General features: G+C 54.9%; 1 protein-coding gene and 1 long non-coding RNA gene across 8 annotated transcripts; both read left to right on the plus strand.

Annotated features, from left to right (window-relative positions):
- Positions 1-18,474: 18,474 nt before the first annotated feature.
- AGPAT3 (1-acylglycerol-3-phosphate O-acyltransferase 3) lies at positions 18,475-109,903 on the plus strand. Of its 7 annotated transcripts, XM_057696173.1 has the most exons (11): positions 18,475-18,620; positions 44,284-44,346; positions 68,668-68,762; positions 88,628-88,896; positions 96,903-97,072; positions 97,654-97,815; positions 98,059-98,212; positions 98,495-98,597; positions 103,273-103,348; positions 108,826-109,024; positions 109,652-109,903. In XM_057696173.1, the coding sequence occupies exons 4-11, from the start codon at positions 88,677-88,679 to the stop codon at positions 109,738-109,740; spliced, it is 1,173 nt and encodes a 390-aa protein (XP_057552156.1). In that variant the 5' UTR covers positions 18,475-18,620; positions 44,284-44,346; positions 68,668-68,762; positions 88,628-88,676; the 3' UTR covers positions 109,741-109,903. The 7 variants fall into 7 exon arrangements, with proteins under 7 accessions (XP_057552156.1, XP_057552153.1, XP_057552159.1 ...); XM_057696170.1 differs by lacking the exon at positions 68,668-68,762; XM_057696176.1 differs by lacking the exon at positions 68,668-68,762 and having other exon boundaries at positions 88,628-88,854.
- A 22,248-nt stretch (positions 109,904-132,151) lies between these two features.
- Positions 132,152-134,572, plus strand: LOC130830281 (uncharacterized). Its single transcript, XR_009047771.1, has 3 exons — positions 132,152-132,486; positions 133,992-134,146; positions 134,285-134,572. It is a non-coding gene; the product is annotated as an uncharacterized LOC130830281 (long non-coding RNA).
- Positions 134,573-135,173: the final 601 nt, after the last annotated feature.

A 135,173-nucleotide genomic window follows, 5' to 3' on the forward strand; every position in this document is an offset into this window, starting at 1 on the left:
GAAACCATGAGCTGGGGGTCGTGGCATCCCAACGCCTCGGGGACAGAAACGCCACACTCAGGACGCTCTGGCCTCGTCCCGGCTGGCTGTTCACTTGTGCCCTTTGTGAAAAAGTGACAAACATGGTAAAACCCCAACAATCACACAGCATGGTTCCGGTCCCTTTACCACCCCAACCCGGGTCTCTTCCCGCCAACATTTGAGAGCTTGGGTGTATGTTTCCAGATCTTTTTCTGAGACTTGATATAAGGATGGACACACAGAGTACATGTAGTATCCTGCAGGCTGTTTTGTTTTTTTTGTTTGTTTGTTTCCATAAATGACATCACATAGCACACATCACTTGGATATTTGTTTTTGGTTTTTTTCTGTTTGATTCCATGCCTTGGAGATCATCTGAAATGGCAAATATTAAGTGATATCTGAAGTGATGCCCAGAGATGCAACCCAGAGTCAAAGCACCCCCCCCACGTCCCCCCTGCTGCTCCCATCCCTGCGGAGACACACGGATGTGCCTCTTGAGGGTGACGTAACCCCGCCAGCGTTTCTATGTTGTCTGTTGCCCTGGGTGCGTTCCTGGGTGACCGTATTCTCGGAGGACCAGAACCGTCCCTAAATCCAGTCGCTTTCCTTGGACCTAAAAGAAACGTTCGATCAAAACAAGCCGCAGGAGAAAGGCGGCCCTCTCTGTTAAACTCCCAGCTGAACTCAGAGGGCCTCCGTGGTGCCCAAGGAAAGAACACATGTCCCATCCAGCCGTGTGGGTGTCCCTCCCGGGGCCCCGCGTCAGGTGCTGCAGGGCGAGTGCCCGCTGGCCGTCTCTGCTCACATCAGCTGTGTCAGAGGATGACCCGGGAAGCCCAAACTCGGGGACCGTGAGCAAACAAGTGGTGCCCAGGGAGCTGACGTTCACCTGGGGGCTGCAGTCAGAGGCCCGAGGGGTGGGGAGCCCTCCGAGAGTGTCAGATGCAGGCGACGGGGCTGGGCCAGGGCAGCGGGCGGGAAGACCTCTCACCCCAGTGGGGACAGTGCTGGCTGGGAGGTCAGTGGGGACCGAGAGAAGGAAGGTAGGAGCAGGGGTGAGAACCGCTCTCTCCAGGGGCGCCCAGCACAAAAGCTCTGTCCTGGACGTCACTGGCCTGTGTGCGTTTCACCCGGCGCCCCCTGTTCTGGGACAGGTGTGGGAGGGTCTGAGGAGCTGGGCCCCGGCCAGCCCCACCCCCGGCTGAGGACCGCTGCAGCTGCTTGGCCAGGAGATCTGGGACAGAGGGACTGCTGAGTAGCGACCTCACAGGCCGGTCCCCCGGGGACTCTGTGTCCCGCGTGTCCTTGCCGTCACCTACGCGCGGAGACAGGCCCTGGACAGCGAGGCCCAAGCCTGGGTGAGGCTCGCGTGTGCTGCGTCTATAATTTGTCAGGTGCTGTGGTTGAACTGTGTCCCCAGAAAGGTGTGTTGAAGTCCCTGACCTCTGTACCTGTGACTGTGACCTTATTTGGAAACTGGGTGGTGGCAGATGTGATTAGTTAAGATGAGGTCACGCTGGGGCAGGGTGAGCCCTGATCCAGCAACGGGTGATGGGCCTCTTTAAAGGAGGCCGTGGGAAGACGCAGATACAGGGAGAGGCCACGTGACGATGGGGGAGCAGAGCCTGCGGTGAAGTGGCCACGAGCCAGGGGGGTGCCCGGAGCCCCCAGAGCCGGGAGAGCCTCTGGCGGGGGTGCGGCCCTGCGACACCGACCCAGACTTCAGCCCCAGAGCTGTGAGGGTGGTCTGGGTGCTACGCCCCAGCTAGCAGTGCTTGGTTACAGCCGCCCGGAGACGCGTCCCTCGGGTAACTCGTCTCCCTCAGGTACCTCGTCTTCCCCACGTAACTAGTCTCATGGAGACAGCTGTTCCGGTGCGTCCTGACCCCGTGGCCATCCCCCAGACGTCCCCGGGAATGTCGCCGCACTGGGCCAGCTCACCCTGTAAACCCGTCCTCTTACCTCAAGGCCACCAGAGTCTAAATGGACTGAACTGCAGGCAGCCGAGGACACAGGCAGCCGGCAGTGTAGACGCAGACCCGTGTCCAAAAGAACCGCCCTGTGGAGCCTTCCTCCTGCTTTGCCAGCGGGGCTCCTCAGGGGGCCCGGGCCCCGCGTGCCCAGCTCCCGCCTGCCCCGCAGCCCCTGCGGCCCGGCGCCCACACGGCTCCGTCCGGCGGCGGGGACGGAGCCAGGCCTTTGTCTACCCTGGGGGCTGGGCCTGCGGGGTCAGGAGCCTCTCTGGGCCCCGAGGTGGGCGGCTGGGCCACGTCGCCCGAGGTTGCTGGGGGCTGCAGAGACGGGACACTTGGTGCCAAGGCGCCAGGCCCTCGGGTGGCCCCGGAAGGGGGTCTGGGGGCAAAAGTGGCCTGCCGGTGGGGGAGCGGAGGGCAGCGTCAACTTGAAGCTGGGACAGGGGCCGCGGCCTACTTCCCTGTTTCCCCCGCGAGCCTGCAACCCTGGCCTCCTCCTTCCTGAAACAGACCCCGCGTGCAACACACAGCTCAGCTCCCACGGGGCCCAGGCGGGACCAGAGGCCGTGACCCCAGCATGGTCCCGGGACGTCTGAGGCGCTCTCACCTTGAGTGGGTACCAGGCCCAGCGCCCTGGGACGGGAGCGCTCGCTCACCTGCAGAACCCGGCCCTCCCAGCGCCTGGCGTCCACAGAGGCCAGGGGTCGCGCTCACGGGGTGAGAGCGAGGCTTCTCCACTTTACCCAGCCCGGGCGGTGCAGCTGCAGAGGGAGGCGCTCAGCAGCCTTACTTCTGCACCCGAGTCCTCTGATTTCACAAGCGGCATGAATTGCTTTAAAGATGATGATGTTCCTGAGAGCAAATATTTAGCAGGTATCTGTCGTTTTATTTAGCGAAAGGCCGTTTGTAAGTTGTGTTCCAAGTTCTGTAAAACAAACACCGCTTTCACATTGGATTCTGTAATAAAATGAGACACGCACCCCCACAAGGACCACACTCACGGGACGCTTTGGGGCAAGAAGTCGTACAGATCAGCACTGAGTCAGGGCACAGCCCGCGGCGCAGGTGGCCGTGCTCTTCCCTGCTCACAGGAGAGCCAGGTGCGGGTGGAGGTCAGGTCGCTCCCAGGCCGTGGGTCACGCAGGGCCGGGGTGGGGGCGTCGCGCCCAGCCTGGGCCCAGGAGCCGAGCCATTTCTCGGGAGGCAGCGTGCTCCTCTCACGCAGGTCCAGGGTCGGAACGTCTAAACCACCAGCCTTGATCCCTTCTGCAAATCAGAAATCCTGGAAACTCACTTACAAAATAAGGGAGGCTGTGCACAGTGTCTTTCTAGATGCTAGACTGAAGGGTGGGTTTTACTGGGTGTTTTGGGTTGAACTGTGTCCTCCTACAATGCATATGCTGCAGTCCTAACCCCCGGTACCTCACAGTGTGACCTTATTTGGGAGCAGGGTCCTTGCAGATATAATGAGTTAAGATGAGGTTGTCCTGGGGTAGGGTGACCCTAGTCACATATGACGGGTGTCCTTATAAAAGGGGGACATTTGGATGCAGAGACAGGAGTGCACACACAGATAACACCATGTGAAGTGGAGGCCGAGGGCGGGGTGATGCTTCTACAAGCCGAGGAGCCCCCAGAGAATTGCCAGCAACCCCCAGAAGCCAGGACAGAGGCCGGAACAGACCATCCCCGCAGCTCCAGAGGGAAGCACCCTGCACACAGCGTGACCTCAGACTTCTAGCCTACAGACTGTGAGAGAACACAGTTCTGCTGTGTCTGCACCCCAGTCTGTGGTACTCGGTTACAGCAGCTGCAGGACACACCCTGGGCTTGGCTGGGGCTCGGGGTCAGAGCAGGGCTGAGTGTGGCCTCCGCGATAATAAAGAAAGCACCATATTTTGTGGAGGAGGAGAAAGAACGGACGTTTCTGTTTTTCTCTTTTCTTGTGCAACTCTGAAACCTAGGTTACTGAATTTATTTTTATTTACTTTTTAAGACAGAGCCTTTATAGCAGTGACTCTCAAAACGGGGGCTTCCATCTAATTCCCTGGAAGGCTTTTTGAAACACAGTTGGCGGGGCTCCATCCCAGAAGTTCTGCCCCTGCGGGTCCGCGATGAGGTCAGAGAATTGCTTCGTGCCCAGGAATTGCTGTCAGGGCTGGTCTGGGGTCCACCTTTTTAGGACGATCAGTGCGTACATAATTCAAATCATAAACGTAATCCTGACCTTCCGTGATGGATGGCGGGAGAAGGGGCAGGTAGAGATGGTCATCAACCCCCAGCCCCGCCCCCCTCCCCGCCCCAAGCGTCGTCAGCACAGCTGAGGTTGTGTAGCACTTACCCCACGCCCAGCGCTGTGTAAGGCCCTGTTGAGCTGATCTCTTTTGATCTTCGCAACACTCCCAGAGGCAGGTACTTTTACTGTCTCCATCGGAAATGAGAAAACTGAGGCACAGAGAGGTTAAGAAACCTGCCTAAGGTCACACAGCTGTAAGTTACAACGTCAGAACTCAAACCCAGGAGACTGGTCCAAACAGGGTGGAAGCAGGTTGTTAATGCTCTCGGGAGCATATTTCACAGGGGCTGTGTATTAATTCTTGCCGGAGTCAGGAGGGAGGAGAGGGCGGAGGGCGGAGGCTGCTGGGAGGAGCCGGGAAGAGGCCTGCCTGAGTGTGAAGCTGGCTCACCCGCTTGGCCTGGTGGCTGGAGAGGGCAGTCTCCTTATTCCAGACACCAATAGAAGCTCAGACCAGTATAATCGTGTTGATTATTTTAGTAGATAGATCATGATTATTTATAATTAGCATTTCAATTTCTGTGAGAAGATTGCTGGTAAATTGCTCGAAAATAGCCCTCAAATATTGTAAACGTTCCCTCAGCAGTTTTATTGACTCTCTTCATTTGCAGTATGTGCAACACGTACAAACAAGTGTGTATAAAGTAGGATTCATGAGCCCAGTACCCCAGCGAAAGATGACAAGACCCCCAGCCTCCTGCCCCGATTCGCGGCGCTGGGCTGCAGCCTTGAGCAGGGAAGGGCAGGGTTCATTGGAGAGGGCATTTCAGGTTGACCCATAACCTTCAGATCACAGAGTGAGGCTCACGGAGAGCAGGCCTGGTCCTGTCCCTCTGCCCACCCTGCCACGGGACCCTGGCCTCACCCTCACAGCCCCTGCTCAGGGTCCAGCCCCAGGAGGGGCTCAGCGGAGAAGAGAGGGGGTTACGCGGGGCATCACCCACAATGAGGGGCAGGAGGCTTCCTGCCAAGCTGGGGGGCAGAGCTGCTCAAGGGGGCAGGGAGGGCAGGGGGCTGCCTGGCAAAGCACCCCAGGCTGGGGGCTCAGACCGCAGACATCGGTCCTCTCGTAGTCTGGAGGCTGGACGTTCAGATCCAGGGGTTGCAGGGCTGGCCCCTCCCGAGGCCTCTCTCCTGGGCGTGCGGACAGCCGTCTCCTCCCTGTGTTCTCGCCTGGTTGTCCATGTGTGTGTCTGTGTCCTGACCCCTCTTCTCCCCAAGCCGCGCTGGGCTGGCCATGGTCACCCCATCACGGAGTCCCGGGAAACGGCGAGGGGCTCTGCGGCCGAGGTTGCACCCCAGCAGCTGACAGCCAGGGCGTCTGCTTTGGGGGACAGGAAGGGGTCCGTGGGTCAATTCCCCCTTCTGCCTGCCTCCAGGGACGGCCTCCAGGCACAAGCTCTCCATCTAGCCCGTCTGAGGTGACCTAACCCAGGAGCTGGGACACAGCGGCCACTGTGGATGGCACCCCACCTTCCTCTTGCCCCCTGCCCCGCCCCCACCAACCTCACTTGCTTTTCCTGCCATCCAGCCGCCCAGGGATGAGAGCTCCCGGACAGGACATCACACGGAGGCCTGCTTCAGTTCTGTGATCCAACAGGACAAGAAGAAGCCCAGCCGGGAGAGCCTGGACCACCAGGGAGAGGGGTTTCCCTCCCCCCGCAGGCCTGGGGCAACCGAAGGCCTTGTGCGTGGAGGGACCCAGCCTCCACCCTGGGAGGAGGAATCAAGGTGAGTCCTGCAGCAGCGGCCAGCTGGATGCTGACCCGCTGAAATGGAAGGTGCCTGAGGGTCAAGCGGCCATTACAGGAACAGACAGGGCTGATGGCAGTGGGGGGCGGGGCAGGGGTGGACGGCGCTCTGGAGGCAGGTTCCACGTGAGGGACCACCCGAAGCTGACCTGAGGGGCGCACGTAACTCGGACCCGCTTCCAGCTGTGGTGCCCAGGCCATCCTCGGGGCCACACCCGCATCTGCCCACATCCTCTGGGGCAGAAAATGACCACACGTCTGCTGTGTCCTGGGGAGACGTGATGAGTCCAGGGAGAGCTTATCTGCGGATGAAGTTCAAGAAAAGGAAACCGCTCACATGCCCCTCCTTCCCAGCGGCAGCCTCAGGTTTGAGCCCGCTGTGGCTGCGGTGCCTGTTTGGCGGGAGAGGCGTGTGGCCCTGTGGTCGCGGGCGGCCTGCAGCCACACTCGGCTGCGGGTCGCGCTCAGGACAAGCACCTGGCCGCCTCCATCCCGGGCTCCCAGGGTCGAGCTCCATGTGGTCCAGACGTGGACCCCTGCCTGCCTGGGGGGCTTGCTGAGGCCACGAGGGCCGTGGGACTCTCGCCAAGCTCTTGAAGCCTGAGAGGTCTGCGGGGGGCCGCGGGGGCCGCGGGGGGCTGCACCGGGAGAAGCCCCGGCTCCCCTCCCTGCCCCCTGGGGCTGGCCCGGCAGGCGGGGGCGCGTCCTTTACCTGCAGATACGCCCCCAGGAACAAGGAGAAGAGGGAGGGAAGAGACGTGGCTCCTGCCCGCAGCTGAGCCTGAGGTTTCAGATGCAAAGTGTAGGCTGCGGTTTGTAGGAAACGTCCAGAATTGGCAAACCTATGGAGATGGAAAGCAGATTAGAGACCCCGGGGCGGTGGTGGCTGTGGGAGGACGAGAAGGATCCCACTGGGGTGAGGGGAAGGTCACACAGCTCACTCGTGAAGGTTGCCTGCCTTGGGAAGTTTCTTAAGAACCACAGAGCTATATACTCGAAACGGGGGTGTTGTATGATATATAACTTACGCCTTAATAACATTATAAACAATAATGTTTTAAAAAATGAGGCTACAGGTTTCAGTCCCAAACTCTCAGTCAAAAGAGTTGGACTCAGAGGGACAATGTTTCCTCCGTGTCGTTCTCCATCTCAGTGTAGACTCCACGTGAAGCTCCAAGCCCAGTCCTTAGCTGTGAGGACAGGAGCCTGCTTGTCAGCCTCTGCTGGCCTTACTTTCCGCATCTGTGAAATGGGATTAGTGTTACGGCCCTCACAGGATGGAAGCAATGCAGGCCGGGGCGGGGCCGGCCTGGGTCCCAGGAGCTGGCGCCCGCTCAGCGGCTCAGTAAACAGCAGCTGTTGCCGGTGTCATGAGTGTCAGCGGGGGTAGGAGGACCCCACTTGGACTGTGTCTGGGGCTCTGGCTCCTTGGACATCCTTGGTACTGTCTGCGAGAGCAGGGTAAGTGTGTGTGTGTCTATGCATGCGTGTGTGGGAGGCCAGGCAGCCAGGGCTGGGGTGATGCAGAGGTGGGCACAGGCCCTGAGTTTGGCATCCTTTCCACGGACTGCTCTGCCCCCTGGTGCATTCCCAACCTTCCTTCTTGGCCCTGGTACAGGCCACCTCTGCAACAAGACGAGACCTTCTCTGCCTTGCCCTGCTCTGTCCCTGCCTCTGTGCCCCTTCCCGCACTTCTTGCATGGATGGATGGATGGATGGATGGATGGATGGATGGATGGATGGATGGAAGGATGGATGGATGGATGGATGGATGGATGGATGGATGGATGGAAGGATGGATGGATAGATGGATGGATGGATGGATGGAAGGATGGTACACATGACCCGGATGGGACTGGGCCTCCATGGGGCAGACAGCATATCGAGTTTGCCTCTTGACCCAGTTCCTGGCTCCGTGCCGGGCAGCCAGCTCACGGTCGCTGAGTGTGTGCTCTGTCCCTCACACTGAGCCGGGGCTGGGGCGGGGTGGGGGAGGGTGGCAGGATTCTGTCTGCAGCGGATGGGGATGGAGCCGCGTGGGCTGGAAGGGAGTCTGGGGCCCAGCTGTGTTATACAACAAGTAGAAACCCCGCCCTGATTCCTGATCTTATTCTCACTGATGCATAACTGGAAAAGAGTTACGGCAATTTAATTCAGCCAGTACTGAAAATCTAGCCAGGTTGGATGTTCCCTACATTATATTCTATAAAATTGCAATTCTCAGAGCACTGATTCAAGAAACCTCCCGGTGGAGCTAGGATAAATGAACACCACTGGTTTTCATTTCTTTCTAGATCAACATTAATGTAGCTCAAAGGCTTATAGCACTTTGAAATACATCAGCTCCTCACAGCTGTAAAGTAACAAGAAAACAGAAGGCATTAGTTATACCTTCTCCATCAATTTTGAAAGGAGAATGTGCTGAGACCTGTCTTGGTGTGAGCTGGCAGAGGGAGAGTGACACACTGGTGTATCGGTTAGTTACTGCCATGTAACAAACCACCGCAAAACTTAGTGGCTTAAAGTAACTATTTATTTAGCCCACGGTTCTGTGGGTTGGCAATTAGGCTGGACTCAGCTGGGCAGTTCTTCTGGGGTTTTGGCTGAGTTCACCGGCATCTGAAGTCAGCCGGTGGTCAGTGGCCTAGTGACTGGTGGTTGGCTGGTGCTCACATGGGGGGATGCGGTGACTGGGCTGTGTGCCTCTCAGCACCCGCAGGCCAGCCATTCATATATGGTGGGATCACAGGGATGCCAAGAGCAGCAGGACAACAAGCCCCACATGCAGGTCCTTTTAAGGCCTCTTCTTCAAAAAAAATTCATTTTTAATTGTGGTAAAATATATATAACACAAATTTTATCATTTTAGCCCTTGTAAAATTTAGTTCAGCAGCATCATTTAGAGACATCTTGCACTGCCTTTGCTGGAGTCCCACTGCCAAAGCGAATCTCAGGAGCAGCCCAGGTTCAAGGTCATGACCATCGTTGGAGCTGTTTGTGCCAAGGGCAACAACTGGGCCGTGGCGGTGCTGAGTGGGGCTGTGCAGCCAGCTCGCAAGGGGGTGGGTGAGCCAGATAACTGAAGGCCACCTTTGAGGAAAAGTGGCACAGGGCGGCCCTTGTGTCTGATAGGGACTGGGCAACGGGGACCCTGGGGAGTGGCCGGTCGATGGCAGGTGCTTGGATATAGTGGCTTCAGCCAGTGGCTGGAAGCATGGACCCTGGTCCTGGGGAACAGGGCCGGGGAGGCAGGTGGTTAGGGTGCCACCAGCTGGCCTGGCACTGGCAGGGCACTCCACCCTGCCCTGGAGTAGACGCTTCACAGGCACTTAGGGAACACCAGCCACAGCCCAGGGCAACGCCCGTGGTGTGCCGGGGTGGATGGAAGGAGGGGGCAGGGGCAGCTGCTGTGCAGACCCCCGCCAGGGCGCCCAGACAGGGGTCAGAGTGGGGCATAAGGGTGCCCCCCACGGCACAGGAGTCCTCCCTCGCGGGCAGGCTCCGCATTGCCTGGTCCAGGGGAGCTGGCAGACGCACAGGCATTTGGTGTGTACAGGCAGCTGGGCAACGGGGGGATCTTACAAATCCAAACCCGATCCTCGTAAAGGCAAATGTCACTGAACCACGCCCTGCCCCGCACAGGCGAGGAAACCAAGGACCTCAGGGCGTGCTGGAAGATGGCTGGACTCGGCAGGGGTTTGTGCGGCCCCGGTGGGGTTGGTGCTCATGGTCATCCCCGCCCGGGGCCTGCGGGGCACCGGCAGGGAGCTCTCTGCAGACAGCGCCGCCTGCTTCCGAGTCTGGGGGCCTTGGGCGGGGCTGGGGCCGCTGTTTGCTCAGGTCTCTGGGCGGTGACAGCAGTGGACCCGTCACACTCTGCTCACCCTCGTGACGACTCCACTCCAGGAGTTCTGATTCCCACGTCCCTCCAGAGGTCAAACATGCCCAGGTCACAAGCTGTGAAACTGGGGGTCCTGGCAGGGATCTGGTGCTGGGGGAGGGGCTGCGGAAGGGACAGAGGCCCGTCCCCGGGAGAGGAGGGAGAGACAGACGGGCACCCTATCCGAGCAGGCAGGCTGCTTGTGGACCAGGAACCAGCTCTATCTGGAGGGCTGAGAGGGACGTCGAGACACCCAGGCCGACCCCCCACCCGCTGGGGGCTTCCATGCCAGTCCCCTCCTTTACTCCACCGAAAGTCTCCATGGCCAGCTCTAACTGGGGGAAGTTTTTCCGTCAAGGGGAGGAGGTTCTGTCCTCTTGCTTTTATTGAAATTACTCACAAGGGGTTGAGCAAACAAGATCTCCAGCCAAGGGACTCAGCTCCAACACTTCTGACTATGTGACATCAGGGAAATTACTCAGCCTCTCTGTGCCTCAGTTTCTTCAAGTGAAAGCAGAGAAAAACAGCAGTCCCTCCCTCACAGGGATGTTGGGGGGTGACATGAAAGCACATGGAAGAGTGGTGCCCGCAGAGGGGCGGCCGTCAGCCTCAGCAGGATGTTATCACAGTCACACGGCCCCGACCACTCTCGGCCGGATGCCACTCACTAGGTCAGCAGGGGCTGGGACTCTTCCTGTTGAAGGTGATCTCTGGATGGTGTCGGAGGAATGCCCTGGGGCTCAAACCGTCATTACTTGTGTTGCTGTCTTCTCTTTCTTACCAGATTCCAAATTCCCTCTAGATTCTGTTCCCCAAAGGGTGGTGGCCCCAGCTGAGTCCCGGCTGCCGTGGACGGCCGGGAAGGCAGTGCCGGAGCAGAGGTGTGAACTGACCTGGAAACCGGCATCTCCGTTTCTCCACGCGAGCACACTTCCTCTTCACAACAGCAGCTCAGGCACAGCTCATCTCCTCCTGCCATCTTTGTGTTTACAAGATGTTGGTTACTGTAAAATGCACCGTTACAGACGTAATACATGTGTATTGCAAAAAACAAAAATAGAGAGAGAACACTCGTATGATGGGCTGAGTGTTTGGGGACTATGTCACCCTCAAATTCATACACTGGAGTCATGCAGTCAACGTGTATTGAATGTGACTGTATCTCTAAAGACTGTATGGGGTCTTTAAAGGGGTGATTAAGGTAAAATGGGGTCCCTAGGGTGGGCGCTAATGCACTAAGACAGGTGCCCTTATGAGAAGAGGAGGTTAGGACACAGACACACACAGAGGGACGACCGCGTGGGGACACAGGGAGAAGACGGCCGTCTACACGCCCAGGAGAGAGGCCTCAGGAGGAACAGGCCTGCCGACACCTTCATCTTGGGCCTCCAGTTTACGGAATCATGGGACAAATTTCTGTAGTTTGAGCCACGGAGGCTGTGGTACCTTGTCCCTGCAGCCCTAACAAGTTCAGACAAGATGCGAAGTGAAGAGGCTGCGCGTCCCTGAGGACCCCTGTCCAGAGGTCTCCGGGGAAGCCCTCGCGGCAGAGCCTCCAAGCGTGAAAGCAGCTCTGCGTCTGTTCACACAGACAGGACACAGATGCGGGCGGGAGCCGGGCCCGTCCGCCAGCTGAATCGTCCCTGTGACACAGGCTCAAGGGCCCTCCTGGGACCACCACGCCCCGCCCCGCCCCCAGTTCTGACAGAAGTCGTTCCACTTGACGGGGCAGGAGGCACCTGAGGACTCAGCCCCCACAGCGCCCACCAGCCCTGAGGCAAAAGAACATAAGCTGATTTATTTTGCAACTACCTGGTTCCCAGCCTGCAGCCTGTCCTGAGGCTGAAAGTGGGGCTCATTTTCTGATGTGATGTCATGACTGAAGACGTTAGCGAGTTAGCCAGAGAGAGCTGACCCAGAAGGCCGCGCCTCCTCTCCTGCACGCTTCCCGGAAGCGACCCTGACCTTGTCTCCCACGCCCTGGGTGCTGTGTAGACCAGCTCCTCCTCAGTGGCCAAGGGCACCTGCCCACACCTCGCTTTTTATTTCCAGAAACAACTCTTCTCCTGCTATTCTGGATATTTGGGGTTTTAGAATATTTTGTTCCCAGTCAAAGCCTATCCTGATCTTGCATCTGTGCCTAAATCTCTATGCCTAAGGCATGCCACAGCCTCCCCCGCAGCCCATCGAGGTTCTCCTCCCTTTATACTAACACGGTGGATGACTTTTTCTGGAACTATTTCCTTGAACCCACTAAAAACAGCACCTGAGTGTTTCCTTCTCCTGCTTCTCAGGAATTAGGTGGCATGTTGGGCCTGTGAGATAAGTTCGTTTTCCTACACATGTTAGAAACACCAGATCTGAACAGGTGAATTTTCAGAAACAGTGTGCACTTTTTTTTTTTTAACCCCAGAGAACAATTCAAAAAAAATTTGGTGCAAAGAAAAAAATGAAAGTTTTTACTTGAGTGTATGTGTCCAGGTAGGGGTGGTCGTCGGGAGGGAGGGAGACCTCCCTTTGAGAGGCGCTGCCCGCCCACCCTGTGGACTAGCCTGCCCGGGGTGGCGGTTCCCACCGTCACAAGGAGCCCCCACCACTGCAGTGATCTGGAGACCCGCGGCCTCCGGTCGGGAGAACGTGTGTGTGCACAGGACGCCACCTTTGTCTTGGTCTTGAAAACAATCAATAAGCAATCTATATGGCCAATAGGCACACCTACATCGATAATTATTAGAAAATTGAAATCAAAACTACTATGAGGTGTCACCTCACACCACTCAGAATGGCCATCATCACAAAGTCTACAAATAATAAATGCTGGAGAGGGTGTGGGGAAAAGGGAACCCTCCTGCACTGTTGGTGGGAAGGTAAATTGGTGCAGTCACTATGGAGAACAGTATGGAGGTTCCTCAAAAAACTAAAGACAGAGCTACCATATGATCCAGCAATCCCACTCCTGGGCATATATCTGGAGAAAACCATAATTCGAAAATATACATGTACCCCTATGTTCATAGCAGCACCATTTACAATAGGCAAGACTTGGAAGCAACCTAAGTGTACATCAAGAAACGAATGGATAAAGATGTGGCACATATATACAGTGGAATATTACTCAGCCATAAAAAAGGATGCAATAATGCCATTTGCAGCAACATGGATGGACATAGAGATGCTCATACTAAGCGAAATAAGTCAGACAAAGACAAATATTAAATGATATCACTTTTATGTGGAATCTAGAAAGTAATACAAATGAATCTATATACAAAACAGAAACAGACTCCCAGACATAGAAGACAAACATGATTACCAAAGGGGAGGGATAAATTAGGAGTATGGGGTTAACATATACATACCACCCTATATAAAATACTTAACTAGGATTTACTGTATAGCACAGGGAACTATATTCAATATCTTGTAATAACCTGTAATGGGAAAGAATCTGAAAAAGAATATAGATATTCTTATTTTATATATATGTATATCCAAATCACTTTGCTGTACACCCGAAACTAACATAATATTGTAAATCAACTATACTTTAATAAAATTTAAAAAATAATAAAAGTAAATGATAGCTATACAAAAATAAGCAATCTATAATAAAAATGGAAGAGAGTTTTATTCAAGCCAAGGACTCTGGCCTGGAAGTGGAGTCTCCACCAAGGAAGAAGCGTGTTCCACAGCAGTGCGCTCTCTCGTCAGAACAGAGAACAAACAGCAAGCATGACAGGGGTGTGCTCCTTCAAGGTTTCAGAAGAGACAGGTTAGTACACACAGCAAGTCAGTACGGCCTTGGCATCTGGGAGGGAACCTTATCTCGAAGGAGGACCAGCCTTGACCCCTATCTTCGAAGTGGACATTCTCACTTTGGGACAACGCATTGCTTTCTTGAACAGTTAAAACGGAGGTAATGCATGTTTGACAAATGTCCTAATGCATGCGTGAGACAGGTGCTCTAGTTCACGTAAAGTACAGGCCAAATCACATACAAGCCAGGGTGGCTTCCCCACACCCCAGTCAGTCTGCAGAGTTGAGCACGGACGTGGGGTGCCCTGGCCAAGTAGCATTTCTTGTGGGGGGCAAGGTCTCTGTGTCGCGTGGGGTCTCCAGGCAGAACACAGGGTGGGGCTAGCGTGCAAGGGGATTGGGGAGCCATTGTAACACCTGCAAAAGATAAAGGGGGGCAGGGCTGGGTAGGCAGAGCCTCAGACCTTGATGCAGTTGACTGAGGCCCGGAGCAAAGACTGCCTGTTCGGGGCATCAGGCCACGGGCAGACGTGCCCCGGTGCCCCACCCACTCTGATCTGTGTCCCTGCCCCTGCCCCTCGGCCTGCCCTCTGGCCCAGCTGTCCTCGCCCTGGCGCCCTGACTCTCCCTGGGACTCACTACAAGGATGCTGATGACAGTCCTCGGCTAACAGCTCCACGGGCCCTGTGCTCACGTCGCAGGTCCTCAGTCCCCAGGACAGAAGACCACACACAGCAGCCATTGTCACACCCACCTGGCCGAGCAGCTAGTATGAGGTGCAGCCGGATTCGAACCCGGGGCTTTACTGCCCAACACACGTGGCTTCCTTGTGGAGGTTCGCCCGAGGTCTGTCCTGGGCAGGGCACTGGCTTCGCTGCTCCGGTGACCTCGACTTGGAGCTGCAGGCTGGTCGGGCCAGGCTTCTCCCCGGAGCCCCCTCTGCACCGTGTTCTCCACCGACACTGGGGTGTCTGATGGGTGGCAACACTCTTGTCTGACTCCGCACCTCCAGGCCCAACTCGGTTTCTCGACAGTCACCTGGAGGGCGAGGCTTGGTGTGTCCTGGGGCTTCCAGTCTCTCTGCTGAGAAAAATCCTAGTGTATTTTTGCCCTTGTAGCAGCCTATATTTAAAATTATATCTATATACATAATTTACATATATAACATATATAATTTAAAATAATTTGTCTCCTGAAAACACGGCATTTATCATCGTCTCCCTATCATGTATTAATCAAAGCCCTGTACCGTCTGCCCATTTGAGATTAGGGTAAATGTACTGCAGTTAATAGATTTCCAGCAAAGTTATTATCTTTAGTGTTAGTAAATTTTTGCATCTTGAGTAAATATAAAGTTCTGCCTTAGAGGTTTTTTTTTTTTTTTTTTACTTATTTATTTATTGGCTCCTTTGGCTCTTCGTTGCTGCGCACGGGCTTTCTCTAGTTTCAGAGAGCGGGCGCTACTCTTGGTTGTGGTGCACGGGCTTCTCAGTGCGGTGGCCTCTCTTGTTGTGGAGCACGGGCTTTAGGTACAAGGGCGTCAGGAGTTGTGGCACACGGGCTCAACAGTTGTGGCTCTCAGGCTCTAGAGTGCAGGCTCAGTGGTTGTGGCACACAAGCTTGGTTGCTCCGCAGCATGTGGGATCTTCCTGGACCAGGGCTCAAACCCGTGTCCCCTGCATTGGCAGGTGGATTCTTAACCACTGTGCCACCAGGGAAGCCCTGCCTTAGACTTTTAAAAGTGTCTGAATTACACAGGGAGATCAGCTTGATGCTTTGTGAGGACCTAAGGGGTGGGATAGGGAGGATGGGAGGGAAGGCTCAAGAGGGAGGGGATAAGGGGATATATGTATACATATAGCTGATTCACTTTGTTGCACAGCAGAAACTGGCACAACAGTATAAAGCAACTATACTCCAATAAAGAGCTGGAAAAAAAAAAAAAAGAAAAAAGCAAAGAAAAAAGTGCCTGAACGAGCCCAGGGCCTGTGGCTCTCCTGGCACACTGGGGTTACCTGAAGTCCTGGTGGGAGTCTCCTCATTTTACAGAAAAGGAAACTAAGACTCCAGCGGGTCATTGTCTTGTCCAAGGTCACAGGCTGGCTCCAAGCCTCGGCTCTCACTTCCCGGCAGGACATCCAGCTGCTCTGGGAGCCCCTGTGCCAGCCGGGCGGGCTCTCCCTGACCCTCCTGGATCTCCCTGACCCTCCTGGACCTACCTGACCCTCCTGGACGCCTCACCTTTGCTCCAGGCACCTGAGCCGGGCTTGACAGAAAAGCGCCCAGGGAGAGCATCTCAGAGCTGGAGAGACCCCTTCTGGGCTTGGGGTGGGCAGCTGTCTGCCATTGGATTCGGGTCGCCTCTTGGGCTCTGGTTTCCTTATCTGTGAAATGGGATGCCAGCAAGTTTGTGCCGAGAATTAGAGCAGGTGCTGAACAGAGAGGTGCCTCCGCCAGGGCCTGGCTCACACTGTTTTCGGTACTCAGACTCTCCTTTTCTCTGGCTCATCCGTGGCAGAAATCCCCTCTCTCTAGATACCTGTGCCAATAATATTCTAGGTGAGACTTTTCCTCTCCGCATTTTAATTTAGCAGGCTGGGGGCCAGAGTTTCTCTCCTAGCAAGATAGCATCCTCACTGGGGTCGTGAGAAGCTCCATCCCTGCGGCCGAGTCAGGGCCTGGAGCCTGGCCTTTGGCTCTGCTGCCAGCCGTGTACGGGTGGAAAAGATATGGAGCTTGGCTGGGCCTCAGTGTCCGCAATGTAAAATGGGATAATAACAGTCTTACCTCGTGGCCTTGTTTGGATAAGGAGGTGAAGTAATAGCACTCAGTAAATCTTAGCAATGACCACATCTCCTGTCAATCTGAGCACACGCGCCGCACAGTTCCTGGCCAGGATCAGGAACTAAGGGCTGCTGGCTGACTTCCAAGTTCTCTTCACATGTTTACTCTGTATGGTCCGCGGAGCTTTTCCAGAGGCAAATTCCCGCTCAGCTGAGGTCTGAATGTTCATATATTCACAATCAATTTAGATTAGATATCTGACAATTTATGCTGTTGAGGCAAATACAGTATTTTGAGCTGAACTTAAAAGCTCAAAATAACTATTGAGGACCATTGAAATGTCTAAATGATGAGTTGCATTTTAATTAGTTTTTTTAAAAAAGGAATTCTAAAGTGTGTGGGTAAGATGCATTTAAACCTCACCACCTAGCATGCAATAAAAAGTCTCCTCACCCCAGCCTAGCCAGTGAGTCTCAGTTTATCCTTCCAGACGTTTTCTGGATGTGTATATGCATATATTGCTTTTGGATACAGAAAAGGGATCATTGGATACTCGTTGCTCTGCACTTTTTTATTTTTTAACTTAATTTCAGAGATTATGTACTATCTGCATGTATAGAATTATTACATTATCGTTTTTAATGTTTCAAAATAAAAATGTTATTAAATGAACATTCCAGAGTTTATTTAACGAGGTGTCTTGTTGGTTGTTTCAGGTTTATTTTTTGTTTTTCGTAAACACAGGCTGTGTCCAAACCTCCCGTGCGCACCTCTGCAGGTGCCTGTGGGGATTTATCTGGAGGGCCACGACCACGACCGAACGGGCAGTGCAGGGCCCGAGGCTCTACAAATATTAACTTTACATCAACATTGCAAACCATATCTTCTTTTTCAAGGATACGGGGATTGTGAATAGAACAGGTGCCGGTACGTTTATTCTATTTTAGTCAAGGTGTTTTCTGAAATAACCTGAGGAGGTTTAAAAGAAGGCACGGCACCCAGCCACAGCACCTGGCCTTGTAAATAGGAGGTCCGCCTGGGACCTGAGGACCGCAGGTATGGGGTAGGGAGAGCAGAGTGGAGGTGACCCTCCGCCCTCGCATACAGCCCAGAGCCGGACAGTCCGGCCTGGCCGCTCGGTCCCGCCAGGTGCCCTGCCCAGGCTCAGGTGACTCTCTTCTTCCAGGAGAGGACGGCGTCAGTGACCTCAGGCCAAGGGCGGGGCTCGCGAGGCCGGTTCAGGGCAACCCCGTAGCAAATCCTACCGGGGAAGCTTCCTCCGGGGTCAAGCAGGGATACAACGTTGCCAGCCCGGCGCCCACCGTAAACAAGTCAAAGGGCGCTCCACTCGGGTCTGAAGGGCGATCCCAGCCGGCACCAGCGGCTCCCGGGACGTGCCCCACCGCGGCCCCCGCGACCCGGCCCCAGCCGCCCCACGGGCTGGGGGGAATCCCACGCCTGGAAACACCCTCGGTGCCCGAGCGGGGCCCCTGGGGAGATGGGGGGGAGGGGGTCCAGGCGGTCCGCACCGTCCGCGGTGCTGTCTCTCCCTCCCCCGTGTGCCCCGCCCCCCCACGCAGCCCCCCGGCCCCGGGTCCAGCCCCCACGCCGTCTGTGCCCCCCACGCATCCCCTCCCTTCACCTCCAGCGCGGCTTCCCCCCGCCCGCGGGCCCTGCAGCTCTGCCGTTACCGGACCCGGGCCGTGCCTTCCGCCAGGCCGCCCTCCCCGGCGTGTCCCCTCTGCCACCCCCGCGTCCCGTGTCCCCCGCTGTCGCCCCGCGTCTGCCTGTCCCCTTGGCTCGTCCCCCCGCGTGTCCCCCCCCGCGTGTCCCCCCCGTGTGTCCCCCCCGTATCCCCCGCGTGTCCCCCCCTGCGCCCCCCCGTGTCCCCCGCGTGTCCCCCGCGCGTCCCCGCCGCCCCGCGCGCCGGCGGAACTGTGCGATCGCCGCGCACAGGAAGTGGCGGGGCGGCGCGGCCGAGGGCGGAGGGCGCGGGCCGGGCGGGGCGGGATGGGGGCCGGGGGCGGCGGGCGCCGCACTCGCTGAGGCCCGACGCAGGGCCGGGCGCGCCCAGGGCCGGAGCGCAGCGGCCGGAGCGCCCGGAGGCCACGCCGGGGCCACGCGCGACGAGCAGGCGGCGGCGGCGGCGGCTGCAGGTGAGCGGCGCGGGCCCCGCGGTCGGCCCCCGCCCCGCCCCGCCCGGCCCGCCGCCCCCGGGTCGGTCGCCCCCCGCCCGCAGCGCCCGGCGCGCCCGGCTGCGCTCCGCCCGGCGGGGCCGGGGCCGCGGGCTCCCCCCCACCCCCCACCCCCGGCCTCCGCGGGGCCTCGTCCGGCCGGGCCCAGGGCCGGTCCCCGCCGCGCGGGCAGGGGCGCTGCGGGCGGGGGCGCCGCGGGAGGCGCGCGGGCGACCCTCGCCCCTCTCCACACCCCTCTACCCCCCACCCCGGACCTGCGCGGGCCCCCTGCTCCCCGCGGCCGCGACGCGCCCCTGCCCGCCTTGGGGCGCTGGGCACCCGGGCCCCGCGCGCTGCGGCCGCGGGTCGCTTTCACTTTTTGCCCGGCGGGGAGGGAGGGCTGCGGGTGGGACTGCGCGGCGGGGGCGGGCGCCGAGTGTTCGGAGGTGACCGAGTGGCGTCTGGACCAAAGGCCGGCTGTGAATGTCCACGGTCCCCGTCAGGCGACGGGGTCGGTCAGTAATCCCAGAGCTATGTGGGAGGAGAGCCGCCGCCGCCGCAGGGCCGCCCGGGGGACCCGGGACGTTTGATCCTGGCCCGGGGTCTCCGGAAGGGAGGATGACTAGCAGCTGAAGCCACCTTGAAAAATTGTGCAGGTTCTCTCTCTCTTTCTCCCTCCCTGCTTGCTTGCTTGCTTCCTTCCTTCCTTCCTTCCCTCCCTCCCTCCCTCCCTCCCTCCAACTTTGAAAGAAGTTCAGTGCAATAGGGAAAATGATTTTATAAATGGCTTCCCAGACTTTTTTAAAGCACACTGTAAACAGTCCCCTCCAAGAGACTACTAGAGCAGTTAGGTTCCTTTTCTTAGGAAATATGATCTTATGAGAAAGAAAAGTGAGGAGGGCCACTGGCCTTGAGACAGACTGGAATGAGAATTGCCACCCATGTTCAGGGTGGAAATCACCCAGAGATCCCAACCCCCGAGTGCTGGGTGGTTGCCCTGGCGAGGGCTGTGTGCTGAGGGGCCCAGTGATGTTGGACTGAGACGGGGGACCCCCTGCCTGTTCTAAATTAGGCCGACTGTACTCATTTAGGGATAGCTAATCAACACGTACTGCGTGTAAAGGCTCCATGAGGCGTGTCAGTGAGATTCTGAGCATTCTCCTTTGATCATTTCCTTACTGCAGCCCCTCCCCTTTATCTAGATCATCCTGACTCCACCCCCCTTCAAAGTTTCAGAGTTGGCCTGTGACAACTCACTTCTGTATCCCCTTCTCAGCCACTCTGAGGGAATCTGCTTGATGACATTGTTTTAAAAAAAGACCCCACATGTAACTGACATTCATACACACACATGTGATTGACACTCAGAATGCACAGAGCCTCTTCTGGGCCTTGGAAGGGACACGTGCCTTCATGTTTTGAACCAAACTTCACATGCATGCAGACTGGCTGTGACGGCCAGAGTGTGCTGTTCACCGCGTCCGTGTGGGGCCTGCCCAGGCGTCTCTGCCAAGAGGGCTGAGGCTGAGCAGTAGCCTGGAGGACCTGCGGGAGCAGGCTGTAAGTGTGTGTCGCAGGAGGGACTGGCAGATGCAGAAGGGACGCTTGCATTGCCAGGATGTGGATTCTGGAAGCCGCCTCCTGGGAGGCTGCTGCTGCGCCTCTCCCACCCTGGGTGTCCGGGCCGGGGAAGCCGTCTGAGAGCAGCTGTTTATTTTGAAAGTTAGAACACGCGTATCCACCAAGGTGATCTGGTCTGTCCATCGTTACTCCTGTGTCCCACGTTAACTAGCGTGGGCCCTAATGCACAGGGTTGGCCGTGTACGTGCGATGCCTCTGGTGGTACGTCAGCCTTGGAAAAGAGTGGTCTGAGAAAACCAGGGGTTTGGTCACCTCCTGAAGGTTGGGTCACAAATCCGCCTGGCCAGGATTTGAACGAAATCCATGGACTCCCACCTTCTCAGCCCTATCAGTCTGCTAAAAGTCTGTAAACGCTCTTATCCCTGGTCAGATCAGAGGTAGGAGGGAAATGTTGAAATCATTATAAACGGGGAAAATGAGAAACAAATTGTGTTTGAGAAGAGCCATATTTACTGGGGTTTTTGGGGGAGGGGATGGGGGAAGGTGTGGTTAACATGTCCAATTGCATTTGACCCCAAAACACACACCTTCCCCTGGCTTTCAGCCTGACCTAGCGTGGGAAACCCGGGAGGGGGGGGGCTTCAGTGGAGATCAGTGCCAGCCCCTTGCTGTTAGCAGTTAGCCTGATCCCATCAAACTCCACCCGTGACAAAATCAGTGGCATCTGCTTCCATCTTTTTCTTCCCTCTTGGGCCTCATGGAAAACTCCAATGTTTTACTGTTACAAGTTGTGGCTGATTGATATTTATTGAGCAAAGCAGTGGATGCAACTGGCTACATTTGCCCATTTCTTAATGATTCGTACTATATGATGTGAGATCTTTAGTTACTCAGTCTTCTAATTGAGAAAAGTACGTGACAGTCAAATTGGGCTGAATTTTGTAAAACAATTGCTTGGAAATTTCATAGGTTTTACTTTTGGTTAACCAAGGAATTCTTCAGGTTTTAAATGAGCTGTTTCACATTGTAAAGCAGAATGACCCTGACAGTCTGCTGTTTCTAAAACCACTTTGTAGTCATCTTAAAACTAATCCTAGATTACTAACTTCAAAATGCTAGATTTTAGGCAAACACATTAGTGGTTCAGCCTGGGCCAGTCTCTCACTTAGTCATTTAGAAGAATTCACCATGTCCTGATTATCTTTGTCAACCAAAGTGCGAGAAACTGAAACACAGATAATCTCGGGGCGGCGCCTGTGTTTCTCTTTGGAGGTGGAGGAGCAGATTCCCTGGGGAAGGTTGGCCCAAGTTCCCGCTGCAGGGCTGGAGACTTTGGCCCTGGACGCTGTGCTTTAATTGCCCGTGTCTTTCCCCAAGTACAGCTAGAAGGTCACAGATAGGATACATTTTAGATGTTCGTGTTACCAATGGAAAGAAGCGTGTCCTTCAGCATGTGATAGGCAGCAGTGCTCTGCATCACACAGGACGAAAACCGAAGCTGGGCACCCGTGGTGGGAACCTCCTGTAGCCGCCGAGAGGCCGAGAGGCCTGTCCCCAGGTGGCCCCGGAGGCCATGCATCATTGATGCGGCTCGTCTGGCTCCTTTCTGCAAGTGGGTGGGGAATGGAGTCAGCAGTGAGGAGGATGGGAGCGCGTTCTCCCGTGAGCAGCCGTGGAAAGCCGCAGCCAGGAACACCTTTACCTGGCCTGCTCTGGCGGAGCCTGTGAGCCGGGGCGGTTGCACCCCTGGGGGTGGGGGTGGGGGTGGGGGCGGGAGGCTGAATTCCAGAGCTCCAGAAACAGGGGCTCTTTTTCTCTTCATCACTTGATTTCCTGACCTGAAAACTTTATAAATGTGTCCCTGCTTTGCGTCTGGTCTGATGACAACAGCTACAATTATGGCACCTCCGTGAGGCGTCTTATGGGCTCATTGTATTGTTTCGTTCTCAAAACAAGCCTGTAAGGACAGAGTGCTGCCCCATCACACAGAGGGAGGAACTGGGTGGGAAAGCCTAGGTCCTCAGCTGGCAAGTGATGCGTGTAGACCTCCAGCAAGCGCTCACTGAATCCAAACCAACTTGGTGCTCAGAAAACTCAGTCTATGAAAATCTACATTTTTGAAGCAGAAACTCAGTGACTGGCTTCACAGAAGTACTCATTACATAATAAATGATCTAATGTCATAGTATACCTTGGGAAAAAAAAAGAAAAGAAAAAACTTTTTGCTTGTAGGAGGCTAGGCTTGGTGGACTGAGGCTCAGAAACCCCCATCGAAGATGACAGAAACAGGTACATGCTGGAAATGATATTGCCCGGGGAAGAAGGAAACTCCATTTATGCAAATTCGTGTGTACTCAGCTTTTCATTTTACACTCGGTAGCAGTGACGTGAAGCGCTGCCTCTTGACTTAATATAAATAATGTGCTATGATTGGGTTATGTGTTCCGTACATCGATTTCTAATTAGACCATCGTCCCAGTCTAACTGCAGTGACTGAGTGAATGAATGGATGGAGATACACAGCATCCTTATGTTCGGAGAGAAATTCATCAGTTTGGTAAACCTTGCAAACTAAGGTTTCCCAGGAGTGGTTTTTGCCAAACCGAGACAAGTCAGGTTGTTCCATGCAGCCGTCACCCATTTGGGTTCCGCGTGAAGAGGACGCCAAGACGAGACGTGCAGGAGATTGGGGGTGGGGAACGCTGTGGGGGCTGAAGGGAGGGGCAGGAGGGCCTGATCTGACCCCTGAGCGAGGGGACAGGGAGCGCGGAGGACTGGGAGAAAGTTGGCCTGGGGTCCTCGGGCCCCGTCCCGCGTGTGGCCAGGTATGGCAGGCACCCCCCCACCCCGGCGGCAGGCTCTCTCTGGAGGTGGGTCTGAGTGTCGAAGCGCCGTGACAGCCTCAGAGACAAAGTTTAGTGACTTGGAATCCACAGAAGTAGAAATAACTCCACATAATCCCAACAGTAAAAATAATCCCTCGGCCCAGGCAGCGTTCTAGTTTCGTTTTGGGAAAAGCCCCTCAGTCTGGCAGGGCCCTCGAGCTGTTATTTGGGCCCCTCTGCTGTGACTGGTGGTGAGCTGGTACGCAGAAGTGGGCATCCAGCGATGAAAGGAGGAAGAGCGCTTCTCGACGAGTGGCAGAGGTCAGAGCACGCGCGTGGTGGCGCGTGGTGGCTCTCTTCAGTTTCCTGTCGAGGCGCTTACTGCTGTGACTCCAGTCCCAGAAGACATGTTAGAGGATGCAGCGGTGGCCTGCCGTCCAGTTCCAGCTTCAGGCCAGCAGGGTGTCTTCCTGGAGCCCCAACTGCTTTGTACCTGGCACGTCTCTTCTTTAGATTTTAATGAGTTATTGGTTATAAATGTTTCTACTTTGGTAAACAAAGCTATGTGTGAAAGTTGTAAACACAGATCTGACGAGCGACGGGCAGGGACGGCCGTGCGGACGAGTGATGCCTGGATGTCTCTTCTCTCGGATGTGACTTGCCTGACCCCCAGCCTCTGACCCCTCTGGCCCCCAGCCTCTGACCCCACTGACCTCCTGCCTCTGACCCCCAGCCATGGACCCCTGGACACGAACGTCCAGCAGACATGCCAGGCAGGTATGGCACCGAAGTCACTGCCTCTTTGGTCTGCTGAGACACGCCCCAAATCTAGATCTTTATAAGCAATTACTTATTTTTAACAAGCTGTGCAGGCAAATGAAAAGTGTTGCTGCTTGAATTTAGCCTGTGGGCCACTATTTTTACAACTTCTGGTCTGCAATATTTGTTTAATTTTCAAAATAAAGTAAGTGAGCCAATGAAATGAGGACAAAATGGGCCCTTTCAAAATGCATGCAAGAGAAGCAAAAAAACAAATAACAGAAACCCAGGACTTTATGTACAGATGCAAACCAAAAGAATTGTCTTATCTCAAGCATGGCTGCTGGAAACAGGATGGGGTCCTGTGATGGCAGGTAGAGGGAAAGAGAAGATTTGGTACCCAGAGAGGTGTCAGTCAGGGAGCAGAGGAACTCTGTGTGTCTCCAAGTGCGTGCAGGAGGCCCCCCCTAAGGTCCATGTAAGGATGAAATCTTCAAAAAGTAATGTTTACAAAATGCAGTGGGACCTTTACCAGAAGGCACTCTTCATCTTGCTCTATTCTGATGGAACGCCTCTTGGTTACACGTGGAGAGCTGTGCAGCCTCTGGTGTGCTCTGAGTGGGAGGCCAGGCAGGTTAAAACGTACACAGTGACGTTTACACTGGGCTGTTTCCCAGAGTGGTGATCCCAGACTACACAGCCACGCACGGGGTGTACGTGGACCCACGTACTCCTCCGCATGTGGGATTATCATTGGGATGCAAAATGTTGCTGTCTGATTGTGGCCTTGATTTGTGTTTCCTGGTACATGGAGCTGGGCACCTCCTCATGTTTACTGGTAGACGTGCTTCCTCCCCTGTGAGTCCCTTCATGCCTTCTCCTGTTGGGTGACAGCTTTTTCTTACATCTTCTCTAAATACAGCTCTATATGCTGTGTTTCTTTGCGCCTTCAGGGTAGTAACCCTTTGTGGTAGTGTGTGCATCCGGTGCCGTTCCTAACCACGTCTGGTCTTTTTACTTTCTTCTGATGAGTGGAAATTCTTCATTTAACGTAGAGTTTATCACGTTTTCTTTTGTGGCCTTTCAAGTGTTGCTGAGACATCCTTCCCAACCCTGGGGTCACTCGCGTGTTCTGTGTGTTCTCGTAGAAGTTGTAACGTTACTTGCCACGCTGGGGCCCGTAGTCCCTCGGGAGTAGACAGGTCAGGAGCTCTGTGTCCACGTGGATGACAGTTGTCCTCACACCAGCCTCAGCGGATCGACCCTCTTCCCCTGATGACCTGTGGTGTCACTGCAGACACGTGTCCGTCCCCTCCGTTGGGTTCTCTGTCCGGCTGGTGGGTGCGTCTGCGAGGGCAGCCCCGCAGCCTCTCCCCGCCTCGTTGCTGTCTGGACATCCTCCCGGGCCCCGCTCCCTGCCACCCGGGTGTCTAGAGCACTTGGCTTTTCTTGCTCTTTGTTTTTCTGTGTACATGTTAAAATCAGCTTGTCAAGTTTCATGAGAAACTTTGTCAGGGTTTAGAAATTGCACCAATTCTGTAGATCACTTGGGGGAACTTTATGTTTATGGTATTAAGCCTTCCTGCTGTAAACGTGATGTGTCTCCACTAATGTAGATCTTCGTAAATGGCTTTTAATAAAGCCCTTATATACTGTTCTGTATACAATCTTCTATTCTGTGGTTAAGTTCATTCCTGCGTATCCTTGTTTTTGTTACTTTCATAAGTGGCATTTTTTAATTTTATTTTTTATTTAAAAAGTTTCTAACTCTTGTTGGTGTTGAACAGAAATGCAGTTGATTTTGGGTGCTGATTTTATACCCAGTCACTTTGCCAATCTCTTTTCTTAAAACTTACTTATAGGTTTGGGGGTTTTCTTCATAGACAAGGAATGGTGATGGCTTCGTTCCTTCCTTATGCCTCTCATGTTTTTGCATCCTGTTTACGCCTGGGCTGAGCCATCAGGACCGTATTGCATGGAAGTGCGATGGGGCGTTTTTGTCCTGCTTTTCAGAACGTGCTGCCCAGTTTTCCCATTGCTGTTGGTACAGACCCGGAGGCCGCTTAGTGCCGAGTCTTCCTGTGGCTCCTCCTGGGAACCAAGGGGCAAACGATGGAGGTGAAGAGATTCACGACTTTCCTTCACGGGCCATCGGGGGGACGCAGCGATAAGAGCACAGAGAGAGGCCGGCCTACCCCACCCCCCACTTGGGGCCACAGTGTAGGGAGAGGGCCCGGGCCAGGTGTGGGCACAGAGCTCTGGTGTGGGCGCGGACCACTGGGCGTTAGAGACGCACGGCCGTGCGGGTGGGATGGCCACAGGCAGCACTGCCCGCCATCAGCCCACTGTTGGGGGGTGGGGTGGGGGAGGGCGGGGTTTAGGGCAGCCAATGGAATGGTGGGGGTGAGAACACCTTCTCACCTTTCAATACGGGGGCGGGGGGGGGGGGGGGGGAGACTTGAGACTTCTCATAAGGGGTGGGGAGGTGCCGCAGGGAGGGGTTACCGTCTGTTACTGTATCTCCTTGGATTATGTTACCTGTTTAAAACAATGAAATTACAAAAGAGAGAGAGAGTGTGTTATCTGCTTCGTTCATTACCTGCTGCTATGTAACAAATGACCCCAACACTTTCAGGCTCTCAGCAGCTCTTCCCATCTCACAGTGTCTGTGGTGCAGGAATCCAGGCTCCGCCTAGCTGGGTCCTCAGGCCCGGGTCCCTCATGGTTGTGACCAAGGTGTCGCCCGGGGCTGCGGTCTTATCTGAAGGTACCACAGGGCAAGGATCCCTCTTCAAGTTCATTCACGTGTTGTCAGGGTTCGGGTCCTTGTCCGTGTTCTGAGGGCCTCCCCAGCCTGACAATTTGTCCGTCAGAGCGAGAGGGAGGGAGAGAGGGAGAGGGGGCGTGGGCCAGCTAGATGCAGGCTCAGCGTTGTAAACTGCATCTCGGAGGCCACCTTGCACTATTTTTCTCGTGCTCTTTTTGTTGGAAACCAGTCGCTAGGGCCAGCTCACCATCAAGAGTGTGGTTACACGAGGGTGTGAACCATGGGGTCATCTTAGACCTGTCTACCCCAGCATCCACATCAGTAACGTTGTCAGTTTCTTATGACAAAGGTCATAATATTTTCTTAATTTTCAAATCTCTACTGTATCTGACATCAAGCTCCCCCTTTCGTTCCTAGAATTGCTTTTGCTTTTCTTTTTTCTTGATTGGTCTTAGCAGAGGCTTCTCTGTTTCATTGCTGTTCGCAAAGAGCCGACTTTCCATCTCATAGCTCTTGTCTGTCACATCTTTGGCTCCTGTTGTCATTAATTTCTCCATATGTTGTCATCATTTCTTTCTATGCTCCCTGGGTTTTTTTCTGGTGTTCCCTTTACAAGTTATTGAGTTGAAAGGTTAACTTTTTTTTATTTTTTTATAAGCATAGTTTCTTAATTTTCAGACTTATTTTTCTCCTCCCTCCCTCCCTCCCTTCCTTTCTTTTTGACTGTGTTGAGTCTTCATTGTTGTGTGCAGGCTTTCTCTAGTTGTAGAGAGTGGGGGCTACTCCTTGCAGTGTGCTGTCTTCTCATTGTGGTGGCTTCTCTTGCTGTGGAGCACAGGCTCTAGGCATGTGGGCTTCAGTAGTTGCAGCACATGGACTCAGTAGTTGTGGCGCACGGGCTTAGTTGCTCCGCAGCATGTGGGATCTTCCTGGACCAGGGCTCAAACCCATGTCCCCTGCATTGGCAGGCGGATTCTTAACCACTGCGCCACTAGGGAAATCCCTCAGACTTTATTTTTATCATAAGCATTTAAGGCTGTAACTTTCCTTCCTGGTTCTGCTGTCCTGTGTCCTGTATGTTTTGGTGTGTAGTAATGTCATTGCTCAGTTTCTGAGCATTTAAAAATCTGTCATTTTCTTCTATGACCCGTGAGTGATACCGAAGGTAATTTTATTTTCTAAATGCGTGGGGATTTTAGATAATAATGATAAATATTATTATTTATTATTGACTTCACTGCAGAAGCCTTGTGGGCGGAGGACATGGTCTGCGTGGCATTCTTTGGATGTGGGTTATACCACGTCACCATCTCGGGGCTTAGGGAGTTGGCCACCAGTTCCAGGGTCCTTCCTGCGTCAGTCCTGTTTCCTGTCTGCTGGGCTGGTGGTCCCTTTTACATCCAGTACTCTTCATTTTCATGGTGGCATCTCCAGGATGGGTTTCTGCTTATTTTCCTGCTCTGCAGTCAGTGTGCTTCCTGAGGATAAAGTTTTGTGTCTCAGTAATTCTGGAAAAATTTCAGCCATTCTTTTGCTGTATTTTGCATCTACCGTATGCTTGACTTCCTCACACCATCTTCCAAGCCTCTTAAACTCTTGTTCATGTTTGCCTTTTAGTCATTTTTTTTTTCTTGCCACGTTCTGGGCGATTTCCTCAGCTTTCCCTTCCAGTTTTCCAGCTCCATCTTCATCTCTGTCCAATCTGCTGTTTCACTAGCTCATTAAACTCTGCGTTTCGATGACTGTATTTTTCATCCTTGAACGTTCTCCGCGGTTCTCTTCTCTTGCTCGGTGCTCTTCTCTCCACACGTATTTCAATTTCCTCTTTTATCTCTAAGCATATTTTTTAGTTTTTTTATTTTTTATTTTTAAGCTCTTTATTGGAATATAATTGCTTTACACTATTGTGCCAGTTTTTGCTGTACAACAAAGTGAACCAGCTGTATTTATACATATATCCCCATATCCCCTCCCACCCTCCCTGTCCTGGCCCTCTAAGTCATCACCCATCATTGAGTTGATCTCCCTATGTTATGCAGCAGCTTCCCACTAGCTATCTGTTTTACATTTGGTAGTGTGTATATGTCAATGCTACTCTCTCACTTCCTCCCAGCTTCCCCTTCACCCCCCACCCTGTGTCCTCAAGTCCATTCTCTACATCTGCATCTTTATTCTTGCCCTGTCACTGGGTTCATCAGTACCATTTTTTTTAGATTCCATATATATGTGTTAGCATACGGTATTTGTTTTTCTCTTTCTGGCTCACTTCGCTCTGTATGACAGACTCTAGGTCCCTCCACCTCACTACAGTTAACTCAGTTTCATTCCTTTTTATGGCTGAGTAATATTCCATTGTATATGTGTGCCACATCTTCTTTATCCATTCATCTGCTGATGGGCATTTAGGTTGCTTCCATGTCCTGGCTATTGTAAATAGTGCTGTAGTGAACATTGTGGTACATGTTTCTTTTTGGATTATGGTTTTCTCAGGGTAAGTGCCCAGTAGTGGGATTACTGGATCATATGGTAGTTCTATTTTTAGTTTTTGAAGGAAGCTTCAAACTGTTTTCCATAGTGGCTGCACCAACTTACATGCCCACCAACAGTGCAGGAGAGTTCCCTTTTCTCCGCACCCTCTCAAAACTTATTGTTGCTAGATTTTGTGATGGTGGCCATTCTGACCAGTGTGAGGTGATACCTCGTAGCTTTGACTTGCATTTCTCTAATGAGTAGTGACGTTGAGCATCTTTTCATGTGTTGTTGGCTATCTGCATGCCTTCTTTGGAGAAATGTCTATTTAAGTCTCCTGCCCACTTGTGGATTGGGTTATTTGCTTTTTGGATATTGAGCTGCATGAGCTGCTTGTATATTTTGGAGATTAATCCTTTGTCCGTTGCTTCATTGGCAAGTGTTTTCTCCCATTCTGAGGGTTGTCTTCTTGTCTTGTTTATGGTTTCTTTCGCTATGCAAAAGCTTTTAAGTTTCATGAGGTCCCATTTGTTTATTCTTGATTTTATTTCCATGATTCTAGGAGGTGGGTCCAAAAGGATCTTGCTTTGATGTATGTCATAGAGTGTTCTGCCTATGTTTTCCTCTAGGAGTTTGATAGTGTCTGGCCTTACATGTAGGTCTTTAATCCATTTTGAGTTTATTTTTGTGTATGGTGTTAGGAAGTGTTCTAATTTCATTCTTTTACATGTTGCTGTCCAATTTTCCCAGCACCACTTATTGAAGAGGCCGTCTTTTCTCCGTTGTATATTCTTGCCTCCTTTGTCAAAGATAAGGTGCCCATATGTGCGTGGGTTTATCTCTGGGCTCTCTAGTCTGTTCCATTGATCTATATTTTTCTTTTTTTGTGCCAGTACCATACTGTCTTGATCACTGTAGCTTTGGAGTATAGTTTGAAGTCAGGGAGTCTGATTAAGCATATTATTTTATATGCTGCAAAAAATAGTGCCAAAGTAATAATAACACCCAAAATAATACCGAAGTCTCAACATCTTGAAGGTTGAATTCCACCATTTGTCATGTGACCTCTCATTCCCTGAAGCTAATTTCTTCTGTGCCCTGTAACTTGGGTTGTGATCTTGTATTCAGGAGGACTTTGTCTGCAGATTCCCATGAGCACATCTCCCTGGAGAGGTTCTGCTTCTTCCAGGAGCCCAGGAGAGGGACTGGCCTGCAACCATTATAGGTTAATTTTCTGGATTCAAAACAGGGAACTTCTGAAGACATCATTGCTGAAGAAGGAAAATTATCCCCAAACAAAACTCTGAGCTTGAGGAGATTGCTCAGGTGAGTCTGTACAAATCCTCATGAGGAAAGCAATACTGAGAGTCAGGGATGCGTGGGTTCGAGTGTACCTAAGTGACTGAGCTAACCTGGGGGAAATTTTATCCTGGCCTAAAACTACCTTGTGGAAGACAAGTATGGTATCTGGGGAGCTTAAAGCTGGGGGGGCCTTGCACCCCCTTCACATCTTTATCAAGTGCTTTCACCAGTTTGGGACACAATTGCAAACGTGACTCAGATTTTGTCCTCAATGAACTTAACTTCCCATCGACATCTCTGTCGTCCGTACAGCTGAGGCGGTGTCTGCTTTTCTTTAGAACTGGAGACTAAGCCCCCTTCCAAACAGTTTTCTTCAAATAACATTTTTGGTAGCTGAGAAACTACCATGTGTGTGCAATATGCAGGATAAGCCAGTAAAAGTGAAAGAGCATGATTTTTTAAAGGTGGTTAGTACATCTTAGGAGGTCAGATTTCAAAACTAGAAAATAAAAGTGACGGGAGAGACCGTCAGGCGCCTGGGGTGGTGCTCTTTGGGGCGCTGCCCGAGGGTGTGTCTGCTGGGGGCCTCCTGCCCCTCCTTGTTGTCCGATTACCTGCGCGGTGTGACCCCCGCTCGCTGTGCTCTCAGCTCGGGCCCCAAACCCAGGCCCACAGGTTCCCCTGCAGGCCGTGCATCCTCAGACCAGGCACCCCGATCTCAGCAGCCCTCTCCCGGCTGTTCCTCCTGCAGCCGCGAACCACCCCTCCGCCATGTCCTACAGTGAGGTCACCGCGCTGGTGTCCAAGCCAGGCCCCTGCCCCGCCCCTGGCCCCTTCCCCTGTGTCTCCCCCCACCCCGTCCGTCGTGGAACCTCACGGATCCCCGCCCCCGACAGGCCGCGCGTGGGCTGCTCCAGCGTCCCCCTGAAGCTCCTGGGCCTCCAGTTCTGCTTCCCCCAGATTCCTGCCCTACAGCGCGTCGCGGTTCTGATTCAGTGGCCCCAGCACTGTCCCTGTCACTCCCTGGCTCCAGCCCCCTGCGGCGATGCCCCGCGGGCGCCGCCTCCTCTTCTTGGTCCTCAGGGTCGCCCCCACCCCCGGTCTCAGCCTCTCCCCGGCGGCGCACTCACCTTGCACCTCTGCCTGGTGGATCTTTGCCCATCCCCAGCTGTCAGTTCGCCAGGAGGCCTTCCCCGTCCCGAGTCTGAGTTGGGAGGCACACACGTGCACTCCCGTACGCTCACACGTGCACGCGTGCACGCACACACACACGTACCCCCGGCCCAGGTTGTGCAGGCTGTCTTCGGGGCCCGCTTTCCTCCCTTCATGTCACACTGCTGACCTTTGCCATCTGCTCCTGTCCCTGGGTAAAGACCAGGGGGGCTGCGCTTGACTCTCGTGTGGACAGCGGCGCCTGCAGCCAGCCCTGCTGGTGGCCCCGAAGCTGTGCCTGTCTCCCCGTCGTGAGTCCAGCAGGCACCCTGGTCGGCTTCCCGAGGGCACGTCCTCCCGGCGATCGCGGAGCCAGGGGTCTGCGTGGCCGGAGACGTCAGACCCTCGTGGCTGACTTACCCCGTCTGTGTCCACGCGCACCAGGAACACGTGACAGAATAACACCGTTCCAGGTGCCGAATAGTTTTCTCATTCCCACTTCACTGTCCAGTTTTGAAATCCAGCATCCTGAGACTTTTCCCTGCATGTCACTGTGAACTACGGCAGTAGCATAACCGACCCTGTCCCCTGTGTTAAGGTCCGAAGTGCAAATACATGGCAGGTGACTGGCCTTTCTCCCGTGGGAGGTGTGGGATGGGCCACGGGCTCGAGTGGCTCCTGGCAGGTGACGTCACGCCTCTCGGTGGGGATCCGTCGCTCCTCATGGTCCCCCAGGGGCATACGAGGATTGGAAAACATCACGTGTGAAGGTGCTCTGTAAAGCGGGGTCACGTGAGGTGCCACACGCGTTGGAGCAGCGATGTGGTGCGTGGGGGTGAGTGGGGGGTCCTGGCGGGGCTGCCTGGGGACAGCAGCGCGTGGACACGTGTCCCGGGGCCGTGAGCCCCGCAGGGAGGGCAGGGATGGACACGGCGGGGCTCTGCACAGACTTGTCCCCAAAGTGGCCACCGCGTCCTTGGGCAGCTGACCAGGGTCCCGGCTGACTCTCATCTGATGCCCTCGGGTGCAGAGCAGGAGGGTGGCGGGTTTTGTCCGTCTGTGCTGCTCTCCGTTTCTGCAGAAGGTGCGTCCTGGTGGGTCTGGCAGGTTTCTGGAACATGGGGGAGGTCGCTGTTCACCGGCCCGCACCCAGACGGGGTGTTTGTCTGACGTTGCAGAAGTGCCGGCTTTCTGTGCCAGCCTGACATCTCCCTCGGTGCGGAATCAGCTTCTTTTCCCTCTAAAGCATCCCTGAGGGTAGCAGGGATGCTGGCCACCCACCCCGGGGAGGCAGCTGCCTGCTGTGCGGTGGGGGCGGGCAGGGCGCCTCGTGCATCCGTCCCGAGGCTGCTCCTCGGGGGCGCGGGGCTGCGTTTGTGAATCACTGGGGGGAAGCCAAGCGGGCACTTTGCAGGGAGCCCTGATTGTTTAATCCTGCAAGTTCAGTTTCAGGCTTTTGGTGGAATGGACCTGAATGGGCCTGACCTGCTTTGTCCTTCGGGACTCTGATGGGCTCAGGGGGGTAATCTCCCTTTCTCAGCAGTTTTATTGCCGTGTGTGTGTGTGACATACACACCTGTGGCCCTTTGAAAATAAATGTCAAGACGTGCAGTCATGTGGATGGTAGGACTGTTTTATTTAAAGCAATGACTTCTGCCAGTTATTCTTCTTGTTCACACTCACACACACCCACCAAAAGCCTGAACAAGCACACAGGTAAAGAGAGGCACCGACCCCCCTGCGCCGACACGGAGAGAGCGGGTGGCGGCTGCCTGGACCTTTCAGGGGAGCTTCATTGTGTCTAACTCGACACGTGTGACAAGTAGCAGTGCGTGAGCCGTGCTCAGCGAGAAGGGTTTGTTCCAGGCTGGGGGTGTGATGACAGGGTTGATCCTTCCAAACTGGGCGGTGGGGGGACTGGGAGAGACACATACACACACAGACAGAGACCGCGGCAGAGACAGAGGCGGGAGAGACCGGGATGGAGAGAGGGAGAGAGAACACGTGTAAGAGAGAGGCTTCTTCCAAACAAGACTTCTTCTAGGAAGAAAAGGAAATTGCAGGGGACGGGAATTGCTGGGTGTTTGTACCTTGTCAGGTACAGTATATTCATTTCCAGAGAGGGATCGGTTTCTTCCTCTCCTCTGGATTTTATAGAAGAAAAGGAAAATTGGAAGTATTTAATAATCTTGTCATAATTGTTATTTTGTAACTTGTTGATTATATTGTACTTCCAGGAGTGGGTTAGCTTCTTTTTTTCAAATTAAGACATGCTTCAGTAGGTGAACCCCCTGTACCTGCCGTCCAGTGGAGGAGTTAACCATTGTGGACACGGGTGAAGCCAAAGAGTTGGTAGAACTGAAACTTTCTAAAATTCTTAACATGTATATGGAAGAGGGAATGGGAAGCAAATAAGAGCCAGTGTGTCGTACCTGAACCTGTGCGGCCCAGAGCCACGGCCCCTAGAGCCACGCGTGAGACGTGGCTGGTCTGGATCGAGATGTAGTGTCAGGGAGGAGTGCACACTAGGTTCACAGACTTAGTGTGAAAAAAGTAAAATATCTCACTAATACTCTTTCAGATTGCCTAGATGTCGAAATGATAATATTTTGGATATATTGGGTTAAATAAACTGTAATTAAATTATTTTTGCCTAGTTCTCTTTTTTATTGAAGTAGAGTTGATTTACAATATTGTGTAAGTTTCAAGTGTACAGCCAAGTGATTCAGTTATGTATATATGTATGCTTTTTTATCAGATTCTTTTCCATTAAAGGTTATTACATGATATTGAATATAGTTCCCTGTGCTGTACAGTAAATCTTGTACTGTGCCTATTTTATACATAGTAGTTTGTATCTGCTAATCCCATACTCCTAATTTATCTCCCCCTCCCCCCACTCCCCCCTTTGGTGACCGTAAATTTGTTTCCTATGTCTGTGAGTCTGTTTCCTGTTTTGTAAATAAGCTCGTTTGTATCATTTTTTAAGATTCTACGTATAAGTGACATCATATGATATTTGTCTTTCTCTGTCTGACTTACTTCACTTAGTATGATCATCTCTAGGTCCATCCATGTTGCTGCAAATGGCAAGATTTCATTCTTTTTATGGCCGAGTAATATTCCATTGTATATGTATGCCTCATCTTCTTTATCTGCTCCTCTGTTGATGGGCACTTGGGTTGCTTCTGTGTCTTGTTTGCCCATTTCTTTTTATTTTTTAATGCAGCCACTAGATTTAAAATTGCATTTTGGCCCCTGTCGTGTTTCCACTAGATGCGCTGGTCGTGGTTCTAAGTGGCCTTGTGAGGGTGGAGCTGTTTGACCTGGGTGGGTCCTTTGTCTCTGGGCCCCAAGCCCCCAGGAGTCGCGGGAGGTTTGTCTAGTGTGTAAGTCTCTACCTTGCAGGACCCCGTGCCTCTGACCAAGTGCGGTTAATACATGTGAAATGTTCAGAACAGAGCCTGGCAAATACTGACCACCTGGTGTGTCTCATATTGTTATTAATAGAATATTTGGTAATATCTTCTTTATAGTAATATCTTCTTTATATATAATATCTTCTGTAGAGAAATGGGTTTCATAGCTCATCCACACCCAGAATTTCAAAAGGCTGTGTGTTCCAATCTGGAAATGCCTGGGCGCGTCAGGACCCCGGCCCTGGTGGGTGTCGCGTGGGGGGTGGGGACAGGCAGAGGATGCCCCCGGGGCGTCTCCCAGGCAGGCGGCTGCTTTCCTGGACCCGTCAGTGTGTGTAATGACCAGGTCGTGCTGTTTGCTCCAAGTGGGGTTGGGCCCTGAACTCTGAGAGTAGGAGTCCAGGGGGACCTGCCCCCCAAAACCAGCTGTGAAACAGACACCAGCCCTGTTAACACAATCCCTGCACAGTGAGCGGGAAGGTCTGGGGGACCCGCCAGCCCTTGGGCCCTCAGCACGGCCCAGCCCCACCGCCATCTGGAGAGGCCGGGACACACGGGACTCCCCCTCGTCCCCTCCTGGCGGGGATTCCAGGTGGGGCCAGGGCTCAGGGCCCCCAGGGTCTGCACCCAGTGCGCACGGTGTCCGGAGGGATGCGTCCAGAGCGCGGTGGCCACAGCTCTGGCTTCCTCAGGCCAGTGTGGCCCCAGACAGGAAGGCCAAGGCCGCCAGCCCCGGGGCAGCTGCTTCTGCTTCTCCGACGCTGGCCCTTGGCGGTCTGCCGTGGTCCTGCTCACAGCGTCCGAGGGACACGGGGTCCTGCAGGCCTTCCTCTTCTCTCTGCCATGGGTGTGTTGTCATCTCCTAAAAGAGACACCCTTGAGCAGCTGGGCTCCGCTGTCACCAGGCGTGTGCTACCCTGTCCCTGACAGCCCGGAATAGTCCCCGGGCTGGGGGCGGAGCCCCACGTGCAGCCTTTCCCTCTCCCTCTTCTCCTCCCCCCATCACTCCCCATTCTCCCCCCGCCCGTCTAAGTCATGAAAACGTTGCCTGTGAGCCCGTGATGGGGGTAGTACCTTTCTCAGCATATAAGCTTTTCATAAGCAACTCATCGGTTTAAGACGCGTAAGGTGTGGAAGTGAACCTCGTCTTTGTGTGTCTCCGCCTCATTCTTGCGCGTGGCCTGCGGTTTCTCTGTGGGGCGTGGCGCTCTCCTGCTCTGAAGGGCCGGGCAGCCCGTCCCGCCCCTCGCTGGCCTGCGTGGGCCCTGCAGTGTGTGCGGCCTCTGGGGCCTGGCCGGGGCGGGCGTGGCCGGGGCGCACCCTGGGGCGGCTGAGGGTTGACCTTGAGTGCGGGCCTGGCCTGGGGCGGCATCGCCGCTCCTTGTACACGTGGACGCTCCGTCTCTGCCCCCTTCTCCCCCGTTACCCTTAGTAATCAGCTAACAGTGATGCTCTGTGTTCTTCAGAAACATAACCTTCACCCCAGAGACCTAGCTGGAGTGGAAGCACTGGTCTTACTGGAGAGCAAGGGTCTGCCTCGGCCTGGGACCGGGGTCTAGACAGTGTCCCCAAGCCCCACCGGCGGCGTGGGGCCGCCCTCCCTCAGGAGCCCCGCGGGGCAGGGCTGGGACCCGAGCGGGAGCGCCTGGCGTCCCGACACCCGGTGCACGCTCCGTGGGCTCTCCAGCACGCCCAGGTCAGCTCCCCGAGCTCACCCTTGGTTCCTGAGAAACTACTTTGAGATAAATGTCTTCTCCACTCGTGATGGCTGGTTTCTTACACAGGCCGACTTGAGGGAGACGGTGTCACCCTCTCCTGTGGGTCTGAGAGCCCAGGTTCCAGCCGGGCTGGCCCTGGGGTGCTGGGCGTCTGCAGGGCAGTGGTCCCCAGGTGAGGGGTGCAGGCGGGAGCCTGGGCTTCCAGGGTTCCTGGGGGCAGCCTGTGACTTCCGCTTAAGGTTATCCTGTTCTTTCGGTTTTCTGTGTATTTTTGGTCCATTGCTCTTCCTAGGAATTTATCCTGTTGGCTGTGTTTTCACGTTTATTACTCCAAAGCTGCTCATAATTCCCTCTTTAAAAAGTTCCACGTCTCCTCCTCGCCCCTGACACCATCCACGTCTCTCTCTCTCTATCTTTATTCTTCTCCCAAAACTCTGCCAGTTTTACTGATCTGTTCAAAGAACCACCTTTGTGGTTTTCTGTTTGTTTTTATTTCATTAATTTCTGCTTTTTAAGTTATTTCCTTCCATCGTTTTAATTTACTTTCTGTTTTTCTAACTTGTCTTCTGTCATTTGTTTTCAGCCTTCTGAAATTTTCTACCACACACTTAAGTGTAACCTTCGATCCCTTTAAGAACTTTTGGTTGCAGTCTGTAAGATGTGATGTGACACGTTTTTGTTACGGTTCCATTCAACAGATTTTCTAATTTCTAATTGATTTATTTTTTGATTGATAACTGTTTTGAATTTCTAAGCATATGAAAACTTTTCCAAATATCTTTTTGTTGCCTTTTTTTCCTTTTTTTTTTTGCATCAGTACATTTTGGTCAAAGACTACGCTCTGGCTGATGCCTGGCTTTTGAAACTTGTTAAGGCTTGTTCCTGGCCTGGCATGTGGGCACGTTTGGGAAGTGCTCCGTGCATCTTTGGAAAGGTTGTGTCCTGCAGTTGGTGATACTAGTTTTGGTAGGTTCGTTGTGATGTTTAAATCTTCCATATTAGGCCTTGGCAAACTGTGGCCCACGGGCCAAATCTGGGTCCTCTCCTGTTTCTAGAAATAAATTCTTACAGGGTCACATCCACACCCATCGACTTACGTATTGCCTGTGGCTGTTTTGCACTATGACTTGGTTGAGTAGTTTCAATAGAGACCGTTTGGCCTGAAAAATCTAAAATATTTGCTATCTGGCCCTTTCCAGAAAATGTTTGCCAACCAGCCCTTGTATCCTCATTGATTTCTTGTATCTATCTGTTTTATCAAATACAGAGAGAGTCTGTTAGACTCTCCAGTTATCACTGTGGATTCTTGCATTCCTATCAAGTTTTGCTTTATGTGTGTGGGGCTGTGTGATTAGTGACACAGTTGGAAATGGTGGCACCTGCCTCATGAGTGAAGCAGCCGTCACGTGACGTGGCCGTCCGTCCCCTCCCGTGTCCTTTGCCTGTGAGTCTGCTTTGTCTGAAATCCATGGAGCTGAACGTTTGAGTAGTACTTGCTTTCTGTGCTCTATTCTTTTATTTTTAACGCTTTTGTATTTTTATGTCTTAGATGTACCTCATAAACAGCATATTTAAAGTTTTTTTTAATTGAAGTTTGATAATGTTTTTAAAAATTCTGACAATTAACAAATTTTTTAACTGGAGTCTTTAGTTGGTTTCCTTTAAATGTGATGACGGATAGACGTGAATGTAAAATCTACCATCTTATGTTTTACTGACTGTTTTATCTGTGCCGTGTTTCTTTTTGTCTTTCTTTCTTGTTTCTTGCTTTTTTTGAGTTGACGAATGATCCGTTTTTGTTTTGTTTTTTTTTGACCACTACCACTAGGAAGTTATAGATTTTTTTCTGTTCCTTTGATGGTTTTCCCCCAAATTATAACATTCTTACGTATCAAACGTCTAAAATTAGCTAGTACTTTCCTCTTTGGGGGGGGGTTCCAAGCTCCTGAGACCACTCCTGACTCCCCTCCAGCTCCTGTGTTACTGTGCACTTAATTTTTCTAACCTCACAAGCCTTTGTTGCTGCGTCCTTAGCGTTACTTCTGTGATAGGCTTGTAGACACGTCTGCCACTGCCTTTGCTCTTTATTCTTTCCTCATCTCTGACTTCCCACCTGTGATCATCACATCTTCCTGCTTGAAGTGTATGTGCATTAGACAGTCCTTTGGTTAGATTCTGCGGGTGGCAAGCCCTCCCCACTTTTGTTTTGCGTCCCCTGCTTCTTTGGAGGTGCATTTGCTGGTTGTAGCATCTGGCCTGGCAGTTGGGTCCTTTTAGCCCATCGATGACGCCTTGCGCCGGCCTTTGACATCCGTGTATGCTGACAAGTCCTTGTCAAGCTGTCTCTCCATCGCAGGTAATCCTCTTTCCCTCTGGCTTCTAAGATCAAAAATTAAAAACGTTTGTGCTGCAAAGGATACCGGCAAGAAAGTGAAAAGACAACCCACAGGATGGGAGAAAATATTTGTGAATCACACGGCTGACGAGGGACTTGTATCAGAAGGTAGAAGGAGCTCTGACAGGGCTGAGCGGTCGGTGCCCGAGTGCCAGCGGTGCTCTCGGGGGAGAGTGGGGCACGCGTGGGGAGGCCCCGCCACCTGCCACTGGTTCTGAGCCGCACCCTCCTGCCTCGTGCTGTCACCCCCCCCACCTGGATCCCCCCTGCACCCACGCATGTGCAGGAGTCACTGGTCATCTCTCCAGACATCGCGGGCATCACTGTCCTGTGCAACCGCAGCCTCTGCCTCCGACGTGCAGATCAGCGCCTCTCAGCTGAGGTGCAGCGATCACGTCCACTAGCGGTGTCCACTTTGGATGAGTGAGAATTGGAGTGAAAATGCAAGATCCCAACGTCCACGTACAGCCATGATGGGATGATAGGGACCAGATCTCACATCCCACCTTAAACAACAGGAAAACCAAAAAATGTCTGTGTGGCTACTGACTTCAGACTGCATAGCAGGGGCGCTGGACAGTGACTCCACGAGAGGGCGCGAGCGGGCCACCCCCGCCTCCCCCGCCAGCTCATCCCCTGCAGCGGCCAGCGGAGCACAGGAGGGAAGCTGGAGGCAGAGTGTGGCGTCCAGGGACGCCATGAAGGCTGGAATTTGTGGGGGAGAATGCTGGAGAGGATAGGGTTGCGTGAATCAGGAGCTTAGAGAGCTGAGAATGGTACCCCCACCCCATCTTAGGCTGAGTGTTGATCCCACGTGTGTGAGATGCCACCAAGGTCATGGGGAGCCTGGAAGGGAGTAGGTAGAATGGTTTCCTCAGTTCACACGGGAATGAAGTTGTGTTCTCACCAGCCAGGTGGAAAGACCTCACAATTCAGAGGGCATCGGGTAAGGTCCTCAGAGGCCATCACCGTCTCCCCAGATGCGAGCTAGCTCAGGGCCCAAGGAAACAAAGCTTGAGAGGGTCAAACAACGCTAAGTTAACAACATTCCCAAACAAAGCCTGACAACATTTGAGGGACCACAGCAAACTCACCCTCCAACACGCCACGTGCAAAATGTCCAGGAACCAAGCAAAAATTACTTGTCGTGCAAACAGGTGGGAAAATGGAACCCAGGAGTCGAGAACAATCAGTTATTAGAAACAGATCCAGGTGGATCCACAGCTCTCCAGATGGCAGAATTAGCACAGAAGGATGTTTAACATGCCTGTTATAAATATACCCCGTGTGCTCAATGATACAGAGAAAACAGGCGCAAGATGAGGAGAAAACGGAAGCTACAAAGAAGACCCAAGACTTCAAGTGAAGAAAACGCAGTGGATGGGGCTCATGGTGGGTCAGGCATTTCAGGGACAAGGTCACTATTCTTGAAGACACAGCACTAAAACTTTCTAAAATGAAACGCAGGGAAAAGACAAGAGAAAAAGCAGCAACACCAGTGGAAGCATACAAAGAGGGATAGCAAATATGAAATTGAATTCCAGAAAAGAGGTGTGTGTGATGGAAGATATTTGAAAAAAATAATGGCTAAAATTTTGCAAATGTGATGAAAACTGATTTTCAAGAAAATCAATAAATCTCCAGCAGAAGAAACGTAAAGAAAACCATACCCGTGTACATCAGAATCAAATTTTTGGAACTCTTAAAAGCTGAAGATCTTAAAAGCAGCCAGAGGCAAAACCCTACAATGTACAGAGGAAACAGATGAAATCATAGTGGACTTCTTGTCAGAAGCGGTGCAGTTCAGAAGAGGATGGGGGAAGGGGGTGCATCTTTAAAACATGGAAGGAAAAAAAGCTTCAACCTATAATTCTGCAGCCAACAGAATATCTTTCCAAGGTGAAGGCAAAACAAAGACTGTTACAGACATTTAAAAGCTGAAAACATTGCTCACCAGCTGATTTGACCTCTAGGAAATATAGAGGAAGTCCTCTGGGGGCAAGAAAGTGACACCAGACAGGAATTTGGATCTGAAGGAATAAAGAGCAGCAGAAATGCAGGCAAATGTAAAAGACGTTTGTCCTCTCATTTTAAAAAGCCCTTGGAAAGATAATTTACTGCTTAAGGTAAAAGTACTAACAATGTTTTTTGGAGTTTATGAGTAGAAGTAAGAGGTGTGGCAGCAATACAGCCTGGAGTCTAGGACTGGGAAAGTGGAAAGTGTGCTAAAGCTCTCAGAATACGTGTGAAGGGTTGTAACACGATTGGGAGGTAGGCAGTGACACACTGAAGGCACACGTTGTAAATTCCAGGGCCGCCATTAAAAAACAACAAGGAGGTATAGCTCATAAGCTAATAATGGAAATGCAATGGAATCTTAAAAAATCCCTCATCCAGAAGAAGACAGAAAAAAGGAGAAAATGAAACAAACAAACCCAGAGAGGACAGCCACAGTGATAACAGATCGAATCCCAACCGTAGCAATCATCACCTCAAGTGTGGGTGGCCGGAAAACTCCAAACAAGAGGTGTTTTGTCAGGTAGAAAAGATGAGGTAAAAGTGCTTTCCACGCTAAATATAAAGACACAGATGGGTTAAAAGTAAAGGGTTGGAAAACTAGATACCCTGCCAGCATGAATCACAAGATAGCCCAAGTGGATATATTAATATCAGACAAGTTGTATTTCAGGACAGGAAATATTTCCGGGGATGAGAACATCTCCCTGTAGTGATAAAAGCGGTCGGTTCATCAAGAAAACATAATATATTGAATATATGTGCACTTAAGAGCTTCAAAATACACACTGCAAAAACTGATAGAACTGAAAGGAGAACTAGACAAATACACAGTTACAGTTGGAGATGTCAACACTCCTTTTTCAGTACTTAACAGAACAAATAGAAAATCAGTAGAGATACAGAAGACTGAGCAACATCATCAAGCCAGTTTGACATGATTCGTGTTAACAGAACACCCATCCAGCAGCAGCAGGACGCGAGTTCCTTGCAGGTACATGTGGAGCTTTCACCAGGTAGACCAGATTCGGGGCCATGAAGAGCTCTCAGTAGATGAAAAAGGACCGAAACCATACAAAGTACTTTCTGTGATCAACAGGGAATTAAACGAGAAATCAGTAACTGAAAGACATCTGGAAAAATCCTCGGGTATCTGAAAACGCAATACAGACACTTTTAAATAGCCTGTGGTCAAGGAGGAAAGTCACAAGGGAAATCTGACATTTTGAACTAAGTGAAAGTTACAGAATGTTTCAGAATTTGTGGAATGTAGGTAAAATAGTGCATTAAATGATTATATTAGAACATAAAACAGTTCTCAAATCAATGATTTAGGCTTCGACCTTAAGAAAGGGTGAACAGGGAATTCCCTGGCAGTCTGTGGTTAGGACTCAGTGCTTTCACTGCAGGGGCCTGGGTTTGATCCCTGGTTGGGGAACTAAAAAAAAGGAAAGGAAGGAAGGAAGAATAAACAAAGGAAATTAAAAAAAAGACAAAAAAATTAGCAAAGAGCAGAAATCAGTGAGGTAGAAAACAAACAATAGAAAAATATCAATGAAACTTAAAGTTGGTTCTTTGAAAGAAGCATTAAAACTGCTAGACCCCTAGTTAGACTGATTAGAAAAAAAAAGAAGAAAAACTGCCAGAATAAGAAATGAGAGAGGAGAGGTCACTAGAAATCCTGTAGGTGTTAAAATGATGATGGCATTCCCAGGAGAAATTAAAGAGGACCCAGATAAAGGGGGAGCTATGTTATGCTAATGGACCATAGGACCCAATGTTGCTAAAGGGTCAGCTCTACCAAATTTGATGTGTAGATGCAGTGCAGTCACAATCAAAATCCTGGCAGGGTTTTTTTGTAGAAATTTACAAGCTTATTCTAAAATTTACACCGAAATCCAAGGACCTAGGAGAGCTCCAATAATTTTGAAGATGCAAAGAAAAGAGTACCTGGTTTTAAGACTTCCTCTGTTTCTGCGGTAATCTAGACATGGTGGAACTGGCAAAAAGCTATACAAGAAGATCTGTGGGACAGAATAGATTCCAGAAACAAACCCACACATTTAGAGTCAGTTGATTTCCAACAAAAGTTCCAACATAATTCAGTGGGGAAGTGATAGTACTTTCAACAACTGGTGCCAGGACTATTGGACAGCTACATGCAGAAACAGTGAGCCTTCTGCTGACTTCATCCCAGAATTAAAAAATTAGCTCAAAATGGATCCCAGACCTGAATATGAAAGCTAAAACTGTAAGGTTTATAGAAGAAAAAAATGTTGTGTATACATTCAGTGTAATATTATTCAGCCGTAAAAGCAAAATCCTGACACCTGCTACAACATGAATGCAGCTTGAGGACATTATACTCCCTGAAATAAGCCAGACACAGAAGGACAAATCCTGGATGACCTGCTTCTGTGAGGTACTTAGAGCAGTCAAGTTCACAGGCACAGAAAGCAGGATGGAGGGGCCAGGGCCAGGGCCAGGGCCTGGGGAGGGGGAGGGGGAGTGAGTGTTTCATGGGGGCAGAGTTTCAGTTTGGGAAGATGGACAAGTTCTGGGGGTGGACGGTGGTGATGGTGACACAACAGTGTGAATGTGCTCAGTGCCGCTGACCTGGACACTGTAAAATGGTTTAAATGGTGACTTTTATGGGTGTGTTGCCACAATTTGAAACAAACGAACGAGACAAGGACTAGAATTAACCGGTAGGCCTGTGCCGGCTTTGTTGATCGCAGGCTGAAGCGGTGCTGGAGGGAGGCTGGGCTGGCAGGAGGGGAGCCAGTCCTGCAGGGTTAGCGGGTGGGGGGACGAGGGAGCAGGAGAGGTTGGCACAGGTGCTATCCTGGGAGCCGGAGCCTCAGTGCCCGGAGGGGCCGGGGGCCCAGAGGCTGTCTTGCTCAGAGTCCCTGTGAGCTGCAGGGGAGGTCGAAATTGCTTTGCAGTCCTTCCTGGGGTGTGACCGCTGCGTCTCTCCGGGTTTGTTCATTTATGGGCCATCCGCTGGGCTTCTTATCGGGTGGGAGAAGTAACGGCACTCGGAAGGGCCCCCATAGGCTGTGTCCCTGGTGTTTGCTCCAGTTAGTGGGCTCTTCGGTTCATCAGGAAGCGAAGTTCCTCCCTAGCTGTCTGCTTCCCCGACGTGCAACCTTTCTGACTTCAGGGTAACTGCATGCAGGTTACTCACCGGGTGTCTTTCCGTCCTGCCAAAGTACATTTGTGTTTGTGTCTTTCTCTCTCAGGCCTTCCAGTTGGGAACCTCTGAGGACGCGTGCTCCCGCGGACCCTGCTGACTCCGGGCCTCGGTGAGTCAGGAGAGGAGGCGCCTGGCGCTTCCGCCGCGTGTGCGCGCGTGTGCGCTCGCGTGTGTGTTTATCTCTGTTCCCCGGAGCAGCCCTGGAGTGGGTCCCGCCCCAGTGAGCTGCGGTGACATTGGAGGGACCGAGTGGGGCACCGTTGGGCCTTCGTGCGGGTTGGTTGATCTTCTTGAAGGGGTGTACACTTATACGTAAAGGGGTGTACACTGACAAGTCTTCTTACACTTGTAAGTTTTCTTATCGCCAAAAGGATATTTATTATAGTCAGAATCCAAATGAAAAAGTCCAGGTAACGCGGGCTCTGCTTCTGTTCGCTCCTGGAGGGATGAGGGGAGGGGTCTACGTAAAGGTGCTGCTGGGTGGAGGGCGTCTGGAGGGGAGAGGCGTGGGTGTCCCCCCAGCAGAGCTAGACCCAGCTTTTGTTAGCAGACCTGGAAGTCTGTGAGAATTTTGGAGATGGACATGGCTGTCCAGCTGAGTTATCCAGGGCTGGACTGTGACCCGGAGGTCAGGGAGCACATTTACCGAGGTCAGGCTGCTCTGCTCCTGCAGGGAGCTCCCCTGGGAAGCCCGGTGATAACCGGCAGCTCTGGCGGAGAGCACGGGTCGAGTGGCCCTGGTTCCCCCGGGGCTGAGGACAGAGCCTGGCCGCAGAGTGACCTCTGGTGACCCGGGCCTCTCCCGTGCTCCCGTGTCCCGGCTCCAGGCCGTCCAGGACCCGCCTCTCAGGCTCCACGTGCACAGACACATGCTTGGGATCTGCAGTGTTAGGTGACTGAGTGACAGGTTCCATTTGTGTTAATCCAGCCTTGACCAGAAGGCCTCCCCCTGCCATTTCTTCTTTGGACCTGGGAGACGTCGCTCACTTAAAGTGCTTTCTGCAGAGAGCGAGTCTAGCCGCGATGTTGGAAGTTTGCAAGTTTCACTCTGGGATCCTGGCTCTGGGCTCTCAGCGGGCAGGCAGTTTCCCCTGGTGTGGAATAGTTACAGAGTGAGTAGGATTAATGCGAGCTGATGCCAGTTGCATACTTTTAATATTTATAGTCATGACTTGTTGAAAATAATGTTGCTTAACTAGGAGCGGCACACTGCAGTTAAAATTACCTTGTGTCTTTTGATAATTAAGTATATTATTATGAGTGTTCATTGGGTAACTGGTGATAAAATATGAGGTACCTGGCGGCTCTCAGCTCCCACATTCTCTGGACAGCTCATCCCCCAGATTCTGAACCAACAAAAGTTTACTTGCTGCATTTGCTTTTTATTGATTGAATAGACAGCTTATGTTTTAGCTGTTAAATTGTTGCAAGCTGCTGTTCTGTGCAAAAGAAAATCAAACTACATTGTATCCTAAAGGTTAGCTCTCCGTGTGTTCCTTTCCTGTGGTTATCACCTGGCAGGGGGTGAACTACTCCTAACTGCCCCTGCCCAGGGTGCAGCCTGCGGTGGCCGCAGGGGCTGTGGGTGGCCCTGAGAGCCTTTGCATCTGTGAAGCCTGTCGCATTGTACACAGCAGGCATGTTGCCGACGAGGAGGGTGGCGGAGGGCACTGGTCATCAGCCTGGCCTCTCCCAGAAGGACGGGACTGGGGGAGGTTGGAGATGGAAATCAGCTTGGTCTCTCTCTTTTCTGGGAACCGGACCTCAAAGTTGCGTAGCAACTGAGGGCTGGAAAAAGGAACGGGAAGGAGAGGGGGAAGCTGGAAACATGCTTTTCAGCTTGGGGACAGTCTGACTTATACCCAAGCATCCAGCAAGATACTCAATGTTTACAAAAAGAAAGGACTTTCAGTTACGTATATACAACTCACCACTTTTTAGAGGCAGGAAAGATACAACGACCCCCCCCCCCCAGAATTAATAATCATCAATATTGAAACGTAAAGCAAATCATTCATTTGTGACCTGAGCTGCCCAGATGTCTGATAAACATCTGAAAAGATGTGTGGCTGAATTAGTCATCAGAGAGATGAAAGCCACAAAGCCCAGCATGGTGTGTGAAGAGCGCCGGCTACCCGGGAAGATGAGGCGGGTGGACGAGGCGGGGGCGGCGGGCCGCAGCCTCGCTCTTGTGCGCGTCAGCTCTGCGCCGAGCACTTGGAAACCCCTCGCCACTCACTTCTCTCCCCGTCGTGCGGAGCGGATCTCACGTGTGCTTTTCTGATGTGGACGTGGCCCTTGGTCTGCGCGCGCCCACCACGGGGACCCCCTGGGGCTCACAGCCCACCCCCGCCCACCGTGCCCCCAGGGCAGGTGCGTGTGGTCCTGCCCCTGCCGGCCCCTGGCACCCTGGTGGACACGTGTGCTGGCCGCTGGGTCCTGGCCAGTCCTGCAGGATGCACGGTTGCTGCCCGGGAGGGAGAGGCTGGGGGAGAAGCTGGGAGAGCACTAGGACCTCAGCTGCGGGGACCCTCGGACTCTGGAGCCTGAGTGCTCCGGAGAACCCCCGCCTCCAGCGTGGCCCCCCAGGCAGAATGTTTCGTCGCTGGCTCTGTGGCCGCCTCACTGATGAACAGTAGAACAAACGAAACATCTCTGCTGCGTAGCTTATGGCAATTTTAACTCACACGAGTTTCCCATTAACTTTTCTCATGTTTTCAGATGATTGGAAGGTTTTCCTTCGTCTCTCTTAGGTACTGATGCTAAAACAGTGCCTTCCCCCCTCTCCCCCGCCAACTGTGTCCCATGTGAACCGTGGACTCAGAACTCAGTCCAGGGGGTGGGGGTGGGGGCAGAGGGAGGGGCTGCGAGGGCAGACCAGGTGGGAAGCCCACCACCCTGTGCATGGCCGCCTGCGTGGTTGTGTCTGAGGATGGGTTCTCTTTGCTCTAAAGGTGACACGAGGGGCCGAGCAAAGGGCCCAGACTTTGACCGGCCAGGCTGTGTCTGGAGAAGGTGGGTATCCTGCAGGGTAAGCGTCTTCGCTTAAAAAACACTTATCAGTGTTCAGCACAGTTGGTTAGACTTCGTGACCACTGCAGAAACAGAAGGTTGGAGCTTTATAAGCCAGCAGGTAATTTTTTGTTAATATTTAAATTTTAATTAAAGAAGTGATACGTGCTTGTAAAAATTTAATACAGAACCAAATCTAATACGTAATCAAAATTTCATTCTTTACTCCATCCCAAATCCCACCCTTTTTCCTGGAGGGAACCACTGTGAGTGGTTTGTGGTTTACCCTTTCAGAACTTGTCAGAATACGCATGAGAGCAGACGGGCGCAGAGCTTGTGTGTCATGACATCCACTCGTGCAACTGAATTTTAACTTGCTTGGGGGTCTTTCAGTACCCACAGGCCCACCTCGTCTGAAAAGACTTAGCTTCCTCCTTTATGCGTGTTCTAAAGAGCACGGCTGGATATACGTATACATACACACACACACGTGTACATGTGCACACACGCACGTGCTTTGTAAGAAGTCTGGGGATAGTTTCAGAGCACAGTCACCCGACTAGCAGTTTCCTAGAACCAGAGTGTACTTTCAAGACTCAAGATGTGTTTGTGTGTCTCAGAAAGTGTTGTAACTGGCACACTGAGTCTGGTATTGAGGGGCTGGGGCGTCGGGTGAGCACAGTGGGGACAGTCCTCAGGGAGGGTGGCGATGGGCCTTGCGGCTCTGCGGTGTCTGAGAGGCCCTGCCCGGCTCAGATACCCGACCTGCTGGAAGGTGGACTTTGCCCTCTGCCCGTGTGGGGTCTCTGGCTGGTGCTGTTTGTAATTTGGGGGGGGGGGTAGGCTCTACGTGGACGGTGGCCTGGGCCAGATTCCCTTTCCACCGAGCAGTGTTCTGTTTTCTGGAACAGTCCAGGCTGTGTTCCTCTCCTTGAGACACACACGTGGTTATGTGCACTTTATCGCCTGGTCACTAGTGTTTGGTAGCAAAGCCACATCCTCCAAGCGTCTACAATGCAAGCACAGCAGAGGCGGACACGGGCTGGGGCCTCCGTCTGCCTCTGCTCCCAGGGGCCCTGGCTGGAACCAGACGAGCGGGGATGGGCGTCCGGGGAGGTGCCTTCCAGAGCCACCTCGCACACTTGGCTCTGGCCTTGCCCGAACTTGACTTGCACGGGCCTGCGTGTGAACTGAAATTAGGAAGCGTGTCCATGGAAACAGAGAAACCCCAGGGCCGAGGCAGGCGGAGGGATGGTCCAGCTCGCGCGGCCTGGCCCGGACGCTGGGGAGGGGCCTGGCCCGCAAGCGCCTGTCGGGTTGCGCGCGCGAGGCCCCTTCTTGGGTTTGGGTTTAGCGACACTGTGCTGTCTTCCTGGTCCCCCCAGTGATGACGTGAGCGTCCCTCGAGGTTGCCGCTGGCGGGAGCAGACCTGGGAGGAGGGAGGCCCCGCCCGGCTGCCCACCCACCGGAACCCTCGCCACGCCCTCGCCGTCATGGATAACTGGCCTCAAGGACTTTTGGGTTTCCTGTGTAGACAGTCACACCACCTGTGAATGATGGAAGCTGCTTTCCGTCTCTTCAACCCGATTCCTCTTGTTTCTTTCCTGTCTCATCACGGTGGCTGCGGTGAGCTCTCTGGGGAGTGGGGGCCTCGGTGGCCGACGTCCTTCAGCAATCGTGGTGCTTTTCCTGAATCTCATGGAATAATCGTGGTGTTTTTTGTCTTTTGTCTCTACTGACAATCACTGGATGCATTGATTTTCTGCTGTAGGCCATTCCTGTGTCCTGGCAGAAACCACTTTTGGTCCTGATGTTTTGTATGTGTAACCTCGTGACTGGAATCAGGCTGCTACAGTGTATTTGTTGTGAATGTCGGTCTGTGTTCATGCCTCTGATTGGCCTGTTACATAACAGGCGTCTTGTCTCCTTCCTGGTGTTTACCCGACGCCTCTGGTGCTTCTCCATTCAGTAAACGCTGATGTGGAGTCTTGGATGTCAGCGCCTCGCGGGGAGGTGTCTGGGGAGCGTAGCGCCTTGGCGGGAAGCACGCCGGGAGTGTGTGTAGTGTTTTAAATTCCTCCCGCTTTACGCCGTGTTCTCATCAGGAGCTGACGTTAGAGTTTATGAAACGACCTGCCCAGCATTCTTTTTAAAGAAACATGATGAATTTTATTATAGATTTCCTACTGTCAAACCATCTTTGCATTCGTGCAGCAGACCCCACGTGGTCCTGATGTCTTTTTAATGTGCTGTTAGACGCTGCTAATGTTTAAAGGAATTTTTGTGTTTATAAGAGCAGTGGGTCTCAACCTTTTGGTCTCTTTTTAGTGTAAAGCTCTTAAAAAACTGTCAAGGACCCTAGAAATCTTCTGTTTTAGTGAGTTATGCCTCCTGTGGTTCTCAGCTGGGGGTTTGCCCTCCCCGACCCAATGGGTCATTTGGCCGCGTCAGGAGATGTTTTTGGTTGATACAGCTGGTGTGGTGGGTGTCTCTACTGGCGTCTGGTGGGTGGAAGTCAGGGGTGCTGCCGCACGTCCTGCAATGCACAGGACGGCCCCACGCAGAGGAGTGTCCGGTCCCAAGTGTTGGGGTGCCGCAGCTGAGAAACCTGCTCTTGGTATATAATCGCTTATTTCTTTTAAACAAATGACTTTGTTTATTTATGTGGCTGTGTTGGGTCTTCATTGCTGCACGTGGGCTTTCTCTAGTTGTGGCGAGTGGGGGCTACTCTTTGTTGCGGTGCCTTCCCTTGCTGCGGAGCTTGGGCCCTAGGCGCACAGGCTTCAGTAGTTGTGACTTGCGGGCTCTAGAGCGCAGGCTCACTAGTTGTGGCTCACGGTCTTAGTTGCTCTGTGACATGTGGGGTCTTCCCAGCCCAGGGATCGAACCTGTGTCCCCTGCATTGGCAGGTGGATTCTTAACCACTGCACCACCAGGGAAGTCCTAATATATCATCATTTAGAAATTAACACAACATTTAAAATTTTTTCTTTAATAATTCATTTAGAAGAGCAGCAGTAAACCCAGTACATGTTAACGTGTCACATTTTTTAATGAAGAAAAACTGTATTTTCCAAAACTGAAAATAAAAATGTAATAAGGTGAGGTGCATTGTTTTATGTTTCTACAATGTAATTAATCTCTCAAACGTCTGACCTAATAGGAGACCCCTGGAATACCTGCTTCAGCATTCCCTCTGCTTTTATGTGGTGTTGGTGGAGCTGTGTAATGAGAATCCTGCCTCACCAAGCACGAGCTTGGAAAACACAGGACTCTCAGATCAGCCCCGCCCCTCACAGGGCGCGGTGGGGGGTGGGGGGGGCGAGAACCGTTGATTTAGACAGATTCCCTTCTTTCTGCTTTTGTTCTCACACGGTGGAGTCAGCGTCACACTTCTTTCATAAAAAGGCACTTGGAAATGTCCTTCCCTCCCTGTGTTCTGGAGAAGGTTAAATGGTGTTAGATGATCTCTTCTTATAGGGCTGTTAGACTCCTGTGAGCCATCTGGGTTTGGTATCTTTCATTAGAGGTAACTCTGACAGACATCTCTTTTAATTCTCTAAAAATAGGTCTGTGCAGACTTTCTGTCTTTTCTGTGGTCACTGTTTTTGTAAATTTTTTTCTCTTAGAAAATTACCCATTTCATCTAGGTTTTCAAATTTATTTGCATAGAGATGTACAATTATTTCCATGATTTTTAAAAAACTATTTTCTTTGGTAGTTATTCTCTCTTTTCTCATTTTATGTATTTTTATTCTCTTTTTCTTAGTTTATTTTTATTGCTCTAGGGGACTTATCTGTTTTATTGAATTTTTCAAAACCAGCTTTTAAAGATTTAATGATTAATTAGAATGCTTTTTTTCCCTAACTCATTTTTTGCTTTTTCTTTATTAAATCCTTCAGTTACTTTGTAATTTTCTTCTGACTTTCTGAATTGGAGGGCTTAACTCTCTTATTTTCATACTCTCATTTCTAAAGATTTAAAGTATTTAATGTGATGAGTTTTCCTCTAAGCACTGATTTAGTTTTCATATGTTTTCTAGAAGTTCTGCAGTTTGGGTTTCCACTTCCCCTGGAGAGGAGCATATAAAGTGAAAATGTTTACATTTTGGGGTTGGGGGGAAGGCCTTTTCTGTTTCCTGAGTTTGTTATTAATTTCTAGGCAATATTGCTTGTGTTTTAATTACTGTTTGGAATTTGTTGGAAATTTCTTCGCTGCTTAATTTATGGGCACTGTTCATGAATGTTTCTCTGAGCAGTTGAGAGAAAGCGTGTCCTCTCTCACGGGTACAGGACCGGCTGCCTGTCCTTAAGGTTTACTTCATCAGTCTGGCTGCTGCATCGCCTGTGGTCTCTCTTAGCTCTTGGCCACTGTTCTTTTTCGAATTGAAACAGACATACTAACATCTCCTCTTATTAGCACTCTCTGATTTGCTTCTGTGGCATCCTTGTAATTTCTGCTTTATGAAAAGTAAAGCCGCATTGTCTGGTATGTAGATGTTAAACTTACATTGTCCTTGGGAAATTTAGTTTCTAGTACTATGATATAAATAGTCTTGCTTTGTGTCATTAATTTCACATGCCTGATATTTTATTCTCTGATATCAAGATTTTGAACCCTATTTTGGGGGCATTTCCCAGTATGTATTTATCCATTACTTTCAACCCTGCTGAATGATTTTACTTTGGTTGAGGTTTTCTCTTATACCTAGCAGAGGTGGGTTTTTTCCACAAGCCAGAGTGAGAATATTTGCCTTTTTGTAGCTGATCTTAGCCTGTTTGTATTGACTGATAGAATCCCTGTGTTTGGATTAGGGCTGTCGGTTTTTTGTGTACTTGGGGGGTAAGTGCACACAGAATGGTGCACACAGAATGGTGCCCACTCCCAAACACTCACTTGTTCTGTGTGTGGTGTCCGTTCTTCACCTTTCTGGTGTTTTGTTTTGTGTTTGGTAGTGCTGAACTAATGGTTGGGAAGGTGGGTTTGGCCTTAGTGGTTACCTAATATGAGTAGCTTTATATCAGATCCTGAGTCCCCTCCTCTCGGAGAACGTCTATTGTTTCTTTACTAAGGGCAGCAATAAGATGCCCTGTGACCTCCCCTCCCCGCAGCGTTCCCTTCCCTGGCCCCTGACACCTGGGCTTCCCTGTCGGCACACCTGTTGCTGCCTTTGGAGACATGGGCCCCCCTGCTTCCACGCCCCACCCTGCCTGCTCAGCTTGGCTGTCGAGTGCACAGCACATCCTGTTGGGTCAGCCGTCTCTCCCTGGTCTGTTCTCTCCCCTGAAACACATCAAAGCTCCTCGTGAGGCCTCTGGTGGCCTGGGCATGTCCTCCAGCCCCGTCCCAGGCACAGGTTCAGACTGTTGTACCACGCAGAGCCACGCGTCCCCACGGGCCAGCCCTCTTCACGGCTCCAGGACCTCTCGGCGTCAAGTCTGTTTCTTGATCTGACTCTGTTAGGCCAGTGTTCTTCCTGCGAGTGTTTGTCTGCTTCTGTGGGTGTCTTGCCTTTGCCCTCAGTTTCTGTCTTTCTGGGACGTCGAGTCGTAGCCGTGCGTGTCTGCTGCGCCTCTAGCCGACGGCTGGATTCTTAGGCCGCCCCTTACGCTTGCCGTGGGCACGGATCCACTCGGCTTTCTACTCCATCACCATCACATCATCATTATTTTAAATTGATTTTTATTTATTTGGTTGCACCAGGCCTTCGTTGCGGCAGGTGGGCTCCTTAGTTGCAGCATGTGAACTCGTAGCTGTGGCACGCGTGTGGGATCTAGTTCCCAGACCGGGGATCAAACCCAGCCCTCCTGCGTTGGGAGCTTGGAGTCTTAACCGCTGCGCCACCGGGGAGGTCCCACATCGTCATTATTTACCACCCTTTTTCTTTGCTTTCCTGCCTGCTCTTGCACATAACATGTTAAATCTGTTCTTCTCTTCCTCCCTGTGGAGCGCTACCCTTCTGACACTAGGATGCGTGGAGACTGAGTGTATCCGTGTCTCTGCTTTCTTCCCAAATAGTGTGAAGACCTGAGACCCAGGATTTGGGCTCACGGTGTTTCCACACCCTCGTTTCTGGGCATGTGCAGCGCTGTGGCGGGTGTTCGCACCTCTGCTCTCTCGGCGTTCCTGCCGTGGCGGGACAGGCTGTGGGCGGCGGCGTCTGCAGATGAGGGATGGAGGGCCCAGGAGCCCGGGGGAGCGACGCTGGAGCAGACTGCGGGATGCGTGGGCCCGGGCCGGGTCGCTTCCCGGCCACTTGTCACTTTCCACCCCCACATTCTGCAGACGCTCGGTGCCTTTTTATCCTCTTCTTTCTCTGGCCCGGAGGCCCATCCAGTTCTGACTGCGGCAGCCCAGTGGGTGCTTAGGTCCACACGGAAATCCAGCCACAACCACCACATTCCCCACCGCCCGCACCCCGGAGCACGGGGACCCTTCCCGGGGCAGTGGCCTGTCTGGCTCATGCGTGCGTGGGCGTGTGTGTCCCAGCGTGAGGGTGGGGCTTGGGGCTGCCCGTCCGTTGTGTCATCAGGGCCGTGACCGACCTTGGAGCAGCTCCACTATTTGGTGCCTGACAGCTTGTTCTCAGCTGATGGCTGTGCTTGTTAATCAGTAACTTGCCCCCTGCCGTTACTTCTCTGAGCTGAGTCTCCCAGGGTCGTGCTCATCCCTTCCTGACCTCTGGAGTCTCGGGATGGGCCGGATGGGCCGGGATGGGCGTGGCGGGGGCAGCGTCTGTGGAACAGGCGTGTCCCACAGCCTCACTGCAGGATGGGTGTGGTGCAGAACATTCTGGGAGTGCAGGGGACGTCGCGGGAGACCCGCGGTGGGTGCAGGTGTCGGGCTGGCTCTCTGTGGTTTCTCTGTGTCGATGCTGTTGTTGTGAAGGCTTAGCAAACCCTTGATAGATTGTTGTGAGGAGGCAGGCATCTTTATTTGGAGTAAATTCTATCTAGTGAAAAAGATTTCCTGTTTTGTAAATGAACATCCTTATGCCCGGGACCTGGGTGTGAGGAGCTGACACGTGAGGGAGGACGGAGTTTTGGTGGCTAGTGCCCGTGAGACGTAGGGGATGTGGGACGTCCACTTGGCTGTTTTTTCTCTGCTGTAGGAGCTTCGTGTCGTGTGTGCTAGGAAAATACCATAACCAGCAACACGTGTCGTCTTTCTCAGCCTGGGGTGTCCACGGCTGCCGGGAGGGGCTGTCACCTGCTGGGTGGGGCACCTTGGTGTCCACTGTGGTTTGTCAGCGAGGAGAAGACCTGGTCGCCGTGACCGTGGACCTGCCCAGGACCCCTAGGCAGGTGCCCAGGTCAGGGGGGGCAGTGCCAAGCCTGGTGGCGGGTCCCACGTAGACCCTGTTGGACCGTCGCTAACTGGAGCAGGGTGCCGGCCGTGTGCACGTGCCGCTCGGGGCCGGGGGGACGACGGCCTGCAGACGCCACTGCCTGGGAGCACCCAGGCTCTCCCGGGGGGCGGCACAGGTAAACGTGAGATGTGCGCGAAGCCCCCCTCGGTTCTTCGTAGATTTACAGGGGCCCTTCCCAGCTCCCAGGGCGGCATTCCAGGGGGCGGGGGCGGGGGCGGGGCCGAGGTGATGGTTATAAGCAGACAGACAGACACCCAAATGCCAGGTGACAGGGGCTGCGAGGAATCTGACGGGGGGTGTGGCAGAGTGACAGGCGGGGTGGACGCTGCAGGAGAAGAGTCCGCCCCTCCCTGGGGGTGGCGGGGGTCTGCGGGCCCCCAGGAGCGCACTGGAGGAGGGCTGGGTGGACGGAGGGACAGAGGGACGGCAGGACCGACGCAGCGCAGCTGGTGGGGAGCGGGGGAGTGCAGACGGCAGGCCCAGCGGCCGGGGGGTGGTGGGTTCTTGGTTCCCCGGGGCCCCCAGCAGGCGCCCCGCACGGTCATGGTCTGCACGGGACAGAGGGGCCCCGGCTCCCCGTGGGCGGCAGGGGGTGACGGCGGCGGGCGGAGAGCGGCCCGGCTTGTGGGGCTGGGGGGTGGAGTGTGTGACTGCGTGCGTGCGTGCGTGCGTGCGTGGCGCACACGTGGGGGGAGGGGCGTGGCCACGACAGGACCCAGCCGAGGGGGCGCGGGGAGGGCGGCGCTGGCTCTGCCTGGCTCTCCGCGCTGGGATGTGCAGGAACACGCCCGGTGCCGGCAGAGTGACCCAGTGAAGGAGGGCGGCGCGGGGAGGGGGGGACGCGGGCACCTGGGGGCGGGGAGCCTGGGCGCCCGGCCTCGGCCTCCAGGGAAGGCGCGGGCGCGGCTTTGCCCCGCTCACTCGCCCGCACGGCACCGCGGACGAGGGGGTTTGGGCGTCGCCCTGGTCGGGTTTGGCTGGGCAGGAGCCTGCGTGGCAGCGAGGGGCTGGGGGCCTCCTCTCCCAACCTGGACTTCAGACGACGGCCCATGACCCTGGGGGGGGGGGGGGCGTCACAGGCTCTGGGGTCAGGGCCTCGGGGGCGCCTGCACCAGGCGTCCTTCTGCAGACGAGGAGCTGGAGGCTGAGTGTGCACGCGTGTGCGTGCGTGTGCACCCGTGTCTGCGTGTGTGTGTGTAGTAACCTGTCCGAGCCTGACAGTTCATCCCCTGTCTGGCCTCGAGCAGGCGCTCCGCCTGGAGCCGCCCTTTCGGGTTTGGTGTCTGTCTTAGCCCCGTGCTGCTGCTTGGAGAGGTGGATACAAGGGTGTCTGAGACCCTGCTTTCTTGTGTTTGACTTCTTAGAGTTAAAAATGTACGTAAGCGCTGCAAGAGGGAAGGTGTAAAGCATCGCAGCGTCGTTGTGGGGGTGAAGGGCGGCCACAGGGCTCCGCTCAGAGGATGGTGAGCTGGCTTCTCGGGTGACCAGCCTCGGCCTGTGCGTGGAGGAGCCCAGCCCTGGTTGGCGTGATTGGGACCAGGGTGCTGTGCGGCCCGGCCAGGTCCTGGTGGCTGAGCCCTCTGCTCTTCTCCCAGCACTAGGGGGGAGTTCAGACCCCGTGACTGGTGTGTCTCTGAGCGGCGAGCTGCCTGCTGGCGTTTACGCTGCAAGAGGACAGGAGAGGCCACGAGAGCATGGTGTGCGTGTGCTCGGAAGCGTGGGGTTGAGTACCCTGCTGTGTGCTGGGCGCGGCCTCCGCAGCTCCCGATTCCAGTGTCGGTGGGATGGAAACAGGAGTGCAGGCGCCAGAACCACGATTATGAACGCGGGGAGTCGTAAACAACTCGGGATAATTTGCACCAGTTCCAGAATCTGCCTTTTAATCACCTTTGCCCCAGACTTCCACGTCGGTTGGGAGCAGGCTCAGCCCACGCACAGGTGCCGTAATAAGTCAGCACAGGTCATCGTTTCTCCTGTAACAGTAAGACAGCCCCGGGTGGGGGCCGCAGCTCCACGGAGCCCAGGGACCCAGGCTCCCTCTGACTCCTCAGTCTACAGCTTCTATCCTCCCGATTGTGGCTTGCTGGTCTCAAGAAGGCTGCTCCCCCCTCACCATTTCATCTTCATTCCAGGCAGGAAGGACCGCACATCTGGGCCACTTCCTTTTGAAGGGCTCTCCCCAAGCTCCACCCAGCGGCTTTTACCTCCCTCTTCCTGGCCAGACATGGGGTCCCTGCTGCAGGGAGGGCTGGGACCTTACCTTCCTGGCTGGGCCCGGGCCCGCCTGACAGGATGTCTGTCCAGTGTCTTCTGCCACTTTGCAGAGTACTCATTTTCCAGGAACTGTGTGTATCCTTGACCTTTGGCCTGAATTTGGTGAAAAGAGGTCTTTCCCCATTTCTTTTCTTCCCTCCTCCCTCCTCTCCACTCCTTGGTGGCGACAGTGTTGACTTGCACTTCTTCTTTCAGTGTGGGGGCTGGTCAGGTCCCAGCGTTCAGTCTCTGAAAAGAAGAGGAAGGGGACAACACCCACGGTCTCTTCTTTGAGGCCCCCGGCCTCGTCTGGTGCAGGTCCAGCTAGCCGTGGGCAGCAGCGTGCTCTCCCCTGGACCCTGCCGGGGCTGCCCCGTCCTCTCCTGCCTTCCCGGCTCACTCAGAGTTTGGGTCACGGGTGAAAAGGCCCCCCTCCCTGGGCACAGGCGGGAGGCGGGATCCTCCCTTGCACCCTCCTTGCCACGCCTGCCTGGCCAGCTGGGCGGGACTGAGGGCAGGGTGAAAGCTACTTCGTGGGGCTCCAGCGCGCTCCGTGCTCCTGAGGGACGGGTCCTGCAGGCTCGCGCCCGGAGCCCACAGGTAAGAGCGGGGCTGGCCAGCTGCTCCCAGCGGAGCCTTCCTCCTCCCCTGCTGGGAAGGAGCGAGGATGGGCGCTCAGGGCCGTGCATCTCAGGCCCACGGTCTCCAAGTCTGCATCCTCTGTGGGCTCCCCTCTTCCTAGGCTCTGGCTGCAGAAGAGTGGGGCTGGGTTAGTTGTTTGTCCAGGGACCCCTGCCCACCTTTGCTGGTCTCGAATTTTGAAGAATTGCTCCTGTTTAACCTGTGGAAGGTCCTGTAGTTGTCTGTCCTAACCCTGAGCTTCAAAAGACAGGCAAGGACTGGGGACACAGGAGGTCTTGTTTTGGTCCGCAGTGTGCCCAGCTCCAGTGCGTCACACGCGACTCTGGAATCCGTCAGGCTGTCACAGCAGAGTGATTTCTGGGTCTGTAGAATCTCCCTGGTCAGGGTGGTCAAATGCTTTCCTCTGCCACAAATGTCACGTGAGCAACCAGAGCAGCAGAACCTGATGGTCCGATGTGGGATTCAGTGGTCCACACGTGGCTGCTGAGCCCTTGAAAGCTGAGGGGCCGTGAGAGTTAAAAACATACACAGGCTTCAAAGACCTAGATGAAGGGGTGATGTAGAACATCTCATTGTTGCCTTTTTAATGTTGACTGCATGTTAAAATGATGATATCTTGGCTATATTGGGTTAAAATACATCATTAAAGGGCATTTCACTGTTTAAATGCGGTGCTGGGACACTTAAATTACCCGCGGGGCTCACGGCGTGTCCCTGGGCCAGCCTGCTGGCGTGCTGCCTCCGCGCCCTGCCTGGGACGGACGCGGGGTCCCGCCGAGGGGGACGGGGCCAAGCGGCTGCCGCTCCGCTTCTGCTGGCTGGACGGCCGTTTCTTCGGGGATTGCCGCGGGAGGAAGCCGTGCTGCAGGGTGAGGCTGCGTTCACGCCTGTGGCAGGATGGCTCCCTGCCCAGGGCCCATGCCACACGTGTAGGGAATACACCTGGACCAGTAAGTTCCCAGGTGTGGTGAGTTTTACGCTGCAAAATAAGCACAAAGACGATTGAGACGCGTTCTTTGTGGTCTCCTGTTGACGGAGTTCCTGTGGAGCTGGAACGGTGGGGTAGAGGTGGGTGTTGTGTGGGGCAGACCCAGCACCCCGCCCGCCCCACCCACCCCGCCCAGCGGTGCCCTGTGACGCTGGGACGGCCGGCAGATGGCCAGGCATCCAGAGGTTTTCCGTGAAGGCGTTCAGCTGTCTGCCCCTGTCCCCGCCAGCTGGGTCTGCTGGTGCAGGGGAGAGAGCCACCTGCGGAGGAGCCGGCAGTGCCGGCGCTGTGCACGGTGTCAGGAGGGCGAGGATCTGGATCAGAGCAGGAGGTGTGTTTCTATAAAGATCCGCCTCGGTAATCATTTGATGTTGGACCACACCGTTGTCTTCAAGAGACACCCATCCCCTCGTTCATTTCACAGTCGGATGTTTGATTGCCGTTACGGCCAGGACCCGTGTGTGAAGAGAGTGTGGAGACCTTAAAACGTGGGTCTGGCCACGTCTGTTGAGGAGCAGGTGTGGCCGTGGCCGGCCGCGGCTCGGTGGGGCCATGCCCGAGCTCCCATGGGGCCCACGGTCAGCGCGCGCCTGCACAGGGGCCCCGGCAGGGCGGGAGGCCCAGTGGAGGAGGAGGTGGGGCCCGGAAGGTCCGGCCCTCAGCGCGCAGTGACCGTCGGCCGTCGGTGTCATCGTTGTCCACCCGCGTGAACTCCCCTGGACCTCAGCACTCACGCCTCCCAGGGCTGATTTCTTCAGGGAGTGGCGAGCTCTTCCAGGTAGCCGGCCTCTCTAAGTGCAGGCCGTGCGGAACGCCAAGGTCCGGGCTGGGGAGGGCCACCGGGAAGCCCACACCCACGGGGAGGACAAAACATCATGAAAGTCCCCATCAAGGTCAAGGTCACCTCAGAAGTCCGACACTAAGTACGCAGCATGTGCAGGTGGAGTCGGATCTCCCTCCAGACGGAGTTTGTTCTGTGAACCAGTTTGTAAAGAGTCTAGAAAACATGCAGTGCGTTTGGGGTTTGGGGTGCTCGAGGGCAGGGTGAGGCTGTAGCATCCGTTAGCATGAGACCAGACCCCATGAAGCAAGAAGAGTTATGCCTTAGGGAATAAGAACCGGTCGTCGTTTCCCTGTCTGGTTTGCAACCAGGGGAGGTAAAAAAGACAGCTTTGTCACTTATCTGTTGAAGAACGTGGCTTAAATGTCCTACAAACCAGGGCTTCCTGATTCTAAGCCCCAGGCTTGCCTACCAGCCGTGGGCGACCGTAGCCCCCCTGCAGGTCAGGGCCCGCGCCTGGATTCTCGGGCAGGGTGGGTCTGAGGATGGGTGCTCTGCAGGCCTGGGAGGAGAGGCTGACACCAGGCCACCCGATGCTCAGGGGACAGTGGGGCTGGGAAGTGACTGGAGGGCCGGCTGTGATCGCCTCCCAGGGTCAGAAAATGCAGGTTCAACCACACAGGGTACCGTGTTGGTCGGGGCCCCCAGGTGGGAACTGGAGGGCTTGTATTCGAGCCCCGGAAACTGCGGCCGTGGGGGGTAGAGGGCTTTCTGGGCCATTTGCGGGGGGTGTGCGCCCTCAGAGAAGACGTGGTTTGAGCACACATGGGCCGGAGGATCCCCGAGGGAAGGTTCCTGGTCGTCTGGTGTCCCGGGAAGGTGGCGGAGACGAGCCCACTCTCCATGTGTCCCTCTGCCCCCGGCTTCCCCGGCTGACGGCCGGGACACGTGTGCCATCCACATCCTTGAGGCTGAAGTGGGGAGCGGGGGTGCGGGAGGCAGGGTCACACCCACTGGAAACGTGGAAGCCTCTGGTTTCCCAGAAGGAGCTGGGCCTGTCTGGCGGGAGCTGTCGTGGGTGTGCCACGTTCACACGCCCGCGGTGAAGGGTGAGGCTCGGCTGGTGGGACCCAGGGCCAGCTCGTCGTCACGCTGTCACAGGCAGGGCTCCTGAAACGGGGGAAATAAACAAAACACGGGAAAGTCATTGAGGTTTAAAGAGAGGTGGATTCCAGCGGGACACAGGGAGGCCCCCCGAATCATCGCGGGGGTGGGGGGGAGCGCACGTGGGCTGGGCACTGGCGCCCGCACACAGCTGCACGCGGCCAGCGCGACAGCAGCCCGGGGGACACCCAGGCGCCGCCGAGCGCCCGCAGCTCCGGGGGCCAGGTTGTGAGTGCGCAGACGTTTGTGTGAAGGCGGGTTTCTCTTGTCCTGTTAGCCTCCTGCTCTCAGAAAGTGTGTGTCCTGGGATCAAAGCTCTGTCCGCGACTAGTCCAAGTGTGAGTGGCTATGGCTTTTCTGAAGACTGAATGGCAGTCCTTTTGAAAATATAAACTTTGTTTACGCTTTGACCCAGCCGTTTTTCCTGGGGACCCCATCTAACCGAAACATTCAACAAGGGCTCCGGGGTAGGTATGAGGACGCCCAGTGTAGCGTCATTTGTAAAGGGGGAATCTTGGAGGTGACCTAAGTGTCCTCAGTAGGAGAATGGCGACGTGCTTTAGTACATCCATACGACGAGATACTCTGCAGCTGACTTTGCTAGAATGGAGTCGCTGACACTGATGCTAACAGTGCTGACCCTGGACCCGCCCCTCCTGCAAGTACTTTGCACAATTGGCTCGTTTCACCCTGTCACCCCCACTGTGCAGATGAGGAAATGGAGGCTCAGAGAGGTGCATGCCTGTGTCAGGGTCACACAGCTCGTTGGTGTCAAGGCCAGGGTTTGAACCTAGGTCGTGCTGTCCATGGTCTCCGTTCCTTTTGTAGAAGAGGAGAGGTTTGTACTGACCCGAAAGAGTCCCCTGCTCTAGAGCTTTGTCCGTTTGGGCTGCTGTCACAGACGCCCACCCCTAGCCTGGGGGCTGATGAGAACAGACCTTTATTCCTCATAGTTCTAGAGGCTGGAAATTCAAGATCAAGGTGCTAGCAGATTCGGTGTCTGGTGAGACCCCACTTCCTAATTCAGAGCCAGCCATCTCCGCGCTGGGTCCTCACGTAGTGGAAGGGGCGGGGAGCTCTCTGGGGTCGCTTTTATAAGGGGTTTCACCCTCGTGACCTAGTCTCCTCCCAAAGACACCACCTCAAATGCCACCCCACTGAAGAGGAGTGGGACTTCAGCAATGAATTTGGGGTAGATGCGACCGTTCAGTGCACCGCACAGAGCGTGGAGGGGAAAGTCAAATCACTTAGCTCACGGGGTCACAAAGTGTGGTTGTTGGAAATCACCACATTTGAGAACTGCAAGGGTCAGAAAAGAGACACCAGACCTCGCCGCAGTCAGCCTGGGGGCGGAAGGGGCTGCTGCTGACTTTCACCTTCTTACTGTGCGCTTCTGCAGGGTTCCACATTTCCACAGCCACGAATTGGTTACTCTCTCCTGATTTACAGAATTTCCTTAATTTGCAAAATCGTTATAAAACAGAGTTTAAAAGTTGGGGTGTTGGGACTTCCTAGGTGGCGCAGTGGTTGAGAATCCGCCTGCCAGTGCAGCGGACACGGGGTTGATCCCTGCTCCAGGAAGATCCCACGTGCTGCGGAGCAACTAAGGCCGTGCGCCACAACTACTGAGCCTGTGTGCTGCAACTGCTGAAGCCCGTGCACCTAGAGCCCGTGCTCTACAACAAGAGAAGCCACAGCAGTGAGAAGCCCACACATCACAATGAAGAGTAGCCCCCGCTTGCCTCAACTAGAGAAAGCCTGTGTGCAGCAACGAAGACCCAACACAGCCAATTAAATAAATAAATAAATAAATAAATAAATTTATTTAGAAAGTTGGGGTGTTGTCTACCTGAAGCGTTTGGTTGGAGCTGGAGGACTGGGTGGGCCGTTCGCCTCCAGGCTGCAAGGTGCAGCCTCGCGTGTCCCGCGGAGTAGAGGGTCTGTGGAGTCCCCTGGCCCCTCAGGCCTGGGTTTAGGAGTTAGTGAAAGCTGCCTCTCTAATCCTTTCCACCCGACCATCATCTCTGCTCCCCTCAGAGACTAGTGGTTTCTCTGCAGCTGGGAGGCTCAGATGTTCTCAGCCCCAGGGGAAATCTTTCTTTCAGTGGATACGGGAAGAGGCTTTTCCCGAGTGTTTTGGTTGGGTTTTGCTCCTTGCCATTTAGGACACAATTCCTGTTTCTGAAAGTGGTGGTTTTCCAGTTATCCAGCCTGGCTTCGACTCCTGACTCCGCTGCGTACTCGCCGTGTGACTCTGGGCCAGTTGCTTAACCTCTCTGTAGCTTCGTTCCCTCATCTGTAAATGAAGCTCCTAGGAGTGCTTGCCTCCTGAGAGAGCTGCGACAACTGAGTGAGCAGACGCGCGGAGCTGCCAGGACGCCTGGGGATGGGGACCTGCATGCAGGGTGCTCGTCCCAGACGGTGGTCACTGTCACCGTCACCGCCACCGCGCAGCACCGTGAACTCCAGCTGGTGTTAGACGTGTCGCCTGAAATTCCGCAACTCAGGCTCTGCCTCCAGTGGGCTGGGGCCGGCGGGGGCCCACGCTGGCCTGCTGCTTCCCGGCGGGGTGGGTGGGTCTGCTGGTGCGTCCAGCTGCCGTGCACTGGCTGGGCCGCGGAGCCGCCCACGAGGCCACAGGAGCGCGTGATGGCCACCCAGCCAGTGCGAGCAGCTGCCCTGGGGGAGGAATGAAGCCCCTCTGCAGGTGAGGGGGAGGCTCCGTGGTTCCATCCCTTCAGCTCAGCCTCGAAGGCCCTTCTCTTTGCACGTCATGGAGCCCAGAGCAAGCTGGTGGCTGCCCGTGTGCTTCCGAGAGAAGAGGGGGGCTGGCACTCCCATTCCCACGGGGCTCCCCTGGCCCTGCCTGCGGAGGTGAGAGGCTGGGGTCCAGCCCAGCTCCCTCCTCTTCCTGTGAGAGGCTGCCACCCCACCCCCCCACCACCGGGTACCCTGTGGGCGGTGCTGTGGGGGGGCCCGGCTTCCTCTCCCTGAGTACACCGAGCGTGGGGCAAACCTGTCCCAGGCTGCTGCGGGCTCTCTGTCTACACGTCGTTTGACTGGATGCAACCTGTTAAGTCACTTGGGCACATCCTTGTTGTAGATAGCTGGCTTGTCTCTGTGCTCTGACATCTGTAAACGTTGCGGGAGGGGCCTTGACGCGCGTGGTGTTGTGACGTTTACAGCTTCCCGTGCGTGTTTTCTTGCACTCGGGTAACGTTTATCAGGAGATTGTGAAGACCAGAGTGACAGCTCTCTGGAGGGTTGTGGGCACTCCTGCCTGGGAACGGGGACCCACAGGCTGTGGTGTCTGTATGCCGGTCCCTTAGCCCACGTTAGATAGAAATTCTAATAGTGATTTTAAAAATCAAAGCAAGCTGATTCATGTGAATTTTAGGAATCATGATAATTGTTCAGAGAGATTTCATGACTGAAACTGTATTTTGTTTAAAAATTGCTTTCCCTGTAGGAGTTTTCTTTCTGGGATGAGTTTCAAATGGGTGTTACTAGTTCCTGGAAACTGTGAGATTCACTAAGAAGGGTGTGCACGTGTGTGTAAAGTCCATGCAGGATGCTGGGCTATTTAATGTTATTTCATAACCAACTGAGGTTGTCCTTCTGCCAGGTCTCTTTCTTCCTGGGCTGTCATTTTTTTATATATATAAATTTATTTATTTATTGGCTGCATTGGGTCTTAGTTGCTGTACCCGGGCTTTCTCTATTTGCAGAGAGGAGGCTGCTCTTCGTTGTGGTGTGTGGGCTTCTCATTGTGGTGGCTTCTCTAGTTTTGGAACACGGGCTCTAGGCCTGCGAGCTTCAGTAGCTGTGGCACGTGGGCTCAGCCGTTGTGGTTTGAGGGCTTCGTTGCTCCTCGACATGTGAGATCTTCCCAGACCAGGGATCGAACCCGTGTCCCCTGCATTGGCAGGCGGATTCTTAACCACTGTGCCACCGGGGATGTCCCTGGGCTGTCATTTTGCTTCTTCGAGGGCCACCAGGCAGTTCTTGCAGGTGCGTCCATGCTCCGTGCACGTCCTCCTCACCATCACCTACCACTGGACTGTAAGCGCCTTTGGAAGGTCTGCCAACCAGTCTCGACAAGGATAAGTGTGTCCTTATTACCTGAACGCCCGAGGTAGCCAAGGGCTGGAGAGCTTGGTCCCTTGTCCTTGGAAGGTTTTGCAGGCGGACCCCCTGTCTTAGAGGGAGCTGGTCACCTGCTAGCACCCGCCTCGCCATGTGGCAGCGGTATCCCAGGACACCTACTGCCGTGGCCCCTCTGCCCGTGTTCACCCGGCCGACCTGTGCAGATGCCGCGGAGTCACTACCGCTGCGCGGACGCCGCTGGTGGAGTTTGCGAGCTGCTCCGAAGCACTGGAGACTTGGCCACTGGTATTCCTGGGCTCACACCTCAGGCTGTTTACTTGTGTTTGGTTTGCATAGTAACCTGTGTTCTCCAAGGCCCCGGTGTGGTTTGGAAGGACGTTGTATCAGCTGGTCCCTGAGAGCACCGGCCTCCTTCCTGGGGCCGCTGCCACCACTGGCTCATGTACCCCGGAGCGTCTCACGTGTGGGGTTTATTTTTGTTATTGACGTATTTATTCACGTATTTAAAGCTGTTGGAGGGCGGATGGGGCTGAAGAGTGAAATACAGAACCCGCAGGCGTGAGGGCGGGCGGTCGCCTCGGTGCGTCTGCGGCGGTTCCCAGCGGAAGGCGGCCCTGGGCCGGAGCGGCTTCCCTGGGAAGCGCTGCGCTGCAAACGGCTGCTCTGCTTGCTGCGGGATCGGCGGAGAGGAGCCGAGAAGCTCATGCCCTTTCCAGTTTCGTGCTGCTGAGAACACCAGGAGCTCCGTGGCCACGCGGTCAGCGGGAAGGACCAGGGGTGGGGGGCCGTCCTCGGCGGGGGGGGGGGAGCCCGGGGGCCCTTCGGGGCCGGGAGTCGCGAGTGAGCTCTGCTGGCAGCGTGTCCCCCTGTGGGTCTCGAGGTGTCCCCCCAGCCCCCGTGCCGAGCTAACTGGATGAACAGGGTGGACGCGGCCGCCTGGGACAGTGGTGCCCTGTCCTGGGCAGAGCAGGGGAGAATCCCCAGCTCCCTTCCTCCCCAAACCCGGCCTCGTCGCTGCCCTGCTGCGTGTAGGCGGGACCCACGGTCCTGAGCCCAGGCTGCCGGGGTTGACACAGTGTCTTTGGGGAAACTGGGGACAGAACGTGATTGTAATTTAACAAGTGTCTGAGGCGTGGAGATGTGGGAGCGACTCCAGGACGCCCCGGCCCCTGGGGGCTGCCCGGCTCGTTCCTGGGGTGTCTGCGGCAGAACCGGCCGGCCGGGGGCAGCGACGTGGTCAGAGGCCGCGTTGGCCAAACTGGTTTGAAATCCTGGGTCTGCCAGTACCCTGGTGGCGTTGGGCAGAATCCTCTGGAGTGGGCAGCAGTGTGGTGAGTGTTCAGTAAGTAATCCTTGTACAGTACCCGTCACTGAGCGCCACCTTGGCGTGGCCCCGTGGCCTCCCACCGTGTGTCTCGGCGTGGTCTACTTGCCACTTAACTCTTGGCTCCTTATTTCCAGGGCAGGAGCTCGTAGGCCTGCAGATGCCGCGGGAAGGAGTCTGCCTCACGTCAGGGCTCCGCCTCGCCTGCTGCCTCGCGGGCCCTGCTGGCCGGCCCGTGGTCCCCGGGGTCGCTGCTGTGGGCAGGCAGCGTGGGGACCCTGCCGCACGAGGGGGGTCAGCGGGCATGACAAAGGCTGCACAGGAAGTTATATAACTGTGTATTCGTCATGGATGCCCATGTCTAATGGGTGTAATAATTACTGCTAGTTGAGCAGAAATAATCAGTTACGCCTTGAGTTCCTCTCGGCTGCATAAGAAGGGACCTGGAAACAACATGCGAAGAGTCATCCAGTCCAAAGAAAGGTTTTACCAAGTTTTTACAGTGTTCTTTTTATGTTGCTGCTCCAAGGAAACGGCCAGGAAATTCTAACAACATTCTCTGTGGTCTTTTAATATTTTGTATAAATCACTAATTTTCAGGTCCAGGGAAACAGAAATATTATATTCCTGTGTCATTTTCTTGTGTAATATTTGTTCTCCTTAACTTTAAAATAGAAACATGGAAACGAAACCTGAGTCGTTACAGAGCGTGACGCTGGCATGTGGGCGGCTCTCAGCAGAGGGTGGCGAGGACCCTTCCCTCCAGGGTCCCGGCCACCCGCAGCCGCCACACAGGGCAGTCAGGCCCCCACGCAGAGTCCCCATTTCAGCAGGAACGCTGTTTATTGGAGGAGGGTTTTGGCAAAATTCCTACGCCAACTTTTATTTCAAAATAATTAAAACCAAGGTACTGAACTTTCTAGGCTTGGTGTGTTTTACACAAATCACGTAAAGGTATCATACACACCCCACGTCCCGTGTGGTCACTGCGGTCAAAACCAGGGTTGAGTTTTTGCCTCCCCTCTGCCTCCACCCTGGGGAGACACCTCAGGTATTCCTTTTAACCTCTGCTGATCTTTTGCCTCCGAAGCAAACAATTTGGGGATGCTGAGGATGTCATCATAAGAGCTAACCATTTTGGGCATTTACCGCGTCAGGCATTTTCCCAGCTGCTCCCCCGTGGGAATCTTGACAGTACAGTGGTCACTCCCACGTTGCAGTGGAGGAAACTGAGGCGCAGCCAGGGAGTGGGGGCGGGGTGCAGGGATTGGAGCCCAGCGAGGGCAAGTCTGTGCTCTGCTCCTCTCACCGGGGATTCTTTCTAGGACGTGCTGAAGACCCCAAAAGTTCACAGCCCAAGGGAGGGCAAGGGCCAGGGCCGTATCCGCCAGAGAGACGCCGCCCCCAGGCTGGCACTCAGCAGGCGTGGGACCAGCAGGCTCAGCCTGACCGATCTGTTCTGTCCCCCACACGTGGTCGGAGAGCCTGGGCCCAAGGGACCGTCTAAGGCCTGGGGCTGAGGGCGGGCCCATCGCTGCTCCGTGGGCCCGGAGTCCCGCGCAGAGCAGGGGGGCAGACCTGGGGACAAGGGCTCAGAGGGGCCTGCGAGGGGGCTGCAGGGACACCCCTGCCCCCGGGCCACCCACCTGCCCGCCCTCTGATCTTGGCTCCAGCCCTGAGAACACAGCAGGAGTTCTGGGGACAGGACAGGCCTTGGGAGCATCTCCAAGGCCTGGAATCGAAGGTGACAGTTGGGGTGCTGGCAGTGGCCACAGGGTGGGCCGTGGCCTGATTTCTGCTTCAGATGAGCGGTTCGTTCTGGCTGCACGTGGAGGAGACCAGGAGAGCCTTTCCGGAGCAGGGCAGAGCCAACTGGAGCTCAGGAAGTCCTCACAAACAGCTTTTTAAATGAGAACAGGCCTCAGGGCAAAGGTCGAATCCAGATGCTGCCAGTCAAGGGTCACGTGGAGGGCGCCTGCCCCCTTCCTGGGAATTGGAGAGAGACCTCCACTCAGTGACGGGTCACCGCCTCTCGGGCACCACCCTCGCCGCCCCACGAACAGACGCAGTGAGGGCCCCGGGGTCTCAAGTCTAGTCTCCCCGACGGTGGGGCTTGTTCTGTAGCTGTAGATCACGGGCAGCGCTGGCGGAGGGCCGCGTCGTTACCCGTCAGGAGGGCAGAGGCGCCATCCCTCGCGGGCTCTGCGCATTTCCCGCGGGCGCTCAGCTCCGCAGCTCCCCGCTGCGGTGGGGACCGGAGGGCTGGAAAGCCTCAGCCGGCGGGACCGTGCTGTGCGGGGGAGGAGTGACGACCGCCTTCTCCCCGGTAGCTTCTCGGGCCGGGACCAGGGCTGGAACTGCAGGCGAAGCGTCTGGAAGGAGCCTTACGGCGGCCTGTCCAGAGGCCGGACAGCCGCCTGGGGTCGCTCGGGGCCATGTATACCCTCAGATCAGACCCACGGTGGAGCGCAGGCCCGTCAGGCTTCTCCAGCCGTGGGTCCTCCCGCCATGCAGGGCGCAGGGCTGCGAGGGGGCCGGGCAGACGGGGTGGGGTGTGGGGAGGGGGGCGGCCTCCAGTTTGGAAGACGGTGTTTGTGCCGAGTGCCACAGAGGTGCGCGACGTAACGACTGTCGTTCCATCCCAGTACAGCACGGAGAAGCCTCGGAAGCCCTCTCCCGTCCCTCGCACGTCTGTGTCTGTGCAGGGCCCCGTGCCCTGGGAACGGGTTTCGCAGGGGCCGCCTCTGTCCCTGGGTCGCCCCCCTCTCACCTCGGCCCCTCGTTGCAGGTTCTGACGTCGCTCGCGGGCCGGGGATGCGTCTGAGGACAGGCCCCTGCGTTTGCGGGTTCACGTGTCCAGTTCATTCCACACCCTTCCCGAAAGTAAGAGGGGCGACTCCTCCCCATGGTTCATGCGGGCGTGTGACACACGCCCACAGTGGTCCCGGAGCGGCCTTGCACCCAGTGCCCAGACTGGAAACTGGACGGCGCGTGTGGCCTCTGGGCCCTGCCTGGCGTCCGGGTGGGGGGCTGGGGAGCCTGTGAGCCGGGGACCTGGCCCCAGCTTTCCAGCCCCCGAGGGCCGGGCCCAGCCCGCCCGTCACGCTCACGGCACGACCCGCCCCAGGCCGGGCGGGGTTGGGGCTGTCGAGCTGTCAGGGCTCCCCCGTGCGCCCTCCATCCGCGGTCCGGGTCAGGGGCTGGGGGGCCGCTGACCTGTCTCCTGGCCGAGCCCCGTGACGCCACCTGCTCACGACGGCTCCAGGCCAAGCCGCTTACGGGATTAGCGGCGCCCGCAGAGCCCTGCAGGGCCGAGGAGAGGCCGTGCTGTCCGTGCGGCTCCGGCAGTTCTGTCTGCATCCGAGCTGGCCGCGGAGACCCGCCGGCCGCTGCCGGGAAGGCGGGACCCAGCAGCGGTGTCCCCTCTTGGCTGAGCAGATGGTCTGGGTGGCCGCAGCCCGGCAGACCCAGGCAGCGTGGGCCTGGCCGTGATCCCCGCTCTGATCCTCCGGCGGAGGCTGACCCACCCCCGCTCCGGGCTCCTTTCACCGACTTTCAGAAGAGTCCGAAGATGCTGGCCAGCTCCTCGGCCTGCCTGTTCTGGGGCGTCTGCGCCGCCCTGCTGGCCGTGGCTCTGGCCTATTACTTCTACTGGTGAGCGTGGCGGTGCCCACGGGCTGTCCCGGGGGCGGGGGGGAGGGGCGGGGGGCCCTGCTTGCCCTGCTTTTGCTGCGGCGCTGCCCTCTCTGTTCTCTGAGCTGACAAACGCTCCCTCCCCTGGGTTCCTGGGTGGGGGCCTCACGGCCGACAAGGGGAGCAAGTCGCCAGAGCCCCGCGCGGTGGGGGCTGCTGGGGCTGCAGACGTACACGGGGGTCTGTAGACGAAGCGGAAAGCAGGCAGGTTCCATCAGAGGGCCGCCGCTTGCCGCAGCCGTAACCGTGAGCTGCACCCGGACCGTCCTCGCGGTCACGGTGGAAGGGCCACCAGTTCTTCCTGTGAAGGCGGGGAGGCGGCCAGCCAGGGGCCACACCGCCTGGGCTCTGGACGCTCCCTTCCAGCCTGACCCTCGCGAGGCTGGGGCCATAGACAGGGCCCGTGAGCTCAGGGACCCCAGTTTCCGTCTGGAGAGCGAGACACCCGTGTCCTGTCCCTGCGGGCGACGCCCTCGTGCGCGGGGCTGTCGGGGCGGCCGTGCAGAAACGCAGACCCCGCGTCCGGGGCTGACTTTATTTGCGAGAGCTGGAGCACGGGGTGGCTCCCTGTGAAGAGACTCCCGCCCTTCTGCAGGTTCTGTCCCAGACTGTCTTGCTGCCTCAGCACTGAGTTCTCTGGCCTGGACGCTTTCTCTCCTGTAGATCCGATTAAGGCTCCTTGTGTTTCTGATGGGTGGCCGGGCCTACAGGCGGGGCGGGGGCAGGCTCGTCCTCCTGGCCCCCGACTCCGCAGCCCCCCGCCCCTCCGCCCCCGTGTGCCCCCAGGGCTGTGGCCCTTCGCTCCCGAACTCTGCAGTCTTTCACTTCTTAGCCTGAAATTACGCCCAGAGGCGTGTGCACGTCCGCTCCTGTGTGAACCAGGGCTGATACAATTTACAAGTGAGGATCACACAGAACCGAAAGGTAAACGCGTTAGCTGGGACTTAGGGGAGGACTTAGCCCTAATTCCTGGTTAGACTTGCGTCCCTTGTGAAGTGCGTTTCTGGCCTCTTGGCGGGTGAGCAGCCCCATGGGAGGAGCGACCGCTCCCTCTATCACAGACTCCGGGACACTGCCGAGGGCCCAGGACCACAGCGCAGGTGTGGGGCTCCAGCTCCCACAGGGGACCTCCGCCTGGGCCGTCCTCGGGCCCCTGGTGTGGGTGGCGGGTGTGTCTGGCACCCCGTCCACAGCAGGCAGGGACGGGGGCAATTTATGTGTCCCTGCGGGCGCGGGGCCCTGGTCAGAGGCCGCATCGCTCGGGAGAGGGGTTGGCTGGTTTCCGGTAGGGTCTGTCCTCTCCTCTGATGCCCGTGCCAGCCACTAAGTGGTCACTTCATCCACAAATGGGTAGAGACCCTGTTCTGGGAACATTCTCGAAGCAGCTGGTGATCCGACCGGAGAGTCAGGCAGCCCCTGTCGAGTCCCCGAGGCTCAGCTGGGAGGGGATGTCTGGGTTTGCGCTCTCTGGGTCTACAGACATGTCCTCCCCACCAGGGCTGGACCTGAGCGCCGCCTTCCTGTGTGACCCTGTGCCCCGCTCTGGGCGGGCAGGGGCCCAGGGCTGGCGGAAGGGGTGACGGGTCCTCGGCTCGCTGGACACACGCAGCTCAGCTCCAGGTCAGAGGGTGTGGGAGGAGCATCCCAGCCTGCCAGAGGCCGCTGCACCTTCGTGGACGTGTGCGCACCACAAGGACAGGGTGGCAGGCTCCGCGCTGCAGACTGTAAATCTCCCACTGTGTGCTGGGAGCAGCACTGGACGTCCCGCGAGAGGGACCGTCCCCTGGTGGGCACCTGGGTGGCTGCAGTCGCAGCTGCTCCTGGACACCCAGCACCCAGGACAGAGGCCTCGCCAGGTCCGATCCCCTCCACGGGCAGGGACTCTGCCACAGAGGGCTCGTCTTGTGCCGGCTGTGAACCGGTCACTAACGAGGGCACGGGCCCTGACCAGCGCGGTCTGGGGGAGAAGGCACCCTGCCCCGTGAGGGGGCCCCTTTGTGAAGCTTTATGAGGGGAGTCTGGTCTGGCAGAGCTGCGCAGTCACGGAAGGGGCCACACGGAACCTCTGACGGGGAGCGAGCGGGGGGACAGTCGCCACATCTGGGCTCCGTGGCCAAGATGGAGCCCTGCTTTCCTAGGAAGCCTTGCTTCAGGCTGGTGGAAGGGCCCCGGGACCCACCTGCAACGTGTAGGAACGTGCTGGTTTAGCCAATGAAATCCACTTAGGCTGCATCCCTGCTGCCGAGGACACCGCGGGAACAGGGGACGGGGGCTGACATCGTTGTTTTTGGGGGAAAATAGGAAGAGCTGTGTTGTCCTTCTCTCACATCTTAAGTGTTTCTTGAGTTCCTTGACTTTACTGCTAAAGTATTCGATGCATCCGCTTAGGGATTTTCCTCTTCTTTAAAGAAAAACGTGCTGCCGCTGAGAAATACCCTAACAGGAGAAAGACATTTTAGCAGCTCGTGTACACCGTGCGCAGGGGCGGCCCTGGTGCCCTGTCCGTGCTCCCCGCCGGGCCCGTGTGAGGACAGGTGAGGCCAGCATAGTCGGGGCCCCCGTCTGCAGCCTCCCAAACCCAGCCGTTGATAAGTTTCCCTCCCTGTTGAAGTGTAGTTATGGCTCTGGGGTTTGGGGGTGTTCTGCGGGGGAGAAAAAAAAACCTAGAACTGAAAACCTTGTTTGAAATGATAACAGTAGCTGTTTTTCATGTTAGTGATTTATAACCATGTCCAATAAACAGATTTCAACCACACCCCTTGAAAAGAAATGTGTAAAGAATAATTAAAACTCATGAATGTAGAGTGAGGAGGGAAAGTGAAACTTGCAAATGAGACACTAAAAGCTTCCCTGAGCTCACCGTTTGGGAAGTAACTGGTTGGACCATTCTTCCCTGCCGAGCTTCTCAGGGTGCGTGTCCGTTATCTTCGGCGTGAGCTGGGGCACACAGACTTTCCCAAGCTAATGTGACGACAAGACCCTCTTGTACAAGCCGTTTCTTGAGATTAGCGGCTGAATTATGCGGTTTTACAAATACTCAAAATAGTTCAAATATCTATTATTTGTAGGGAAAATAGCATCTTTGTTTGCTGACCTGGGAACCTGAATGCCCTTTAAAACTTGGCTTACGAAGGATCTTTCAGACCTCAGCCGGTTACAAGGGAGGGAGGGACCCTTGTTAACCCTCAGAGCCACCCTGTGCTACTGGCATAAAGGTCGCCTGTTCTTATCTTCACGCCAGAAACTGAAATTCAAAACGATCATGTCAGGTGCCGAGGCCACAGACACGGGACAGGAATGCGGTGTCCTAAGCTCCAGGCCCGACTCGCTCCTCCTTTTCTGTGGAGAAAACCACAGTGGGCCTGCAGGAGCCTGGGTGCTGAGGGCGGACACTGACGTGGTGACGGGATTCATCCTCAAAGTAGCCAGGGAGGATGAGCCCTGGGGCTCCCTCTACAGAGTTTGCCTCCATTTCTCGATTTAAATTTTATTTGGTTCCCCGACAGACTTTTACTGGCTATCTGCTGTGTCCCAGGCACTGTTGTAGATTTTTGGTTGTCAGTGTGTAAGACAGACCAAACCCCCACCCTCATCAGCAGTGCCGTCCACGCTGCACGCTGAGTGATGAGGGATTTAGTCCGCTGACATGCCTCCTACCTTGTCTCCAATGCTGCCGCTGTTTCGTTAGTCATACTACTATTTTTAGTTATTTTACTGTTCCCTTAAAACTTTAATGTGCTTGGATTTCCATGTTTTGTTGGATCAACTTAGACAAAAATTTCTAGACCCCATTATGTAAAATAATTTGGGTTTATAATGTTCATATTCTGTTGTGTGATTATAATTAAATTCTCCATGCTTCTTTTGTAGGTTGATTGTAAATATTAAAAGTCCAGAAACAGCTTTCACAATAAAATTAAAAAAAAATTTTTGCTGCAAATGCCACAAAGGAGGAACTGGAAATCTAAGCCCTTAAGTCCTTGCTGCTTGAAGGAGGAAGTTTTAAGTACCTCATTAAACCCCCTGTTAATCTGATTTACATTTAGATCACAATTTGCTTGCATATAGCATGTTTTTATACTTAAAAATCTTAATAGCTTTGTTTTTTTACTTTTTTTTTTTTTTTTTTGGCACACGAGCTTAGTTGCTCCGCGGCATGTGGGATCTTCCTGGAGCTGGGATCGAACCCGTGACCTCTGCATTGCCAGGTGGATTCTTAACCACTGCGCCACCTAGGAAGCCCATGTTTTTTTACTTTTAAGAAAAGAAACATATTCCTTCTTCAATACCCAAAACTTCCAGCTCCTTAATTATATCCTTTGTTCAACAAATTCTATTTTCTTCTTGAAAGATTTCCTGTTTTAATTTGGACCCATTTCTTTTCAGGTCATCTATAAAGTTGTTATCCTGGCATTTCTTTTCATTGCATAACTGGGTTATTTCTTCTTTTTCTTAAACTCCATGTCTTTCTCTTTATTAGATTCCTTCTTGTTTTGCTGGACTACGTCCTCAAGTAATCTTTTCACAAAGGATGAGTGGAAGTTAAATTTTCTAAAACCTTGCCTCTCGTGAGGTTACCATGATTTTTGTCTTCGTTCTGTGTATGAGTCAGTGTTCCGATAGAATACAAATGTGTGAAGGGAGGATTAGTAAAGGGGCTGTTTACGAAGGTGTAGGCAGAGATTAAGGAAAGCAATAAGAAGGTAAAAAAGAACTCGAGTTAACAAGTTCTTGCAGATAGTGTGACATTTCAGCCAGTATTTTTGCGGGGAAGGACAGAGTCCAGGGGAAGTGGGAGGAGAATCACAGAATTACATTTTACTGTTCTTGGTCCCAGGGTCCAAATTCTGTGAAATTTGTAAAGTGACCACATTTTGGATTGTGCTTGAGCATGGAATCCTAGAGGGAAAACCTGTTGTGTTCCACTGCTGTTGACCTAAATAAAGGTTCCAACCTGAAAGCACTGAGGAAGGGGATGCTGCCGGTAGTGAGATAGCCGTTTCAGTATGTTTAACATGAAGATAAAGCGTTTGTGGTACGAATGTATTGTTAGTTCTTGGTTCAGTCGATAGACCTGTCACTGGTGTAAATGCTACCATTTAGAAGAATCCATGGAATGGGAATGAGAGGGTCGTGCAGGAAAGAAGGAAGAGCAGCTCAGAGAGGGCGATTGTTCCCGGTGCCTTTTCCAAAGGGAACTGGACAGCGTGCATGGCCCTTCATGCAGGGCCCGGGGGGGTGGGGGGCGGGGGGCAGTGTTCCAGCCCTGGTAGTTCTTTCCATCAGCAGTGCCAAGTGTAGAGGACTTGGAGTTTCTGTGCAGACTGGAAGGAATTAAAACTTCATAAGCAATTTAACATTTTAAATGTTTGCAAAATCATTGCCGCCATAATGAGATATCACTTAGATGAAATTAGTCCTTAGTGAATCTTTGCCATTTCCTGAATTTAATTTTCTTTGCTTCAGCTCAACACAGTATTCTATTTTGGTACTTGGTCTTTCTGTCAAGTAGAGCATCACGTCCTGAACTTAGGTGGTCTGTGACATTATCTCTTGGGATACAGTAACAGCGGCTGCCCACAGCAGGTGCTTCGTAAGTATTTATTGGTAAAGGAGAAAAGTCCAGTGCTAGAAGGAGTTAGGAATGTCCTCATCCTTCTTCTCGCCTGAGCATCAGTATTAACTGTCTGTCACAGCGGGACAAATCTGTAAAGGTCACCAGATTCCCCAGTAACTCTTTCCATGGCTATATTTTAACATTAAACTCAGAAAATGTTTATCTATTGTGCCCTTTAAATATTAGCAAATTTTGTCATAACATATCTGTGGCAGTGGATGTGTCATCTTACGTAGTGGGGCTGTCGGTGGGAGGTGTGTGGCTGGTACCTTCACCTGCAGGACGCGTGATCAATTCCTGTGCAGTTCCTATTGAGTGCTGGGTGCTGGGTGGGGACAGGGCAGCCATCCTGGTTGCTGCAGGTTTGCCCCGACCTTTAGGGAAGGACCTTGTAGGACTAGGTCTACCCTGGAGGCAGCTGTCCTCCCTCAGCCACTGACCTGCCCTCCTTAAGCAGGATGATCTCAAAGGGATCACAGAAAAAAGTTGGTTCCCCCCAAAAGAGCAAACAGCACGGCCCATTCCTCAGATACAGCTGTGCTCTTTCTAGAGCCCTGGCAGGCCTCTGATGGTTTCTCGTCCAAGGTCTCAGGGTCTCCTCCCCCCTGAGGATGTGCCTACGCTGTGGGCACCAGGGCCGTGGACGCGTCCTCAGATGCTGCTGTCAGTCTTGCCGGCCACGGAGAGGCATCCTTAGGGGTAAACTGGAGAACAAAGGGGTTTGGTGTAAACTTTTGGGGATTCAGGGAAAACAGAAGGAAGACAAAGCCTGAGACGGGGATGAACTCCTGTTCAAGGAACGAAGCGAGGAAGAATTTAGGTTTACCTGCATGTTTATGAGTCAGCTCTCAGCTTCACTAAAGGATGCGAGGGCACCGGTGAGACCCGCAGCGGTGGAACTGCCCATAAAACCTCATCAGACTCCACTAGCATTCCCCATTTTTACTGGAAAAACTGATTTCAGGGTGAGAAGCTCCGTTGCAGAGCTGCAGCAAGAGGGGGTGCCCGTTGGTTCTCGGCACCTGCTCCCCACAGCACGCACACACCGGAGGGGTCTCCCCAGCCACCAGCACCCCTGCCCCTCCCCTGGGCCAGCCCCTTGTCACCGCATCCCCCGGGGGGCTGCTGTCCTTGAAACCTGAGCCCCACCCCAACCTCGGTGAGGGTGGAGCTGCCTGGGGGCGGGAGTGCGCTGCTGCCCTGTGGCCTCGAAGGCCACATCCAGCCTTTTCCCTTTTGCAGTCGGGGAGGACGCTACTGGTAGGAAAGGGAGGAGGAGCAGGGCTTGCCTTCCGGGGTCGCGGGGGTCCCGGGGTAGCGCCTCGGCTCTGCGGCAGGCCGTGTGCCTCCTCGGGGGCCAGCTCCCCACAGGAAGTAGGGCAAGGTGCTCGTGACAGTCTTAGTTTCACTTTCTGCCTAACGTTTTATGGGCCTGATTCATGTTCTCGGAAACCATCCTCTACTTCAGAACGTGTGTATCTGAGATGCTCTGAGTTTGTGTTCAGGCAGGAAGCTCACACAAGAGGCAGACGTGCTGAGGGACAGGTGACCCTCGTTCTCTGACTTGGGGTGAGTCTGACCTTTTCCGAACCTCCCCTGGGTCCGGGCTGCTCGGGGACCCACGATTGTGGGCTCTGCCGCCACTCTGGACGGAGGCCGGGGTGGACATTTGCAGCCCACTGAGTTTACTCCATTCCAAATCCTACTTTTCTAAAAATCTATCTTTTTAAGCATGATGCCTCTTTAATGGCAAACGTGACACTTTTCATCTTTGTAAATGGCCTTGTTCATCCTTTGAGATTTGTGTTCTGTTTACCATAAAAGCACTGTTGATAACCTACAGATTCTAGAGCTCGTGTAGGAGAAGCTCCCCCCAGACTCTCTCAGGCAGGCTGGGTGGGGGTCGGGGGGTCATGGAGAGAAGGCCTGCGCGAGGGGAGACCCTCCCCCCAGCTGCCGGGACCTCACCCCTCCCCAGCCGCGCGGCCTCCTCTGACCCTCTCCTTCCGGGTCTCCCCTGGGAACCGGGGTTCAGACCCGCCCTCTGCGGGCACCCACCTCACCCCACATGGTTTGTTGATTGACTGCGCTGTGACCTCACGTCTCTGGTGAGGTCCAGAAAAGCCGTGAACTTGCAGTTTGTCTGGCTTTATCTTGTTGCGGGGTGGGAGTGACAAGCCCTCTGCGTTCCTAAGGGGATACCAGGACCCGATGTAACTTTTTACGTTGTGAAGCACATTGTACGTGTAGAAAAGTACGTTCACCACCAGTTTATTGAACAATCACGGAGGAGACAGCCGCCTGTTTCTGAGAGTGAAATGCCGCTGTTATAAAGGGCAGATCACCGTCACAGAGTCGCATCCAAGGCAGCTCGGCTGTGCCTGTTTCGTGTGTGCGTGCGCGTGCGGGCCGGGCAGCCGCCTTGCTGTGGGGGGTGCCTGCTGTGCCCGCAGGCCCGGGGGCTTGTCACAGGGCTGTTGTGCCGTCACCAGGCCTGGGGGCTCTTCGCCTCCCTGCCGCTTCCCATGGGGAACGTCACCACTGCTCAGGCCGGTGAAACCACCAGACCACCCTCAGAAGGACCAAAGATGCTGGAGCCCCGAGATTTGGGATAGGTGGGGTGTGAGGGGTCCGGAGGTCCCTCTCATGCCTTCTCATCGCAGCCAGGGGCCCTCTGTCCCCGGGCTTCTGCCGCAGCCCCTCTCAACGCCCAGCCACCCCTCCCTTCCTGCCTGGGGCACCGTTTCCTCACTGAAACCCCCCTGGGGACGCGACAGCCCCTCCCCACCCTCGTCCTGTGGTCCCTAGGCCCTCTCCTAGCGCCTGCCGGGAGCATCTGGCCTCCTTCAGAGGTGGCCGGGGGCCCGGGACCCTTCGATCCACGCGGCTCCTCCAGCAGCCTGTGGTCAGGACGGACGCTGGCTGCGCGTGGCCCCCGCCCTCAGCCTGAGCAGCCAGTTCTTTGTCTCGGGTGGGAGGGGGCACGGCGGGCAGCTCCCTTCGTGCTGAGCGCAGAGCCCTCCCGCTGCAGCCGGCACGGCCCCTCCCCAGCCGGCGGCGGCGGCCTGCCCGGCGTGGCGGGGTTTTGAGAGCCGCGGGTGAGACCGTCGGGCGGAGTGCTGCGTCGGGCCCCCGTCACACTGTTGTTTCAGGATGCTGTTAGGGCGGCTCGTGACGACACGTGAGTGGTGCAGGCGTCAGGAGTCACGCCGCCGGGCGTCGCGCGTGTACGCGGTAAACCCCAGGCGTCCCTTTGGCCGACGCTGCCGGAGCCCCGCGTGCCGCAGGCCGGACCTGCGTGTGTAACAGTCACAGACGCGGCGGGGGTGCCGGCAGGGCCTCGGGCCGCGGGTAGCAGGAGGGGCGCTCGAAACACCCGCCACGCGCGTCCCCTCGGCCTCTCCAGTGGCGGCTGCTGGCGGGGTCGCGGCTGCTCACCAATGCCGCTGCCTGCGACGTGGGTCCTTCTCCCTCTCCCCTGTCCCTTCACGTTCCTGACTCGAGGAGGGCGAAGAGCAGAGGGCAGCGCGGGGGTGGCTGCCTCTGGTCTAGGGAAGCAGATGCCTTCCTGGGAGCCCCCGCAGGCCCACTGACTGCCACTGGGCCTCATGCCCATCCCTGGAGCAGCCGCTCAAAGTGGGGACGGGGTTACCTTCACGGCTTAGGTCCGCAGCGGGGGGGTCTCCTCCCGGGGCCCAAGGATGGGCGCTGCGGATGTGGCAGGGCTCTCTCATGGGGGGGGGGTTGTCACGGAGGCCTGGAGGGGCGTGTGGTACGTCCTGTCGTGATACCTTCCTTACCCTCGGTTGAGAGGTACTCAGTGCCTAACGAGTTTCATGAGCCCAGTGATGCTTTTACGTTAACTTTGTATCCTGTTTATTTACTTTTTTAGTTTTCATTTTTGATGTGGAGCATTTTTAAAGTCTTTTTTGAATTTGTTGTTACACAGTTGCTTCTGTTTTACGTTTTGGTGGTGTTTTTGGCCGGGTGGCTTATGGGATCTTAGCTCCCCAACGAGGGATGGAGCCTGTACCCACTGCACTGGGAGGTGAAGTCCTAACCACTGGACCACCAGGGAAGTCCCAATTGTGTCCTGTTTGTTGCACATACAGTAGAAATACAAGTCAGCCGTGTGAGACGTGTCCTGTGTCGTCCGCTCAGCCTGCAGCAGCACCCAGGCCACACGACTCCCAAGTCCCCCACCGGTGGCTGCAGGCTCACCTGCTCTAGGTGCCCAGGGATGTCGGGGGGGCCCTTCCTTGGCAGCCGACTGTCCACTCGTTGGCCTGTGTCACTGGCCTGCATGTCTGGTCACAGGCCAGGACCACACTCTTCACAGCAGAGGCTCCGTCCTGTGTGATGGTGTCTTGCAGGCTGTTCTCTGGCTCTCCTTCATGGTTGGCTTGGTTTCCTTTTTAGTTTGTTTTCCGTGTGGACTGTAGAGTCAGCATTTCTAGTCCAGGGGTGAGGGAGGGGGCCTGTTGGTATCTTAATTAGGGTTCAGTTCCATTTATAAATTAACTTGGAAAGAATGTCTTGTGTATTGTTTGTGTATGACTATCTAGCAAACCACCTCAAAAGGTCGTGACTGAAAACACCACCGTTTCGGTAGCTCGCGGCTGTGGGGCAGCAGTTTGGCTGGGCTCGGCAAGGCGGTTTTCTGCTGGTCTCACCTGAGGTCACTTGTGGCTGCAGACGGCTGGCAGCCTGCCTGGGACCGTGCGTCCATTTCTGTTCCACGGGGGCCCACCTTCCGGCGGGCTGGCCCAAGCTTGCTCCCCGGTGCCCAGAGGGTGCAGGGGACGCTGCAAGGCCTCTGAAGGCCCAGGCTCGGGCGTCGTGTGACGTCACGCCCACCCCATCCTATTTAGGGGCAAGCCCTGCAGCCAGCCCACTCCGGGGGTGGGGAGCTGACCCCACACCTTGATGAGGGGAGCAGTGCTGCTTTACCAGGGCCTGAGCACAGTGGCAGTGCTGCCTCTGCTGCACAGCGTCTTCCCGCTTGTTTAGTTCTGCTTTTGTATCTTTCTGCATGTTCTAAGGTTTACTCGTATAAACCTGTTTATTGCCTCTGAAGTTTGTAATTAGGTATTTTGTCTTTCTTATTGCAAATGTACACAGAGTCTTCTCCACCACGTCTTCTGTTTTTGTGTGTTCACATGGAGATGTGCCCACTGGGCCACACTCTCTGGCAGCCTGGACATACAGTGAGGCTCTGTATCCTCATCTTTCTGGCAGCTTGGGCCCCAGGTGACCACGGGGGGCAGAGCTGCCTGCAGCCTGGGCCCCAGGTGACCACAGGGACGGAGCTGCCTGCAGCCTGGCCCCAGGTGACCACAGTGGGCGGAGCTGCCTGCAGCCTGGGCCCCAGGTGACCACGGGGTGGAGCTGCCAGCAGCCTGGGCCCCAGGTGACCACAGGGGACGGAGCTGCCTGCAGCCTGGGCCCCAGGTGACCATGGGGTGGAGCTGCCAGCAGCCTGGACCCCAGGTGACCACGGGGTGGAGCTGCCTGCAGCCTGGGCCCCAGGTGACCACGGGGGGCGGAGCTGCCTGCAGCCTGGGCCCCAGGTGACCATGGGGTGGAGCTGCCAGCAGCCTGGGCCCCAGGTGACCACGGGGGGCGGAGCTGCCTGCAGCCTGGGCCCCAGGTGACCACGGGGCGGAGCTGCCTGCAGCCTGGGCCCTGGATGACCCTGGTGGGGGGTGGGGGTGGGGGCGCAGAGCTGCCAGGCTGCACCGTCACAGGAGATGGCTTCCTAGGTTGCTCCATTGTCCCACATGACCATCTGGGGCCAGTGACCTGCATCTGTTTAGTCAGAGAGAAATAAACTTCTCTGTTGTCAGGTAGAAGTAGTTACTGAACATTATTAGAATGTTCACATCTGACATTGTGTTAATTTTATTCCTTTCAGCATTACCATAACCCCTTATCGTTTATAGCAGCACTTGGGTTGCAGTGGATTCTCTTGGGTGTATACAGTGCAGACCCAGCGCCTGCAGACAGTGGTGATTTTACCCCTCCTGTCGAGTTTGGACCTCTTGGTGATTTCAGATGCTGGTGAGGTCGGATCGGCAGCGGATGAGTATTAGCGAAGAAACACATCGTATTTTTCAGTCTTGTTGAACGATAAGGTTGTCTCTGTAAGTGAAATTACCCAAGAGCTGAAGCCAGCCCCTTTAAACCTCAAAAACGGGACAGTGTTGACCTGACCTAAAGTTTTCATTAGACGTGTGAAAATGCCTTCCCTGCCCCCGACCGACCGCCTTCAGTAGCGGGGTGAGCGCGCCTCGCTCACGGGTGAGGTCAGGGCGGACAACAGTTGCTCATTATGTTCTCATTAGTGATGTCATTGTGGCCACGGGGTCTGCCAGCTGCCCCAGCCCCCGGTGCCCTCCAGGTGGTGCCGTCTGAGGTCGCCGGCTCGCCTCTGCCCGCGTGCTGCCGTCAGCAGGATGCCTGCCCCCAGCGCCCCCTGCCCCCGCTTTACTCATCTGGTGCTTCGGCTTGGCTGTGGGCCAGGAGACCACCCAGTCCCGCATGTCCCAGCAAGAGCGAGGAGGAGCCCGTCTAGGAGCTAAGGAGTCCCTGTGAGTGAAGCTGTCTGTCTCTCTGATACATGGGCTGGCTGCTCAGAAAGCAGATGGGGGGTTATTTTCCTTTTTGGCTATGTTCTGAATAGTACATGTTGTCACCTAAATGATCTTAAGATACTTTAAAAATATTGGAGATAATGTTATCCCTCTAGTGTCCTTTTTTTCCAATAGTCAGTCTGTTCATAGACTTTCTCCTCCAGTATTTCCTGACTAGAAACAACAGAACTATCCCCAAGCAAAACAAAAACCTAGGGCTTGTCCCCAGTTTGCCCCCCATGCAGCCAGCCAGCATGGCATTGCTGTTTTTCTGCCTCATAGCAGGCTAGGTCTGCTCTACTTACTTACTGCGCATAAAGGGATGGATGGATGGATGGATGGATGGTTGGATGGATGGATGCGTGGATGGATGGATGGATGGATGGATGGATGGTTGGATGGATGGGTGGATGCGTGGATGGATGGATGGGTGGATGCATGGATGGATGGATGGATGGATGGATGGATGGATGGATGGGTGGATGCGTGGATGGATGGATGGATGGATGGATGCGTGGATGGAAAGGTGGGTGTGTGGCTGGATGGATGAATAGATGGGTGGATGGGTGGTTGGATGGGTAGGTGGGTGGATGAGACACAGGAAGGGAAAGAAGGAAGAAGGGAAGGTAACAGCCATTTCTTGGTTCTCCTTCATTATGGACTTAAAAAAATTTATTTTATTTTTGGCTGCTTTGGGTCTTGGTTGCTGTGCATGGGCTTTCTCTTGTTGTGATGAGTGGGGGCTACTCTTTGTCGCGGTGCATGGGCCTCTCATTGTGGTGGCTTCGTCTTCTAGAGCACGAGTTCTAGGCACGTGGGCTCCGTAGTTGTGGCTCATGGGCTTAGTTTCTCCATGGCATGTGGAATCTTCCTGGACCAGGGCTCGAACCTGTGTCCCCTGTGTTGGCAGGTGGATTCTTAACCACCGCGCCACCAGGGAAACACCGATGATGGACTTGGAATTTGGATTATATATAACTAAAACAGTTCTTTTTAATCCTATAATCCAGACTTCCTGTCTAGAACACCAGAAACCAGGCACTTTTGGCATGTTTAATGTCTTCGCCCTTCACCAGCCACTGTGCTCAACGTCACACCTATTCAGGAGGGACTGCCCTGACAGGGCAGGGTGAGGCTGCCAGGCTTTGACCTCAGGTCCAAAAGGTGGTTGGTCCAGAGTGGGTATCAGCAGTGGTGCCTTCTCCCTGGATCTCAGGAACAGAGTGCAGGTCAGCTGAAGCAGCACCCCCAGCGCAGGCCAGTTCCTGCCCCCGCGCAGAGCCAGAGCCTGGCGATGGGGCAGCACCGGGTGTTCAGGCTGGGGGTGCAGCTTCTGCCGGGTGCTGTTGGCAGGAGCTGGAGGGACTGGCGTGGGCTCTGTGTGCGAATGGAATAGCCGCCTTCCACGTGCAGGGAGAGCCGTTTACCCCCCTGCACGGAGTGAAGAGGCACTCTGGGTGGTGAGGAAAGGCTTTGTTGGAAAGATGAGGGTTTGGGCACAGATGGGGGTGGTGCCCGGGAAGGAGCTCTGAAGGCCAGACCATCTGACTGGCTAGTTCTTGAGGAAGAGGAACAAAGGGACCAATGCCGGTCCTGCGGGCATCTGGGGGTGGCCCTGAGGCAGGAGCAGGGGATGTGAGCAGGGCGGGACTGGGCCAGGGTCCCCGGCAGACCCCAGGCGTCCTGCGCAGCAGGGCGTGGGAAGGGGCCTGTGCACGCCCAGAGTCACGGGGTCCGGGAACGAGGCCTGGATACGTGTGAGAGCCGTGTCCCCCTGCTCGGGGCCGCGGCGCACGCTGCAGGCTGCGGCCTTAAACAACAGACGTCGACGCCCCCCATCCTGGGGGCTGGGAGGCCAAGGCCGGGGTGTCGGAGGCTGTGAAGGAAGGGGCCGCGCGTAGAGGCCGCCTCTTCCCTGTGTCCTCACGTGGTCGTCCCTCCGCGCGTCTGTGTCCTCATCTCTTCTTATAAGGCTGCCCGTCAGATTGGATTAGGGCCACCCTAGGGACCCCACTTAACTTGATTTCCTTTGTCGAGACCAAGTTTCCAACATCCCCTTGTGAGGGGACACCATTGACGTGTAACAAGAGGCGCCCAGGTCAGGGCTGGCAGTGGCGGGGACAGAGCCCAGCAGGGGCCAGGCCCTTCGCGGGCCGATGGTGAGCCGGTCCAGGCGCTCCCGGCTCCCGGGTCTCCCTTCACCACACTGACCCCTGAGCGACGTGGCCACGGGAACCACAGGCTCGCAGCTAGCAGCAAAAGTCCAGAGGGACGGTGTCAGAACCACGAGGGTCCTGCTTCTGGGGCAGGGGGCTGGCGCGGCGCCGGAGCCAGGAGGAGGGTCTGGTCCGGCTCCCAGTCCTCCCTGCCCCACCGGGTTGTGGCGGCTCCCGAGAGGCCCAGGTCGGGGTCTCCCGGGGTCGCCTGTCGTGTTGCTGCTCCGTGAGGCTCCCCTGCCGAGCGCCGGGCCGGCCTCTGTTCTGTGCCCTTGTCCCCGAGGGGCAGTGCCACCCTGTGTCTCCCCTGTGGGAGGGGGAGTGCAGCTCGTCCCCTGCCCTGAGAAGGTGGGGTCCCGGCAGCTTGCGTGGGGCCACAGCACCCTCAGGACCGGGCTGTGCAGGCGCCGGGCCTCCGGGACGGTCTAAACGCTTCTCTGACAAAGGGACTTCGGCTCAGCTTTCCCCGCCAGCTCAGCAACAGCATCTGAGTATTAATGAAAAAGCACCAATACCTTTTGTTTTATTTTAAAATATTTAAAGAGAATGATTATTTTTAAAAATATATTTATTTATTTATTTACTTGGCTGCACCGGGTCTTAGTTCCAACATGCGGGATCTTTAGTTGTGGCATGCAGACTCTTAGTTGTGACATGTGAACTCTTAGTTGCAGCACATGTGCAGGATCTAGTTCCCCAACCAGGGATTGGGCTCATGCCCCCTGCCGTGGAAGCGTGGAGTCTTTTTTAAATTTTATTTATTTATTTATTTATTTGGCTGCGCCGGGTCTTAGGTGCCAAGTGTGGGATCTTTAGTTGCGGCGGCACGTGGGATCTTAGTTTCCCAAGCAGGGATCGAACCCTGGCCCCCTGCATTGGGAGCGCAGAGTCTGAGCCACGGGACCGTCGGGGAAGGCCTGATGCATCCTTTTATTCTAGGGCACATCCCATGTTTTCCGAAAGCTCACATCAACATCAGGGGAAGAGCTGCGTGTTGCTGCAGTTTCGAAGCTTCTTATTTGCATGGTTGGGTCAAGTGCATCCCGCAGGCAGGCATGGTCCCTATGGCATGTATTACGGGGCAGCGGTGACGGGTCAGAACAGGCTCGGCCCACTTAACGCTCAGGACATGAGAGGTAGGCGGGAGGCAGCCTTGATGGAAACTGTGGGGTCAGAGGCGATTGAGGTGGATATTAACTCAGCGTCTCCCAATCAGATTGTGGGGTGAGCCCAGCAGGCTGAACTTTTACTGGCAGACACCTAGGGGCGCTGCCTTCACCAAGTGGTAGTAGCAGGAAGGGGACAAGGGGGCTGTGCCCCCAGTGGGTGCAGCCAGGAGCCTCCAGCATCCCCTTGAACCTGAATTAATCACGGGGAAACAGAGCCAGGTTGTGGGGTATCAGCAGGACTGCTGGCTTAGGCTCTTCAAATGGGGGAGCGAGTGTGTCAGGTCAAAGGAGAACGGGGCGTGTGATCGAATGCCACGCCGGCCCTCGACCAGGGCCCGGATGGAGAGAAGTGACAGAGGTCGTCTGGGGGACAGCTTGTGAAATTGGACCGAGATGAGATATCCGCGAATATGCTCGGGTCAGTGTTAAATTTCTCAGATGTGATCGTGGTATCATGGTCTGTCAAAGGCCCAGATTCTGAGGTGACATAGGCTGAGCTGTTTAGGAGTGGATTTTCATCAAACATTCCAGAAGAAATGTTTAAACTTAAATTTAGCCTATGCACAAGAAATGTAAAAATTAAACTTAAATATTCATTCATATTTTTGTTATATAATGTTAGGTTAAGACCATTGGTAAAAGACTTTCAATCATAATAAATTATAATAAGATCCTGTAGAGGAAGTACAATGGAAATACGAATTCAAGGAGAAAACAGAATAAATTTCCTGACTTTAAGAGAAATCTTTTCGTGTGTTTTGAAAATGGATGTGATGGTGGCTGTCAGATCACTATGGCATTTAGAGCCCATTTTCTACATTTATAAGAATAAAGCCCCTGACTTATGATGATTCAAATTATGACTTTTTTGACTCTATGTTACACACTCAGTGAAAACCATACCCGGAATTGTGAATTGTAACCTTCTCCCCGGCTGGCGACACGCGGACCCGTCCTCCCTCTGGTGCTGGCCAGTGGTGGCCGCAGCCCCGTCAGCCCCGACGTGCTGTCCAGGCGGTCGGGCCCAGCGGGGTCAGAGGTGGTGCCCCGAGAGGCCGCGACGTCCACGCGGAGGTTGACACTGGGTGCTTTTATCGGGGGCGGGGGCACGTGGGAGGGGCCCTAGACCTCAGTCGCTGACGTTCCTCAGGACAGGGTCTGGCCCACGGGGGAGCGAGGACACCGGGCCCACATCTGGGCGTTGGGGACAGACTGACAACCCAGGCGGATGGCCAGCAGCAGGGAGGAGTGCCCACGGCAGCTAGGAGCCTGGCCCGCCGCACCCCGGTGGGCGCGGGCGAGGGGCCGTTCCGGACGGGGGGCGGCACCATGCGGCGGAGGGCCCGAGAAGAGGGTGTGGCTCTCTGGGGCCTCTGTGGATGGACGCACTCTACCAGAGGTTCAGGGGACGGACTGGGACTGGTGGTGGTTAAACAGATTTCCGAGTGAAAGCCTGTGTCGGGACAGAGGCGCACGGGGGGCAGAGCGGGGCCAGAGGCTGCGCACCTGCTGCCGTCGGCAGGTGGACAGGTGGGTGGCCAGGCTGGGGGCGGCCCCGCCGTCCGAGGCTGGACGGCAGCCGGCTGGGCCCACAGGTGGGTCCCACGTGATCTTCTTTATCCCGTGTCCGAAAGCCCAGAGGTGCTGCCAGGGCTGGGGGGCGTGGACTGGGGGGAGGCGATGAGCTGCCTTGTCCTGATCCGGCAGCGGTCTGACAGGTGCCCTGACACCATGCCTGTGTGATTCACCCCTCGGGGAAGTGGATTCTCCAGCAGGTCTGGTACGGACCCGGGGAGCCTGCTTTTAACAGCATCACAGCTGATGGGCCGAACTTCGAGCTGGCTTTTGGGGACCCTGGTTATTGTGCCTGATCCAGGATGGCGGGGGGAGTAGAGCCTGGTGCTGGGGCCCGGGGGGCAGGGAGCCTGCCACGTGGCAGGCGGGGGGAGGCCAGATGTCAGGCAGCAGCATCGGGTCTGGTCAGAGCCGTTATCCCTGGTCCCAGGAGGCAGCGGGCCTCGGGCCTGGCCTGGCTGATGTGTGAGTCTCTGCGTTACGGAGGGGTCCCCGCTCATGGGGGGCCCACAGGGAACGTGGATGCGGGTCTCCCTGCTGGTTTGGAGTCCGGCCCTCCTGCTTTGCACGGTGTGGCCCTGAACAAGTCACGTAGCCTCTGGGCTTCCTTTGCTTACCGGTCACATAGGGGCAGTGACGGCGTGCACCGGGCTTTGTGAGAGTTTGGGAGACGGTGGTGGGAAGTGCCTGCAGCGGCCCCAGGACACAGCCCTGCCCTGAGTGGTGCCCCTGCGCTTCCTGGTGTGTCTCCTCTCCCCCAAGGTCAGAGCAGCAGTGAGTCACTGACCCCAGCACGCAGCGAGGACACCGCCACAAGTGCGTCCTCTTGTGGCCTCTCGGGGTCAGTGCTTCGGACACGCGGGTGGGGGGCCAGGGTCCTTCGGGGGCTGTGGGCATCAGAAGGCCTGCCCGGACCTGGGGTTTCAGCCCCCCCAGGGGTTCCCGAGCCTGGCGCCAGCCCCCACCCCCTACACGTAGCTACTCAGGGTCCAAGGGTGTGCAGAGGGTGTCCTCGGGCGCCACGTGGCCTCACCTCCGGCACAGCAGCTGGGCCCCTCGTGCCCCGGTGTGCCCGGCATGGCCCCCCCCCCGGAGGCCTCCAGAGCCCACTCCACCCACCCCCCCAGAGAGCAGGGGGGCACCGCTAGGGAGGACCCAGCGGGGGTCGCGGCCGGTGGCCACCAGGCTGTCGCATGGCTGGCTCTGAAAGTGTCAGGGCTCCGTCACAGCCGCCCCCTTGTTTCTGTCCACACGGGGACTACAGGGCAGCTCGCAGAACAAGTACAGCCACGAAATGCGAGCCTCTGGCTTCACTTTTGAAACCAAGAAACCAGTGTTGAGGGGAAGGGGAAGAAGCTGGCTGAGTCCCGGGAGGGTCACCGCTTCCACCTTAGAGACCAAAACAAAAGCCTTTCAGCTGAAAAGTGCACAACAGCTCGGGAGTTAAAAGACAGTAGTTGAAATGTTTTTAAAGAGATTTCGTGTGCAGTTCTGATCTTTTAAATAAGATGCTAAAAAAAGAAAAGAAAAGTTACCCATCTTGCCTTTACCTGGAGATAGTCACTATTAATGTTTGCGTGCATTTCGTCTGGTCTTTTCTTCCTTCCTTTGTGTGCATGTGTGTATATGTTGTGTGGCGTGTGTGTGTACATGGCGTGGGTGACGCCTGTGTGAGCGACGTGTGTCAGCTCCCCCGTCCACCCCATACGTACGTCACTCTCGGGAGGGAAGGGCCTGCGGACGCTGTGGGGGGCTGCAGACGTGGGCTCTGGCGTGGGCACCGTGGACGCCGCCTCCGCCCGCGGAGCCCCCGGCGCCCTGCCTGACCGCGGCCCCGTCTTTGCAGGACGGCCGTTCTCAGCGAAGGACCCTGCACGCGCTACTGAGCTGTGGCCATGGGCCTGCTCGCCTTCCTGAAGACCCAGTTCGTCGTGCACCTCCTCGTCGGCTTCGTCTTCGTGGTGAGTGGGCTGATCATCAACTCCGTCCAGCTCTGCACGCTCGTCCTCTGGCCTGTGAACAAGCAGCTGTACCGCCGGCTGAACTGCCGCCTCGCCTACTCGCTCTGGAGCCGTGAGTATCGCCCGCGCACGGCGGGGCGGGGTCCTGCGCACGGTGAGGACAGCGACCTCGCTGCGGGAGGGTCCCAGACAAGCCAGTGCGGGGACCGGGGCGGGGGGGAGCGTGTGTGATGAACGGGAGGGCAGTGGGCCGGCTCTCAGGCCCCGGCCAGGGACTGGGGGCTGCTCTTGGCCAACAGACGTGCAGGGATGGGGGGATGGGGGGGCGGGGGCTCTTGGCCCCAGCTGCTCCCTGGGCGGAACCACGTGACATCCCAACACCTGACCCTCTGGACCCACAGAGGTGGCAGTTTCACATGGCCTCGCGTGGTGCTCTGGACATTTGAAAACACGCAGTAATAACCAGGACCAGGCTCTCACGGCTGCCGGCACGTGGCCAGTCTTGAGTCACCAGACCCCCAGTCACCCCAGCACCAGAGTACAGTGAAGCCAGCGTTGGGTGGCCTGTCATCTCGTGTAAATATTTCAGTCTCTCCAAAAGGAAAGTACTCTCACCCGTCTCTCAATTAAATGTATGTGCCTAGGTGTGTACAGGTGTTCCCTATACGTGCTTGTGATGTGCGTGCATGTGTGTGTATAGAGTCGGTCCTCGCCCATCAGGTGGACAGAGACTTAGAAGCTGCCGACAGCGGGGGCACTCACCCTGCGGGCCGGGGTCAGGGGGCACATCTTTGGAGGGCAGTTTGCCAGTAGCGACAGACAGCTTAAATGGTTCTATATTTTGACCCAATTATTCCACAAAATAAGAATGTAACCTAGAAAGATATCTGCAAAAAGTACATATATGTACAATCTCATTGTATCATTTTTAATGTCAGCACAAAACTGGCAGCAGCCTAAGTACCCGTTCATGGAAGCTGACCGTGGTGTGTCCACCGGCTGGAATCCCGCAAGGCCAGCGAGAACAGCAAGGGGAGTCTCTTCTTCCTGATAGAGAACCAAGTTCAAGATACATTTTTGAGTGAAAACGGAAGCTATAAAGCAAAGCACAGAGCATGCTACCATTTATTTATTTTTTAAAGACACATGGGACACTTATGTGTGGCCGTCCCTGCTTAGAAAAATGCTGAGGGGTGAACAGAAAACGCGACCATCCCGGGAGTGGAGGACGGCGGGGACTCTTCCTGTTTATTTCATACGGTGTGCTCTTTACAGTTCTCAGCATGAAAATACGTTTCTTTTACAATGAAGAGAAAATAATACACATGGTGCGTCCTACGGGAAGTGGTGAGCCTGTGTACCTGTCCCCGTGACCCCTCCCAGCGCAGGAGCAGGAAGAGGGCAGCCGAAAAGGCCTTGCGGTGTCCAAGCCCAGGGTGCGTGCCCTCCTCCCGACAGGGGACAGCGGCCCTGCTTTCAGCCGTAAATGTGCGATAGTTTGGGTTCCCAGATGGCTTTATTCCTAAATAAAAGGCCAGCTCTGTGTGTGTGTGTGAGAAGGAGAACTGGAAACCCCGTCACGGAGAGCACGCAGGGCAGCTGTGCACAGGGGAGGTGCGCGCGTAACCTAAAGGGCAGGTGCTAACTCGTGAGGGTCAGAGACGCCCCTCCGGCGTATTCTGAGGTTAACACACGACCAGACAGCCGACGTCTGGATGAAGCCAGCTTTTTAACGCATTGCCGCGTTCGTGGTCAGTCAAGGAAATGCCTCGGCCTCGCCCCCGCCCTTCGCAGCAGAGGGCACGGAGGTGGGGTATCCGCGCTGCTTCCCGGGGCCCCCGCCTCAGCAGCTGCCGGAGAGGGGCTGCGTCCAAACCAGGGTCCCGAGGGCTCGCCGGAGTCCGCAGGCCAGCCGTGCCCATGGGGTCAGCAGAGGCGACCGGCAGTGTGCTCGGCGTTCTCCGGTTCCGGCCTGAGGAGTCACACAGATTGAGACAGACCGTACGTGAGCACAGAGCCAAAGAACAACAGGCACACAACAGCAGGTTTAGACAAAACACGGCCCAAAGCCACCGGATTTGGAAAAGAACCAAGTAGAACTTCTAGGAATAAAAATTGTCATTATCATATTTTTTAAAAGCAAAACCTTACTTTTAAAATGAATAAATTTTATATCAGATTAGACACAGCTAATGAGAGAGTGGGTGAACTGGACATTCATGTGAAGAAATCATCCCGACGGCAGTAGAGCGACAAGAGGAAAAATATCAAATAGGGTTAGAAGATGTAAGAAGAGAGTGAAGGTCTGTGAAACAGGTCTCAGACTCCTGTCCCCAAGGACAGAGTAAGGAGACGCTCCATTGGAGGAGGTGATGGCTGAGAACTTTCCTGACAGGATGGAAAACAGGACTCCGTAGCTCTGGGAAGCGGATGTACACCACGCAGGGTATATAGATAGAAATCCACACTTCGGCCCACACAGAGAAATCACAAACCATCAGAGACAAAAAGAAGGTCTTAAAAACGCCCGGAAAGGGAAAGGAAAGCTGGAAAGGAAAGCTAGGATGCCAGCAAGAGTCACAGACTCCCAGCCGCCTCGGCACAGCGTCGTCAGCGCCAAAGGCAGCGGGCGGTGCCCCGCCCCGGCCGAGAACTCGACACACAGCAGAGAGACCTTTCAGGAAAGAGGATGAGAGAAAAGCAGTCTGAGGGGAACAAAAAGTGAGAGCGTTCACTGCCTGCAGATCGTAAACAAAAGCCATCAAAAAATAGGGTCTGCGTTACCGGAGAGACTGGCAGCCGGAGAGATTGGTAAGCACGTAAGTCTACACAGGCGTATAAAATAGTAACGTTGCCCAGCCTGTGCGGCCGAGAGCAGACGGGCCAGCGGCAGGCAGCCTGTCAGTCAGGAGCGGGGGCCAAAGTAGGACCCCATCGTTGCTGAATGTGTCAGGAAGACAGCAGAGATCTTTCCTTAAGGCTTTGTTAACTAAGTATAGGGTATAAAACATCATTTCTAAACTACTTGAAAAAGATGGATTAAAAAAGCAAAGACAAATTCATTTTTTAAGGTAAGAGAGTAGAAAAAAGGCATAAAAATAAGAAAACGAGGTGGAGGTTAAGATTTACATAAAATCCCCCAACATCTGGAAGGAACACGGGTGCCCACAGAACCCACATGCTGTGGGAGTCGCCCCCAGGACCTGATGAATTTGGGGCGCTTCTCCACGTGCTTATTTCTGAAATACACGAGCAGGAGTCCTTCCCAGATTCGAGCTGCCGGAAGCCTGCCCCGATTCCGGGGGCACACGGGGAGAGTGAGTCTCAAGATCGTGTAGACGGCCGTGAACCACCGCTTCACCGTCAGCTCTGCGAGCGTCCCCGGGCCCATCCTGTGACGCCTGGTGTCTGCTGCCTCCCCGCCGGACCCCCCACCCCGAGCCCAGGGTGACTCTGTCGTCCTCAGGCCCGAGGAGTCTTCGTGCTGTGTCAGGGGCACAGATGTGGAACCAGACGGCCTGGCTGGGGCCCTGGCTCCCTGCTGACCTCGGCGGAGGCTCTAGCCCTTCCCATCTGTGAAATAGAGCCGGTACCTCTCAGCTGGACCTCAAGATTAAATGAGCGCATAGAGCGTGCATACAACAGATGCTTAATAAATGACTACTGTTAGTAGGCAAGTTTGAAGTTTTCAAAAAATCATTGGTGGAGGGCTTCCTAGGTGGCGCAGTGGTTAAGAATCCACCTGCCAATGCAGGGCACACGGGTTCAAGCCCTGCTCCAGGAAGATCCCACATGCCGCAGAAGAGCTAAGCTGGTGTGCCACAACTATTGAGCCTGCGCTTTAGAGCCCGTGAGCCACAACGACTGAGCCCATGTGCTGTAGCTACTGAAGCCCACGTGCCTAGAGCCCGTGCTCCGCAACAAGAGAAGCCATGGCAATGAGCAGCCTGCGCACCACAACGAAGAGTAGCCCCCACTCACCACAACTAAAGAAAGTCCGCGCACAGCAAAAAAGACCCAACACAACCAATAAAATAAATAAATTAATTAATTAAAAAAAATCATTGGTTGAAACATGCAGAGAATGGCTTACTCAAATGTGTAAAGGCAAGCATATGTTTGAATGAAGGAAATCACAAAAAATGTCCTCATTTAAAATATTCTCCAAATCGTGAGCGGATTCACAGCGTCAGCCCTGGCTGAGCGTGTAGCGACCTACAATCCACCATCTACGGGGAGACCGTCGCGTCTGGAAATGAGCTGAGCCGCCCACTGGGCTGCCTCAACTCGCCGCCTTCCCGCCCGCCACCCTTTGCTGGACCCGCTCTCTGGTGGGCTTATCTCGTCTGCAGGGGCTGCCTGTGCTGTGGTCTGTCTGAATTCAGCTCACTTCTCCTTGCCGGCTCCCGCCTGGGCCAGACCTCTGGTGCTGGACCAGAAAGGCCAGGTCCTAAGTGCTGCCGGGGGAGGGTGTGCCGCCAGGGGAGGGTGCCCCGCCCGCCAGCGCACATCCACTGTGGGAATGTCACCGCGTGTCCTCAAGTGCAAATGCAGATTCCGTCTGGCCAGCCACTGCCACGTCACAGATGGCACTTCCCTCGTGAGGGGGACGCCCCGTCTGCACCCCATGTGTGCTTTCTTCCCTGCATCCTGGCTGCTGGCCAAGCTCCCGCCCAGAGAAGCCTGTCGTGAAGCAGGGATGCCACGTGCCCGTGCTCCTGGCCGCCCTGGGATGAGCACACAGTCCCATGCAGGGGTCCTCATGTGCCTGGACAGCACCGCGGCGTCGCAGCTCCGCATCCTTCCCACCGGGAGTGGCCAGCGCACTGGTCCGTCCCCCGCAGGTGGAGCTCTGAGCCGGCGCCCCGGGCGCAGCAGCGTGGTTTGCAGCTCATCCTGGGAGGCAGTTGTGGAAACAAGGGGCCTTTGGACGCAGGTGTCAGTGCCCACGTGAGTCAGGCCCAAGTGAAGAAATGGCTTTCAAAAGTATCTTTGCAGAAAATTCTGTGTCTTGGGGGCTCTTAGGGTCGCACCCCTCCTTGCTCCGTCCAGGGCTTCCTCTGTCACACGCGGGGACGCCGAGAGAGCCGGGTTCACTGAGGTCCTGAGCACCCCCCCGCTCGGCTCTTGCTTCCTCTCAGACTCGTGGTGAGAAAGCATCGCAGGACTCGGCCATCGAAGAGACGGCTGCACCTCAGCGTTCACCGCAGCACCGTTCACGGTAGCCAGGATGTGGAAGCGACATCCGTGTCCATCGATGGACGCACAGACAGGCAAAATGTGTTCTGTACGGATGTACGATGCAGTATTATTCAGCCTCTGAGAAGAAGGAAATCCTGCCGTATGTGACAATATGGGTGAACCTGGAGGACACGACGCAGAGGGAAACGGGCCTCTTACACAAGGGTCTAAAGTATTCGAGCTCAGGGGAGCAGAGGGGAGGCCGGGGGCTGCCGGGGGCCGGGGAGGAGAAGTGCGCGCTGCCGGCGGATGGGTGTACCTGGTCAGTTACGCACGCGGCGTACGCTCTAGAACCCTGTGCCCGCGGTCATCACTGCTGCGCTGTCCACTGGGACATCTGGGAGGAGGGCAGGCCTCTAGGTGAATGTCCTCACCACGGTACGGAATAAACGCTTCCTCATTCCCCAGCAAACTGCTTTAGAAGCAGCGGTCTCAGCCACAGGCTGTAACTGACCAGCTGACACCTGGAGGTTTGCCAGGCCTCCGCTTGGAGAAGGGAGCAGGAACAGGCTGTCGCTGAGCGGCACACGGGTCTGTCCCAGGCCTGGTCCCCACTGCCCGGGCTCGGGGCAGGGCGGCTGGCGAGCCGCCAGCAGCCGCCTGTGCTTTCAGGTGGACGGGCCAGCCTCACCTTGGGCCTCTCTTCCTTAAGCAGCTGTAAGGGGGTAAAATGTACCCACGTGAGGCCTGCAGTCTGGTTTAGTGTATTCAGAGTCACGCGCCCATCACCACAGTCTGAGTGTAGAACATTTCCACCCCGTAAAGAAGCCGCGTCCCCATGACGAGTCACGCCCATTCTGGGAGTCACACATCTACTTCCCATCTCCGTGGCTTTGCCTGTCCTGCACGTCTCATGCAGATGGACTCACGCAGCATGTGGTCGTTGTGTCTGACGCCCTTCACTCAGAGCCCAGTGTGCAAGGTGCGTCACGTCGTGTGTGTCCGGTGAACAGCGTCACCCCGCGTGGATACGCACTCCCGCGCCTTCATCAGCTGATGCACGTCTGGGCTGTTTCCACTTTCTGGCTTCGTGAATAACGCTGCCGTGAACATCCGTATTAGAGTTTTTGCACAGATGTCTGTCTCATTTCTCTTGGGCATCTCCCTAGTGGTGGAATTGCTGGGTTGTCTGGTTACTCTGTTTGGAACGTAGTTTTGTAAAGCGGCTGGGCGGCTTACGTCCCGCCAGCCGCATCAGGGTCCCAGGCGCTCTGCCCCCAGCAGCGCTGCAATTTATTGCCCGTCTGTTAGATGACAGCGTCCTGGTGAGGGTGACGTGCTGCCTCGCCGTGGCTTTAGCCTCCACTTCCCTGAGGACTGGTGACACCAAGCAGCGCCTCGTTTTCCAAAGTGGGCGTGTATATATCAGAAACTATTTTTTTTGTAAAAACAAATTCATTCTGTGGAGAAAACCCAGGAACCCTTCTTCTTCTTTATAAAGAGCTCTTGTCAGAACCAAGAGCTATTCCAGGGTCTGATTTGTCTGTCTTGTGAAAATAAATGGAGCTAAAAAGAACCCTGGTGTCACTTATGCTCTGGGAACAGCCCCTGAGGATGTGCTTTTCAGCTCTGGGGCCGGTGCCGGTGGCGGGGACGGGCCCACATCAGCGCTGAGACCTGGGAAAGCTGCCCCGCGGGTAGGAGGGACTGTGGTCCGTGGTTCAGGAGCGTTCGGGCCTTCCGTCCCGTCCCTGCCTTGTGTAGAAGAGGAAGTGGAGGGCCCAGCACATGGGCTGGAGCTGCGCGCCCCCTACCTCCATCTAGGCTGGTGGGGACACTCATCGGGAAGGAGGAGCCAGGCCCCGCGCCGAGTCCCATGCAGTCCCCCGCAGCCCAGTGAGGAAGCCACTGTTGTCTCCTGTCAACGGGGAAACAGGCCCCGTCCATCGGGCTCGGAGCCCGCCGTCTAAGCGCTGGGCTGTCCTGCTGCCCCATCAGCCTCCCTGGCCTCCCTCCCCAAGGGCCAGTCTCCTGAGAACCGATGGGTTGGAGTCCAGCACGCAGAGGACAGGCTGTCTGGTGGCCATCCTGAGCCTGGGGGCCCTGCTTCCTGGTCTGAGGCCACCCTTCCCGGGGCAGCTGGCCGTGGCGGGCGTGATGTGGGCTGTGTGCCCACAGCCTCCGCTTCCTCCTCTCCTGGGGGTGGAATGTGTGCCGCACACGTGAGAACCGCGGTCAGACAGAGAGATGAAGAGTAGTGCGGACAAGACGAGCAGCGCTCCACACGCATAAGCTGAAGACCCGTTACGGGCGGATGAAGGCCCCAGTGTGTTCGTTTGCTTGCTTCTGTGCTTTTAAGCGTCCCCTGAAGCTCTGCACAGAGCCCCGGACTCAGTGTGTTGGGCTGAGGGTGGAACTCCCCCACTGTTTCTCTGTGCTTTGGGAACAGCAGCAGCACTCACTCAAGTCTTCTGAGAATCGTATGAGATAATGTGTGTCGTTCACGTAGCGGAGCGCCTGGTACACAGTGGACACGCCGTAGCTCGCCGTTGATGATGATATGACGACGATGGTGCGCTCTCTCAACAGGCGGACGCTTGGCTCACCATACCACCCGACAGGATACCTGATTTCTAAGAAGAGTGAAGATCTGATTTTTTTAAGAAAAAATGTTTTAACTTAAGTCCTCTAGATATGTGGATCAGAAAAAAACCCACCTAAAATAGGTTTCCTCCTCCATTTCTTCTGCTTTCATTTGACTTCTCCTCTGACTTTTGCTTAGAGAAGGTAATTCTAATTTTAGAAAACTTAATTTATTCAACATAAACCATCAAAACTCATTTCTAGCCGAACATCCCAGTCGGGCTGATACTGTGCACGCCCCGCCCACGTCAGGGAGCAGGGAGGGAGGGCCGGCCCGGAGCGCGGCGGCCTGCGCCTCCCCGACATCCCCCGCCCCCCCACCCCGTGTGTCCGCAGAGCTGGTCATGCTTCTGGAGTGGTGGTCAGGCACGGAGTGCACCCTGTTCACCGACCAGGCCACGGTGGAGCGCTTCGGGAAGGAGCACGTGGTCATCATCCTGAACCACAACTTCGAAATCGACTTCCTCTGTGGGTGGACCATGTGTGAGCGCTTTGGCGTGCTGGGGGTGAGCGCCGTGGGGGGTCCCAGGAGGGTGGGGGCGAGGGACACGGGGCCCCGGGGGGGTGCTGGCGTGGCTCCCTGGGCTCTGGCATCCACACCTCTGGGTTTTCCTTCCCTCTGGGTTTATTCCCTGGTCCCTCCGAACGAGGAGGCTGAGGAGGTCTGACCGCAGGGCGCCTGGGAACGCAGGCTGCCCCCAGCTGCCCCAGGGCTCGCTCGGGAGGTCAGGTGTTACTGCGCTTCCTCTCAAATCCTTCCTCCCCCGGTCGGCCCGGCTGCCTCAGATGAGAGAGGATGGGCTCTCCTCTGCGGTGGAAGCCCAGTGGGTGGTGGCCCTGGCATCTTCTTCCTCAGGGAGCCCGGGGCCTGGCGGCCAGGGCGGCCCTCAGGGCCCAGCGCAGCCTCTGTGTCCCCGGCTCCCCGCCCGCCCAGCCACATGGGCGGCACCTGTGTCCCAGGGCTGCGCTCGCCCAGGCCCCACACTCGGAGGCAGGGCCCCCCTCGACGGCGGTCCTGGGGCGGCCTGCGGGGGTGCCGCCCTGGGGCCTCGCGGTCCTGAGCGCCGGCCGCGCGCCCTCCCCGCAGAGTTCCAAAGTGCTGGCCAAGAGGGAGCTGCTCTACGTGCCCCTCATCGGCTGGACGTGGTACTTCCTGGAGATCGTGTTCTGCAAACGCAGGTGGGAGGAGGACCGGGACACCGTCATCGAAGGGCTGCGGCGCCTGGCCGACTACCCCGAGTACATGTGGGTGAGTGAGGCGGCCGCGGGGCGCCGTCGTCGTGGCTCTCGGGGACGCAGCCCGAGCCCTTAGCGGGAGGCCCCTTAGGTGTTCGGCCGTCGGGGCTCACGGCACGGCACGGGGTGGGGGGCAGCCTTCGTGCCCCGCGCGCCCTCTCCCCTGGTCGCGGGATGGGGGGTGGCCGTCTGGCGGGCGGGGACGCAGGCCGTGGGGGCCCCGGCACCGCGGCGCTGACCCGCCCCCGCGCCCTAGTTCCTGCTGTACTGCGAGGGCACGCGCTTCACCGAGAAGAAGCACCGCGTCAGCATGGAGGTGGCCGCCGCCAAGGGGCTGCCGGCCCTCAAGCACCACCTGCTGCCGCGGACCAAGGGCTTCACCACGGCGGTGCAGTGCCTGCGCGGGACAGGTGAGCGGGGAGGGGAGGGGGCGCGGGGCGGGGAGGGGGCGTGGGACAGGTGAGCGGGGAGGGGGCGCGGGGCGGGGAAGGGACGCGGGACAGGTGAGCGGGGCGGGGAGGGGGCGCGGGACAGGTGAGCGGGGAGGGGAGGGGCGCGGGGCGGGGAGGGGGCGCGGGGCGGCGGGGCGCGGGGCGGGGCGGCGGGAGGGCGAGGCAGCGCCCGCCGGTGGGGGGGGGGCGGGGGCCGCTGCGGGGCGTCAGCCGGCACCCCCTCTGCGCCCCGCCCCGCAGTCGCGGCTGTCTACGACGTCACGCTCAACTTCCGAGGAAACAAGAACCCGTCTCTGCTGGGCATCCTCTACGGGAAGAAGTACGAGGCCGACATGTGTGTGAGGTGAGCCTCCCGGCGCCCACGCGGGGCGGGGCCTCGCTGGTGGGGGCGGGGCGGGGCCGGCGGGGGCGGGGCCTCGCTGGTGGGGGGGCGGGAGGGCGGGGCCTCGCTGGTGGGGGCGGGGCGGGGCCGGCGGGGGCGGGGTCGGGGCCGGGGTGGGGCGGGCTGGAGACGCACCTGCCGCGGGGCTCCTCCTGCCCCGAGGCCGCCTTCGCGTGAAGGTGACGGGGCTTTTCGCCCCGCAAGACGGGCACACGATGGGGACAGTGCAGAGAAAAGGGGTGGGTGCGAGGCTCGGCGGGATGTTCCAGAAGCTCCGAGGGAGGCGTGACCCCTCCCGCTGGAGGGAGCAGAGGCTTTTTGGAAGCGGCTCTTGAGCTGAAACTTGGACAGTGAGTAGGACTTTCCTAGGCAGGAGAGGGACGCGCTATCCCAGTCTGAATGGGATGCACACGTGGCCCGTTTTCGTGGAGTGTGGCCACGCAGACCACCTGGGAGAGCAGGTGGGGTTAGGGCCCCGTGCTGGGCTTCCGGCCCCTGGCGACCCCGGGCTGAGCCAGGAGGGTCCACCCAGCCAGCCTCAGCCCCGCTGGCTCAGAGACAGCCCTGCCGGCAGCATGTCGGGCTGGTTAATGCAGGCCTGTGGGGATGGCGGCCGCAGGGACCCCCGAGGATCCCCCAGAAGCGAAACCCAGCCCAAGGTGGGGCCCCACATGGCCCTTAAGATGCCCCCAGGTTCAGAAACTATTCCCGTTAGTCTGCACAGTGAGCACTTAACTGCATGTCTGCTAAATGCGGAGCAGGAGGGTAGCGGGATGAGAGAGAAGGGAGTTTCTGAAAGTTTCACTGCTGCAGAGGCAGAAACATGCTCAGTGTGGTGGGGAGCTCCCAGGACACCCATCCCAAGCCCTGCCCTGGGGCCTGAAGTAGGGAGAAGCCCCCTGCCATCTCCCCAGGCCTCCAGCGGGCGGGCTGTGCTGCAGGTGCCACTCTGGGAGCAGAGAAAGGGAAATGACAAAGTGACCGTCCTTCTCTCCAGTTCGTTGGGCCAGGATGGGAGGGGCTGATCTCTGGTGGCCTTGGCCTGCAGTGGCTTGAAGCAGGGTTTCAGTTCCTGACTAGTGACTGAGTGAGGTCAAGGCAAGGTGGTGAGAGCGCTGAATCCTAGCCCTTAGATCAGTGGTCAGTGACAAGGCCCTGGCCCTGCGGCTTTGCAGAAAGGCATTCCCGCAGAGAAGGAAAGCAGTGAAACAAGTGAAGTATTTATTAGGAAAAAAGTGTACGTGTGGATAGACACACGAGCGGGCTCAGAGAGAGAGTCGCGCCCTCGTGGCAGCTTGAGTCACTTTTATGGGGCATTTCTTCCATGTTTTCTTTGACCAATCACTTTTATTTGCCTGGTTCAGAGTCCATATTGGGTGTATCTCAGGATTTTCCCATGTGTGTGTGTGCATTTCTTAGCCAAGATGGATTCCACTGAAGAGGCCTATGGGTAGGTTTGGCCATTTGGCATCGCTCCCCTTTTGACCTCCAAGGAGAGACTGTGCGTGTGTAGTTGAGGGAGGTCTCCTGACTTCAAGAATGATGAACATGTGGTCTCTTATCTTCTATCTGAGCAGGGCCCAGCCTGCTCTCCCAACCATCCTGGAATGTCAGTCCACAGGGAGGTAACTCCAACCGTTTGCCCTGGGGGCCCATCTGTCTCCTGCCTCAGGGCGACCTGCACCCTCTCCGCCACCTCCTTGGAAGCCCATGCAGCTGGCTCCGTCCCCTTCCGCCCCCACACACATACAGTGCTGACCTTTCACCCCGGATAGAAACCCAGATCTCTCTGAGCTGAGCAGTGCGGGCTCTCTCTCCCATGGAACCTTCCGGCCTGATGCTGCACTGCTTATAGAGTGACTTTTTGCTGGCCCTGGTGGCTTTGGCCCAGAGGGGCAGGGATCTCAGGGTCAGAGGGGAACAGAATCCCTTTTGGGTTCCATCCCAAGTGACTCCTGGTCTTGGTGAAATGTCCAGACGTCCAGGGCCACTGGCAGAGCCTGAGGCTCCCCTGGGAGAGCAGGCTCTGTGTCTGTAACACAAGATCAAGGCCATGTATACATTACTAATAAGAAAAAGTATATCAAGTTGTATACCTTAAATATATGCAGTTTTTGTATGTCAATTATTTCTCAATAAAATCCTTTAAAAAAAGTAAAAGGTGAAGGTTAGGGACTGGAGTTGTGCCGGGAGGGCGGCCGTGTCTCACTGCCACGCTCTGATGCGCCACGTTTCTCTGCCTCGTGAAGAGAAGGTAATCCACCCAAAAGTCTTTTCACCTTAAAGCACAGTCTGGGGGCCACTCTTTTAATCAAGCAGTTTTCCAGCCTGATTCCAGGCCCAGGTCTAATTCCATGCAGGACTTCCAGTCTATGTGGATCATCCAGGTTGAACCTGAACATCATCCTGTCTCACGCAGATGCACCCAGAAAGGCAGGACGTTCCTGTGTGTTTAACTCATGCAGCCCCGTCTCTGTGTCAGCCCCGTGTCTGCCACAGACCACCACCGACGCGGTGTCCATCCTGGTCAGTCTGACCCAAGGAGGCTCTGACCGGCCCTCTTCATGTTCGTCTTGAGAGCTTGAGCCACTACAAGTTTTTAAAAAATACACCCCGTTCTCCTGCCCCAGCGTAGGAAGTTTCCAGGAATAATTTTGCGAAGATAAGCAGGAAGCTGGGTGGTTTTTCCCTTCTGACATTTGCAGAGGACCAGCTCAAAGTCGCAGTAGGGTCTCTTATTCCATCCTGGGGTCGAGGGAGAGCCCAGGACCCTTGCACTTAGCTCTCTAAAACCCCTGGCCAGGGGGGACCCCTGGTGGCCAGCAGGGAATGGGTGATTGTTCTGCGGCCCTGGCCGGTCCCGGTCACCTTCACGGGAGCCCTCAGAGGCCGATCCTGCTCTTGTCCCTGGGTGGTGAGGGGCTCCAGCTGTCTCAGCTGCCCAAGGTGAGAGCTGGCAGGAGGCAGAGCTGGCAGGAGGCAGAGCCGGGGAGCCCGCCCGGTCCAGCTCTAGCCCAGGGCTCACGCCACCCTCCAAGTTGCACCACCCTGCCACGTGGACGCTCAGCTCCGGCTGGAGAGGACTGGTGCTTAAATCTGCTAATTTTCCCCGTTGTTGCAGAAAATGTGAGGCTGTGTTTCACCCAATCACATCATGATAGGTATATTCTTAGAATTTCTAAAAATTTGAACTTATTGTTTTGTATTACCTATTGTTTGGGTGTTGTGAGTAAAAGCAATAATCCATTAAGTCCAAAACATACCTGTAATCAAACAAGACAAGGTTCCCGTGACCCAGTGGAGTTTTGCCTCATTTCTCCAGGGGTCTGTGACTGCGCATGGCCAGGGCCTTGGGGACGGTGACTTGATTGGGGACGGTGGCTCGAGGCGCTCCTGTGTCCATGCTGGCAGCGGGACCAGCGTCCTCAGAGTGGCTTGCGTGGACTCCGGTGGCTAGTGCACGTTTGTGTTTATGTTTTATCTCATCATTTAAAGTTCTTATATGTTTCATTCTGCGTGTAATAGACACAGAACAGAGCCTGTGTGTGGTCCGTGTGAAATCAGGGGAGAACAGTCACGTGAGTCTGACACTTTTGGCCGTCATCTCTTTGTAGACAGAACCCTTCCAACTTCCTTTCCTTCCTGGGATGGTACCTGTGGCAAATCCTTGGAGCACTGCTTCTCACGGTGTGGTCTGGGGACTCCCGGGGACCCCAGCACCTGTCGGGTCCAGAGAGTTAAACCGCTTTGTTTACTAGGCGGTTCCAAGCCTTCTTCTCTCCTCTGAGCACACAGCGCAGTCCCCCAGAGGCTGCGTGACACGCGGCCCGCTTCCCTGGGGTGCCTGGTGTGCGCGTGCTTGCTGAACTTCCCAGGTGTCCCGTCGAGTGTGGTAAAGGGGGATGGCCACAACCCATGAAAACCGAAGCTCTCCACTTTTAGAGGCACAGAGGTCGGGGTTGCTTCAAACACGGAGATTTGCCTCCGGCCGTGGACATTTCTCCTGTCTCTTCTCTCACGAGGTCCTCCGAGGTGGCCGCCCGGCCACCGGGGTGACCGCAGTCCCTTGTCACGTGTGCGCCCGGCGGCCCCTGCTGGCGATCCTGAGGTACCACAGCTGCCGTAGAAAGGGGTCCTTGCCCCGTTTGTCTTACCAGGCAGACAGACGGCGGCCCTCGCGGGGCTGTAACGCAGCTGGTGATGAGGTTTAAACAGAAGTTAGTGTCGCCGCTGAAGTCAGCCGTTTGTGAGTTGAGATTAAAGTTTCAAAAGCTCTACCACTTTTCATATTTGAAGCAAATAGATTTCGTTTGTGAAGCACGAACTCTTCTTTGCCTCATGAAAGACACTCAGGCATGGTCACTTCCAAAGAACGAACTATTAAGAAAGAACAAAACTGCTTAATTAGTAGTCAGCCTTCCCACTGCAGCTGGGGGTGCGATCTGCTCAGCTAGCGGCTCTTGGGGGTCCCCGTGCAAGGCTTGATGTTTATGTGTTTTTAGAAATTGAGAGTCAGATTTGAATAGAAAAGGCAGGGATGACGAGTTACCCTGAGGCATAATGATTTATTTCTTCCCCTTTCCAGCTTGATGTCATCTGGTAATTCACTTTGCTTTCAATCTTCTTAATAAAACAGGAGATTTCCTCTGGAAGAGATCCCGCTGGATGAAAAGGAAGCAGCTCAGTGGCTTCATAAACTGTACCAGGAGAAGGTAAAGGCGCTCAGCTCTCCGTGCCCGCCTGTGCCCTCCCCTCGGGGTCACATGGAGAGGTTTCACAGGGCAGCAAACAGGGCAGACAGGTAGCATGTTGGCTTCCCCTGGAGGCAGGAGTGCTGTGCCGCTCTCAGATCCTTTCCAGTCCTTTTCTGTTGTTCATTTTTCCTAACTTGAGAAATTAACAAACTAGAGAAAAGTGTGATGGATGTCATAGTGCTTGTATAACCACTGCTGGTAACACTTGATCACGTTTGTTTCATTTTTTTCATGTAAAAGAAATTGCAGATATATAACATATATGTGTGTAGGTGTACATGTATGATTTGATACGTAAGAGGCACGCTATAGATGACGAGACAGGCTTCTTATGACGACCCCCCCCAGACCCTCCTCCATCCCCCCAACACGCCTCAGCCCTGACCCTCCGGTTTATTTTATACACACAAGCATGCAGGACACTAGGTTCTCATCTTCAGCAATAGGGGAGGCTTGGATAATCAGAAAATCCTTCTAGTATAAAATGCATATCCTTTTAAGGGCATTGACACGCACTGAAGAACGTAAGGGAAATCTCTAGGGAGCAGAAGAGGAGGTGGGGCTGAAATCCAGGTGGGAAGGCTGAAGTGGAAGCTCCTGGAGTTTGCTGTCACCCAACCTGAAGTCTTGAGTTTCAACGCCTACCTGGAAACAGGGGACAAGGATTTGACCTCACTCAGGGCTGGGAGTTGTAACTGAAGACCCTAATGAAGCTGGGACCTTCTGGGAGTTTTGCCCTCCGTGGTTAAACTGGAAGATGTACTTGCCAGCACAGGAAGTGACTTGGAAGCTCACCTTTCCCCTCTGGTCTCCACACATCTCCCTGGTAATTCATAATCACAGCATTGTCCTCAAACAGGTGTGGGGACTGAAGGTATACTAACATAGTTCAAGAGAACAAAGTCAAGATATCAGCATAAAAAAGTGGTTGTAGGTGAATCTCTCTAGAGTCCCTGAGAGAAGCACATGTAAAACTAGGAGAACATGACACTAAATCTAAGCTGCCTGAGATGTAAAATTCAGTAAAATTCTGCTGGAGATGCACTTGTAACCAAAATCCATGTTGGGCAAGTATGACAGACAAACAGAAAAACTGCACCCTCACGAAACTCCAGCTGATGGAACTACCAGGCAGAGACTCAGATCAGTGTGTTTGAAACGATTAAGCAAAAAGGAAGGGATTGAAAACGAACAAGACCTACTAAAAAATGAGACAGATTTGAGGAAAACCAAGTAAAATGCATAGGCATGAGAAATCTAGTAACCAACAGTAAAATCTTAGTTAACAGAGTAGGTAGCAGATTAGATACAGCTGAGGAGAGACTTAGCAAGCTGGAAGGTTCTGAGGACATTACCCAGAGTGCAGCACAGAAATGAAAACATAAAAGGAAGGTTAAACAATCCAGAGGATAAAGGGAGGCCCAGAATGTAACAATTAGAAAGTCCAGAGGAGAAGGCAGGAAGAACGTTGAGGAGCAGTTTGTCAGAGACAACCATAAAGCTTCTAGAAGTGATGAGCATGGGTTTCATCAGTCTCAGGAAACCCAAGTCTGAAATAGGATAGAGAAGAAGAATGTATGTACACACATACATGTGCACATACGTTATACAAACATACACAACATAGAGTAAACCCAGAGAGGGACCAAAGAAAATAGTAAAAATAGCATGAATTACTTAAGCAGAAAGAAAAGCTATGAAAGAGTGAATCTACTGCCCCAAAAACCTTTCTTTAAAAAATATTAGTAAAATAGAAAGCCTGGGGCAAGACTGACCAATTAAAAAGGTGCTGGCATTAATGAGAATGAGAAGGTGACACAGCCAAACAGCAGGGAGTGAAAATACTATGAGAACACTGCAGCAGCTTTATATTACTACATCTGAAAACTTGGAAAAACGTGTGATTTCCAAGAACAATAAAACTCTCTCCAGAAGAAAGAATCCTAAATAAAAGGGAATACAGCATGTATGCATCACAGTGGCGGATGGGCAGAAAGATGTCGTATGCACGTGGTTTCAAAGGAGCACGCATCTCTGGATCAGGGTCAAGTTTTAGAAGTTTGAAGGGACTTCCCTGTGGTCCCGTGGTTAAGAGTCCGCCTTCCAATGCAGGGGGCGTGGTTGTGTTCCATCCCTGGTCGGGGAACTAAGATCCCACATGCTGTGAGGCAACTGAGCCCCATGTCGCAACTACTGAGCCCCCGCGCCACAGCTACTGAGCCCACGTGCTCTGGAGCCTGTGTGCCACAACTAGAGAGAAGCCCACACACCACAACAAAGATCCTGTGTGCCGCAACTAAGACTCACTGCAGCCAAATAAATATTTTTTAAAAGGTTTGAAACTCTCACAAAGGGTGACATTTGCAAACAACAGTATTTATTTAGCAGGAAATGAGACATAACCTAAAAGTGCATTATTAGGAAATAAATACACTATGTATGTGTATTCATTTGCTGTGATTCACTTAAAATGAATGAACTGCGTATTATCAACCTAAGTGAATCTTGAGAAAGTAGGTGTAAAACAGGAGATTGCAGCAGGCGTATGGCAGAGACCCACAAAGCGCAGGCGCCGTGCCGTGCATCCCCGTAGAGGTGCGCACACACAGGAGTGCAGGTGGAAGCCCTGCCTGGGGAGGGAGACCACCCGCTGGAGCGCCATGACTCGGGGGCTTGGGACCACAGGCCTGTCTTCATCTCTGAGGGTTCCTTCCTCAACCAATCAAATGCAAATGCAGCAAGTGACAGGTTTTGACATAACTGATTTATTTGGGTATTTTCTCTTATTTGCTGTGTTTTTCCATAATATTGAAACGTGTACTTTTCAATCGCTTTTCGCGTCACTTATACTGTGATTTGCATCAGGGACCGTGTTGCGTGTCGTGTTCTCCCATTTTTCCTGTTTTTAGTGACCACTGTTTTTTAAATCTGTCAGTGATGACATGGATTTAATTCACGCCTTTAGATGCTGCGTCCACCGTGTGTGCTCCCCTGTGATGATGCCCCACTTGGGTTAGTCGTCTTCCCGCCTGTGAACTTGTATGAACCACTTACGAGCTTTCTGCTGTTCCCTACACAGCTGGGCCTGTGTGGGAGAGTTTCTGCCAGATGTTAACGCTCTGGTCCCTTGTGAAATGTCTCTAAGTTGTGCTTCATAAAGCCTGCCCATTACATCCCCAGCCAAGCACGAGACGCCCTTTCTCCCCATCTTGTGGGTAGGGGGTCTGCCCTGCCTTCGGCCGCATCGCCCCCTGCCAGGGAAGACACAGACCCTGAAGCAACCAAACTGGGGGCTTTGGTCCTGCGGTAACGCATGCGCTTCCGGAGACACTGACGCCTCTGGTCACGTAGCGGTGAGCTCCAGTCGTAACAGGGAAACAGACCTCAGTGTTGCCAAAGGGCCTTGAAGGTCATTCCAGACGGTTTCCCCATCTTGCAGATGTGGGAACTAAGGTCCTGAGGAGGAGGTGACTATCCTGTGGGTGACCGGGCTGGAACTGTCCCCAGGTCTCCCAGCCTCTGCCCCCGACCCCCACGCTCCCCCACGCCTGCTGCTCTGACCACGCCGGGGCTGGGGTTGGTGAAGGAAGCGGGCCTGTGGTGACGGAGGGCCTGGCGTCCCCGAGGGACAGAGAGAGGGAGGGACTGGCAACGGTGACGGGGGCTGGAGATGTTGATGGCTTCGATGGTTTCAGGTTCTCTAAAGTTCCAGCATAAGCAGGTTCAACAGAGGTTAGAAAGCAGACAGAGGAGACGGATCAGGCACGGAGTCAGGTCAGGAGAAAGGACGTGGTAGTTGAGTGACAGGAGCAGCAGTGTGTGCGGCAGGGCCGTCCCCAGAAGAGCGGGGGGTCGTCCCCTCACCTGCAGCTGCCAGCAGGGGAGGGGACCCCGCCCCCAGAGCTGAGCGGCCGGCTGCAGGTGGCCGGACTGGCCTCCGGACCCTGCTCTGTGCCCTCCCGGAGCCGGGGCTGACATCAGGGCGTCTGGAGAAACGGGGAAGCAGGAGCAGGCCTGCGGGGCAGGGTGCTGTCTGCTGCTGGGGGTGCGGTGACAGCTGTGCGGGAAGCCTTTGGGTGTGTGTGGGATTGCAGACAGGTCAGGGCAGGACAGAGGCTCCCCCCGCTGCCCGGAGGCCCGCCCCGCAGGGAGGCGGCCGGGGGGGAGACTCTGCGTGAGCACCTGCGTCAGGGTCACCTGTGTGTGTGTGTTCCGTTCAGGTGATCGAAAGGCCTGTCACAAACGTGGTGTAAACCTGTGATCACAGGGGACTCTTCTGCGGGGCGAGGGCCTGCCTTCTTGTTTCTGCGTGGCCTCCAGGCCCGGTGCACCTGAGCTGTGAGCTCGCCGAGAGCCCCAGGGCACCCTGCTTCCCTCCCGACAGGGGCTGCGGGCGGGGAGAGGAAAGCCGGCCGTCCGCACAGGGGCGGATGGTCAGAGCTGAGCCCGCCAAACAAACGGGCTGAAGATGTTCTGGAGCCTCGCAGGGGAGGGGCTCGTGCGGTTGCCTGGAGGGGTGCCCAGGGGCGCAAGAGGCGCAGCGGCTCCTGACTGCGTGGGGCCTGGGTTGGCAGGGCCGCTGGTGCCTGAACACGAGTTGAATAGGCTGTGAGGCTGGGTGTTGAATAAGCCCCTGCCCTGTTTTTATGTAATACAAAGCACAGCTGTAGAAAGCTAAATGCAGAAAATAGAATAGAAAAAAAAAATGAAGACAGGTGAGATTCACTCCCCCCAGGTAATTAAAGTCCGGTAGATGTGCATCTTTCCAGACTCAGTCCCAGACACATATACAGTCGTACGTATTTTTATTTAAATGGAATTACATGGCACTGAACTTCTTTCGGAAAACTTAAACTGCCGTGCGTGTTTCTCCTTGTTAGCACGTGATGTGTGTGGCTGCAGGGAAATCTGTGTCAGCATCGCAGTTTCTCAGGCAGCCGGTGCTCGGTGTTCAGCGTGTGTCGCGTTTCCCCGTTGAAAATGCTCTGACGTCCCCACCTGCTCCTCTGTCCTCCCGTCATTAGCCGCTGGGACACGGAGGAAGGAGAGGCTGCGCAGCTTTCCGTGGGTGACGGACGCAGCTAGCAGGGGGTGATGTGATGCCAGGCCACTGGGCTCCCAGCTGGTGGTGGCCCCCACCCTCGCCCTGGAGACGTCACGGGAGACAGGGAGGGGCCCGGCCAACACCGCAGTCCTGGGTGTTGGAGGTGCGTGTTGTGTGCCAGACACTGGCTGATAATTTTCCTAGGAAACGTGCCCTGTCGAAGGGTTTGTATTTTTCAAGCTTTTGGTTCAGGCCACCGAGGTTCTCCACGAAGGTCATGCCAGCTGCATCTCCCACCCGCGGCCTGTGTGGTCCGTCCACTTTATTTACAGGTTGAGTCCGTTTTCATTGTGGGGTTATAACAGCAGCACTTTGCCGGTGACTGTTTCAGGATGCGCTGCAGGAGACGTATAACCAAAAGGGCGTGTTCCCTGGGGAGCAGTTCAAACCTGCCCGACGGCCGTGGACACTGCTGAACTTCCTCTTCTGGGCCACGCTCCTGCTGTCGCCTCTCTTCAGTTTCGTCCTGGGCGTCTTTGCCAGTGGATCGCCCCTCCTGATCCTGGCGTTCCTGGGGTTTGTCGGGGCAGGTAAAGGACGGGAACGATGGCGCAGCTTGAGGCTGGAGTCTTGCGTGTGCCGGCCAGGGCACCCAGGCCTGGAGGCGGTCACCTGGCAGCCGGGATCCAGCCTGAGCCTTGCTGGCCTCAGAGAGCGGCTCTGGCCACTGAGCCACAGGGCCGTGAAGGCCACAGCCAGATTCCAGGGCCATCTCTCCAGAAAGCTGGCCGGCCATCCGCCTGCCTGGTGTCTTGTGCTGAGAGCTGTATGGGGGGCCCCTAGGCCGCTCAGTTTGCACTCGGGCAGTTAGGGGCGTGGGCTGGTGTGGTGGGCTGAGGTCCCCAGGACACTTTGAGTGCTCTGCACTCTGGAGTGCACTGCTGGGCACCCAGCCTATCGGGCACCTGGCTGGGCACTGTGACCCTCAGCCCTGGCTGAGAGCTGCACCCCCAACGGGCCCGCGCCTTGCCTGCTGGCTGCAGGAGCAGAGCCATCTGCTGTCCACGGACAGGCTGACTGGTGGGTGCAGGGAGGAGGGAGGAGGGGAGAGGGCCGGCCCAGGGACATCGAGGCCGAAGGTTGGGCCCCCCATAACGGTTTTTCCAGTCTGATGGCAAAGCGGTTTGTCTAACCTCAACCTTTTTCCTGTTTTAAAGCTTCCTTTGGAGTCCGCAGACTAATAGGAGTGACTGAAATAGAGAAAGGCTCCAGCTATGGAAACCAAGAATTTAAGAAAAAGGAATAATTAATGGCTGTGATTGAACACACATAACCTGACGGTGGTATCCAGTTAACTCAATTAAAAACAGAACAACAACACACAGAGCGGGGGGGAGAAAAAGACACTTAGAAACTATTTTTCTTATTAACTGGTGACTAATACTGACCAATAAAACTTGAGCCAAGAGCCAAGCAGTCCGAAGGCCTGCAGATGGAGACGGACGCCAGCCTCGCACCTGCGCCTCCGCGGCCGGCTGAGCGGCCGGGCGCCTGCTCTGGGGGGAGGTCGCTCCCAGGATAACGGGTCTCACCCCTCTGTCTCCCAAGAGCTCTGCCCGCCAGAGGGGGCTCCGGATGCTTTCTCTTCTCACCCTTAGGTCCCGTTTTTGGTTTTATCAGTTATCTTGGGAGTTTCCCCCTGCGCCTCGCCTCTTCCCCTGCATCCCTGCAAACGCTCTTCCCCGGTCCCCCTGGGAACGACGTGCCCGGGTCCCCGGGCCCCCAGGGCACCTGCTGGTGCCGACGTGCTGGCGCCTCGCTTCCGGGCGGGCGGGGTGGGGGGGTCCTGGGGACGCCCCCTCGGCGATAAGCACACTGGGCGGGGCTGGCGGCGGGACACGCCCCCTGGTCGTTTCCGGGGCGCCGCCGCGCTTCGTCCCGAAGCCTGCCTGGAACCCTCTTAAGTGGGTTTTCCCGCGAGTGGAGCGCGAGAACGCGCTGAGATGCGCGCCCCGTGCCTGGAGCCCAGCCCCTCTGACGCCCTGGCTGCCGGCGCCCAGCAGACCCGGTCTCCCCGCCGGCGCAGGGCGGCCCCCCCCCCCCAGCAGGCCGGAGCCCCGACGGTCGGGTGCTTCTGAAAAGGCGGTGTCGCCATCGCCCTGTCTTCTCAAGGTGGTTGGAGACTGTTAACACGGAGCTTTTAGAGATTTTATTTTCACAGCTGACCTGTGGATGCGCTCAACGCCCTGATGGAAACTAGACGTGGCGAGCCCTCCGCTGCCCCGCCGCCCCCTTCCCAGCAGGTGCACGAGTCCGGGGAGTGGGGGGCAACGCCGGCCTGCGTTGGCTCCTCCCTGCGCCCGGGGTGTCCCGCGTGTCCTGACCGCATCCGCTCCAGCCTGCTGCGCTCGTGGGAGCCGTTTCTTCCTCACTGGGAGGTGTTTTGTGCACGCCTGGCCGCTGGCCTGGCCGGGCTGGAGGCTGCTGGGCAGGGTGCGGACCGGGGCGCCCCTCCCCGCTCCCGGCCCCGGAGCCCCGCACTCCCCGCTCCGCCACGTCACTCCACCGTCCCCCGCCTGCGCCGGACTTCCTGCGTCAACTGTCAACTTGCTTTTTTCAAGTCACGCTCCCTTCATCTTTTTCAGCAAGGGAAAGAAAAGTAACGGTTGTTATCTCTGATACACTGTAACCAGCATTCACAATAGAGGCAGGTTGAATCTTCTAGGGGGGAAAATGGAAGAAAGAGGCAGGGAAAAAATTATAAACCAGATTGGAAAAATAATTATGCGTTGGCCCAAAGTATGCATTATGGGGAGACCTGTGGAAACAGCATATAGCCTTCATGATAGCACTACTGCACTCCGCGTGGTAACCTTGGTTGAAGGGACCGAGGTTGCAGGGGCGCGAACCACAGTTCAGGGTTTGCTTAGGGGCAATAGTGAAGGCACACAAGTGCAATGAGGTTGAAAGACAGCGTTGAAGTGCGTTCTCAGAAGCACGAGTCCCTCTGCCGCAAAGCACAGCTCCCCTTCCCTTGGAGCAGGGGGGCTGCTTCCACCGCTGTGAGGGGCTACCCTAGATCTGGTTTTTCTTCACAGTGTGCTGCTCACCTGTCTCTGTGTGTTTATGTCATTTGCTAATTCACTAATCCCTAAAAATCTTTAAAAAGTTGAGGGGTATTACTGTGAAGATGTGTTACCTGGAAAATGCAAATTTAGATCTTTTACCATTTAATTTATAGTTCTTGCTTCCCACCTAAGTTCCCTCCGCTTGAAATTAATACACAATGTGTGTAAATTCTATACTGAGTCAGTGATGAGCTGTGAAGACTCCTAGGTGAATGGAGATTGAGACCATGTGTAGGTTTAAAATCTCAGTGACTTCCTTTTGATTTAACAAAGATTAGCTTGTGCGTTTGAATACCAAGCCCTCTGAGAGCAATAAAAACTACACCATGAATGTTTGGGTTTTTTTTTTTTTTTTTTTTTTTGGAGGTGTGGATTTTGCTTTTCATCCACTTCAGAAGGAAAGGGGGAGGCTCCTTTCATTTTTAAATTAATAAATCTCAGAACTTTTCATATTTCTTTTCATATTTCTTTTCATATTTCTTTTCCTTTACCCCCTTTTGTTTCTGATGTCATTGTCCACATTCAGGCTGGATGTTGGGACAGTCTTGCTGGTCCTGGTCCGGGAGGGTGTGCTCTAGATTGAAGTCCTTGGCATCCTACGCTCTAGGCCCCGGGTTGGGCGGGACAAGGAATTTCTGTGGCTGCTGTAGGAGTGTTGCTCAGCTCAGGCCCTGGTGCTGGTGCGTGTCTTTTGTCTCCTCCACGCGTATCCTGGTACGGCCTGCAGAGCAGAGTTCGGGTAGTGGGTCCTCCCCGTGCGTCCAGCAGTCCCCTCTGGGGAGTTCCGGGGGCTTCTAGGGTGCCTGCGGTGTTTCATGGTGACCTTCTGACCGCTACCAGCACTTGGGGACTTTGTGGCCCCTCTTGGGGTCTTTGTGACAGCACTGAGCAGAGATGGCCTCACTCCTGCAGGTGAGCAGACGCTGGGGAAAGGCTTACCTGGTCAGGGGAGCCCACTGACGAGAGTTTTAACCATCAAAGAAAGAAGTGACACTAGTCATGGGGTCCTTGGTGACAGCGTGGCGGGTGTGGCCTGTCTGGCCTGCAGCCCCTGCCTGAGCACGGAGTCGGGTTGAAGAGGTGGCCTCTCTACGCACCACTCGGTAAGGACGCGGATCGGCCACGTGAGCAACACTGTCTTGCAAAGGTGTGGCAGGCGTGACCCCAGGCGGCTCAGACTCTCCACCCTGTTTGCCCGTCACCCCCGTGTGCACTGCGGCACGAGCTCTTTCTCACACTAACTTAGTTACTGAGCGCTGACGTCAATCTGGAGAAAAAGCGGTGCGTGCAGTCACGTGCAGGCCAAGAGCTGTCTCCAAGCCGTCCACACCCGTGGGACCCCCACTTGTGTCAGATTTGGGGAGAAGAATAAGCCCCTCTCTGCATGTTGCTTTGTCTCTGCCCAAGACACCTATAGACGAGCCACACAGAACCTTCTCAGCCCAACTGATCGTCCGCTGAATCATCCGACCCTGTGTGTGAAATCATGCTGCAAGTTGCTTACCCACAGCTGCATGCAGCCTGGCATGCGACACGGCAGGCCGTGGCCGCCGTGTGGCTTCCAACCCTCCGCAGTGTCACCAGGCTTGGGGGCAAAAGCGTGCCCAGGTGCCTGCCCTCTGGAGACAGCATGTCCCTGGCCCACGTGCCTGCCCCTCTCTCTAGCAGGTTAGCTCCCGAAGCAAAGGCAAGCCTCTCCCCAGCTCCTGGGCCTGGCCGGTGGGGGGCGGGCCACACCCCCGACTTGGCCCAGACGTGGTCCCCCGTGAGCGGTGCTGCCGGGGTGTGTGCAGACCTGCACGCGGGTTCCGCATCCTTGCACATCTGGGCCGGGACGCAAAAACACAGGGACTTTTTTTGGGTAGGAGATGTCACACTGCCTTCTGCTTGACGGAGGGGTGGACACCCGTGAGTTAAGTTCAACGCAAGCATTGGCCACTAGCTGACTCAGTGGCAATGGTGGCAGTTCCCACAAACAAGAGCGCTTCAGGGAGCCCAGGAAGTCGCAGAACCGTGGACACCCGTCAGCCTGGCCCGCGGCCGCATATTCTTTTCAAAGACAATTGAATTGCTTTAAATTTAAGCTTTGCGATGACCGGTTCACTCGGAGTTTTCTTTGCCCATACACGTTTCAGTTTCTTAACGTTTTGTTGCAAAAGTATTTTGGACAGAGGTTGAACTGTGAATGAGATACTGAAATGCACTAAATTGTATTAAACTGGAGTTACTTGATACCATGAAGAAATGCATCTGATCTACTTGTATTTATTGTCTCAGAATTGTATGTGGTGACAATCAAATGTGACTTGCCTAAATGCCAGGAAACTCAACTGGCTTCTTAATCTTAACGCTCGGCAGCAAGTGCTGTAACTGTAAATGAAAATCTCTCTCTTTGGAAAACCACGCAAACCGTCGACTCCAACGTGTGGGAGAGCTGTCGGGATTCTTTCTCTATTACCGACCCTCTGCCGTACCTGACCGTTGGCCAGCTTCAAAGGGTGATAAATTGTCTACAGGGTGCAAATGTATTATACGGCTGCTTCCTTTTGTACACTTCATTTTTACACTTTTGCTACAGCTTTGTGTAGTTGAGGAAAGCGGTATTTTTGGTCTATGGGAGCTTATGGAGGGTGGGGGTGGGGGGAGCTCACTTCGACTCTCAAAGCCTGTATCCCGAGAAACTGGCTGCATTTGCCATGCGCTGCGAAGGTCACTTTGTACACGGGCGTGCTTGAGCCTGCCTGAGCGGCAGTATTTTCTAGATAAAATGCTGTGGGCGTCATACTTGTTTATTAACATTGCTGCTGTGAAAGAGAGGGATAACATGTCCACACTACAAGAGAAAGTGACTGCCACCTCCTTCTGTCCCTTTGCTTTTGGGCTGCGGAGGGTGTTCCCAGGGGAAGGAAAGGCCCTCCAGGCACTTCCTGGCCCGCGGGGCCCTCGCCTGCACAGACCCTCCCGAGGCTGGAAGTGTTTCTCCGACGCTGTCCTGCGAGGACACTTCCGAGCCTCCCCCCCTTCACGTAAGCGGCTCTTGGAAGGGACATCAAGGAGAGTGATTGCCAGGAGGGAGCGAAGTCAGTCAGTGCGTCGTCGCGCATGTTAAGGGACCCTCCTCCGAAACACGGGTCTAAAAAGCCATCCCGGACAAAAGGTTTTCCAAAGTGGGCATGTATATATCGAAAACTATTTTTTTTGTAAAAACAAATTCATTCTGTGGAGAAAACCCAGGAACCCTTTTTCTTCTTTATAAAGGAAAGAACTCTTGTCAGAACCAAGAGCTATTCCAGGGTCTGATTTGTCTGTCTTGTGAAAATAAATCGAGCTAAAAAGAACGTTGGTGTCACTTATGCTCTGGGAACAGCCCCTGAGGATGTGCTTTTCGGCTCTGGGGCCCGTGCCGGTGGCGGGGACGGGCCCATGTCCGCGCTGAGACCTGGGGAAGATGGGCTCGGACGCGCACGCCTAACCCTCACACGTCTACCCACGATTGAGCTTTAAAAATATATCCTGACTTCAGAGCACGCGTGTACCAGCGCATGCCTGCATCCCCCCATACACATGTGTACTGGCACACACACACGCACACACACAGGTACACACACACCCCAGACAGTAAGGGGAGAGCTTGGGGTGGTCACACAGGAACGGCCCTGCTAGGAAATGGGATGAAACCCCACGCCTGCCCTGGGGGCTCCCCCGCCCTCGTCTCCTCCCAGCGTGGAGCCTGAGAACACAGCCTGGTCCAGGCAGCCGCACAGCCGCACAGCGGTGTGTCTGAGAGGTCTCCCCAAAGGTAGCCACCTCGGCGGGGGGCGGGAATTGCCCTGTGACAGCTTGGAGGAAGCAGGTGAGGTCGAGCGCTCCGGGCTCCAGCCCCACCAACTGGAGCCCAGACCTCCTGCCAGGGGTTAGAGACTTGGAGGGAGTCAGGTGCTGTGCGTCCAGGAGCCCAGCGCAGGGGTGCGCTGTCTGGGAAGGTGCCGCTCACCTGCCCCAAGGGCCCTCCAGCTCCCCCCATCCCCAGGTCCTCAGTCCCCAGAAAAGGGCCAGAAAGCCTCCGGAACATGGTTCCCCCACAGACCGTGTTAAAACCTTACCACTTATTGGTAAAGGATTCCAATGATGTCTGATTAAATGGTCCGTCCCACCTGCCCAGGACTTTGTGAGAAACCTGACCCACGGGTCCAGCCCAAGTCCATGGATGTGCCCTCCACCCTAGGAAAAGCAGGGTAGTGGCTGCCCCCTTGGGACCCTGCCATCCAGACCCAGCACGGAGCTGTGCTCCTGGTCTTGGAATGGACCTGCAGAGCCTGAAGTCAGCGGGGCGGCTTGGAATTGCCAGCCACCCCTCCGGCTCAACCCCTTGTTCTGCGGCTTCCAACCAGAAAATAGGGGGTGGGAGCCAACCTGCACCCGCCCCCTTCACCAGTGAAGGATTTGGTACAGAAGGAGGTGGGCGCTGTGGGTCCGGCGAGGCTCAGGGTTTGGGGGAGTGCCTCCCGCCCAGGCCGCCCCCCGGGGTCACGCCCCCCTCGGGCCCTGGGCGTTACGGAGTCCAGACACAGCTCCTGGGCCCCCGCTGGCCTGTGTCCCTGGGGCAGCCCCGCACATCTCTGGTGTCCCCGGCACCCCGATGGTGCTGAGTCAGGACAGCCGTGAGGAGTGCACCGAGGAGCAGCGTTTCTGCCTGGCGGCTCCGTTTCCTGCACACACTCCAGGGCCTGATGGCCGCAGGACTGCTGGGGGACGGGGTGAAAGCGCACGAGGGCACCTCCCCGCCAGGCCACGCGGCACACAGGCCACAGAGTCCAGCCCCGTGTAGGGCCCCCCAGGGCTGAGCTGCCCCCGCTGTTCCTACGCCCCGTCCCCCGTGAGGGAAACTCACTTTACTGACTTGAACGCTCTTCCCACTTAGACTTGCTCTTTTGGCGGCACCGCGTGGGATTTTCGTTCCCCAACCAGGGATTGAACCCACACCTTCGGCAGTGAGAGTGCAGAGTCCTGACCGCTAGACCACCAGGGAATCCCCGCCCCCCCCATTCAGACCTTTTGTGGTGCCTTTTCCAGTGCCCTTAGTGCAAGGGAACTCCATCCTCCGTCACAACCGCGTGTTAACAGATCAGCGTGTGCGATCTCCCTGGGAGACCTCAGAAGGCTCCTCGCACTTGCAGGATGTGAGTGACCCACGAGGCATCGCCTGGCATTCTTCCTGCTCATCCCGGAGTGAGCACCCAGAAAGCTGCTCCCCCACCCCAGGCGGACGCTGGAGGACAGCCTGGAGGTCGAAGGCCGCCCTTCCGCAGGACACGGCAGAAGCCAGCCGAGCGGACGCCTCTCCGCCGGAACATCCGGGTCTCCAGGGATGGGGGGAGTGGGGGGCTGGGAGATGGACCTTGGGTCTCAGCCAACAAATGGTTCCTGGGGCCCACAGGCCTGCAGAGCCCAGCTGGCCATCCTCCGCACACCCACCAGCCCCCAGAGCAGGAGAGCTGGCCTTGCGCCCTGGTGAGACCCCTGTTGTCACCTCCCTCCCAGTTAGAAGGGGTTAGCAGCGGGGCTGCTTCTGGGATGGGTGGTAGCCAGTCCCCAGTCAGAGGCGGTAAAGGCAGGTTTTCTTCCGCGACAGCGGCCGCCGGAGCGGGGAGAGCCAGGAAGCCCTGAGCCCTGCTCCCCACACCAAGGCAGGAGGCGCTGGAAGGCTGGGTGCCCCGAAGGCAGGGCGCAGGGCAGAGGCGGGGGCCTGGGGCCAGGACCCCTGGGCGAGCTAACTGGACGCGCCAGAGGCCCCCTGAGGACAGGAGGCGGTGGTGCACGTGGGAGCGAGGGGCCGGAGGGGAGGCCCTGACCTCCCCCGGGACCGGACGGGGAGCGTGTGGGGCTCGCGGAGCATTTGCTCCCTGGTCCTCGGGGCAGCGGCTCTGGGTGGGGAGATTTACGTCTAAAGGGCAGAGGAGGATTTGTAATCACAAGCCGGCTAAAGAAGCCGCTCTGAGAGGGGCTCCAGGGGCCCACCTGCCTAGCACAGGTGGGGCTGGAACAGGCGGGGGCCACCAGAGCTGGGTCAGTCTCAGTGTGGGGTTTGGATGGAGCCCTGGGGTCCCGGAGTCTTCGCGGGTCTCACCACCCTGCAGAAGGAGCTGGGGGACAAGGGCTGGCCTCGCGAACCCCCAGCCCCGCTGCCATCCTGCTGGCTGCCCCCTGGTGTGGCCCACTCGAGCACGGAACCCCTGAAGCAGGGATCACCAGGACTGGAGAGCAACGCAAAGCCAGCCTGCACAGAAGCTGCCGGAGGGACCTGGGGAAGGTCACGGCAGAGTGGGAGGGTGGGGAGTTTCCAGGGGGAACGTCTCCACGCAGGAAGTCCCCAGGCAGCGCAACCCGACCTGACCTGACCCGATCCCTGCTGTCCCTCTCCCAGGGCTAGTCTGTGTCGCTGTGAAGGCCTGGAGGCAGTGGGGGTGGGAGGGTGAGGGAGGGGCAGGGGGGAGTTTGGAAAGGAAGCCCCAAGATGACCTTTCGGAAGGAAAAAGCTGAAGTGAAAACAAAGCACCACCAACAAAGCGACCATGTAATCCCGCATTTGAAACAGACAAAGAGGATGGAAAGACACAGTGAGGAGAAGGCCCCGTGCCCTGCAGCCGCAGGCAGCCCGCCCATCCTAGCCAGGGGCCAGGCCCTGGTGCGTTCCGTGCGCCAGGCCCTGTTCTGGGCACTTCACACGTGGTAGCTCACGTAATGTCACGTCAACCCAGGAGGAAACGCTGACTCACACGGTGGGCAGCAGAGCTGGAGGGGTGGGCCGCGGTGTCCCGGGCCGGCAGCCCCTGCCTTCCACGGGGTGGCTCTCAGCACGCCACCCAGGTGGGCGGGATGGGGGCACGCTGAGGGGTCACCCTGCCTCTCCGGGTCCTCGTTCAGGGTTGACGGGGCTCACGCAGGAGCTGTGGTGCACCCTTGCTGCTGTGTCGTGCTTCTCTCTGCGAACACATCAGAGTCTGTTTTCCTGCTGGACTTGCAGGTGCACCGTTTTTGGCTGCAGTGAATCTTCCGTCCATGCGTCTCTGGCTCTGGTTCCAGCGCGAGAGCCTCGGGCAGGTGTTTGCGGCTGGAACGGCTGCATCTGGGAGGAAGGAGGCCCTGCTTTCCCCGATCCTCCTTTGTCACCCCCCCATGAGTGTGCGGTCACATGTGCACGCCAAGTGCAGGTGCTGCCCCTCCGGGGGTGCGAGGGGCCCCAGGGGCTCAGCTTGCACCTCCCTGAGCACCGCGGGGGTCCAGCCCAGGCATGTGCGTGTTGGCTGTGGGAGCTTCCTCTGCAGAGTTGCTGTAACTTCCCTCCCTTTCCCGGCCTTTTCCTTGTTGATTCCTGGACACTCTTTACATGCGTTGGAGGCGCTCATTTTTTTTGGTGCGGTTGTCCATTATCCAGGCCTTCTCATTTCTGCTTTGCTTTTTCCCTTTATTTTTGTGGGGTTTGATGCACAGAATGTTTCCTTGAATGGAATTGAATGTATTCATTGTTTCCGTTGTGGTTTGGGACGTTTTGTGTCTTGCTGAGAAATCCTTTCCCTTCCTGAAGCCATAGCTGACTCTCTTACACTTTATTCTGAAAGTTGTTGTGTTTGGCTTTCATTTGGACCCGAAATCTACCTGGAACTAAATTTACGGGATGGCAGATAGGAGTAGGTATCCAATTGTATGTGTTCTGCCTGGGGAACAGGTTTCCCCGAGACCTTTTGAAGATCCTGCCCTTCCCCCACTGCACAGCAGAGCCTCGGGCCTCCCGATGGGGCCTGCGGGGTCTGCTTCTGGGCCCTTATTTCGTGCGGTTGGCCCACTGGCCCTGCGTGTCTGATGGCTGTGGCTTCACAAGAAGTCCAGGCTTCTGGCAAGGCAAGCCCTTATTTTTTATTCTTCAAATTTTTCTTAGTTATTGGTGAACCTTTCTTCTTCCACATAGATTTTAGAATCAGCTCCTAAGTTCTATTTAAAAACCAACAAAACCTGTTGAAACTTTCACTGGCAGCGTGAGGCTGGATTAACTCGAGAGGAGGGCCATTTCCAGGATGGAATGTGTGTGAACATCCCGTTCTCCTCTCATACAGTCCTGCTTCATGTCTGGTCCAAGAGTCTTGCGATTTTCCCATACAGGTACGCACATCTCTAGTTCCTAAGTACCAGCCACCCACGCTGGGGTGCAGAGTCTTACATGTGTCCGTTAAACCAAGCACGCTACTTTTATTCTTGCAATCTTCTATATCCTTACTTATTTCTATCTGCTAATCTATCATTAGGGGAAGGATATTAAAATTCCCCACAAAGCTGACATTGTCCATTTCTCTTTCAAGTTCTATCAATTTTTATTATATATGGTTAGGTGCATATAAATGTACAATTGTTCTGTTTTCTTGGTGAGTTGCTTTCTGCTCTAAATCTAATCTAATGTTAGTGTAGCTACATATTACTTTGCTCGCCTAGTGTATCATTTTTCCTTCCTTTTAACCTATCTGTGTCCTTATATTTGGGGACTTGTCTCTCGTATCTCTTGCAAGCAGCATGTACTGGGTGGTTTTGGTTTTAATCCAATAAGAAAATAAATACTTTTCAACTAGTGAGCTTAAGCTATTTACATGTATTTTTATTATTGACTTTATTTTTTACCATCTTTCCAGCATTTTCTATATGCCTTTTTTCTGCCTCTTTTTCTCCCCTACTTTTCCTCCTCTACTGGTTATTTTTATTCTTTTAGTGGCAGCTCCTAACATACTTTCTTTTTTCAACTTTTAAAAAAATTGGAGTGTAGTGGATTTACAATGTTGTGTTAATTTCTGCTGTCCAGCGAAGTGACTCAGTGATACACATATAGACGTTCTTTTGTATATTCTTTGCCATGGTGGTTGATCTCAGGATATTGAATCTAGTTCCCTGTGCTCTGCTGTAGAAGCTTGTTTATCCATTCCACATGTTGGGTTGGCCAAAAAGTTTGTCCAAAGGTTTTTCTGTAACATCTTGCAGAAAAACTCCAATGAAATTTTTGGCCAACCCACTATAATAGTTGGCATCTACGAACCCTAAACTCCCACTCCATCCCTCCCCCACCCCTCCTCCCCCTTGGCAACTGCAAGTCTGTTCTCCATGTCTGTGAGTCTGTCTCTGGTTCGTGGATAAGTTCCTTTGTGTCATATTTTCAATTCTACATGTGAGTGATACCATATGGTATTTGTCTTTCTCTGTTTGACTTGCTTCACTTAGTGTGATCATCTCTAGGTCCATCCATGTTGGTGCAGATGGTGTTATTTCATTCTTTTTTATGGCTGAGTCGTGTTCCGTTGTATATAGACCACGTGTTCTTTATGCGTTCCTCTGTCGATGGACCTTCAGGTTGTTTCCATTAACTCGCTGTCTTAAGGTAACAAGCCCTGAGCTCACAGGCATTTTTCTCTCTCCTTCCGACGGATGCACGTGCCTAAGGTGGTGTTCACGTCTGTCGCGCCCTCTCCTGCCCCAAGTATTTCCCAGCATTTGCAGTTCTTTCTGGTTTTTACCCCCAAGGTCACTCTTGCTGTTCTCACAGAGTTCCCGTTTGCCTGGTCTCCCCACGTCTGCAGCTTCCGGCCTCCTCAGCCCTCTGTCATCTTAGGGCCCCACTCTGGGCTCACTCTCCTCAAAACAAACCTCGGGGAACTTCCTTGACTGGGTCTGTTGGTGGGAAACGCTCTCAATCTTAGATTTTCTGCAAATGTCTTTACCTCACCCTGGTTTTGAAATGGGAGCTTAGCTGTGTGAATAGTTGCAAGCCGTCATGGCTTTCTCTCAGTGTTTTAGGCCGTTTTCCACTCTTCTTGCCGGGAGGTCTGGGGATAGGATCTTATCCCCCCAGCCCACGCTGGATGCTGGTCCGTCCTTACTGTCTGGTCTGAAACTCTCCCAGCTTTGTCCTCGCTGTCTGCAGCTGAACTAGAACGTGTCTGACCGTGCATTTATTATTCTCTGGCTTGAGATTTGATGTGCTCCTTGCATCTGAGAATATAGTCTTCTCTCAGTTCCAGCAATCTCTCAGCCATCGTCGTGCGTCACACATTGCCTCTGCCCCATTCCCTCTCGTTTTCTCTCTGTAACTCCAGCCAGGTGTGTGCTGTACCTGCCTTTCCATCCCCAGGTCTCAGGCCCTCTTTCCCATGCTCCGCCTCTGTGTCTCTCTGCATTGCATTATGGGCAATTCCGTCCATCTGCTGGTTTGCACATCTCTCAGCAGCCGCATCTAATCTGCTCTCTAAACAGCCCACCGAGCCTTAATCTTAAATGTTACATTTTTATCGCTTTTTTTTTTAAAGCTCATCCCTCCTCTGTTTCACATAGTATGGTGTTCCTGCCTCATGCTTTTCATCCTCCTTCAACACTTGAAACATTCTGGACACACAAAACTGCGGATGGCTATGCCCCAATGAGTCCCTGACTTCTGGAAATACTCCTCCTCAGCTAGCACACTCAGGGCCAGGCAGCTCTTTGATTACAAGGCCACTGGTGTGAGGAACACGAAGGGACCGGAGGCGGCCGTAGCTGTATGCCTGTGCAATACTTCGTGTCCCCCCCTTGGAGCCTCCTCCACGTTTCCCCCACACCGGAACCGCTAATCCAGCATGATGGAAGTTTGCAGGCATGAGAAGCACACAGGTTGCAAGTGTGTTTCTGGGACTGATGATGAGAGGGGCCAACCCTTCCCCCTCCCTGTGGGTCCCTTGATGGCGCATGACTGGGGAGTCTGGTTGTGGGGGGACGCTACCGTACACCCTGCTGCTGGCTAAATACACAGACAGCGTCCTGGAGCTTAACCCCCCACCCCTGCCGTCGCTGAGTTTTGGCTTTGCACAGCCTTCTTCTGAGGCTGGACTGCCCTGAGGGATGGGGAACTGGGGACAGAGTGGTGGCCTCTGTGGCCGTGGCTCTTCTGCTATGATGTGAGTCCCCGATCTGAGGCTGCGTGCGTGAGGTCTCCTGACCGTGAACTCGGCACTACAAGCACCCTTGGATAGCAGTGCAGGCCCAGGCCCTGGGGGTGGGGGAGCAAGCCCCTGGCTGGAGCGGATGTCACCTCTGGTGGTGATGACTTGCTGTCCCCTCCAGTGTGGATGAGGGTCTCCTGTCACCAATCTGCCCCCAGCTGGCTGGTTGAGCTCCTTGAGATAAAAGACCCTTGTCACGGGCTGAGCATCAGAGTCTTCTACGGGCAGGTTGGACATCCGGCCACATCGCCCTCGGAGAGCAGGTGCGGGAGCTGCCTCGTGCGGGGGCCAGTGAGTGAGATGCTGACACCTGCCCAGTGGGCCCTCTGTCCAGCTGGTTGTTCTCTGCGATGGATGTTCTCTGTGGATGTTGGTAGGACACAAGACCCACACACTTTGTGCCACCCCCTTAGACCGATCCACGTTCCCTAAAGCATCTCACTGACGCCTTAACCCCAAACCTTCTGGTTCTGCTTTTCCAATTTTGCTGCTTCCAGGCACCTGAGTAGCAAACCAAGCCATTCACCACTGCCCAGAAGTCCTCCCATGGCATCACCTCTAGCCTCTTCTCCCTCTGTCCGAAGGCACAGCACAGTGACCTCTCTAATCTCTGCCCACGGGCCTTCGGGGCCGCCTGCGTGGGCTGGGGTGCAGCTGTTGTGCGTGTTCCTTTTGCACCATCGTACCAGGCTGAGCCGCTCACGAATCAGACCTAGGATGCTCCCTTGGGTAGCGACTTAGGACTTAGGGGACACCCCCAAGGGGCCAAGTGTGGCTGAGAGGGAGCTGTCCGGGTGACAGAGGTGATACGAGGGTCTGGACCACGGTCTCTGTAAGTTCCTTGTGCTCAGGCTTGATCCCAAGTGGCCCATTTCCATCCCGGGACAGACGCGGTTTCACCTGCCCAAACTCATGACCCAGTGGCTTGAGAGGGCCTAGCGTGGGAGGGACGGTTCCTGCCACACACGACATCCTGTGCTGAGGGCCCTCGGCACCTCCTGGGACCCAAGAGCTGCTCTGCAGACAGTGATTAAGCTCCTGATGCAGAGGGCGTGGTCTCACTCCAGAATCCCAGGTCCTGGGCTGCGACGCTTCTGTGGGGCCATTCCTTCTGCCCCCAGGGAGCCCCGGTTCATGGAAGCATCCTGGACCACAGCCCTGCCTGGGGGCGGCCCCCTGAGCTTCTCTGCGACGGCTGTGCCTTATGCAACTGCATCCCCTCTGCCTGAGTGGAGGGGGGGACCTCAGACCTTCCTCAGAACACTAGTCAGAGGGGGGCTTCTCTGACCACAGGGGTGAATCTGCTTGACCTCTTCACCTCCTGAGCCTCCGGGCCCCACCTCCACACTCAGCCCAGGCAGGGCTGGCGTCTCCATGTGCTACAGGGTGTCACCATGGCCGTGCCCCAGGGCAGCCCCCCGCAGCCTGTCAGGCCTGCCCCAGACACCCCGGCCAGCACACAAGTGATCCTGGGTCCTGGGGCAGAGCGCCCAGAGCCACACTCCCTTCCCTACCCCCACCCCCCCGCCACGCCACCATCCCGTCCCCTAAAGACCACTCCCGCGCAGGAGCCAGACCCAGCACTAAAGTGAACAGAGCTGCATTCCCCTGCTCAGGTTAGGCTTGGGCCCAGCCCTTGTGACTGTTCTGGTGTCAAGGATTGGGTCACCTGTGGGACACCTGACTCAGATGGGGCCTCTGCAGGTCTCCAGGGAAGCGGGGATGCTCTCCCTTGTAAGGGACAGGGGGGCTACTTTGCTGGCCCAGAGCGCAGGGGACCTTGGAGTTCAAGATTTGCAGGCTGGTCTGGTAAGAGTTTCCCTCCCAAGGCTCAGGGTCCCATTCTCGCCCCATGCCTCGTCCTCAGCGCAGGAGACCCATGAAAGTCGCACGGCCAGATCGCCTAGCGGCTCTGCCTCCCTCATGATTTGGGTGACCGACCATCCAGAGACTGTTCTGGTTTTAGCCCTGAAAGTCCCGTCTTCTCAGAAATAAACCCTCGGTCGCTGGTGGTTAGTTACCTGCTTACAGTCAGATCCTGGCCCCGTTCAGGACAGGCCAATTACAAGCGGGGTGACTGACGGCCCAGGGACAGAACCAGAGAACCCCGCTGAGGGCACAAGTCAGTGTGCTGCCTGAAACCAGAACTGGCCGGAACCATCATCTTTAAATCAGGGAAACATCCCATAACCAAGATTATGTTCAAACGAGGGGAACCTGAGGACCCCAAGAATAAGCATAGGTGCTTTCATTTATTCTAAAAGCGCAGGATCAAGAGTCAGCAAACGCGCAGGGAGTGAGACTAGTTAGTCCAGGCACTGAGGCCAAGCTCACCGGGGGGCCTCAACCGTGTCCGGGCCCAGTGCTCCTCTCACTGATACGCTGATTTCCAGCAACGATTGAGAAGTCACTTGGGGACACAGAGCAAGGATGAGCACAGTGGCCTGTTCGCGGTGGGTACACGAGGATCCTGCCTGCAGGCTTCCAAGGGTGGCGGGGTAACCACACCCTGCAGCCACCCCAGAGCCTTCCCCCCACCCGGCTGGAGCCTCCGTGGCCACAGAACCCACTTAGAGGATGGCCCAGACGAACGGCCACTTAAAAATGCATGACCTCGGCTCCGGCCGGGTGCTGGCTGGCCGTTGGGAGGCTTGATCCCTGAGGTCTCTCCAGCAGGGCGTCCCAAGCATCTGCTCCACGTCCCACCCACCTTCCCTTAGCTCCCGACGCCCCGGGGCCAAGGCTGCCCCCCTGAGCTTCGTCACCAGCTTCTCTCACCGCAAGGTTGTCTGCCGAGTGAGCAGGTCTCAGGGTCTGCGCGGGCACATAGCGCCGGGACAGATCCTGGGCTGCAGGGGCTGAGGACACTGTTCGGCCTGTTTCCCACTCAAATGTACCAAGAGCATCCGTCCCCCCACGGGTGCCCTTCCCATCCTCCGCCCTCCCATGGCTCCCAGCGCGTCCCAGCCTCAGCGTGGCTGCGGAGTCTGGCACTGGCAAACCGGCCATGAGCCAGATGATGGGATGCACACTGAGTGGGTTTGGGTCACCGCTCCCAGGCCTGGGAGGGAGGCTCCTCTGCTTTCAGAGCAGCCCCTCTAGTCTGAGTCCAGCTTTCTCTTGCAGGACTTTGCTGTGACCAGCACAGCCCAGAGCTCCCTGCCGCCGCCCCGGGGGCCCCAGGGAGCCACGCTCTGCCCCAAGCCCAGTGGGTAGCACTTTGTCTAAGTACTTCGTCATCACAGAGCAGAGCCCACACTCCAGGGTCTGTGACTCACAGCATTAGCTACAAGCGACAGGGCCCTGCTAACAGTGGCCTAGATCAGGAGTCAGTCGTTTGCCCACAATGAGAACGGAGCCAGGCCCGGGCTGACCTGCTCTGCAGCTTGACAAGGTCAGGGCTGGCGCGTTGTCTGTGCAGCCAGCCAGGCTGGAGGGTAGCTGGACACGTGCACACGTGGCCTGGCAGCGTCCACGCAGAGGCCATGATAGGCCAGGAGGTATCAGTCAGCCGTCTCCCCAGTGTGCACCGCATCCCGGCACCTGTGTTCTCAGGAGTGCCACCTGGAAGGAGTTTTAAGAGCCCTAAGGTCCCAGTCTGGACCTCCACTGGTGGAAGTGAGTCCCAAGCAAACTGGCTGGTGAGGAATTTGGGACGCGAGGGGCCTATGGGCCCAAGATCCTCCAGTAGGTGACAGCAGTAGGTGACACCTGCCCGAGAAAGGCCGGTGTGCTGCAGTTATCGTGGTTGCTGTATTTCCTCCACCAGGGACACAGGCACCCGCCTCTGAGGAAGGAGCCAGTCTGCTTTTAAACAAAGTCCTTAAGACATCGCTTTATTACAAAGAACCTCAAACCCATCTGGTTTTATTGAGTAGGATGTCTGTCTGCATAAAGTAACGTTCACGTGAGAAAAATCACTCCACTCCCAGGAGGGTTCTTAAATGAGAAGAAGGGTTAAATACAGTCGATCCAGTTCTTCCAAGTAGTTAATGAACTTACCCTACAACCCAGCACACATGGAAAGGTCCCAGTCTCTGGGGAACTGTCCACCCGCATCTCCTTCCCCCACCCCAGATGGTGCTGAAGTCTTGTCTTTTTTCTCTCTTTTCTCTTTTTGTTGGCCGTGCTGCACAGCACGCAGAATCTCAGTTCCCCGACCTGGGGTAGAACCCAGGCCCTGCAGGGAAGCACCGAGCCCTAAGCACCGGGCCCCAGTCCCCTCCCTGCAGAAGCGGCTGCCTTCACTCCTCCCACCAGCAGTGCCTGTGAGGCCTGTTCCCGCCACGTCACCCGCTTGATGTGTTGTCAGACCTGGGTTTTTGCCAACTTGATGGGTGGGAGACAACAGAAAATTTATACCCGTCTCGGCCCCAGGTTCCTGGTGGAGGATTTACTCTTGTAAATTCCCAAGTGACAAGAGCACCAGGAGCCTCTTTCGACCTAGTGATGTGACTCTGGGTGGCTCCTGGATGGGGGCTGGTCCTCAGAAAGACCAAACCAGGATTAGAACCTTGGACTTTTCAGCTCTGCCTCCCACTCTCTTGAGAAGGGTGGGGGCTGAAAATGAAGTTAATAATTGGTCCCGCCTCCGTGAGGAAGCCTCCGTAAAATCCCACTAGTGGGGGTTTGGAAGGCTTCCAGTGTGGTGGACACATCCGCGTACTGGGAGGGTGACACACCCCAGCTCCCTGGGGACAGAAGCTCTGTGCTCAGGACACTCCCAGACCGTGCCCTGTGTGTCTCTTCATCTGGCTGTTCATCTGGGTCCTTTATCATAACCTTTACTAAACTGGAAATAAGTGTTTCCCTGAGTTCTGTGAGCCACTCTAGCAAGTTATTTGCACCCAGGAGGGGGGTCATGGAAACCTCCAATTTGTAGCCAAGTTGGGCAAAAGCTGTGGGTAACCTGAGGGCCTACTAGTTATCAACTGGCGTGGGGCAGTTCATGTCTTTGCCTCTTTTTATTGGGTTATTCTTTTTTTTCTTCTTGATTTTTCAGAGCTCTTTATATATTATATATTAGGAAGATTAGCCCTTTATGATATATGTTACCATTTTTTTTCAGCTTGTCTTTTATCTTTTGACTTGGCTTGTGATATTTTTTCCCAGGCGTGTTTTTATTTTACCTGAATTCATCAATCTTTTATTTTTTGGTCTCTGGATTGATCTTGACACATATTAGAAAGGTCTTCTTCACTTCAGGGTCATAAAGAAATTTGTTGTGCTTTCTTCTAATAATTTCATGGCTTCACTTTCTACATGTAAATTTTTGATCTCCCTGAGCTGAGAATTTAATCTGATCTTTTTCTACTTGGCACTTAGTTGTCCCAACATAACTTATTAAATGCCTGTCCATCTGATGACTCTTTTTCAAATATCTGATAAGCGTCCCAGAAGCTCTATAAGATTGGTATTGATTCTATTTGGTAAATAGATCCAAAAGGATAAAATGGAGGTAAGAGCTATTTTATCAGTGGTTGGGATTTAATGAGATAAATATATGTAAATCTCTTAGCACACATTAACTGCTAATAGATGGTGTTTTAAAAAATCACTGCACTAAACGAGAATCACTTTGTGACACAGAATCACAAAATCAGCCTCAGTGCTGTGGTGGCGGCAGTGGGCGAGTAAGTGAGCAGGGACGTCTTCTTCCTTGTATTGTTGCAATAACTCGGCCCTACTCCTAAAAATGGTTATAAAAAGAACAGAAATGCCATCTATGCTTCTTTAGTCAATGCTTCTCAGTCTCTCCTTATACGTCCGAGTGATTTTCCTTTAAGTCCCTTTTTACACCTTTTGATTTGAGATTCCAGCTTTATCACATACCAAGTCCCCATACAATGTGGGTCTATTTCTGACTTTCTAATTCTGTTCCGCTGGTCTGTGGATAGCACACGATCCCTGCCACTTGTTTCAGGTACTGAGGCTTCGCGGAGAGCTTTAGGGGTTTCTCCTTACGCTCCTTGACGCGGTTTTCCTGACTGTCCTCTTCTGTTTATTTTTCATATGATTTTTGAAATCAGCTTTCCTAGAAGCAGAAAAATAAGCCTGTTGGTGCTTCTACTTCTAAGGCTTGCATTAAATTTAGAAGCCAGTGCAGGGAGACGTGACACAACGATGTTTGCTGTCCCAGCCAAGAGCATGCAAGTCAACTTTGTGGTCTTGAAGGTTCTTCTCATGTATGTTTCACATTTTACTTGCTACAAGTATTCACAAATACTTTATCTTTTTTGTTGTTGTTGCTATTGTGAGGTTCTCGCTTCCACATCTTCCATGTGGTACACACACACACACAATTTGATCACTGCAGACATATATAAAGTCTATTGTATATTAACACAGTATCAATTAATTTTAATATATTATTAATTTTAATATTATTTTAATTTTAAAAGAAATCTGCTAAATTCTATTATTTTTTTTAATGTTTGTTTATTTATTTTATTTGGGCCACATTGGGTCTTGGTTGCCAGCCGGACCCTCCGCTATAGGGTGCAGGCTCCCTTTCGGAGCTCGTGGGCGTCTCTCTAGTTGTGGTGTAAGGACTCCGTAGCTGCGGCGTGAGGGCTTAGTTGCCCGGCAGCATGAGGGATCTTATTTCTCCGGCCAGGGATTGAACCCGCATCCCCTGCATTGGAAGATGGATTCTTAACCACTAGACCGGCAGGGAAGCCCCTGCTAAATTCTCTTATTATTCCTACTCATTTAAAATGGATTCTTTATTGAAGTGGATTTCCAAAATAGTGACCGTTGTTATGCCTCTAATTTCTTTCTCTTGCTTGATTGCACTGACCCGTGTCTAGTTCAGTGTTACACCGGGGTAATGGGATTGAGGATTCCTGTCTTGTTTCTGACTTTAATGAGAATAACTCCGGGGTCTCATGAAATGTGATGCTGAGTTTGGGGCTGGTTTTCATGAGTACAATGCTATACATGTCGCTAAGTTAAGGAAGAATCCATCTATACTATCTTATGAAGTATTTTTTTTTAATTCAAGAATGACAAATTTGGGAAATGCCTTTTCTGAATTAATAGACATAATCATAAGGGTTTTATCCTTAAATCTATTAATATGACAGATTCTATGACTAGATTTTCTAATATTAACTTGCCTTTTCACTTTTGCTTCGAACTCCACTTGGTAACAGATTATTCTTTAACAGCTGATGGATCCTATTTGCTAATATTTTATTTAAGGTTTTAGCACTGATATTTGTAATCTACATTGATTTCTAGATTTTTCTTTGTGTGCAATGTTCATCAGGTTTTGACATCAATAGTATACTTCTTTAATTAAAAAAAGTTGGAAGTTTTGCTTCTTTTTCTATGTTGTGGAGTAGTTTAAAGATGGGTAGACGTTCCCTGGGAAACTGTCTGATTGGGTGGGATTTTGGAGTCGGGGTAGAGGGAGGCTCTTAAACAACTTTTTCCGTTTCTTATTTGGAAATTATCTGTTTGATCTTCCTGTGTTTTCCAGAGTCAATTTTTTCCTAGAAAATTAAATTTAATCGTGGTCTAAATTTATTTTAAACAAATAGTTTCTGAAATTAACTAGTAGAAATTAGTCATTTAAATCAAAAACATTTTTTCTTGTCTCTGTGGTTCTCATCTTGTTATTGTCATTTTGTGTATTTGTACTTTCTCTCCCCTTTTCCTTCACTCAATTAGCTGGTCACCTATTTTCTTCCAAAAGGCCAGACTATTTCTTTCTACAGCTTTCTATTTCCTCCTAGCTTTTGTCTTTAGTACCTCCTTCCTTCCACTTTCCTATCAGTTATTTCTGTTTTTCATTTTCTAATCTTTTAATTCTGTGATGAATTCATTAGTTTTCATTCTTTCCTTTAAAAAAATTGATATATTTGGGAAATCGCCTGGTGGCCCAGCTGTTGGACTCTGTGCTCTCACCGCTGAGGGTGCAGATTTGATCCCTGGCTGGGGAACTAAGATCCCATGAGCCTCCCAGTGCAGCCCAAAATTAAATTAAGTTAAAACTTTGATATATTTAAATTTGAGGCCATGTGTTTTCTGTGCAGTACTGCTCACAGGTCCTAAAGGTTTCATTATCTTTGGTTTTTAGGAATTGTGCAGTTGGGTTTATATTTGCCCTTTGACCCAAGTTGTTTAGGAAAAAATTTGTAGATTTCCAAGTAGGATGTCTTTTCTGTTTCCTTCTTTTGTTATCAATTTCTGGTATTATTGCATTATGATCAGAAAATCTTGTATTTTCCCACAGTTTGGAAAGTTACAGAGGTTTCTCTGTGGCTCAGTGTGCAGTCAGCATTTGTGAATGTCCCAGGGCCATGTGGAGAGGTGGTGCCCGTCCCTGAGGCTGGGTTGGAAACGCCTGCCTCGTGTCCACCTTATGGACCATCTTGTCGGGCAGTGAATACGGCTGCCTTTGCATTGGTTCTGCCTCGGACTAAGAGGCAGAGTAAAGACCCCTCTTACCAGCAGGGCCGGCCTGTCTCTCTGTGTCTCCTGATACGAGGACGTAGCTCTTTTTCTTTTGGCTGTGTCGCGGCATGTGGGATCTTAGTTCTCCAAAAAGGGGTTGAACTCGCACCCCGTGCAGTGGAAATGCGGAGTCTTAACCACTGGACTGCCAGGGAAGTCCCTGAGGATGTATCCTAAACAGCGGTCTACTCCTTTCCTCCATGCAGTAGCCTTGAAGAAAGAACACGCTCTGTCTGAGGTTTCTGGGAGGACAGCGTATCCCACCCCCCGACCCCCACCGTCTTGTCTGGCTGCCCGGGTCCACAAAGGAAGGGCAGGGTCGAGGAGGAGCCGGGGGTCCGAGGTGGCCGCTGGGCCTGGGGAAGCCGCCCTGGGGCCAGACAGCAGCAAGGACCACAGAGACAGCAGCGAGCCCCTCACTCAGAGAACCCAGCTGGGGCCTCCGTGCCAGCTGCGGGCAGAGCAGGACAGACTGATGCTGGCAAGCTCGCCACCGACCCTGTGCGGGGCCGGCTCTGTCACCTACTGTCACCTTTGGTCAGGGGCTCCTGGCCTGTCCGGTTAGGGGCAGCTGGCCGAGGCATGTGGGTGGCCAGGCCTGGCCTCCTTCAGGGCCACAGTCCTCAAATATTGCTTCCACACTCATGAAAGGATTCAAGGAAAAAATGGGTTTTCTATTTATTAACTACCCTTGACATTCAAAGCAAGGCATTTAGGGACGCCCCTGGCGGTCCCGTGGTTAGGACTCGGCGCTTCCGCTGCAGCGGGCGAGGCTCCCATCCCTGGTCAGGGAACTAAGATCCCACAAGCTGTGTGGTGAGGCCAAGAAAAAAAAGTAAAACAAAACAAAGTGCTTATTATGTGTGATTTTCTGAACCAGCCAAACATGCAACATTTAGGTAATCAACGATTCACTGGTTTTCGGTGACCGGGCCCAGGATGCGTCTAATTTGGAATTTAGGGCAGGTGCCTCCTTCATGATAAGGACCAGGCTGGGTGTGAGCAAGACGTGGGCGCAGGCGGGTTTTTTGTCGGTGGCCCCAGGAAGAGGAGGAGAGGCGTGGGGGAGGGGGAGGAAGGGCAGGACCAGGAGCACAACAGTGACTGTCACTGAGCTGGTTGTCTCCGTGGGCTCGACCCGCCGCCGGCCCTCTCAGGAGCCGAGCTGTGCACCGTGCACCCTGCACCCTGAGGTTTGCGCACTGATCCCCCCACGTTGAGGTCTGACGCGCCTGGTGGTGTCAATCCCCCACCACTTCCTGCTCAGCCTGCTCTGGAGCCCCCAGCGGTCCCGGAGGTGGGACCCTACCAGTGCCAGGGCTGCCCAGCTGCAGCTGAATCAGAGTGGCCGCAGGCATGGGGCCTGGGGCGCCTGCGTGTCCGCTGGAGTCTGGGTCACCACGCAGGCCGCGGTGACCGGACAGCAGTGGGGAGGAGACACACCTGCACAGCTGGGTGAGTGGACCCTGCCCTTCTCGCTGACGCCCACGGAGCTTTGGTGCCTTGGAGGCTGGCATTCTGGGAGACTCAGCCTGTGACCGGCCCTCCCCAAAAACCACTCTCTTCTGCCCCCGGGACCCAATATTAGATGTGCCAGGGGCCGGCATGAGAGGCACCAGCCCTGCTCCCACAGCTGGCTTCTGCCACCAGCGATGGCGACGGCCCCCTGGGCTGGAGAACAGCCTGAGCAGGTGGATGGAGGATGTGTGAGGGCCTTCGGCAAGGTGGTCATCCTGCCCCTGCCTCCCACCCCCGTCTGGCAGGGACCCAGCTGAGGGACAGGAGGTTTGGGCATGGAAAGGCCTCTGGGGAGATAATCTCAGCTTGAAAGGAGAGAGCGAGAATCAAGGCTGTCAGAAAGCCAAGAAAAAAGGCAGCTGATCTAAAAATAGGAGCACTGAACAGACTGTCCGGAAATGCTGTCCACAGCGCCAGGTTTGATTTCATTATTGCTAATTACTTAGTCACATTATGCAGAATAAAACCTGGGAAGGGGATACCGTTTCTGCACAAACAAATGTGGAAAATAATGCACAAAGACAGTGACACTGAGCTGAGCCTACTGTTGAGACCAAGAGGAGGGCGGGTGGGGCGAGGCTGGGCCCGCGTTGCCCCCAGCTCTACCCTGTGCCTCCTCCTGTATAAAATGGGAAGAGGTGAGAGCACCACCTACGGCGCTGTGGCCTCTGGGAGCTCCGCCACCGTGTTCCCCGCGAGGACCAGCACCAGCGGTGAGCACTTCCTCTGTCTGTGCCTCCACTTCCCCATCTGTGAAATGGAACAGGGAATACCTCTTCTCGAGGATTCTGAGGGAATCCATTTCATCACACACATGTTTCGGAGGGAAAAATTCTACCACGACACTGCTCTCCGCTGAGAAGACTGAGGCTCAGAGGAAGGGAAGAGTACGTTGGAATCCAAGTATCCTGCTCAGAATCTGCTACCCAGCCCACCCTGCCGCACTCTCTATTTTGCATACAGTCGTGCTGCTTACAGACAAGTGGAAACGCAGACAGGCCGAAAACTGGGGGAGGCGTCACCGCCAGTCCAAGACAGTCACTGCGAGCATTTTGATTCATTTCCTTCCGATCTCTTTTGAAACAGTTTTTTATTTGTTATGTAGTTGTGATCATATCACACCTTCGTGTTTAAGCCTTTTTTTTTTTTTTAGCTTTTTAAAAGCCAACGTTTATTTGTTTTAAAATGCTCAAGGCGGGGACTTCCCTAGCAGTCCAGTGGTTAAGACTCCGAGCTTCCACTGCAAGGGGCGAGGGTTCGATCATTGGGTAGGGAACTAAGATCCCGCATGCCACACGGTATGGCCAAAAAAAAAAAACGCTCAAGAGACTTGGAAAGGTCCAAAGGCCTAAAGATAGCCAAGCTGCAGATAAGATAGTAGGCAGGTGCTGACTGTTGGTTCTCTGTTGCTAAAGCCTCAGTTTCAACCTGTTCAATTCCAGCCCTCCACCATTCTTCAGGTCGGGGAGTGGCGAATCCCGCCTACTTCATCAGAGCTGCCACTCCAGTCAGACGAGAAAAACAGCCCTAGTACTGACCATCGTCCTGGCAAAGGAGGAAGATTATGACCCAGGAATCCACTTTAGCAAATAACAGTGTAAGATTTTCCTGACTATTATAAACCCTTTCTAAACACTATTTTGATGGTGACATAATAGTTCATCGAATAAATGTAGTGTAATTTACCTGATACAGTCATTGATATTTATTTTTGTTGTTTTCAATTTTTGGCCAGTGATGCTGCAACGTGTTTTTATCCATGAAGATTTCGGAGAGACTGTTCCCTTAAAGAGATGGAGAAGTGGAATTGCTGGGTCAGAGGATGAAAGGGTGTTCCTGTTTTTTAAAAAGGCAGCATCTCAGAGAATCCACCGAGGCAGAGAAACCACCACCCAGGTGTTCTGGGCTGCGCGCTTTCCCACGCCCTCACCTTCCTCAGCCCCTCCCACCCCCACCCCCGCCAACTTTTTATTAATTTAGTGGAAGAAAAGTTTATACGGCATTTCCTCTATGACCCATGAGGAAGGTTATTTCTCCACATAACTGTGACCACTTCTGTTTCCCTTCTGTGGACGAGTTGCTCCCCTGAGGCTACCGTTTAGGGAAGGCTTGGATGTAAGGAAACACCTGCCCCAGAGGGTCAGGACCACCCTGCCCCGCCCTGCAGCGCATGGCCCACGATGCTGCTCCCAAGCATCCGGCGAGCGAAGGACGTGCGGAGAGAGGAGCCAGCGGCCGTGAAAGGTACAGGTGCAACCGGTGGAGTCTTTGGAAACTCATGTGTTGCAGCTTGAAAGTGAGTTGAGTTTGTCAAGCTTCTATTTTGAGATCATTCAGACTCACGCGCAGCTGTAAGAGAGGTCCCATGCACCCTTTATGTAACAGGGAAGAACAACCTGACCCCATACCGGATCTGCTGCTTTTACTTTAACCTTTGTTTTCTATTGCTTTTGCTACAAGTTCATCACTAAAGGGATGCTGCCTACAGCTTCAAGTGTACATGATGGCCCACCTCCCGGAACCCTGCCTCCCATGCCTGAGCGTAAGCTAAAATACCTTTTTTCAGCTCACAGGAAACACCCTGACCAGACCCACCTGTAAATGTCTGCAGGAAAGAAGAAATT

The sequence above is a fragment of the Hippopotamus amphibius genome, chromosome 10, assembly GCF_030028045.1.
Source record: "Hippopotamus amphibius kiboko isolate mHipAmp2 chromosome 10, mHipAmp2.hap2, whole genome shotgun sequence".
In the NCBI taxonomy this organism is placed as follows: domain Eukaryota; kingdom Metazoa; phylum Chordata; class Mammalia; order Artiodactyla; family Hippopotamidae; genus Hippopotamus; species Hippopotamus amphibius.

Bases quoted from the DNA above. Each gene is read 5' to 3' on its own strand.
- AGPAT3 (XM_057696173.1), top strand. From the start codon at position 88,677: ATGGGCCTGCTCGCCTTCCTGAAGACCCAGTTCGTCGTGCACCTCCTC. The intron at 98,598-103,272 runs GTGAGCCTCCCG...TTAATAAAACAG, and splicing joins GAGGCCGACATGTGTGTGAG to GAGATTTCCTCTGGAAGAGA. The intron at 109,025-109,651 runs GTAAAGGACGGG...CCTGTTTTAAAG, and splicing joins CCTGGGGTTTGTCGGGGCAG to CTTCCTTTGGAGTCCGCAGA.